Genomic DNA, 143,501 nt, shown 5'->3' with positions numbered 1-143,501 from the left:
TGAAATCAATTTTTTTCCCATGTACATTTCCAATACAAAGCAAGTTTTCCCTTTTTTCTATGGACCTGGTGTCCAGCCCCTGGCAAACACTAACTTTATTCCTATAACTATCAAAGGGACCAGCTCAATTGCTATTAAAACATCCCTATTGCTCTAAATTTCACTCAAAATATTATTTCCATATCTTATTTGATGTGTACAGTTCCAAAGACTCTTCTTAGAATTTGCTATAAAATGTAGATTAAAGGTGAAATGAAGGTCAGTTTTGTAAAGTTGATGGTGCTGGGAGTGACAAGAAATTCTGTTTCCCCTGCATTTGTGACACTTTTAGGGCTTTCTAGACCCCATAAGAGCAGCACTGGCTACAGGGAAGAAACACCTTCCTAAAATGTGTAGGTACCATAGCAACACAGAGTTATCAAGTGACATTAACAAAGACCTGCAGCATTAATTATTTCACCAACATTAATATTCTAAATATTCATAATACTAATATGTTTACAGCCCTAAATAATATTATAGCTGTTTTAAGGAGCTCTGTAAGAAATAAAGAGCCTGCAGGACACTCTCAAGCAGACCGACAAAGTCTCTGGTTTTAAAGCCACACCAAATGAGTTGATAACCACATGCACTTGGTTACAAATGCTTTCCTATTCACTGACTCCTGCTTGATGTGGAGCATATTCAGCTACAGCCTCTGTGGCAGCAAGCAAACCTTTGAATACTTGTGACAATCCTAATGGCCAGCTTCTCCAGTCTCATTCCACATGGAGATGACCTGAGCTGAAGAGAAAAATACGTTCTCTGAAAGATCATAAGTGGAATTTTCATAAGTACCCAAATAAGGTATTATAGATGTCTCCTTCAAGGAGACAGAAGGTCTACAAGTTTGGCTTTTATAAGACTCAGCCTTCTTCTCACCTCTATTTATCTATTTATAAAAGGAGTGTAAGTCCCAAATAATGCAGATACCTTTTAAAATTTTGCTGTTAAGGAACCACTCTTCAGCTGGGAGGAATGTGAACATTAGGCCGCATGAAGTGTCTTTACCTCCATTTTTAAAGCCTGTATCGGGTGTTCCTGATTAAGCATGGCACTGGGATACATCCTACGCTGTAAAAGAAATAGTGGAATTTGAAGTGGGTGTTAAAAAAGGGATCTTACAAACTTAATCCTCTTTTGGAGTTTGACAGCACAGAAATGTGTGGTGTTCAACACATGGCTGTGAGGAATAGCTGACCTTATTACCTGACTTTATTTACCTGCACTTTTAGAACAAGAAAAACTCTAGTCCTCTTTAAGCCAGTTGATCAGCTCATCTCCCTACCTTTTCAGAAAATGCTGTAGACACAGATAAAATATGCTGATAGACACAGTATTATGAGTGGTTTTGTTGCACTGACTAGGCATAAAGATTAATGTGGCAAACAGCCTCTGTAACCCACTGTTGACTCACAGACAGTTACACGTTCTCAACACCTTTAAAGATTGGGGCACACTAAAGGACATCTCTTTTACTACTGCAATCTTGACAAAATAGTGATAAACTTTGAAAGAGCAGTAGCAAAACACTTCCTGTTGGTCAGATCCATCCAGTGAAAGTTTTTAAGTCCACAGGCAAAACCAATATGCATCATCTCTGCTCAACTTTTTCAGAACAGTTCATTTCTAAAAATATAACACTTGATTTTCTCAAACTGACATTACTTTTCATTTCTCCATTCTCTCGTAAAATGCTGTTGAGTTGCATTACCTCTCACTGGATTTTGAAAATTCAAAGTGATTTTCATTACAGAAGTCTCTTCCTTTATTGTTTTCATTAATAGGCTCTCTGGATTCTGAAAGTTGTACATTTTTTTGAAAAATCTAATTCGGTTCTGTTTTCTTGCCTTTACTTGGGTGTACTAAAGCTCAATTAATCATTGCCAAGCAGTCTATTCTAGGCTACCATCTTCAATTTGATTAGGAAATTATTTTGAAAGATTTGCTGCTGCTGCCTTGGAAGTGCTGTGAGGGATCTTACCATGTCAAACTTTCTCTTTTATGCCTGAGGTTTCTACTAAAAACCTTTTGAAATCCATTAACAATCAGATAGTACAGTAAATACCAGTGTTGTTGTAAGTACACTGTGGTCATAATAGTGCTCTTCCATTCAAAATGAGAGAAAATAAAAAGGACTTTCGTAAAAAAGCTCTTTGGAGTGACTTGCATTCATTTGCATCTGATTCAGGAAGTGAAGAACAAATTCCCTCTACTGAGCTGATTCTTCTCTATCTAACATGGAAAATAGCTGCAAATGCATAAATAAGTGTGATATGCTGTAGTGTGGCATTACTGCAATGTCATTCATTGTAAACATGCTGCAGGCGTCTCCTTTTACCTGCTCCTTTGTTCTTTATTTTTATTCTAGATAATAAGCTGAAAGGAAATATTCAAAGCTATTTTTGTCTCCATATGTATGGATTTAGTATGCCCTAAAAACACTAAACCAACAACAGTATAGAGCTAGATTCCTTTTTCCAGGTAAAAAAGGAGTAGCTCAAGCAGAAATAATTCAAACAACATAAAAAGGATTTGATTCATTGTTTTCCTGCATTTTATTTCATTGTTACCCTGGTTATAAGTGGAAAAGATTAATAAGAAAAGCAAATTATTAGCAGGGTCCCCAGCATTGATCAAGGATGACTATATTGTCAAATAAATTCCAAAAACAATTTGAAAAACAGTCTAAATACAAAGGCATGGAACTTTTCCAAGAATAGTAAACTTCAGGAGAGTCTCATCTAAAGATGGATGACTGGGAAATAAAATGTTACATAAAATTCATTGCCAGTGTCCTGGGAAAAACCAAATATAATTATAAAATATAACTATAAACACCAAGTGATGAGTAGAGGATAAACTGAAAAATGCCATTATATCCCTGTATAAACTCTGTCACCCCTTCATTTTGTCCACAGAGGTCTAAAGCATATAGTGGAAGAACAGAAGATGGTGGACTCCGTAACAGTGATGATCAGAAGTGTACAACAGTTTTAAGTTTCTATATCAGGTTAATCCAAGTAGATTTGGACTCTCTAGTCTGGAAAAGTGGAAGAGAAGGCAAGGGAAAGCTCAACATCAGACCGTTGATTACTTTTCATCTTAGCTCAAGCACAGCACATAATGAAGTTATCAGGCAGCAAGCTTAAAACGAGTAAAAGGGGCATAACACACAGCTAAACCAGGGAATTAATCATCCTCAAATATCAAGTAGTCAGAGTGGGAGTGGGATTAGAAAAACTGACAGCTGACAAATTCAGGGGTAGCTATTGAACGCAACAGACACAATTCACCCTCTAGTTCAGTAAGTTCCTTAATCACAGATTGCCAGATACTCCATACTTTCAATAATATTATATAATTTCCCAAGTTACTGTCTGAGATGAGTTACTGGATAGTCTTTGTTTTGACCCAGTTACGACTGTGACCCTGTATTTTTGTGCAGTAAAACCTAAAATATGCTGGGTCTAGGGCTGGAACTGACACAGAACCAGCCATGGTATCAATGAGATAAAAGCGATTTCCGGCACAAGAAGATCCTTGGGAGCAACAAGGAGCATTCCCTGCACTCCTATGAGTTTGTGGACTCAAACTATCAATGGCACAACACTGACAGTTTTAAGGATTGCCATTTATAAACGCAAAAAGCCAGAAGTTGAAGTCCAGTGTGGATGTGACTGAGATTTCCAATTAATTTTGCACAGGCAACATGCAGACACCAGATGCTAAAGACGTGGCTGTTACCCAGCCACAATCAAGCTCTAAGCAGAGCTCCTGTGGTCAGCCCTCATAATCATCAGCAAATCCCCTGACTCAGCCAATGCTTTTGTTTTCATATTTTTGCAATGGTAGCAAGCCTGACTCTAACTCCGGATGCAAGTAGTGCCATTCTTAGCATTAGGAAATGTATGCCACCAATTAGGTAAGAAAATAAAGGAAAAAGTGTCAAAGGCAAAGGTTCAAATTACAATACCATTAGAAAATGGAAATAAAAAAGAGAACTTTTCCCATTAGAAGATTAAAGTAAGGAGGAGACTTATTTTTTGGAAGAAATACATGTGTATTGAGGTTGATCTGACAGGCTACATCACATTACAGAGCTCTGCAGAAGGTCACCACACTTCTTACTAATGTGTTACTTCTTATGCTGCTCACAGTAGTAATCTCTGGCACATGTTGATCAACAATATTAAAAGGCTACAGATAATGGATCATATAGTACTCTAATCTCCTGACAACTTCAACTCGTGTTGTTTAATTTTTTTGTTTTAATTACTTCTTTTCCTTTACCAAAGAAGCCCAAATTGTAAGCAACATAAGTAGGTGGAGAAACAGAAAGATTAAGAGGTCATGGTTAGGGAAAGATGAACAAAAAATATAGAAAGATTTTGCAGATAAATATCTTTAATAACAGTTCTTGATGCTAATGGCAGAGTTTGTAAGGTGAAATAACTGACTGCCTTATGTAATCTGTCATGATAAGAAATGATGATATGGAATTTCATGAAGAAAAGGTGGTATGTTGAACATCTGCCAGTTCCTTGCTTTTTTCTCATGACCCAGTCTTTCCTACTTTGCATGAAAGTGTCGAAGGAGCAGCTGTCCAAGTGTATTTTATAGCTTATGCAAACATAGTGTTTATTAGACAATATATTGCTTCAAAAGTCAATGTGTTTACAACTATTCATATTTCTCGTCAGAAACCACTGATCTATCAACATCCCAAAATACAGTTGTTGCTGTGAAAAGTCTAAAGCAGAGAGAAATGCTTGGTTTCTATCAAAACAGAATGTTCAGTGGTTTTGCGGTTAAATGTTTGTTTGGTTTGGGGCTTCTTTAAGTATTTGCATTAAAATGAAGTTTTAATAGGAAATTAAAACTTGGACTTCATTCCATTGAGATGAAACTAAACGTTCGAATGTTGGAACTCTCACAGAACAAAAATTACAGTTTACAACCAGCTTTTGAATAACTGCTTCATTTTCATTTGAAAGTTTTCCAGCTTGTTTATCTAGGGGTTGGAGGAATGAAGTGCCCCTGCCACTAAACCCTAACAATAGATTAGTGTTTTCAATTCGTTAAAAATATACTTAGAAGTCATCCTTCTGGTCACCTCTAGTCTTTAGATTTTCTCAAGCAGTATCCCTTGACATTTATTCTAGGAAATAGTTCTAGGAAGTCAGGTTGATTATTAAGATTTTGGATGGTCAGCATTTCTCCTCAGGGTATTCTACTGACTTACTGAGCTTTCCTGCCAGTTTAACCTCAAATCAGGAAAAACCTTTTGTTGGTAGAAAAATTCTTTCAGTGTGACCTAGTTGGTAGTTACGGCAAGATTCATCTAATGCAACCTTTCATTTAAAAGCTTTTTTACTGCTGTTACTATTCAATATCTTGGGGTTATTTTTCCTTCATTCATGTAGATACTTGTGGGATAAATGAATTCAGGTGTTTTCAAGTGACAAATCGACAAAAGATATTTGAATACACCCTCTTGCTAGTTAGAGTAATTTTTCTCCTTTGTTGAATGCAATGATTTTAAAGATTAATTACTCCATTACAATCACACCCCAGACTGATGCACATCACGAGATAACGTAGCTGCAATCCTTTCACTGAACCTCTAATTCCAGCACAATCCTATTTGCAGCCCTAACACATAGCACGTATGTCACCTTGATTCATCGTGTAATTGGATACCAACCTCACAGGAGCACGGCCAAGGAGCCACCACACCCTCCCGGGGCAGAGCAACCTTCCATTAGAACGGAGACCTCTGACAGTGCCACAGCTTCACACTGCTGCCAGAACTGCTCCTCGCTGTCGCTGGCAGTAATAGGGTAACCTCCCATTCCACAAATAGTGTCTGTTCACTGAAAAACATTTTGTTTGACTTGACAGCAGCTTTCCTCAGAGAATGAGATTGCTTTTGCAAGAGAGGCAGTAACTTGCGCCCAAATAAAACTGACAGGTGCTTTTTTTTCCCCCATGAAGCACCAGTTGCCAATAATACAAAAAACTTGAAGGCATCCACGAAGTGTCAACTTGCAATGAAACTGGTTTTAGTATTTCATGCCAGTTGGTGGGGATTTTTTTCCCCAGAAAGAATTCATCCAGTGATGCTATAGGAACTCACTAATTTGCATTACACTGCATAATACAACAAAAAGTGGGCAGGAAGGTCTCCTCAGTATAAGCAGAGAGAAAATGTGAAAATTTGTGGCTGGGCCCAAAATTTAGCCATTATTTCCTCTCACTCAAATAATGGACAATTATAGCTATTACAAGAATGAAAAGATTTGAAGGACATGGTAAATACTAATGAAATATTTCAAATTCCATACAGTAAGAAAATATGGTATGATACAGAATTCCGGTTTCTGCTGCAGGGCTTGCATCCCTCAGGAGATCAATGGGATGGGCCAGTGCACCATCCTTAGCAGTGTTTTGACCTTATTGAAAATGCATCCACAACTTTTTAAGGAAAAGAGCTCTAGAACGAAGCCTTCAGTCCTGTGCTTTGGTGCAATGGCTACAGTAAAGAAAATTCAAATCCATTAAACAGCAGCTGTGCTTTCTCTCTTTGCCACTCATTTTTCCATGTAACCTTCTTCTTTACCTTACCTCAATTTACTTCCCTACTTCTTCCTTTTCTTTACTTCCTTTGGCTAGAAGGCTAACTGGGGAGTATATTGACCCAATTTTACATATAAATATAACATGGAGAGACAGCAAAAAATTTAAGGATTCAGTTTTCCAAGCACTTATAATTTAAAACTGCACATGTTTATTCTAAGACATAATAGTGGAATGCTGTATTTTCATGCAGAGGAAGTTATGAAAATGAGCTTTTTATTGACACTTCAAATTATGTTAGAGACAAATAAAATTATATGAGTAAACCAGACAAATAAAACTAATTCCGTTGTGAGAAGTTTCAGAAAAAGTCCTTCTTTTTTCTGGCTCCAGCACCAAGATACAGAGTTATCAATATTATATCATCAAAAAAATTCATTTGCTGATCACAAGCCTGAGGGGACTACACTGTTACCTAGCAACTAGTGACAGTAGCCTTTTTTTAATAAATTAACCCCTTGATGAATGTGAAATGCATAACTGGTCTGTGGGATTCACAGCTTCCTTGCTGTTCCGAGGCTGTTTCTGACCACCTCAGAATGAAGTCCATTTGTTTTGCCATTGCATGTCTGAAAACACAAAACTACTGCACATCTCTCTTCATGACCAACAACTCCCATAAAGTTTAATATGTCCCATTACATTGTCTCATGTTGCCAGCAGCCTCAGCCCAGAGGAGACCTCTGTGTGACTGAGGTTTCTACACAGCACAGCTTTTTCTGCAAAGTCCAAAGTTCCCAGACAAGGAAATTATTCTGTATCTTTTACACTTCTTCCTGCATTAACCAGTGCAAAAATTTGAATGTGGTGGCCAAGTCGTGCCTCCACAAGGCATCCTTGAAGATCCAGTGTTCACGATACAATTCCCATTTATTCCTAAAAACACACAGTTTGAAGATGTTGTTTAGCATGTATGAGAAATAGCTACGAGTTTCTGATAATGGAAGTTTATAAAAGGCAAATACTTGGGCAATCAACACTTCTGGTGAGTCATGAACTCTAGTTAAGCCCTGGAACCTAAATGGGTTATTATTTGAAATCGACTCTCAAACTTCATCTGTTACCTAAGTGCCGGGAGACCGCAACAACCCATCAGCAAGTCTGACTTACTTATTTACTGAATTAACTTCCTAGAACTGTATTTACAATGGATGGAATTCCTAAGATCGGTTCTGATGACAAACATTAAAACCAATCCCTCTCTCACAGCAACATAAATCTGGAGCAAGTCCACTGAAATTAACTGAGCTGTGGTACACATGAAATCAGAGTGAGATCGCAGATGTCAGCTTTTGCAAAGAACAAGAAAACCCACCATTTTCAAGGTTTATACTTAAAGGTTTGTAGTGAGTAAACATAGAAACACAACTATCTAAACAACCTTTTTCTTTCTTGACCTCTGCACCTGATCCAGTGGGAGCTGAGAATGCCTCATAAACTCATACAGAGCTTAATGGAGGCAGCAGCAAAATTCAAAAGAGGCAGGATCAGATTCAGGGCATGAGGGGCACCCAGAATGTGGTGAACAGTGAAAGCAGGTTCTCACAAAGCCAGGTCTGGCAGAATTGAAATCTATGTAAAGCTATGTGAAACTGGATTTTTTCAAGAAATTTTAAATACATTCCCATGTAAATACAGACAGGTTGGACTGCAGATGATATTTTCTTTGTACATCCTCTTGCTGCACAGCAAAGACATTTATGTGTAGCACAGCATTTTTTTAACACCACAATCCTCATATATTATGGGGCTCTTAATATGTCAGAGGAAAGATGTTGAATATACCACATAACTATGGTGGTTGGCCAGAACCAGTTTTTTGCTGGTTTTGTGGTCCTTGGAGAAGTCCTTCAGAGAGGTGATTTTTCACTCTGCAATGTGAATACCCGTCTAGCTCCAATATTAGAGAGAACACCTTCAGCAGGAAAAGTTGCAAGTATCCCAAGAAAGGAGGAACATCTCATCTAAAGAGAATATGCAGGCAAAAGAAATTATATTAAATTCAAATGAAAACAAGATAAAATGTTAGAAAACTGGTTACAGAACTCTGCTACAGGAAAAACCGTATGATAAAAATTTCAAAGCTGGACAGTTTATAGAAAAAGGTTCTGAAGTGATTGGTGACAAGCAAAAAATAGAGGTCAGAGAAACTATGCTTGTGTTAATTGGAGTGGAAAATAATTGCTCATGAGGCAATCATCTCTTCCTTTTAACTGGTTTACTATTTCTCATTCTTTACCTTTTCTGACCTATTTTATCTTAAAATGCCCTTTTTCGACAATACTTGTCTCAATTGTCTCAACACTTGCACAAATAGCCAATTTTTTCTTGACAGCTTGACTTTTAATTATGTCTTTTCTGGCCTTTTTTTTTTTTTTTTTTAATTCCCTGGATGTATTTATTAACCTTACTTTGATTTGTTGTGAGTGTGCTGACACAGCAGTAATTCTGGTTTCCACTTGTTAGCTGTAAGCAGGAGTTACACCTAAGTCCTCCTAATGCCACCAAGAAAATCTGATTCTCCTGCATCTGCATCCTGAGTCCTTAAACCTCTGGATAATGTAGCAACCTGTGAAGCACATACATTCCTACAGGCCAAGGTAAAGAAAAATATGATCAGTAATTAGGTGTCGTGATTTATACATCTATTTCTTCTAGATCCTACTTGCTTCGAGAGTACTAATGTGTGATTAATGTGGTCTTCCTTTTGAAATCTCAGCTGAAAATACTAAGTCCTGGGTGAACAGATGGTGAATTAAATTGAATGATAAGAGGGAAGAAGCTAAAGCACTTTTGAACAAGAAATAGGCAGGCACAGGATGGAAACGGCATTTTCATTCCTTAAAGGGGAAATACACAATATGCCTTGCTGACCTAGGGCAGGGCCCTCCTAAATATTCCATTTATTTGTTTGTGGTTGTCTCTTTATTTAATTCTTAATTTTTTCAGCACAGTGTGTAACACTGAAAAACACTGAAATACCAGTTTCACCAGAAAAACACTGAAACCTCCAGTTCTTCCTCAGAACATATCCTGTTCATATCAATGCTATAAGGAGGGCAGGTTCTCTCTGCAGAACTGCCAGTTCACTTCTGGTGAATACTCTTCCATCCTGGGAAATACTTCTTTTTGGAGTTTGTTGAGCTTTTGATAGGATACCCTTCCTTCTCAGACCAGGGTAAAAGAGCAGAGGAGACTGCTGTTCTACTAAGTTCTTTATTTCATAGTCTCATAGCTTTCTTGAAGGCAGAGTTCAAGGGGTTACATGATAAAGCCAAGCAGCAAGAGCAGCAACAGCAGGCAGAAAACAGATTCTCCTTCTAATTCTAGTTTCTTCTCCTATTTTTTTCTTATGAAAGTGTGGATTATATTTGTTAGTTGACCAATAAGATTAACACACAATTCCAGTTTTCCTTTTCTTAACCTATCCTGGTCTAATTCTAACAATCCTAAGTCTTACACAAGTGTTACATAGGTATTACACAGATTTGCATATACCGTTTCTATCAGCTCTTATTGTTTATGTGGACACTCTATCAAAAAAATGTGAGCAGCACAGTTCTATCTATATTTTGTCTAAAGTAAAAGAAATTCAGTAAAAATGTAACACTGCTGCAGTAAGAACTGTGTTTAAGGTCTCTGCTGCAGCTTTTTAATGTTTAAGGCACTTAGCTTATATTTCTACCAAAAGTTAAAAATCTGTATTTCTATTTCACTTTGGTATGACTTCATGTATCTCAGCTTATCCAAAGGTTTTAATTCAACCCCCGTGCTTTGGCCTCCCTCTGGGCCTGAGTCCAGAGGAGCTTTCACTCCAACAGGGGTTATACTGCATTGCCAAGATACCCCACGGATCCCAGATCACCAGAGGAGAAGGGACCAACTGGAAAGGCACAGGAGAGGATATCTCTGTCCTTTTAGTTGAAGGGGAAGGATGATTCCTTCTCAGCATGAAGAATTCTGTAGCAGAGTACAGGAGAGAGTTCCTGAAGAGACTCCTCCGCCACTGCAAGGATGCAGCCGAAAAGACAGGCCAGCTCCTGGAAGTGTTCTGCTTCTGCTGAGCTTCTGTTGCTTGTGTCATTAACATCTGGAGCTTCTGAACTTGTAAGACTATCACATTTCTGGTTTATAGCATCCCATATCTCCAGTGCAATATGCTTTACTGAACCAATAAATCCAGCAGCAGATGTGTGTGCGTCTCATCTGTGAAGTTATGCCTGGCTGAGACAGCCTTTCAATATTGTGTTTTCTACTGCCAGTCCACTTGAAGGGACTTTGTTCTATCCTTTTGGCTACTAACCCTTCTTCTCCAAATCCCATTGCTTAAAATAAAACCTTTGAATGGGATGTTTAGACAGTTTTATGCACATAAAAAGCAAGCAGATGTATAGAACATTTTTTAATTCCTCCCTGTGTGTTTCTAGGCTGGTTCTTAGAAGATTAGAGAAAACTATTACGCATACACGAATGTGTTCATTTTGTTTCACACATCTGCTCTTTCAAAGTGGAACTTCTGTGGAGGAGTTTTGGAGAATCACATCAAATAGAACAAGAGCACCACAACACAGAGGTTGGTAAACCAACACTCAGGAAACGCTAAACTCCAGAGGCTGATCTGGGGGGGGAAAAAACGGTGTGGAGTTTGTTATAGAGATTGAAATATCTACACCAAATGCTTATAAGATCTGGTTTGATCCAGATATCCACCCCCACAATACTTGAAGCAAAATATTACACAACCATGATCTTTGAATTACTAACTTCATAATGTGGGTCAAAATTTTACTTGTGTTTCATCTGTCCATTGTTTTCCTTTGAATCTTTTTGACTAGTTTGGAGGGCAGCTGGCCACTAAGTCCTGGCATTTGGTGGGATTGAGGGTATATGAATATAGTCCTCTTCACAAAAAAATGTGGTGCAGATGCTCATCAGACATAGCTCCACCTGTGTTCATCATCATGTACCCCGCCCTTTCTACAGTTTTAATCACCCTTGGGAGAAATAGGGTGGGTGAGCACAACAAAGCACATTAAGATGTCTCAGCGTGTGGTGTCTTAGACATGGTTTTCAGGGGTACTGAGCTTCAGAACTGAAGCAGTTCATATTTTTCAATTCTTTCTACATGCATCCTTCACCATTGTTACCCAAAAAGAGGAAAAAAGGCCCGTGTCCTTGGATCAGATGCAGAAAGAAGAAGAAATTTGTTATTTGTGCCGGCTAAAGCTAGCTCCTACTGCAATTTCTCTGACATTTGGAGGCTGAATGTTCTGCAGATGAGGGAAATAGTTCAGAAAGTGTGCAAAGAAGGTGTTTGTATGTGTGTGTGCTCTCTGGTTCATTGGATATCAGGAGAACTGAAGGTCAAATCAGAAAATGGGTGAAGATTAAAGGTGAATAAAAACACTTGTGAATATATAGGATTTAAAATATGAACTTGCTTTCTATACCAGATGAAGAAGATGTGGAGAGAGAGAGTCAACAAAAGGAACCATTACAAATATTTCTTGTATCCACCTACTTGGATGTGCAACAGAAGCAGCTGCTTAAGCTATTTTTAAGTTTCCTAATACTTGCTGGAGATGAAGTTACTGACTTCAAGATCATGTTGCTGGCCACACTGGAACATGGTGTCATTCCAACTGCTGACAATACATAGCAACAGGGATTTAAAAGTGCTGAATGTTCCCTAATTCTGTCTAAATGTGATTGCTGATTTAGTATGCAGCATATATATTCACTTTACTATTCTTTTCCATAAACAATTAAATACAATGTATAAAACACAAAAATGCATAAATATCACAGTGTTCAGTGCCTCACATTTGATTGACTACAGGAATTACTGAGATGAGAAATGAGCTGAAAAGCACAATTTCAACTTTAGTTATTACTTAAACAGTACTGCTTAATAATCTTCTTGTTGAATGCTTAGTCATCCATTTGATAAGAAGGCACTCATAATGCTCCTGCAAGCTCTGGGAGATGGCTCAGTGTCTTCAGGATCATATCTGAATTTATTTTTCTTGGCCAAAAAAAAAGTACTCCAAGCCCTATATGCATTTAAAATGTTCAGATTTTTGGATAGAACTCTCTCTGAGTACCTCTGCCTCACTTAATCATCCGGGCACCTGTTCCCTAAGTGGGGCCAGGTTTCACCCCGTGGGTGGGTATCACCACAGCCAGGTCCCCTGCAGGGGCCGAGCTGCTTGGCATGCCTAGATCCCAGCACCATCTGCGTGCAGATTCAGAGGAGAGGCAGGGAAAGTCACCTTTTGTGTAACAGACTAATTGCTAAAGGAGCTGTGCAGGAAGAAGGAGGTTTGTGATCCTCCAGAGCGAAAGGGGAATCAAAATGGCTCTCTGGGGTTTTTTTTGGAGGGAGTCTATTGTATTGTATTGTATTGTATTGTATTGTATTGTATTGATTTGGCTTCGTTTGGGGGTTTTGGTTGGTTGGTTTGGGATTTTTTAAAATTGCTTTTCTTTCCTGTTTGTGTGTTCATCTTACAGAAGTTCTGACGCCACCTGCAGGTGAAATTTCCTCTGACGCCCATCTCCCTCTCTTTTCTACACACCTGCCAAATGGTCTCGCCCGTGGCCTTTTATCTCCTCTGGCACTTGCCAGACCCTTCACAGCAATGCAACAGAGCAACACCGAGAAATGAAACAACCAACCACCCTCCTTTTGCTGTGGTAGTTTCTGACAAGTCGGTGAATTAAATCAGATTATGGAGGTCTCATCAGTGTAGAGGCCAGTACTAAAGGTGTGATGCTCAGCAGCAGAACCCCTGCTTCTGACATAGCCAGCAAAACTACCAGTGACAACAGTAGATGGTTTATGGCAATGCAGTGATATTTCTGATGGGGTTTTTTTTTCCCATTTCTGCTTCTAAAATAGGAATACTAATAGAATGGAATACCCATGCATGTGGCATTCTTAGAATGACATTCCATATATATTGTACTTTTAATTCTAAGAATTGCTTAAATGATCTCTTTTTTATAATAGTTGTTATCAGTTTTCACGTTCAAAAACAAAATCTAAATGCAAAATGAAAGACTACATACAAACATGCTATTTCAAACCTGATCAATTTAGTATGGTTTTTAATAAATGCTTCCTGTGCTCATTACAATTTTGCAATTAAAACTGAAGAAAAACAATCATTTTATACTGGCATTGCAATGATGATAGGGCCATCTCCACTATATACATGTTTAACTCATTCATTATTACATTATTTAATTAGAAAAAAGGAAATGAAATATAGACTCCTTCTCCCTAGGTGATCAATTAGACTTCCCTATTCTTATTTCTCTCCTCTCCTCCTTATTAAGAAATTACAGGGTTTAGTTCCTATTTCCATCTGAAAGCAGGGCCCTCTGTTACAACAGACTATTGAGCTAAAATACAAAATTTTGATTGAGAAATAAAGCCAGATTACTGTAGTAACTATTTGACTTAAAACACACATTTCAAGGAAAATATTTTTTATACTTATTTAAGTACTGATGAATTAATGGTTAGGCAGCAAGAAGACTGAACATTGCAGTGAAGAATCTCAGTTATAATGCTGTTCTTCTGTTTTAATTATTCAGGAGCATGGTTACCTGATATAAAAGAATCATAAATGGTTGGGTTGGAAGGGACCTTAAAGATCATCTGGTTTCCTGATGGAAACCCCCTGCCATGGAAAGAGATGTATTTCACTAGACCAGGTTGCTCAAAGCCCCATTCAACCTGGCCTTGAACGTTTCCAGGAATGGGGCATCCGCAGCTACTGTGGGCAACCCGTGCCTTCCCACCCTCACAGAAAAGAATTTCGTCCTAATATCTGATATAAACTTACCTTCTTCCAGTTTGAAGCCCTTACCCCTTCTCCTGTCACTCCATGCTCTTATAAAAAGTCCCTCTCTGCCTTTCTTGTGGGCACCCTTCAGGTACTGGAAGGCCATAATTAGGGCCTCCAAAGCCTTCTCTTCTCCAGGCTGAACAATCCCAATTCTCTCAGCCTTTCCTCATAGCAGAGCTGCTCCATCCCTCTGATCACCTTGGTGGCCTCCTCTGGACTCTCCAACAGCTCCATGTCCTTCCTGTGCTGGGACCCCAGAGCTGGAGGCAGCTCTGCAGGTGGGGTTTCACCAGAGCAGGGCAGAGGGGCAGAATCCCCTCCTCCCCTGCTGCCCACGGGGCTTTGGATGCAGCCCAGGACACACTTGGCTTTCTGGGCTGGGAGTGCCCATGGCCGGCTCATGTCCAGCTCTCACCCCAGCACCCCCAAGTCCTTGTGGGCAGGGCTGCTCTGGATCTGTTCATGCCCAGCCTGGGTTGGCACCAGGGGTTGTCCCAACCCAGGTGCAGCACCAGGACTTGGCCTTATTAAACCTCATGAGATTCCCACAGGCCACTTTTCAAGCTTGTCTAGATCCCTCTGGATGGCATCCCATCCCTCAGGAGTGTCAGCTGCACCGCTCAGCTTGGTGTCATCTGCTGAAGGAACACTCGATCCCTTCATCTGTGTCATTAATGAAGATATAAAATAGAACTGGTCCCAATACAAACCCCTGAGAGGCACCACTTGTCACTGATGTCCATCAGCACTCTGAGTTGCTGACCACAACACTTGGATGTGAACGTCCAATCAATTCCTTTTCCATTGAACAGTCCATCCATCCAATCCATGTCTCTCTGTCTTGGTTTGAAAGACAGGTGTCTGCTAAGGAAGGCAGGAGTCTCCCTTGGAATGGCAGATGCAACCACCTTCCCTCCAAATTTTTATAATTTTGAAATTAAGGGGCTTTCAGGCAAAGATACGAGGAACAGGAATAACAGTTCTTTACTATTATATATCTATGTGTGTATAACAAGGCAAACAAACAGCAATAACTGCGGCAGTAACAGCAGACAGAAGCACAAACCCAGCCCCAGCCCTCTCGGCTGCCGGGCCCTTTCCCCTCGGGTGCAGTTCCGCTCGCAGCCGGCAGGGGCGCTGGCGGCTCCCGGTGAGCAGGGCAGGTGCGATGGTTCCCCCGCGGCTGCAGGGGGCGCTCCGGAGCGAGCTCGGGGAGCACGCGGCACTGGCGGCCTGGGATCCCGGGAAGGGATGGGACAAAGGCTTCACAAACCCCTGGGCAGCCGATCCCGGTGTCCGGCCGGACCCTCGGGAACAGCAGGCTGGAACAGCAGGGACGAGCACAAATCCCGGGTGGCAGACGAGATGGATCGGACTCCGGAGCCGCGGTGAGGACCCCCGGAGGTCCGGGCAGGCAGGGCATGCGGGGCTACACAGCAGCGAAGGCTCCAAGCAACGGCGGGGACAGGGCGGCCGCAGCCTGGCTCCCAGCGGGGCAGGGAAGGTGGGCTTGGGATCCCGGGGTCTCTCCCTGAGGCACCCAAGCAGATGGTGAAAAGATCCCTCTCTTAGTCAGGTCGGGTGTTAGGGTCCCGGTACAACAGCTGCTCCAGTTAGCAGGCTCCACTCATGGTAGAAGGAAGGCAAGAGAAGGTGGAAGCCCACAGCGGCAATGAATTCTCTCCACAACAGCAGCCTCTCTCCCCTCCGAATGCTGGGAGAACAAGAGAGCTAGGGGCTCCACCCAACCGCCTTTTCCCCATCCAGATCTTGTGGCATCTCTGCCCCACATGAGAAGACCCCAGGTAAAAGAGGGTAGCCAGCTGGACCCCTCCCCCTGTGGCCAGGTCTTTTTGTCTCTCTGAAGTATCCAGTAATTATTGTCTCCTAGAACATGTATGGGGAAAATTCTTTAAGAGAAAAAGAAAAAGAAAAGAACTCCTAAACCCCCAACACCCTCCAATTTAGAAGGATGTTCTGGGGAACTGTGCCAAAGGCTTTACATAAAGCTACATAAGGCTTTACTCCACTGATGGAGTCATTCCATCATAGAAGACCACAAGGTTGCTCAGGCAGGACTTGCCCTTGGTGCAGCTGTGCTGGGTGTCTGGAATCACCTTCCTATCCTCCATGAGCCTTAGCAGAGTTTCTAGGAGGATCTGTCCGTGATCTTCCCAGGCACAGAGGCTGACAGAGCAGAGTTCCCAGGGTCCTCCTTTCTAGCCTTTTTAAAGATGGGTACAATGTTTTCCCTTTCCAGTCACCTGGGATTTCACTTGATTGCTTTGACTTTTCAAATATCATGGAGAGTGGCTTGACAACTACATCAGCCAATTCCCTTGGGACTCTGGGATGAATCCTGTCGGGTCCTAAATACATTCAGGTTGTTGGGGTTTTAAGAGGTCTAGGTATTTTTTCTGTTAAAGGAATTTTCCCCCATTCTGTTACTAAGACGATAAATTGCTGGGTGCCTAAGAGAAAACAAAAGACCTGGCTACCCTTTTGTTTCACCTGGGTGTGTGGTCAGTTGGGTCTCGGTGTTCGGAGAGAGAGGAGCTGCTGGTTCTTTTTTCAGCCGCTTTTCTTTCTGCTGAAAAACAACACCGGGATCCCAAGCCCACCTTCCCTGCCCCACTGGGAGCCTGGCTGTGGCCGCCCTGCCCCCGCCGTTGCTTCTAGCCTTCACTACATTGTAGCCCTGCTCACCCTGCCTGCCCAGACCTCCAGGGGGTTCCCTGCTTGGATACATCTCGTCTGCCACCCGGAATTTGTGCTCGTCCCTGCTGTTCCAGCCTGCTGTTCCCGAGGGTCCGGCCGGACACCGGGATCGGCTGCCCAGGGGTTTGTGAAGCCTTTGTCCCATCCCTTCCCGGGATCCCAGGCCGCCATTGCCGCGTGCTCCCCGAGCTCGCTCCGGAGCGCCCCCTGCAGCCGCGGGGGAACCATCGCACCTGCCCTGCTCACCGGGAGCCGCCAGCGCCCTGCCGGCTGCGAGCGGAACTGCACCCGAGGGGAAAGGGCCCGGCAGCCGAGAGGGCTGGGGCTGGGTTTGTGATTGTTTGCTGTTACTGCCAGAGTTACTGTTGTTTTGTTTGACTGGTTATATATATATATATATAGTAAAGAACTGTTACTCCTATTTCCCACATCTTTGCCTAAAGGCCCTTGATTTCAAAATTATAATAACTCAGAGGGAAAGGGGTTACATCTGCCATTCCAAGAGAGGCTTCTGCCTTCCTTAGCAGACACCTGTCTTTCAAACCAAGAAACAGGTTCCTCGGGTGGTCCTGAACCTGGTCTTTTCTTAGAGTGGGAAGCACTTTGCTCCCCATACCCTGTCCTGCTGTCCATCCACTCAAGAGCTGAGGGAATAGAGTTGCCAGTGAAGACTGAGGCAAAAAACCTTCTCAGCCTTTTTTTTATCTGTTGTTACCAGTTTACCAGCATTGACAGGCACACCTTCTTTGATTTGAGGACAGTTGCATGGTTTATTTCATTTATAGAATCATAGAATATCCAGTGTTTGAAGGGATCCAGGATCATCAAGTCCAGCTCCTGGTCCTGCACAGGGCAGTCTCACCCTGGGCCTGACAGCATTGTCTAAATGCTTCTTGAACTCAGCTGCTGTGACCACTTCCCTGGGGAGCCTGTTCCAGTGCCCAAACACCTTCTGGGTGAAAAACCTTTTCCTGATATCCAGCATAAACCTCCCCAACACAGCTTCAGGCCATTCCCTCAGGCCCTGTCACTGGTCACCACAGACAAGAGATCAGTGTCTGCTCTCCTCTTCCCCTCATAAGGAAGTTGCAGACCCCAGTGAGGTCTTTCCTCTTCAGGCTGAACAGACCAAGTGACCTCAGACACTCCTCATATGGCTTCTCCTCCAGACTCTTCACCATCCTTGTGGCCTCCTTTGGACATTCTCTAATAGCTGAATGTCTTTCTTATGTTGTAGTGTTCCAAACTGCCCCCAGGACGTGAGGTGAGGCCTCCCCAGTGCAGAGCAGAGCAGGACAATCCCCTCCCTTTCCCAGCTGGTGATGCTGTGCCTGATGCCCCCCAGGACACGCTTGGCCCTCCTGGCTGCCAGGCACTGCTGGCTGTCCAACTTGCCATCAGCCAGGACCTCCAGCTCCCTTTCCATGGTGCTGCTCTCCAGCCTCTCATGCCCCAGTCTGTCTGTAACTCCAGGGTTGCCCCATCCCAGGTGCAGAGTGCAGCACTTTCCCTTGTTGAACTCCACATAGCTGGTGATTGCCCAGCTCTCTAACTCATAAAGGTCTCTCTGCGCGGCCTCCCTGCCTTTGAGGGAGTCAACAGCTCCTCCCAGTTTTGTATCATCTGCAAATATGCTGAATATCCCTCCCAGTCATGCGTGCAGGTCATTTATGAAGACATTGAAGAGCACAGGGCCAAGAATGGAGCCCTGCAGAACCCTGCTAGTGACAGGTCACCAGTGCGATGTCACCCCAATCACTGCAACTTTGGTCACCCATCACATTATGCGTTTATCCAGCTGTGTCCTGGACATTTTGTCCAGAAGGATCCTTTGAGAGACAGGATCAAAAGCTTTACTGAAATCCAGAATACTACGTCAGTTGGCTTTCCTTGATCCCATAGGTGGGTTATCTTGTTGCAAAAGGAATTAGATTTGACAAGCAAGACTTTCCCCAGAGAAAGATGTGCTTGCTGTGACCAATGGCTACATTGTCCTCTACTGAATTGTTTTTTACTACCTCTCATATATTCAGTAATATCTCCATAATTTTACCAGGCACTGAAGTGAAACTGACAGGCCTGTAGTCCCCAGGGTCATCCTTCTTGCCCTTCTTGAAAATTGGGACATTGTTTTCAGCTTCTGGGGAACGGAGACCTCTCCAGATTCCCAAGACCATTCAAAAATCGAGAGAGGCCTTACAATGACATCAGCCAGCTCTTTGAGTATCCTCAGATTAATCCCATCAGGCCCCATAAATTTAGAGGGATTTGTTACACTTTAAACTCACATTCTCTGATTAATGAAAAAGCTGATTGGAAAGGTAGTTAATAATTAATGAGCCTGATCTCTATCTAGTGCATATATAATTAAGAAAGGTGTGATTGTTCTTTTCTCATTAGCAATTCAATAGTTATCTTGTGCCTAATACATCCATACCGACTTCAGCATCTAGCATCCACATAAAAATTGACTTCAAGATATGGTGAGAGGTTGCCTGGCAACAGCTCTTTTATTTTATTTTGAATGGCATTTTTGGGGCAGAGAGTGAGGAAGGGAAGAGCTGGGAAAAAAGTCGACTCGAGAGGCTTGCTCTGGTCTAGATTCCTGTGTTTCTACAGGACTGTGATTCTGCTCAGTGTGGATGTGGGCCCACTTGGGACTGCGCCTTGCGGCTCTGTCAGTGGCTCGTCTTTCCCTTTGTGTCTGACTCAAGCTGTGTAGCTCCTTCTTCCACCCAGACAAACCAGCCTCATTAAGAGACACAAATAAACTGAGATTATTTTGATGTCCATCACATGAGGAAGTTCTGTGATGTCTGGCTCCAGAGAGGAGTGCTTTCTCTTTGGAATATGTGCCAGGATCGTCACATGGCAAAGAAGGATCTTCATGCAGAGCAGGGTTTAGTCTCCTTTCTGCTGATTGCACAATAGTGCTACTCAGTCCTCCCCAGGGCTACTAAAATTTTCAGGTCTGCTCACATGGAGTGTGAGTCTTGGGACTATAAGCAGCAAATAAACATTGAAAATGTCATTTCTCAGAATATTTGGGACCTGTGTCCCCATGACACTCAGTTTAGTGTAGATAGGATAGTTCAGTCATTTTTTTAGATTTTTTGAGTGCTTTGTTCTGACTCAATCATAAAGTATTATAAAATACTTTATATTGAAATAAAATGAAAATAGGTCAAAGGAAAAGAAAAGGTGAGAAGATTGGAAAATCAAAATACACCACCAAAGCAGTACACTGAGAAAGCAAGATGTAAGCTAAAAGGCATGCTAATATGCCAACAGTACAACCTAGAAAACTGAAAAAGAAAGCTAAAAAGAAAAGAACAAAATGCAAAAAACAAAACAAACCCCCCCCCAGAACTTAATATCCGATCTTTTATTTTTCTGTCATGTTTCTGGACTACCTACAAATCCAACATGTGTTTCTGTAAAAGCTGTAGTAGCCTAAAAAAAAAAAAAAGTTGACTGACCATAAAACTCTCATTGGGAAAAGCAAATCAAATCTTGCAAAATCCCTGGACCTTTTAACAGCAGCAAATCAAGACTATGAGGTCCTGACTCTGCTCCTTACGATGCCGCCTTGTAAGGACTGTAATTTTCCTCTGCACACTGCTGCCATTCTTCTCCATCTATTCCCTCCTGGTAGAAAAGTAATGAAATCACTTGTTTCTTAGTTCACTTGGAACATTATCCAACAGTTTTCTCTGCATCCCATCGAGTTCATATATTGAAACTGAGAGATTTTGAAAGAGTATTGCTAACCTTTGAGCTTTTGATTGGGCTTGTTCTTGTCAAAAAATCCAATCTATCTTATTCTTGTCTTTTAGTTTTGGATTTAAAGTAAATGCATCACACATGTAAAGTGCTGAAGACAGAAGTGCCTAATGTGTCGACTCCCATATTAAAAAGGCTCCTGCTTTATATTGTGGGCTCTTTTGATACCCCAGAAAATAAATTCTTGGGGGAAAATATAATGGATTTTTTTCATACTATTCTTTTAATGAATGCTGGATGCTACATGGGAAGATTTGGATTCATTTTGCTGGTTTTGTTTTGAGGCAAAATAAAAACCAAAGAAGTGAGATACAAGCAAAGGGATCAACATCAGGACTAAGAGAACAGTCTCAGTATGAACTAGGTCTTCTAGAGCTGCTTTTAAACTTAGCCTTTTTATTTGTTTTTCTACTCTTGCTTTCACTTACAGCATTGTAGGTGATAACAGCAATGGGAAATACCCAAAAACTACCAGCTGCATGGAACTGACAGCCTTCTAAGGCCATTATCACTTGGTCCTTCTCTGAAACAGAGTAAAATCTCATCTACATCATTTTATATTTTGAAAGGAAAGGATGAGCATATATGTATCCCAGTGTCAGAAAGCAATTTAGTGTCTGTGCTTATAAAATAGGCATTCATGCAAATGACAATAATAGTTGTTAATTTACTTAGGCTTTCTGAACAACTTCGCTATTACTGGCAGAGAGTTTTGGTGGTTTTCAATCTGATGTTTGAACTAAGTAATAAAAAATGGCATTCACTTTTCTGTGCAAAATAATGTTTCAAGTCTAAATTCTAACCCTGCCCCTCAGAGTGACTGCAGACTCTCCTACCATGGTATTACCTGGAAACTGCACTAGTACATATTCAGCTATGAATGGAAATACTGTTACACAAAGGATTTAGGACAGTAACCTGTCAACCCAGCCTGAAATTCTTTCTCTCTCTTAGAGCACTTCATTAATTGCTGATTTCTGAGAGCAGCCTTTCAGCCAGTGGTACATGAATGTACTAATTTAGAACGTTTCATTAGTTTGCTTTACAAATTGTCAAAGGCAGCAGCAGCAAAGTTTTCACAAAAGGCCGTGGATATAACAGCTGTTTCTTACTTTGTCTGCTATGACTGTCCCTCTGTCAGGAATGAAATTCAATTGATTTGACATGATTTGCTCTAGATAAATCCATGCAGGCTCTATCTTACTGCTTTATTATCCAAATACTTTGAAACAGTCACATACAATTTTTTCCTGTATCATCCCAGGAATCAGTATCGAGTGGGACTGCAACTCTTCATGTAGTCCCTTCCACATGCCTTTTTAAAAAATAAATAACACAGTGGACTTCCTTCTGCTCTTCCTTTTTTCCTTGAAGATATTTTGAAAATAATTGCTGGGGTTTGCAGAGTGCTGACTGGAATACACATAACTTGTTTTCTATTCTTTCAAGGCTCTTTCTCCCATTTCCTTGCGAGTTCTTTGACTCCTAGCTAAAGCTATGTTTTGTTCAGGCAATAATCACAAATAAGCTGGAATTGTCTTTCTGTGAAGAAAGAAACAAAAGAGAGAGATAAATGCTCCAGCCTTCTCTGTTCCTCCTTTATTTCCTTTCCCCTTAGTTAAATTGCTGAATTATAAATTTCTTTATGGTCCTCCCTACATGAGTTTAATTTATTTTTCACATTTTTTTCAGCCTGTGCAACACACTGTGCCTCATTTTGTGCCTTAGTTTTTTTAAATTTACAGTTACATGCTCAGGTTAATCCTTTAAATTCATGTGCCACTTAGTTGTAACCTTTTAATAACAATGTAATTCAGGCACATCATCTTTCCAGAAAGAATTCAGCTTAAGCTGAATTCAATCCTTGCGGTTTCTGTGTTTAAGAAAAGACCTAAGCCGAAGGTGTCCCCACCAGTGGTTGTAACATGAAGGCTGCAGTGGGGCTGTTTTTCCCAGAACTCAAACACTGCGTTGCCCTCAGCCCTGTGTCACCTCTTTCCAAACACTTGTGTGATGAACACACAAGTAGTTCCTCACTGATTCTGACAGATGGAACCCAAGCAAACAGGGAGAGGCTGATGGGCAGCAATCTTCTTCACCAACATGGCTTTTTGTAGACACAATGTGTGTCTTCTCCATATTAGCAGCAGTGCAATACAATCCTAGTGAAATTTTATATGAGGATAAACAGAAGAGGTAAGCTAGACCTGTGAATTCCAGTGACAAATGGTATCCCTCAAACTACATCAGTCAAGTCCAATGCTTGTTTTCATCTTCCTTTCTGCAGTAACTGGCTTTAAATGCCTAACAGTCTCCATGAGTATCCCTTTATTGTCCCCTCAGATAAAGTAGTGGTGTTTTCCAATCTCCTGTATCTTGGCAGAATAAAACACATATTTAAGAATTGACATCAAAATATTAGTTCCTATTTCAGCTGAACACTGGAACCAATTAGTGACTTGGACAGAAGGAATGGGTATTTGCATGTGATCTCTGGTGATATGAGCTATGGAAACAATAAATGTATTCCAACAAGTCATTTGGTACTTCTACAGTGGAAAAATAAATAACCTAAGCGCTGCTCTGTTATTTTCACAGGAGAAACAAAAATGCCCTAGGAAAACTGATCATTGAAAAGGGAACTGAAACCAAGTGGTTTGATTGTTAAAACTAAGTACCATTTGCAGATGGCAGTACTTGTGTTAACTTTGTCAACCACTCTGTTACATAATTAGGTAAAATGAAAATGAACTTTCAAATTTTGCTTCCATTTAATTGCCCAGTTCACATATTGAAAAATATATTAAAGTAGTATAGGCAAGTATAACCAGATTTTGAGGGGTTTGTGATGTATTTTCCTCAAGTATCAGAGAATTTGAGAATCTTGAGAATATATTATATTTAAATTTTTAAGCCTTGGCACATACATATGATTAGGTATATCCCACAAATAACTTGTTTCTAGAAAGATCTTAGTATGTTATACAGATTTTTGAAAATATTATTTTATTAGATTGCCCATTTGCAGGTTCTGAAATTTTTTTTAAGACAAATATTAGAAAGACAAATTGTATTTCTTTCTCAAATTACTAACCCAGTTTTGTGATAGTGTTAAAAATGTGAATTTACAGTTGTTAACTTTTATAATATGGTGTGCTAACTGAAAAATAAGCTAGAATGCTATTGGTAAATTCCTTAGTCATGAATTTCTCAAGCATAATTTAGCAAAGCATTATACATAGCAAGAGTTTTCATCCATCAAAATATAAATCTCTAAATAACTGTCCTTACAGTTTTGCTTCTCATTATATTTCAATGAACAAAATTTCTTCAATGAGCTTTAAATTCTGTTTGCTATAAGAGGAAGTTGACCTTGGATATTAGGAAGCAATTCTTTACTGTGAGCACGGTGAGGCCCTGGCACAGGTTGCTCAGAGAAGCTGTGGCTGCCCCATCCCTGGAGGTGCTCAAGGCCAGGTTGGATGAGGCTCTGAGCAACCTGGGATAGTGGAAAGTGTCCTTGTCCATGGAATGGGATGAGCTTTGGGGTCCCTTCCAACCCAAGGCATTCTATGATTCTGTGAGTCTGTGAACACAGGTGACATTGCTGGTTTCTGGCTCTGTTGCTAGGGCCTATTTGGAGACTTACACGCCTTCACACTTTTGTCTGTAATCATTTACCTAGCCAATCCTACCAGATCATCTTTGAAAAGGCTATCAGTTTTTATTATGATTTTTGCCATTATACTCAATGGCAAATTGAAAGTCATTACAAGTTTAAACTATCTTACTAGCATTAAAGAGATGCAGATTAGAATGTTATGATTTTGTTCTTTCCATCCACAGCAATCATTTTGCTGAACTATTACATTTCCTACCAAGAAAACAATTATGACATCAAAGAAAAGACTTAATAACTTGTGGCATCTAGCTCAACCCACAAAAACTCAGAGTTTTTGGCTTACATAAGTAATGAACAAATGAACCGTATCTTTCCATCTTAAGGGACCTTCCCAAAATTCACCAACAGCCTCAGGTCTGCCAAAAACTTTATAAATACTACAGTATGAGAAGCATAATACATACATTTGATTAACTCCTGGCTTGTGTTTTAGCTTTCCCAAGAGACTGGTAATAACACTGGCAGGCATTTAGGCTCTCCTTTTTTTAAACCTGCCTTCCTTCCCTACAGCTTTCCATTGGTTTAGGGCTCCTAGCAGCACACCACGTGTCACAGTTACAATTGACAAGAAAAGATACTCTATTCTATTAATTAATTTATGCCGCTGAACAACCACTATATAAACCTATGACTCTGGACCCTGACTTGTTACCAGGGGCCTCTGAGGTTAAGACTTCATAAAGGTCCTGGTGTCATCTGCCCATCCTTTACCAGTGGCACAAATACCTGCCAGCTGCATCTTCTAAACTATGGGAGTGATTATGGTTCCTTTAAAATTTTGTGCTTTGAGCAATGGTATTTTAAGGTCTGGCTGTTGAGAAACGGAGCTGTCTGCAGGGCAGAGAGAAATGGAGCATCTCATCAGACATCCCAAGTTAGACTTCCACTGCTCTTTAGTCTGACCCTGCAGTCTTTGACTCACGCCATTGGTTAGTAATGAAAAGATTTTTAGACTATTTGGAGCCATTTAGTTCCCTTATATCTTCAATTTTCTCTTTAATTGAAAATAAGTGGTTTTCCTTTTATATGTTTTTCTCAAAACATACTTTCCAATAAATAAAACAAAACCAAATACATATAAATAAAGATTTCACAGGTCCTAGCAGCAGCAATATAATTTCTCATTCCTGAATCACAAAATACATTTAAAAACTTCATTTACTGATGATATTGATCAATCTCTTTTATGTAGATAATTGCTTAGATTTACATATTTTATTTTAAAGCTAGGTTTGGCCTATTGTGCAGAAAAGAAAAATAGGCTACACTTTTGTTACAATCCAATCAAAACAGAAATATCCATGCTTCCTTCACCTAAAAATGTTTAGGCAAAATGTCCTGTGGCAACATTGCAGTGAGAACGGTCTTGCTGAGCAGCTGAACACTGCATTTTGAGTGATATGGGGCTCTGTTGGACTGGAGCTCATGCACAGTTCTGCTGATTTGCTGAACTCTGTGGAAGCAGAGAAGCAGAATCATCAGCCTGTGATGAAACTTTTAATCTCCCTATAAATCGGAAAGTTAGCCCAGCAAGCTTTGAACACATCAAAACTCAGAATATGCACTTGGAGCAGACCTTTTAAGATGAAACCTATTTTATCTGAACACTGTATGTTTTCTGATCATAAGTACAGAGAGCTCTTTCAGAGATGCCAGATCTTTCTATAGTTAGTTTCCTTTTAAGATTGATTTTTATGCATGTAATATTTTTGGATCAGATAGGTTCTACAAAAGCATTAAGGATTCCTTTGCATTCACAGTGAAGAAAAAATATTTTCCCTTGAGGGAAGTGAAAAGCTCTAAAAAACCGTAAGTTCTGTCACACCAAGTTTAATAGGAGGGGAATGATACCTTGTAACCAGCTCTTCATACTATCATGATGTTCTAAGGTAAAAGATAGTACTGAAGCTCCTCTGCATAGGAATTAAAATCTTTTTGGATATGTTTGATCTCTTTAGTGAGTGACTGACTGACTGGTGTTTAAGAATTTACTGTCCCTGGAGTGGGACACACTTAACTGCGTATTACTTTTTCAAGGATAAATATCCCGGATTTAAACGTGGCTCCTTAGCCCAGAGGGTTTGCTATTTTAATGCTGTCTATGTCATGATATCAGCAGTATTTGTATAGACAGGAACTAGAAATATAAATGCATTTAGTTATCACACTTCGGGATCTATGCTGAGTGTTAACACCCCAGCAGAACTGTAATCCCCTTTGCCCCTGTATGCTAAGTAATTTTGTTTTGGAAATAAATGTCATCATTATCATAAGGTAAATGAGATTTAAAATGTTAAGCTACTTACCTTGTTCCTCCTTCCTATCTTCAGAACTGCTTAGAAGCCAAAGGCTGATGACATTATCAGGTGAATAACAAGAAATATTTTTGTCCTCTGAAGAATATTAACATATAGAACTATACTTAAAAAGTGGGCAACATTACTGAAACTGTATTACATTAACTATTGAACAGCTATTCATTTTGCAAGACTGTGACTGGTTTATAATGAATATAGTCTCATTTCAGCCTCATTTGGGATAATCACCTGCATGTCTTAGAAACATTTTGTTGCCAGATGAAAAATTGTTTGCACCTGGTGGGTTAACACAATGCTTATTCTTCAAAAACCACTGGCCTGTGGAACCACAGAATGCTCATTCTGTAGGAAGGAGAACATGAAAGCAACCAGCTCAATTGTGCCAACTTTTGCCAGTTCACCAGGCGGTCAGGGGTGACCATAAGGGACCACCAGAGAGATCCCCAGGACAGAAGAACATGAACAGAGGGGAGAAAACACGTTAATGATTTTGGGGAAATGATTATCATACATATGTTTATTCCAGAAAAATCAGTGGGTATGTATGCAAAATACAGTATATAAACAGGAGCTTTTTCTATAATCAGCATGCACAATTTTCAGAGGAGATACCCCCTCATGCATCCGGCCAAATAAAGAATGCCTGCTTTGCAATGCTACATTGGTGTTAAGGAATTTTATTTTTACTGAGTTTTGGTAAGAGTTTCACCACATGGCTGTCATCCACACACAACACAGTTAATCCATAGTACGTCCTTAGTACGGGATTTCCAGGTAGGATCCCATTGCAAAATAAGGACCACCAGTCAATAGGCACTAACCAGATTTAGGAGTAGATGGGTCTGTAGGAATATTAAGAGAGCCTCAGAAAAGTGGGTGGTGAAATTTATATAAATTTATAGGTTGAAGGCATCTCCCTATTTTTTCTTCTGTAAAGTTTGTAATATATTCAGGACAGTTTTACTGATTCCTCAGGGAATATGTATGGGCTGCAATTTTCAGAGACGCAGAGACATGGCAAGCACGTAAAGTCCAGTGCTCCATGCACAACTGTTCCAAATATTGAGCCTACCAACAAAATTTGTTGCCATTAGTGTGACATCCATGCATTACAATAATTACAGAGAAGTTGAAAAACATCCGTTTCTGTCTATTCTCATTTCAGTTTTTAAACTGGTATTTTCAGAGCAGACAGTATGTTTTTCCTCCTTTGTAGATTCAGGTGTAAGCAAGGACATGGAAACAAGCAGTTGTTGTGATGTGTGACCTACATTCTCTCTGTAATTTTTGGCATTGAAATTCCTTTCTTGATTTCTCCCCCAGCAAAATAAGTGCTCCCACTTTAGGAAATTATGTGATATAATTATAAAAGGATAAACGAAGTTATTTTTATTTCTGTGTCAGCAACTTTTTTTTTTTTAGATCTATGGCAATATAGTTAGTGAACTGTTTCAAACTGCAATATACTCATAGCATAATTAATGTATACAAGTAGAACAAAAAGAAAGAAAGAAAACTAACTGTAACAGTGTCTTACATTAAAGAAATTTGATTGTTGGATAGCAGTATACCATGATACTGTCAACTGTGAGAATGCCAAACCAAAAAGCCAGTCCCCCAAAAACATACCATTGACTTTAATGAACATTAAAACAACACCAACAAGTTATTTCCTTTTCCACATCCCAAAGTATATGTCAATTCATGGAACTTGTTCCTATGAGAATGAAATCTAAAAGGGAAGAGATGGTGCATCATACTAGCAGCTAAAAGAGATAATATAAAAAACAATAATGAATTATTCCAACACAGAAGAAAATCAGGAAGTATATCACAAGAGTAAAATTATTATAGCAGACTCTTTACAATGCTTTGAAAATCAAAAAAGATCCACTGTAAGCAATGACATATTGCTGCAGTACAGTACAAAATCATAGTTGAAGTATGTGGGTACAAAATAGAAATATTCAATGGCTATTTTCACTATTCCATTTAAAATAAAAAGTATTCTGATACAATTTTTCATAAATAAAAAGTCTAATAACAAGGTACTAAGAACACATTTTTCAGAAGAGGAAATGAAGGTTAAGGATATTTAAATGTAAGTATTTTAAAATGTTTTAAAAGTGTCAGGAGTTGAAATCAACAGAGCCTGATGAAGATCACCCTAAAGGAATTTTTGACAGCCACATCTGACCACATTTCTCTCACAGTACGATGATAAACCATTTAGAAAGAAGATTTCTATTTAATTTTCTCAAGAGGAGGAAAAGCAGAGATTGAGGAATGATTATGAGGCATGTCATATATACAGGAAATACTCTTACTATAATATGCTCAAAGCAGTCTTCAATCTATTATCCAAGCAGCTCACTATACAATATCTAAAAGCTGGACACTGCTTTGACAAAAGCTTTCTCAGTGACAATTTTCCACTAATAGCAGCTAAATAAAATACACATCTTTTAGTTGTCCTTTAACATTTCTGTGACAGGTTTTCTTCTCCCCAAATCTTGTTTTAACTTGAGGGAGTATTAAGCTGTATTACTATTAAAAGCGTTTAAAAAAAAAAAAAAAAAGAGGCAAATTTGCATACTGCAAATGTTAAACTGTAGAATTTCTTAATCCAGTATGTTCTGGACATCAAAATCATAAATGCATAAATGTCAGGTGGAAAAATTCATGGAAGAAAAAAATCTGACCTGTAGTTAGGTTCAGGAAGTCCTGTAGGTCACAACTGTTTGAATTTGGAGTAGTAAACTGGGAGAAATACCCCTATATATTTCCTTCAGCCTCAAAAATAATGGCTGCATCTTTGAAACAAAATTAAAAGTTAAATTTTGCATTCATTTAGTTCTCCAGTTATAACCACTCAAATGAGATGAAAAACATTCTTTTCTAATCTGGCACAGGGAAGATATGATACATAATTCATGCCTTTGCAGCCAGTCTTGAAATACTGAGTGTTTTAATACAGGGGTAGAATTTTCACTTTTTAAAGACAGATGCCTCTGAAAATGCAGTAAATTCCAAAGTGCACTGCCAAAATATTAAATAGATTTAATACTTTATATCATGATTTCTGTTTAAATCACTTATGCAGAGCAAAGAAATATCTGGTAAAGTAGTTACATAAATTAACATTTTGTGCATGACGTATTTACAGCACAGCATGTGACTCTACAAAGCAAAAATGGTTATAGCACTTGGAGTATTTAAAGATGAGAAAGCTGTCAGTCAATATTAGCCTGTGGGGAAAAATAGTTTTATCCAAGGCAAAAATCACAATCTGGATTAGAATGAGTGATCAGTAGGACAGGACTACAAAAATAAGAGCCCTGGAGATGAAGATGTGAAAGAACAAAACAAACAGGTAAATACTTGTTTTTAAAGAATGGGGTTTGGTGGTTTTTTTAGTTAATCACACATCTGTGCATCAGTGTAGCTTTGCAGCTCTCACAGTTTCAGGATGCTGGCCACACAGCTAGACAGGGCTTGTATTTGTGCTGCACATCATGCAGATGTATTCTCCAAAGCCCAGTGGTTTGGACCCTTACCTTGTCCTCCCAAGACTGTTTATGTGTTTTATGATAAACACTCAGCATAAAACAGAAATAAGCCCCAAAGAGGTCCAGAACAGATGATCACAATGACCCCTCCAGCCACTGCAGCTATGAGTTTATACATCCACAGCAATGCACTGAAATATGTCTCTAATAGGGATGTTCCTATAAAGAACTTGCTCTCTGACCAGAGCTCTGCCAATGTTGCAAGTAAACAACCTCAGAGTTCTTCAGTTGAGCCTCTTCCTTGGCTGTGACCACTCCAGATGTCTATGAAACACAATGAGATACTGGCCAAAATCCTTTGGGCAATTAATAAATGCCATTTCTGGTTAGAATTATGTTTTAACAAAAATAAATTTCAAATGCCCTCATGTAACAAATAAAACAGCTTCATTCTTGACCTTATTATTTTTCCATTTAACAGTTGCCTCTCTGACAGATCAACCCAGCTAAAAACTGTGGGTAAAATACTGCTGCAAGCAAGTTATGCATTACATTTTTTAACCTTAAAGACAGATTTTTTTTTTTTCTCCAGTGATTCCAGAAGTAAATAAAACTTGAATGCTTTTTTCTCAAGTTTTTCTTACCTTGTTCAGGTCAGATTTGAAACTACAGGAATACCTGAGGCTGAATTAGACAAGTGAACAAAATTATGACAATGGCCTCTATATAAAGTTTAACTTTTAGAATTCTGAAGTATATATAAACAATAATATATTGAACATTATTTCTAAAATGTATCTCAGCACCCCATCAAAGGAAACAGATCTATGATTTCTAGACTGTGGAGGGCAGTAATATTCCCCTTTTTCACCACCTTGAAGCTTTCTGTTGAGGCAAAGCTCCAGGTGGATATAGCTCAAAAGGCATAAATTAAAGCAGTGAAGCTCTTTTCACTCTTTCTCTTCGTTCACTCACTGAATTAAATAATTTCCCTCATAATGCAGCTCTGTTTGTTTCCTATTTTACTTTTCCTTTCTCATTTGGAATAGCTGAGTTCACTTTTATATTTTTGGAAGCCATAGAATACCAATGACAGAAATTAAATTCAGGGACTGTGCCAGTATGCAGAGACTGATAAATGCAAGATAATTAAATGCTCCCTTGGTGTTTTGGACTTGTTTAAGATACAGGTTTCCTTACTTTTATTTCTTTCTCCTCTTCCTTGTGTTGTGTTTTCCCTTTCCTCAGTCCAACCTTCCTCCTTTTCATTTACCTAACCTCCCTCCTATTGTTTTCCCATTGAAAATAACATTCCAGCTTCTGGTTTTTCTCATCAACTCCACTAAGAGGATATACAAAAAAAAAATATAAAAATCCCTGCACTTCCTTTGGGAAATGATTCACCACAAGGGACGGATTTTCACTAACACTGACATGAACAAACAGTGGGGGAAAGTGCCTCTTGCTCCAAGTGAGCACGCTTGGGCTGCCTGCATCAGAAATGTGGCTCTGAGAGTGGTTCAGCCCCTGTCCTGCTGCTCTGCTGCAAACATGTACACGCAGGAGAAAGATTTCATTTGGCAGAGCTGTCACCTTTTTCCTTCCACAGCCCTCCACACAGTCCACAGACATGGCTGGTTGCGGAGAAAGAAGCAGACTGAAAGACACGTGGACAAAAAGGAAGCATCAGGACTGAGACACTGGTGCTCTCTAACTTGCCTACCTAGATCTCCACACTCCTTTAGTCAAGAGAGGGATCCTGAGCACCTAATGTTGCAAAGAAGGTATATAAAGCAAACAAGTCTGAACACATGCCCTACAACTCTTTCTCCGTACTTTTTCTTTGGAAGAGGGAGACTGTAGAAGAAAACAGAACAGACTGGACTAACTAAACCGGAGGGCTTCAGTCCACTTTCACTTTTTTGGTTGGGTTTTTTTTTTTATTTCTATTTCCTTTATAAGCAAAAGTTGCTCCACTGTACTTGTTTGACACCACAAAGGGATAAATAAATTCCTTAGATTGCAGTAGCACTGCATATTATTATTTACAAAGTATCCAAGATAAAGATTTTATGACAGGCAATTCCATGTTCAATTCTCTGCTTACTGATGCCAAGTCTAACCAGCAAATATTCCTATACAATCACTCTAAATGCAGTTGTGATATTAGCTACATTATTGTGAATACTAATACTTTGTATTCATGTTTACTAGAACAATTCAGCACACTGGGAGGTGTTTAGAAACTGGAATATGTAAAGGAGAGTGCATAAGGGGATGTTTTATTTGTAAAATGTATACAGATGAGGAGCCATTGCAAAGGACTGGATAGAACCCAGAATAAACAGCAGGTGCGTACTTGAGGAAAAGCTATCAGGAGATATGCATGTCTCCATGTTGTAAGAGCACAGCAACCAACAACACCCTAGAAAGTGTCACTCTGCTGCCAGTGAATCTCCAAACCAACTGAGTAGCCTGAGCCAATGCAACACACTGGAAAACAAGACTGATGAAACCTATGTGATGATCATGGGAAATTAAAACACCAGTCCCCTTTGTTAGAAAAAACCAACCTGTTTTTCAGAGGAAATGTCACATACCCAGCCCCCCCTTCATTATTTGCATATTGTGTTGCCTAAGCCCCCGCTCATATTTGGGAAGTAAACATAACAGGAATGCAGCAGAAGCACAGATCTCTAAGTCATGCAGCCTCCATGGTCCTCTTGCTTTAGCTTAGCACTGGCCGCACCCCGATCCGTGTCCAAAATCCACCCTTTCTTACGATCCCCAGCCCGAAGTCTGTGAGAGTAGTGCTATCCTCATGTGGTAAGTTCCGTGCAGCATTTACTGGTTAGAATGTGGATGAAACAGCTTGTGAATAGCTTGGTGATGATCTAATTGCCGCCTAGAGGCTTAGAAGAGACCAGTGACAATGTAACAGCTGTACTTTTTAATAGAACCACGGAATGGTTTGGGCTGAAAGGGACCATTGGAATGAGCAGGGACATCTTCAACTAGACAAGATTGCTCAGAACCCCATCCCACCTGACCTCAAATGTTTCCAAGGATGGAGCCCCTATCTTCTCTCAGGGCAACCTGTGCTACTCCTTCAATTTTTTCATTCTGTTTCACATTAGTTAGGAGCATTGGTTACTGCACAAAAGGACTTAAAGATGGCTCTTTAGAGAGAAGAAAAATAGAGAATACATAGAAACATAGTTGTTGTACCCTGTCCTTTCCATTTAGCATTACAAAAAAAAAGCAGGAAAGAAGGAAAAATATGATACTCATTATCCCATATGTTTTGCCAATTATTTTAAGGCAGCAACAAAATAATTGATTCCAAAACATTTTTAGATGTCAGACAGACAGGCCAAAATTGAAACTACTGATATGTGTAAGACAGTCTTATGTTTTCATATTTAACTTGATTCTTTTTTATTATTTTAACTGACATTACTACTTCCTTTCTGTACAGAAACACTTTTAGGATTTGTGGCTTAAACTTTAAAAATGCAACAAGATTTTTCTAATGTGTTTACTGCCGAAATACTTACTAAATTAACTTCCAGAAATTAAGGTACAGTGTTAGTGTCTAAGAAGTGGAGAGATGCAAGGGATTGATTTCAAAAGTGTAAATTTTTATGCCTGGAAACAGAGATGTCTGTTTTACAGTGGTCATTTTTTATTAAGTCCACCAGAAATCACACTGACATGATAGTAAGACTGCACTTGAAACAGAAGTCTGTGTGTTAATCTAGTCTCTGATATAAAAATACCATTAATATACAGATATGCGTTACTAATCTGTAAAAAGTGGAGTGAGTTGATATCACAGGGAGACAGAAAAAGTTAATCTTAAATAGAAAAATTTTCAACTGGCAAATAAAAAATATAGGTAATCACACATACGAGCTTGGCATTAGAAATCTTCATGATACCTGAGCCAATGTCAAGAGGAGCAACTGATGTCTCATTGCTGTGGTACCCCATTAATTTTTCAAGGATTCTATTTTGCTTCTTTTTTTTGCCCCCCTTTGATCTGCAAGAAAGCACCACACTAGATTACACAACGGTGTAATGCTCAATCCTATCACATCCTCTTGTGATAGGATGTGCTGTGAAACGTACCATGTTATGCAAACCCGGAGGAGCTAAGGAAGGGTGTGTGCACTGTACCCCTTAGCAGATAGGAGAAGAATTACTTTCTTCCAACCAGTGGTTCATTTCTGAAACAGAAAACATCCTTGTTAGAATGTACACACAGAAACACCTCTATTATAATCTGAAAATTATTTTTGGTTATTTGCTAGATGGTTAGTTTATTGATCTAAAATTACTTTACAAGGAGTTAGATTATAAGATTAAATTTGAGAATTTGTATTTATTTTACACATCCTATCTAGTCTTCCTCCTTTTCCTCAGAAAACACTGTGTGACACAACAGCCCCTCATTAGAAGGAAGGCATACCTTCACAGCCTTAAAAACGTAAGTTTGCCTATCAAAGTAAACATGAATGAATGAGGATTTGCTTACAGTGAGCTCTCAAAGAAACTATGCCTGCTCCTCCTAGGTAGTGTACTGATCCAGACCAGGACAGCATCCCATGTTTAGGAGCTAGTGACCCACATAACTGCCCACCTGAGTAGGCAGAGGGCTGTGCTGAATATAGAAGATGGCATTCAGGGCTGTTCTGTGTTGTACAAAGTTCTTGGCTGCAGGATCAACTCAAGAAGTTCATGGGCAGCACTCATTGTGCACCAGTGATTTCACCACCTGCCTGGCCTCACCTTTACTTACACATACAACAAGTTCTCATTACATAATCTCTTGGGAATAGTGCTGTTTTCTTGTAATGAAGCAATGGAATAGCTCACAAAACTGAAAGGGAGAGCTTCTCTCCACAGACATGATCTGCTCTGCACAGTATGTCATGGAAAAAGCCATCCAGATTCCATCTTGTGTTGCACAAACTCAGGGAGCCCAGCTACTCATGGGACATCAAGTTTCCTTCCTACCTATATTACTCTTCTTACTTTGTCTAATTAGTGCAGTTATCTTATTAAGCCATTTGTTGTCAAAGCATTTTTTACTGATCCAGAAAGAGCCCTGTGCCATCTCTCCCTCACTTCAACCCTTATCTTCCACCCCAGTACAGAACTGGCAGGTACATGACATGAAGAAACAGGTATGCTTGTAAAGCTTATCCTCTGCATTTGACCTTTTTTAATTCTTGTTTCTATAAGAAAGTTTATATATATTTTCCATCTTCAGCAATAGTTTCGAGTTCAGACCTCAGAAGAATTAAATAAATGAATTCTATTGACTCTACCATGCAAATTTCTAATCCATAAATCCATAGGCTTTGCAGCAATAATAAATAATTAATCATGGCAATGCTTGCATAAACCCATAATCTTTCACAGCACTACTCCTCCTATGAAATACATTTAAGTAAAAGATCAAATGTTTCCATGACTGAGGCCTGAAATTCTTGCAATCCCATATATTTGATGATTGAGCTAAAGCATATCTATTCTCTTTCTTGTCTCTCTCCTTCCTGACCTATCATAGCAGCTGAGCAGAGTAGATTTCTGTAAACAAGATAAGTAAGCAGAGAAAATCAGAAAGACATCAGGGAATAACTGAGAGGAGAAAAGAAGATAGCGGAGATAGTAGAAATACATGTGTCTTTATATGCATGAACTACTTTAAGACCACACAGATTTTAGTCAAAGCAAATGACATAAATATTTATTCTTTAATATCATGAAAACATAAAGCTGCGGATATTGAACAGCTATGTATGAATCTACTTGATTTGTAAAAAGTAAGTTTGCAGCCATATGTTTTCAAGGTCTCAAAATAAGGTCTTCTTTCAGGCCTACTTCTAATTATTTATCATTATCTGTTAATGTCTCTAATTTTTTTTCATTTCTTCAATTTAATATACTTTCTTGAGAACACACAGGAATTTAGGCTGCTTTTTGATGAAGTTGTGTGCTATGAGACATTTTGAATAATATATGATAATGGATTCATTTCAGAAACTGGCAGAATGTCTAACTTAATCATATTAAGCTTGATTAAATATGTAACTTATATATCATATAAATTTGAGGGGATTCTGAATGTATAAAACATTATACATGAGTTCCCAAATTGCGCATTTCTTAGTAACTGTTAAATGAAGTTACCAGATTAGGTTTCACTTACGTCAGAGTTGAGGGCACAGTTACTTACCCACTCTTCAAATGTGTAATGGATAATCGATTCTGGTTATTTTTTGAAGTAACCTATAATAGCTACAGTTACAGTTAAGAAGAAGGGTAAAATTGGCTTCCTGCACTATTCGGCCCTTCCTTATTATGTCCATCTAATGAACTGTGTAAGAAGTGAACCATGTCCTTTTTTTATTCATAGGGTATTTGTAGCTCAGCCAGTTAGATTATTTCATGAAATTGCATCGGAATGTGGACAGAAAGTGTACTGGAGACAGCCTCTCTATTAGGATGCAAACTGCTCAGTTAAAGTATTTAAGAATCATGTAGCAGCTGTGACAGCGCCAGAGGTAATTAAACTCAGGTTCTAAAAATAAATTAAAAAGTGCATGCTGCTGCATCCCATATTTGATTTTTCCTCCAATTGCTAATTATGTAAATTTATCCTGATAATTGTTAGACTGGAATCTTCCTGTTATCTATTCACATCAATTAAAAAAATCAAGTCAACCAGCTTGTGTTTTCCTTCTGCCAAGGTCCCCATATACATTTAAGCTTCTGACAACTTTGACTTTAGCTCCTCTACTGGTTTTATAATGGTGTTACCAAATAGATAATGTCAAATACGATAATCAGCCACTCAGGTAGAAGAAACCAATTCTCTTGCTTATGTTACCTCTCTTTGTTAGCAGTCTCTTGGTTTCGATATGTTTTTTCATATTCAAAATCTTCACTTAAGAGACACTGTGTTTGCCCTATAGTTTGAAGTTTGTGGGCAACCTGAACTCACAGAGGTACAGGCATATGTGTCAATGTTTTGGAGCTAATTCTCATAGGGCTTTTAAGCTATAATCATAGAGGTTGAATACAGTTTTTCCTTCACTAGTTAATAACAACCCCAGCATTATAGTTAGATCTCAGTTTATTCAGTTTTCCCTCTTTCTGTACTTGCTTAAAAATTTATATCTTATATTCTGCACCTCAAAATACACATGCTTCATAATAGTCAGAAGGTGTTTTTGATTAACTTTACAGAAAACTTAAGAAAAAATACATTGGATTAAATATTACGCAGATAACTAAAACTGACCAGGAACAGAAATCTACAATTACAATTACTTAGAAAATTAGACTGTGATGTAAATATTAAATTTCGCTTAAGCAAAGTCATTTCAGCACTCTAAAAGTTACAAATATTTAAATTCAGCAGTTTGACATTACCGTATTCAAGTTTTTCGAATGTAGCATTGAAGTATTGCACTTATAAATTCTGTCCTATTGCCCTAACAAATAAGTATGTAGAAGCATAACTTTTACAATATTACTTAAGAGAGACTCACCTAGCATGCAATTCCACTTGGACTATCAAGGTCTGCAAGATATGGCTCTATTATTTCCTTAGATTTCACAGACTTTTCTATTTTTTTTCTCCTTGTTCAACTGCAGATTGATCAATATGACACTGATTTTAAAAGGCTTCCGAAAGAGCTGCAGAAGAGGAAGTACAGAGCAGTAAACCTGAATTCTTCATGGGGCAAGTTGTTGGAAACCATCCAAAAGAATAAAGTTAACCAGAGTGTGGATAAATTATCTTGACTGGGGAAGAATCTGTATGGGTATTTATTTTACACACAAATCCAGTGGCGTTCTTTGAAGGAGTTAGAAATCTTGTCCATTAGACAGGTCCTGCTGATACTGTCTACTTCAATTTTCAAATAATGTACCCCTGTTTTTGGAAGTTTAGGCACAGTGGCAGTGCCCCTGTCTCAAAATGCAAAGAGCAAAACTCAAAGAGGAACTGAGTGGGAAAGACTTGGTGTGCCTTCCATATTAGGACTGACTAGCTCAACTAGGACAGTTCATCCTGGGAAAAAATATGACTGACAGGGCATCTCATATCAGAAAGGATTACTAGAGAATGTTTACTATCTCTCTGGACACCTGAATTGAGTGCCTTCAAATGAAATTCACAATATACCCATTCAGAACAAACAGAACAATGCATTCTTCACGGAGAGCAAACCTAAGACACACAGCGTTCTCACATTTTCAGTAGATGTGGTTCACTGACTGATTCTTGGTCCCTGCAGAGACGATATCATGATTTTATGAACAAACATTGCTTCATAGCACGAGGGAATGAAACAAATATACAAGTCAAATTAATTAATATTACATAAGCAACCTTCAGATTTCTTAGTATTTAAGTGCTTTTCTTCACATATAATCTTTTACAAGGTTGTCTGTACATTCTGTCTAAGAGCTCTACCACTCCTTGAAATTATAGACATTGATCCTGCAATGATTGCAAATGACAGCACTCTGATTGATATATTTCTGAAGAAATACACATCTCTAATACTCCTGCGGCACCCCACTGCATTTTTCACCAGTTTCAGAACTTATTTTCAATTGTGACTTTCATTCTGCATGAGAGCTTCTGTCAGCTGTCCTGGTGCTGGAATTTACAAGTTGATCAGCACTATTTGTGACCGACCAGTGCCTCAAAAAATCTGCACCTGTGAATGTGGAAACACTGTCATCACTTCACGGTCTGGACTGATGGGCATGTCAGAACAGACTTCCCTTTCAAGTAACCGAGTAGCTACCTAGAAGTATTTATTTCTGAATCATTACTAAAACTCCTGCAGTTTATCTTCCACAAAAACATGAAACACATGAGAGCAGGACAGTAGATACCTTACTTTAGCTGAAATACACTGGTTTTGGAGTAGAAAAACACCTATTTTGCTTCTAAAATAAGATTATGCATGCCAGGACTCTTTTAAGTGGTCACAGATGTGACCTTTTGTGTGGTCTTTCCCAAAATGATGAATTCGGCAATACTGATACCTAAAGTTTAACAAAAGACCTCTCTTATTTTTTCTCAAAAAAATTGATTCACTCAGCTGGCTTCTACAGCACAGGAACTGTGATTAAAATGTGGTTTGTCATGTAAGTGCTGGCAATATTTTTGGCACATGGGCTAATCTAAAACAGAGTATTTTTCTGCCAAATTTTTCCTAAAATCCTACCATTTCTCAATCACCAAATCAGTTCTAGTTATATAGATTCTGCTTCCTAATACACTCCTCCACAGCAAATCTCCCTGTAAATAATACAATTTTTTATATGAACTTCAGTAAATGAATTGTGTAAATGAAGGAAGCTTGGACACTATGCAAAATCAAGCTTTCAAAAGCTTTCAAAGAAGCAACGTGATTCTAATACTCTTTTCTAAAACTCGCCACTTGTATCAGTGATGTAGTTATAATCATGAGCTTTTCATTTAGGCAGCCTTCAAAGATTTTCCCAGAATACTGGGTGGACAGAGAAATTATGGTTATCTTGAACTTTACATAAGGAATGAAAATACTGTTGCTATCAGTGAACTATGATGCAGACTTCCAGAAAGAAAGAATGTAAAGATGATCATGAGTGTAGCTACTTGATCTCACTGATATTGATGTGTTAGTTTAAATTGAGTTATATCTGACCTAGATCTGATAAATTAGGCCTCGGTGCTGGTTTGGTTTTCTTCCCAGGGAAACAGTAGTAGTATCTCAGATAAGGCTTATATTACTTAAGAAAAGATCAATGACTGTAACAATCACAAACGCAAACACTGCAAATTTTAAGATTTATGCCTTTTAGAGAAAATTATCTATGTGTGTTGTTTCTTAACATAGTTTGTAAAAGTGTATTAGTTGCATTAATTAATTGGATTGTACCGTATCTTATAATGTACTGATATATAATACAAGATTATTGTGTTTTCTTTTAAGAAATTGATTGCTATACTATGAGTCTAAATTGGTCCCTCTAGTCTCTACTTATAATCAGCAGACAGAATCAGGTAATTCTAGCAGGCAATATTTCTTAAATATCTAAAATATGTTAGAATAATTGCCCCATGTAATATGTTCAGCCCAGCTTCAGATGGCTGAGATGAATCTTACAAAGGGTGTACAAAACCATGTCCTAAAAGCACTTTGTATTATCTGCCATATTTGCTCAAATTTCACAGAAATTAAGGCTTAATACAGAATTTATTTTTTTTTTTTAGTATATACTGGAGCATAAGCATGCTGAAACAAAGTATGAAATTCACATTAAATGTCATAATCTGGAGAACACTGAAATGTACTGTTCCATTCTCCTCCTAAAATTTTTCACTCTTTTCCTCCAAGAAAATGGCAAGTGCAGGTATCAGCAGTGTTAGTTTGTTTATTCTACATGAAAACCAATAGCAAAGAAAACTTTGTCAAGCCCACACATTGGCATGGTTGCTTCCCTGGTAAAGAAGCCGTTTCTGATAATGAGAAAAATTTGAGGAAGAGAACAAAGATTTGCTTCTTTTGGAAGAATTAATAAAATTTTGCTCAGTAACACTGCTAATTCTATTGGGTTTAGAGCTCATACAAAGTCCATATTATTCTTGCTGTCTGTAGCAGTAAGTTACTCCTATACACAGAAGAATAGAGACAGATTTTAACATGGCTATATTTTTTTTCCACTTTTGGAAATGACCACATGAGCAAATATCATCCACTTTTATTTTATAAGTTCGGGTTTAATGTCTTCACTGTAAAGTGCTTGCCATTACTGTTTGCTCTGTGCTGGAATATTATCATGCAGATGGCTGCCTGTCTGTTCTTATTGGAGTAGCTTGGGTCACCATATGTAATTCTCCTACTTATCATGGGCAATGTTATAGATGCAATGACTGGATTCTAATTTCTCCAAAGATTCTGTCACTTGTGTCCTGACCTTTGGTAGCTATGGCAGACTTTTATCTAAAACTTTCCTCAAGAGCTTTCCTTGCCCATCTGTCAGATACCAGCTTCTCTACCCTTTTCAGTTCTTTTGAGTAATCCAAGAGAAAAAATTTTACTCTCTTTGCCTAATGACACCTCTTGGTGTAAAGCAAGAACTATTTAAAAATCTGGGTTTAACAGACTTGGGTAAACAATGCGCATCTTCACCTTTAGGATGTCTCTACCCCTTCTATCTCCCAAGGGAGGCAACAATGTTGTTTAAAGATGCAGACATCTGTCTTTCATGGAACAAAACCCTTCTTTTAAAAAGCGGAAGATTCGGGGTGCAAGTTCAGACCTCTTCTGATGTCAGGACTTGAGCATAACTCAAAATGACTCATTCTCTGGACTAAACTCAAAGCCATTTTTCATTAATATTCAAGACCCTCATACCTCATTTTCTTTCCCATTTCAGTTCCAGCACAGGAAACTTGGACATATTCCATTCAACTATCCCTTTCCTTTACAGTGACAGGATAAGGTTAGCTAAAAATAATATGGCTTAAAGAGACACTTTTGATCCTGTGATCCCGAGTTGGGATTTCTTTTCTGACATTAGTGTTTTTATTTTTTCCTTTGTTTTCTCTTAGAAATGTGAACCTTAACATGAACCAGGCTACCCACCACATGTTTCATTGCTTCAAATTCTCTGATCTAATTAGCTAATGCATTGATATTTAATTACACCAAAAATAAAATTATAAAAAAATAACAAGCTTTACAGTTCTAATTATACCTTTAGGATTATGGGCTTACAGAATGTCCAAGTTTATGATTATTTATCCTGAAAATCATCTCTTAGTTTTTCCTCTGTTATATGTTGGAACCCAAGACATAAGGTATTGTGAGTTCATGCTTTCCTGTTTCTTTCTCTTGATTGAAATTACCTCCAGTAAACAACTTACTGTTGTGTAGCACAAAATTAAGTACATTAATGAGTGACCTTTTGATATCAAAATATTAATTGTTCAAACCAAACACAAAAAAGGGAAGTCATTCTTCTTAAGGGCGAATTTTCTTTGTGATTGACAATCCATAAATAGAGAAGGGTAGTGCCTCAGTAGCCAACATCTGTAGAACTGCTATCTAAACTTTTCTTTCTATGCTTTTACTTACTCAGGGTTCTCCAGATTGGCCTTTGTCCTGAAAGATAAATGTTTCCAAAATGGCTCCTACAAAATGTTGTTTAAATCCACCACATATCAAACTGCCAATTGTGAGAAATGCTTTCCTCCAGTAATTATATTCTCCAGTGTGTGGAGAATATTATTCTATTTAGTATTACAGTTAACAACATTGACATTTTTCATGCCTGTATTTAAAATGTAGTCCTACAGAAAAGCTTTTCACAGTGAGCCATAGAAGTGCCCCCCTGAAAGCACTTCTGAAAACATCCATCTTAAGACAAACATATGAAGATATGGGCCAACAGCAAGAGAACTTTTCTTGGTGGGCAAATTCCACTTGGAACAAACTATAACTTTTCAGAGTGAATCTTCAGTATGATCATCTTGTTCAACTGTCAAATTACTGAATTAGAGCTGCTGTCACTTTATATTGTTCAGTAGGTTCTGGGCTTTTTCTGGCATATGTTCTTATATTTACTGATTGAGGGCAGAAATTGAGTTATGTACATGTATCAAACATTTAAGTGCAATGGAATATTAATCTGATCAGCGTTTGAACATTGTCTTAAAAACTAAACTACAAGAGGTTATCATCATCAGTTGAGTGACTAGCCAGCAAGCTGAAAAGACAAGAAAGCAGACTGTTCCAAAGACTATTTTGAGAAACATATTCTAGTCCACAACTTTTATGCTACCACAGTATACCATTCACCTTTTTTCAGTGAATTCCCGATCCAGCACACAGGCAAATCCTGTGTTTACTTCTGGAATAGGTACTCAGCAGCAGAATGCACAATAGGAGGGAAAGGAAAGGTCATAGCTAGGGCAAATTCCTACTGATTTCTAATGGCATATGCTTCCTTATGCCACAGTTTATAGCGGTTACAGCCAGGTCCCTTGAGAATCCTAACTAGTTATTGTTTTTCTACCTCTCTTGTATGTCTTTGTCCCCTATGAGTCAGGTTAGCTTGAGGGTGCCTTACTCTCCCTTTTCATGAAGACAGATGGTGTATTAGCCAAAGTTTCTTTCTTCCCTAGCAGTTCAGCTACAGGTGTTCAGCCACAGGGGCCAGGGAGGAGCTATAGCTGCAAAAGCTCTGCAGCAGCTGCTTGAAGTGCTCTCAGCATACCTGTGAGCTGGCTCATACTGCTGGGGCAGATACATTCTCTTTTTTTTACCTGAGGCAACTTCGTGCTGCACTTCAGCACAAAGGTGCAGCTCATAGTCAAAGGCATATGTTCACTCTATCACCTTAAGGAACCAAGGGACTGCAAATCTTGAATGACTACTGCTGTAGTTTTCTTTCCTATATTTGTCTGGGTAAGGTCCCTCAGCCTTTCATCCTAAGAGAGGTAGGTGCTCCAACCCTATGAGCAGCTCCCTGGCCCTTCTCTGGGCTCACTCCAACAGGACCATGTCCTTTCTGGGAGCATGCTGGGACCTCAGAGCTGGAGGCAGCTCTGCAGGTCTCACCAGAGGGGGCAGAGGGGCAGAATCCTCTCCCTCCCCTGCTGCCCACAAAGCTTTGGATGCAGCCTTGGATGCACACTTGGCTTTCTGGGCTGGGAGTGCCCATGGCCGGCTCATGTCCAATTTTTCATCCACCAGTACCCCCAAGTCCTTTCTCTCTGCTCTCAATCCATTCATTCCCTTGCCTGTGTTAATAGTTGTGATTTCCCCAACCCGGGTGCAGGACCTTGGACTTGGTCTTGTTCAACTTCATAAGGTTCACATGGGACCATTCCTCAAGCCTGTCAAGGTCTCCCCAGGTGACATGTCTTCTCTCAAGCAGATCAACTTCATCACTCAGGTTGCTGCCATCTGTCAGCTTGCTGAGAGTGTAGTCACTCCTGCTATGTCATTGATAAAGCTATTAAATAGTATTAGTCTCTTGAGAGACACCACTCATTACTGGTTTCCACTTGACTCTCGGGAAGTGGCCACCCAGGCACTTCCTTCTCCATCCTACAGTCCATCTATCAAGATCAGTCTCTCCAGTTTAGACATAAGAATGTTGTGGGGGACCGTACCAAGAGTTTTACAGAAGCCCAGTTAGATGGCATCCATAGGTCTTCCTTGTCCACTGATACAGTTACTCCACTATAGAGGGCTACTATGTTAGTCAGGAGGAAATCTGTTTGAAGACAGATCCTCATAAATTGGATTCAAGAAATGAAGCTTTCTCTCTTTTTATGAAGTGAAAGGTTATTGTGTGTACCACAGATACATTTCAAATTGTCTTTATTTAGACTGTCACACAGCTGAACATTCTTTGATTTAATCCAAACTCCTTAGAATATAAAATTATTATGATTCTCATCCTTCAACTTTTAGGCACTATGCTAGCAAAACTAAAGGTGATTCAATTTACAAAAATGTTACCGAGAAGTATCGTCTTTTAAAAAGCCATAATCAGTGTGATACATCATATGACTCTGTAAAAGATACCATTCGTAACAGCTGAATCACACAACCATTGAATGGTTTGGAAAGGACCTTATAAAGATCATCCAGTTCCAAATCCCCTATAATGGGACACCTCCCATTAGACCAGGTGGCTCAAAGTCCCATCCAGTCTGGACCTAGCTTTGAACACTTCCAGGGATGTGATGGCCACATCTTCTCTGGGGAACCTGTGCCAGTACCTCAACACCCTCATAGTAAAGAATTTTTTCCATATATTTAACTCTGCCAGTTTTCATAATATTGGTCAAATTTGTATCAGCTTGTATTTAGCTATTTGTGATCATGGTTTGTAGGATACAATTTTATGACACTTGAAACGGATAATCATGACGTGGCAATGACAGAAATTGCAATTAAAAAATTATATTTGAATCCCAGGAAAATGTCATAGCTAAATTAAGCAGAACAAATAATAAAAAAACCTTAAAATGCACAGACACATCTATTCATCAGTATGTACCAGCTTTCCTAAATATGTGTTTAACACTCACAAACACTTGTAGTTTGACAGCTGCTTCTGACAGGCTCTAGTGTGATCCCTATCCAAGGCAATTTCTTTGATAATGAGGGGGCAGAACTTGTCTAGATCACATCAAGGCAGGAAATGAGGATTAGAAAAGAATTTGAAGAATACCTTGCAAAGGATGCTCAAACTGGTAGTAAAAAGGTCTTTACATACATCAAAACAAGGAAGGTAGTTACAAAATTCATGAGATGGGTTAAAAACAAAAGTCTTAACTGAGGGAGGGGGTGGGAGGGAGTTGTCAGGGATGGCAAAGCTAGCACAGAGAAGCTCAAAGACTTGTCTGCCCCAGGCTGCATTTGGAGATGCTGGGGATTCATGACACCACACGTGCCTCCCACTGAGGAGGACAGGATCTATGTCAACTTGAAGTAACTTTACAGGAAATATGAGCCTAAATAGGGAAGTGAAATACAGGCTGTGCAAATATTTCACCTGGAAGTGAAGAAAGTCATCCAAACTAGGTGATGTTGAGGTACAAGTGATGAGAGACCTCAGCTACCAAACTGTGGAACTACTGGTTGTGGCATAGAACCCATCCTCATGATTGGGAGGTGGCCACCAAAGCATCACTGCCAACCCCGGCCATGACAGAGCCCAGCTTCAGAGGGAGAGACTGGAGAGGCTGACCTTGTCCGTTGTGAAGCTGAACCACTTGTGGAAAAGCTCACTGAGCGCACGGACAAACAGGGGTTGACAGGGAAGATTGTATCCACGTGTGACCAGTGAAAGGCTGCCCAGAGAGGTTATGGAGTCTCCCTCACTGGAGATACTCCAGAACTGGCTGGACACAATACTGTGCCACTCAGGTGACTCGGCTTGAGCAGGGAGGCTGGACCAGATGAGCCTAGTCTCTTCCAACCTGGCCCATCCCGTGAATCTGTGATCTTTAAAAGGGAAACTGCCCGACTGCCTGCGGGGTGACGGTCTCAAGAAACACATCACAAGGGTCCATCCCGTGTTTTCCTTCAGCTTCCACAGTGCCCGTGGGCACTCTGAGCTTTCCGCTGGCATCTCGGCCCTCCTACACCTGAGAGCACCCACCTCTCGGCACGGACCTGTGTTTGCTGTGACCCCTCGGCAGCCTCGGGCTCTCACTGCCCGCCACTCGGACCATGCCACGTCGCCCACCTCCTTTGCCAGGGCAGCGCAGCTGCAGCCTCAGGACACTAACCCCGAGTGACCGGGTGACTGACCGGCCCTCCAGGGTTGACCAACTCTTCGACAGTGACCGACGCTCTGTAGGTGACAGACCCCGGGTGACTGACCCTGAGTGACTGACTCTCCACGGGGTGACGGGCCCTGTGAGGGTGATAAACTCCGGGTGACTGACCCTCCAGGGGTGAGTGACCCTGGATGACCGACGCCCAGTGACCGACGCCTAATGACCGGTCCCAGGTGCCGGACAACCCCCCAGGCCCCGGCCTGCGGCGGCAGGTGCGCGCTCACGGGGCGGGGCGGGGCGCGCCCCCGCGCGTGCGCGCGGCTGCCGCTGCGGGCCCGGTATCGCCGCGGCCGCGCCTGCGCGCACCCCTCTCCCCTCCCGGGCAAGATGGCGGCCGCGGGGGCATCGATCGGGGGTGGCGAGTGAGGGAAGGGGGTGGACGCGGTCCCGGCGTCGCGGCTGAGGGGAGGCGGCTGCCGGGCAGGGACAGCGGCAGGGGCTGGGGAGGAGGCGGCCGGGGGTTCCCCGGAGCTCCGCGGCAGGGATGAGGAGCAGGGGAGCCGGGGCAGGGAGCCGGTGAGGAGGGAGCGGGGCTGCCCCGTATGCGCGGCTGCCCGCCGCCCCTCACCGCCCCGGGGTCGGGGCGCAGCTCGGCGGCCCGGCGGAGGCGTCGGAGGAGCCGCGGCGGCGCTGGCGGGGGCAGAGGAAGGCTGACAGGTGAGTGCCGGGACCGGGATGAGCCCTCGGGGCGCTGCCCCCGCCCGGCCCAGTGCGTGTCACTCAAAGCCCGTGCAGCCGCTTTGCTTTCCTTTTTTATTATTATTTATTTTGCGGTAGCGCAACGTAATTTGACGCCACTTAGTGGTTTGGCTCTTCAAAATAAGTCTGAAAGCATTCAGGTACTCCATAGCTAGAATACCACTGGAATACGAAAGCTGTGTCTTAGGAAGCGCTGAGCCGCTGTCTCCTGTGAAAATATATTTGAAGGCCTTGACCTACAAAAACTTAGTTAAAAAGCTCCACTATTAAACGAGTCATTTATCTCGAAACTCTGTGTTAGGAGGCTTTGTTTCTTCTGTTACATGCCCTCTGACGTGTGGTGATGAGGGGTGGGTGTGTACAGGTGTCTGTGACCACAGCCTCAGTAATTTTAGCTTTTGCGGCTGTTCACAGCTTCGGAATTGACTGGATATAAAGCAAAGTAGTTCAGATTTATGTAAACATCAGACTTCATTGAGTAAGTGCAGGGAAATGAAGATGCAGGTGTACTAAACTATCTGACTTGTTTGCTGCTGCCTCGTGTGTCCCCCCCAGCTATAAACAATATAATGGTGCTGACCTGTACAGCTGTGAAGACAAGCCTTTTGGTAAGGCTGTCACAGAAACTTCTGACTTTCTGAAAAAAATAAAATGTGGTTCTGCAGAATCTGTTTTCATGTACGTGCTTCTACCAGATAGTGGTTGAACAAGAGGAGATAGTTCTGTGTACAGGTGGAGAAGTGCAGGTGTGAAAACTTTGCTTCAGGAGTACTAACAATTTGGTAAATTAAGTTTACATCAAGAGTTAAGTGAGATTAGGTCATTACTTGAAATGCAGAGAAACTGAACTTTTTCCTCTCCAGGTGCCGTAATAGTACATTTTTATGCTGGCTTTGAAAAAAAATTTATGCCAGATGTGTTCATCCAATCCTAAGCACGCAAGAAATATTAAAGTGAACATCATGAGACCATTGTTATGCTTCAGCTTCTTTGATATGTTTTTTTCCTTTAGTTACAGTAAAGACTATTTATAGCATAGTTCTTTCTGTTGACAAAGGCCTTGCAAGTACTTGCTCTCCTCAGATGCCTTAGGGGTCAAAAAAATACAATATTTAGTGAAAAGTGTACATATACTTGGTTGCATAAAGGAGAAAAAAATTGTGGACATCCATATGGTGATATAGGTATTGAATTATTTTTTATTGCTAAGAAATACAACAGGAAACTCTGTTGAGCATAAAGCATGTATTACAGCCTGCCTTGTTTTTGCATATTCCCCATGCAATGAAACCCATGCTCAGGTATGTCAAGTGTTGGTACCCAGGCATCTGTTGCACAAAATATTCCCCACGTGACTGACATCACAAATACAGTTTCTTTAGAACATACAACAAATACCATCAACAGTGTGCTGTGCCACTGTGTCCAGTGAGTTTCTGATGCTATTCTGATTTGTATTAATGCTAAACTAGTAGCTGTTGGCCCTAACAAACACCAGTGTTGTGTATTTACAGTACCTTGTGTATGCTTTATACACAAATAGGAATATTTTATATTTATGTATTTATTTTTCATAAATACTTTTAGGTTATTTCGAGAATCTTTTCTATTTAGATAGGAAGTAAGAGTAAGGCAGTTATAGCTCTCTGTCACTGTATTTAAAACTAAAAAGCTTAGTTAACTGTAAATCTTCCTTAATCCTGTCATAATTAAAAAAAAGAAAATTTTTATTTTGTTCATTTTATCTTGGCTAAACTCTGAAAATTCCTTCTTTCTGCATAAGCAGAATAGGTTGAATTGGTTTTTAATAGTTAACTTTTCTAGTGTGTTTCAAGCAGCTCAGTAACAATAAACAGAATTATTCACCCAGGTGTTGGATATATGCTTCTGGAAATATTAGCAAGCTATTCTGAAGTATCATGTGTGCATAAAATGCCATGGAGGAAAGCCTGAATGAGCAGGGCCTGTTTAGTCTGGAGAAGAAAAGCCTCAGAATTTTATCAGTGTCTGCAAGTATTTGAAGGGAGGTTGTCAAGAGAATGGAGCCAGACTCTTCTCCGTGGTGCTGACTAATAGGAAAAGAGCAATGGGCAGAAGGTGATTCACAGGAGGTTCCACCAGAATATGAGGAAGATCTTCTTTACTGTGCAGATGTTCACACACTGGGAGAGATTTCCCAGAGAGGCTATGGAGTCTCCCCCACTGGAGATATTCCAGAACCTAGACACAATCCTGAGCGATGTTCTCTGAGATGACCCTGCTTGAGTAGAGGTGGGACCAGATGAGCTACTGTGTCCCTTCTACCTTTACACATCCTGTGAGTGGGAAGTGAAAACACAGCACTGATTTAGGATAGCGTGCATCTTGTTTCTACTTCTACAACTTCTTAGAAATCGTTTCGTAGCGTTGTACAGTAGAAATCTGTTAATTCTGTGATCTTCTCTCACACTTACCTGAAACTCAGTGTAAAAATCCTTTGGGTTTTTTATTGTGCCTCATTGTTCTGTGAGTTGTCTCAGTACAATTTCGACATTAGATAGCAATATGTGGTCATTTTATATCACATTACTATGTTTTCACAGTGTGGTTTTCTAGCTTATAGGATATTGATGGAATAAGCAATCATTTAATGGGCTGAAATTATGTACGTAATAAGCTTGGTTAATAAAATACAGACTTTTGAATATTTTGCATTTTAATGGAACTATCAATATTATGAACGTTCAAACAAAAAAGTGTAGTAGGATTATTTTATCATCACTGAAGTATATTTGGAAATTTCCATTCTAAGTTTAAAAATGCATGTATTAAACACTGAATGAATGTATGTGAACTCAGCTGGGAAATAGTTGTAACTGATTTTTAAATGAATCTTCTAATTGTTTGCTGTTCAAGCTCATATTGTTTTCATCATCCATTTTTTACCAGTATTGGTGAAGCAAAACAACTTTTACTTCATAATCATACCTTTGACACCCTTCATACCCAACTTAAAATATTTCAATATCTCACACTTGGGATTTGGTCCTAACCAACTTGAATTATGACTGCAAGTATAACTTTGGTTAAAATAGTGTTAAAAATAACTGTGATGGTTATTTTATAACCACCACAGTAATAGTGTGCTGTTGTAGAATGTGAGTTGTTGCATGATTGCCATTCAGTTTTAGTTGAAAGGTAGCATTGAGTTACATCAGTTGTAGCTGGGTGATAAAGCTACTGGGCAGTGAGCATTTGCTCAATATTGTACCTCAATTTAACCGGGATGTGTCAGTGAAGGAGAGGGGAGAGGTAGGTGGTTGAAAGAAAGGCTGAAGAACAAGAAAGTTTGTTTGGATTTGGTATCTCCATGTGCTACTGTAACAGTACCTCTGATATTGCTTGCTGGTGATGGTCACTAAGATAGTATATGCTAATTTGAACTGACTGCCAAAGATTAATTGGGTTCATTTGTGTCTTAAAGTAGTAGTTCTTTATTAAATATTAGTCCTCACTAGTGGAAATAAGAAATTTTGAAAACATTAATGCTTTTTGAGATCAGAGGGAATTCATTTTGCCATTACTTCCACATGGATTTTCAGAAGATAAGACATAAAATTCAGTAGACAAGAATATCTTCTGAATAAGTAAATACAGTTGTGTTAGACGACAAGCAGTTTGATTTCTCTATGGAAATGTTAAACTAAAACATTGAAGTTTAAGTATCAATAGCATTTTGATACAGCTTTCATAAGTGTAGTGTTACTCTTCAGGGGTGCATTTTAACCCCACACTGATAGAATATTAATCTGTAATGGAAGAAGAGACCTATTCATGTAGACTTTATTTTCAAAATAAAAAGAATTTAGGCTGTGTGAAATAGTATAATGATGCCTCTCTTAATTCAGGGATTTTTTTTTTTTCTAAGATATGAACTTTATATTCTTACCCTATAATAGAATTCTGGTAACATAGTCAAACATTACTTAAGACTTAGCTTTTCACATATAGGTTAAATTCTTGAAGTGAAAGTTGCTTATTTTTCTGGAAATCAGATATCAATAAAAAGCTCTTATTTGTGCTCTTAATGGTATGATTGTTGGCTGCTTTAAATAGATTCTGAAAGGTGCTGAGTTTCACAAAGCTGAGTTTGGCTGTTAGTAGACTGGCCTTTTTTTGTAGTAACTGGCATGTGGAGGGAACTGGAAGGAAACTAGGACTTCTCATTGTTGTGTGACAAGGGTGCAAAGAAATCATGAAAGCATAAATTGTGTGAGTTGGCTCTCCCTTTATTAATGGAAAAAGTTTCTCAGGATCACATGAGCTTTTTCTCTCTTCCAAAGCCCCTGCTATGGAGAGTCCACATTGCTGCTGCTCTTCTATTTAAAGAACCTCAGCCAAGAATGTCTTTAGAATTAAGCAATATTTTTTCTTATAGAGCAGTGTTATAAATTCTGATTTAACACATTTTTAACAGAAATTTAGTTGTATTAGTCAAATATGTCTATTTTGTCTCACTGTTCTCTCACTTCAAGTAAAGTAAGTCATAAAACTCGATATAATACTGGATTGTACTTTGCTGTTTCTTGGAGTAAGATTTAAATTTATTTGCTTACTGTAAGTTGAAATCAATGAGAAGTTGATCAATGAGAAACACTTCCCTCGAGCTCCCACTGGCTTGTTCCGTTTCAGACTGTACTGGAGTTTGTGGGCTGTGGGCTCTGTGTAGGTAGTGAGGTGACTTCTGATTCAGGTCTGCCAACCTGACCTTGGTGCCAGGGCAGGCCAGGGAGCAGATTGTGCTGAATGCCATCCTGGGGCACGTGCAGGATTATCAGGGGAATCAGGCCTAGCCAGTGAGGATTTATGAAAGGTCCAGTTTGACCAGCCTGGTCTTCTGTGACAATGTGACCTGCTTGGTGGATGAGGGAAATGCTGTGGATATTATCTGCCTGGACTCTAGTAAAGCCTTTGGCATTGTCTCCCACAGCATTCTCCTGGAGAAACTCGCTGCTTGTGGCATGGACAGGTCCAGTGTCACTGGGTGAAAAAACTGTCCGGGCATCTGGACCCAGGGAGTGGCACTGAATGAGTGGAGGGGTTAGATCCAGCTGGTGGCTGGGTACCAGAGTGGTGTCCCAGGGTCCAGTGTTGGGGCCAGTCCTGTTTAATGGAGTGTTCCTTCAGTCAGTCTGCAGACAACACTAAGTTGGGCAGGAGTGTTGACCTGCCAGAGAGCAGGAAAGATCTGCAGAGGGATCAGAACAGAGAGGATCAGTGGGTGAGGTGAGATTAGGTTGAATAACAAGGAAAATTTCTTCACCAAAAGGGTCATCCAGCATTGGAACAGGCTGCCAAGGGAAGTAATGGAATATCACAAAGTGGTAAAAAAAATTATAATTTCTAAATTCCTGGAGGTACTTAAAAGATGTGTAGTTGTGGCACTTATGGACATTATTTAGTGGTGGCTTGGCAGTGTTATTGGTGTTGATGATCTTCAAGGTCTTTTCCAATCTAAATGATTCTTTGATTCTAAAAAAATTATTTGAATGCCTGGGTAAGCATGTCAGGATAGAACTTACAGCTGTTGCTGTATATGCTGAAGTGGATTCCTGCTCCTTATTTTGGTTTGTCTTGTAATGGATGAATTGTTTGGTTTTGGGTTTTGTGTTTTTGTATTATTTTGTAATTGGTTTTAGGAATATGGAAAAGTAAGACTGTGAATAAAAATATAATATAGACTGGTTATATAAATAAGAAATGAGGTTCAAACATAGAGGTGAAAATAAAAAGTACTGTAACATTAAATGTATTCCTGTAACCTCAGTGGAAATTACCCATCAGTGTCTTTGCAAGACTTTCTTCTGTGCAAAAGTTGTGTGACTATCTTTGGTCACAGATGCAATCTGCTCCCTGGCCTCCCTGTTCAGATATAGACGGAATGGATCTGTATCCCATGTTGCTGCTTGTGTTATGCTTGGAGAAACAGAATAAACTTCAAAGAGATAGGAGCAAAGTGTTACTACATCAGAATTACTATAAGGAATTTGTCAAATCTGCTCGTTGTATGTCATGTGGCTTTGTGTTGGAATAATTTCATGGAAATTCCAGTGTGTTATTAAAAACAAAGAAACGTGGCATGTAGTGTGCAGAGATTTTTGTTGTGACAAGTGTTTCTTGCTTTTGGGTTTTATAATTAATAGTTTTTTATAAGTAGTTTTGTAATAATTTGTGTCCTTCTCCATTGGGATAGAGTTGTAGATTCTTTTCTGCTCTACAATTCATTAGACAAGACATTGTAAAGATGGTTTTCCTGCTTGCTATGGGTAGCTGTTTCTCAGTGTGCATAGAAAGTTCTTGCTTGAAACTGATCTTTGTTCTCAGAAATTATTCATTTGCCAGGAGAGTTTGGTGAAAGTAATGCTGCTTTTCATGCCTCTCCTTGGTTTCTCTTAATTACAACACACAACTACAAAGAAGTGTGTGCTGCAGAGAGAGGTAAAATTGAGGTGAGTTTGTAACTGGACCTGTATTTCAGTGGTTTTGTTTGCAAGGAGGAGAAGGGGAAGGTTTTGTTATTGCTTGCAGCACAGACCTGAAGATCAAGCTTACACAGTCTCTTAAAAAGCAGTAGTATATGCTATTACAAAAGGACTGCCTGTCAGAATGGCTTTTTTCACAGGTATGTAGGCTCTTTATGCAGGAGGATAATATTTTTTTTCAGAGACAGTATTACTATTTTTTAAAGTACAAACTATTTATATGCTGAACATACGTTTTGGAAAGTCCTGCTACGTAGTTAACATTAATGAACTTTTCTTTGGCTATGTTTGGGAGCATATGTCGGATGGAATAGGAAAGAAATCTACCATGTTGATACCTACTTAGGGGCACTGGAATTTAGTAGCTTTGAGAATACACTCCTTCAGCTTGTAATTTTTTTAGAAATGTTTTTTGTTTCAGACACAACACTGAAATAAACTCCAACCAGTTTGTTAGGCTAGGAAGTTGATGTTACTCAGTTTGCTGAATGCATGGGGTACCTCCACCCAATATCTACACCCACTGTCAGAACTTTTCACTATGCATTGTGGCAAACAAAGAAATTAATGTTCATTGTCTATAAATTGGATAATTATCTTCATTAATTAGTATTCCATCTTCTATTGGTTATTGATTTCTTGCTTCTCATCCTAATTACTCCACATTTTCACTCCTTTTATTATCTTTATCCTAGATAGAGAGGGTTTCAATACAATTACTGAATTGTCTTTGTTACTTTCTTGTTTCTTCAAAATGTCCTTGTGGTCCATAAATTCTGCATTCCTTGTGTCCAGTTTCAGCAATAGATCTCTCTCCCAGGCTTTGTTAACCTGCTCTTAGGTCTGAGATCACTGGAGCATATCAAAGTTGATTGGAGTTGGTTTAACAAAGTTTCAGTAATTTTCCCAAACTGTGTTCCCACAATAGCAGGCTGTGACAAACCTTGCTAAGTGCTGGCTACATTGACACATGACAGAGCAGAAATATACACTGATTGTGATTAATTAAAACAATAAATTAGAAAAGTTAATTAGAAGAATTATTTAGAAAAGTTATTGGGAAAGTTATATCATTAACTAAGCACTATATGGTACAAAACTAAGCATTAGTCATGGATAGGGATCAAATGCTATTGTTTTAAGGTTAAGAGAATTTTCCAACATTTCCCCCCATTGCTACATAGACTCTTTTAAAAAAAAACCAACTTTGTTTGGAAACAGACATGGTAACAGGTCTGTTCTGTAATTCCCTAGCTACAGGAAGAGTGTTTTGTGAGGCTTTGGTATAAGAATTTGAGCAGGTATGTTCATGTTCTGCAAGAAACAGTCATGCTACTTGTTATCCTCATAGATGGTCAAGGTTTCTTCTACTAGTGTAATGTAGCAACAGCTTTTATTTTCATTTTACTTTTAATGGAAACATTGAAACATTCCATTTTCATTGATAATTGAAACATTTAAAATGCCTCTTTATTAAAAAAACAGTGGAGTAAAAGTTGCCTAATTTCTTTCATCTCGTTTAGTAATGCAATCCATTCCTTGCCTGCTTGAACCATCTGTAAAGAGGTTGTTGGATAGTGCAACATTTTTTGACCGCAGCAGTGTTGACTGTCATTTCAGTCATCAACAGTTACCTCCATTGCTTTTTTAAGTCTGACATCCTTTGGAACAGGCTAAGCAAGTTTCAAACTGTGAAACAAGACATTTCTTTTGGAAATGGAGTGAAGTAATTTGATCAAACAAGCTCTTAATTTTATTAAGTTGTGTATTGTAAGTACAATGTCTGAATAAAAATCCTGAGTTCCTCAGCTGCTCCTCTTGTACACAGGTCATAGTTGTGCTGTCTTTGTAGTTCTAAATTCAGATGCAAGTCTTGCAAAGAACTTCCACTTTGTCTCAAGTTGCTGACATCTTAGTGTCATACTGCTACTGTCCATCTTGGTTAGTGCTGCTCAGATTTCATATGTCTTTTCCATGGTTACTTGTTTCTAAAACACTGTGCTAATATTTGATGTGTTTTGAAAGTACATTTCAAATTATTTTTTGTGTCGCAAAGTTTTTTGGTATCATATTGATCTTGATGGTTGGTCATGTTGGTCTTAACTATTGAAAAAACTTAAGCTTGTTTGTAGGACCAGAAATTTGGCATGCCTTCATTTCTTACCTTTTTCATGTAATTAAATGGTGAGTTCTAGTGCCCAATGCATTGAAACATTGTCAGAAGGCCATGTATTTATTGTCTTTTAAGGGTCCACGTGGGTGACCTTTGCACTACTCTTGCCTATTTAGTAAAAAATACTTTTCCCATAGCTGATGTAGTTCCTGGTTTGAAATTTTAGTATTCTGTAGCAACTTGCTTATTTCAGTGAAAATGCCAGCCATCTAACCATTTTGCTGTTCAGTAAAAGCTTCAAGTACATAAGTAGACACTTAATTTTCATGACAAAGGGAAATCAGCTTTCATTCCAAAAGAAAAGTTTGTACTTTCAGGCCTGCACCAATGCCCTTCCAGTGCCCCTAATGCTTGCCTGAAGGAAAGAGTGTCTCTTACCCTCAAGTTTAGGAATTCTTTGAATGAAAAATTCCCATTTATGATGTGCAAAGCATAGGTTGTAAAGGGCTAAGTAGCTATGCTTCTTCTACTATAGTAGAAGGGATGCAAGACCAAAGTCATCTTGAACTCCTCAATACTTTCTTTTTTTGGTGGGTTTTGGGTTTTTGGTTGTGTCTTTTAAAATTCAGATGTGTTGTGGAGGGAGAGATACAGGTATTTCAGTTAGACATTCTTCAAAGAAAAAGCTGTATACACCTTGAATAATGGGATTTCTGGAGTTAAATGCCTGCCTCCTCTCACTGAGATTGTTTGCAATGTCTGTATTTTCTGCTCAGAAGGATCTACATTTAAGATCTCTGCTCTTTCTAATCTGTTTCCCACAGAATTTGCAGTCCAAGGGCTCGAGTAAAGTCTCCTTGATTATTCTGTATTAGTCACAAAAGACTTGGATGTGGAATGAAGTTTGGGTAAAATTGATGGCTGTTGGCAGGTGCTGTACAACAAAAATCATTGCTGTATAGCACCTGCTATAAGTTAGGATCTAGACTAATTTAAAAAAAAAGCTGAAATTATGTTACAATTTACTTGCTTCTGGCATTAAAAGCCTATTTGTCAGCACATGTAGACTAAAAGCTTCAGTGCCAGTAACCCTGATGCTACAATTGTCACGTGTCATTGCTGAGAAGATGGTGTCAGCAGGCAGTGCTGAGATACATGAGATTCCAAGGTTAGCAGAATCCAATATATGACCAAGTATCCTTCCACACAGTTGCTTTTTTAACATAGAGCTAAATTGATTTTTTTTTAATAAGACAGTTATTACCGTATTTAGTTATAGACTAAAATATTTGTTTACAGACTTTATAAATACCAGGATTAAAGACAACTGAATACTTCTCAATTTCCTTACATACATGTTTCTTTAATTGTTCTTGGTACCAGTCTTCCTTCTCCCCTGTATTTCAGGGGAATTACTCTATTAAGATTTTGTTCCATGGTATTCAAATTGTTCAACTACAAGCATTTCATTGTATAGGACTCTAATTTTAGTCCAGTCTAGTGGAGTAGTGACTCTGTTTCCACAAAAGCAAGGAATGCATGCAAATGATTTCTAGCATTTGCTCTAGCATTTTTCTATATTGTGTTTTGTTATTTCAGTGAAAACTACAGGTCTAAATTAGAAATATGAGATGAAAAACGGCAGTTGCTATTGTAACTTTTCTTTGGTTCCAAATATAGCATATTTGTTCATATGTATCATTTTATATGTTAATGACTTTTTAAAAATCTGGTGTACTGAACATGTCTTGGGGGAGAAATGACAACATAGAATAATAATACTTAATTCACATGTATAAGTGTCTAAATATTGTTCAGAATGAGTTCTAGAACGTTTTAAGAGCAGGGCATAGCTTGGAATCAATGGAATAGTTTTAATTAGGTCAATCTTTTTGCTTTTTTTCCCCTTTTTTTCACTTGAATGTCTCTGACATGTCATGCAGGGTACCAGGAAGCACAAAGCATGCCTGAGTACTAGTTCATACACATATATGGTTATTATATTTTTGTCCTAGAATATCTTTGTTAATTTAACATGTATACACTGTAAATCTATATCCTTGCATTTGGTTGGATTCATTCCACTGTTGTGTTAATCCATGCCAGTTCAAGCAAGTAGCCAGAATATTATGGGGCTTCTTTTTAGTTAATATAAGACTAATGGGATGTTTGAATTGGCATGGTATTAGGTCCCTGACAAAAGGTTTAGACGCCAGTCCAAGTGATGGCTTGCTAATTAAATGTCTAAATGTCATTAAGACCTTGAGAACTAGACTTGATTCATAAAGCTTTTTCCAAAAAAATGTTTCAAGTGCTGGAAGCTGAAAAGAATTAATTGAATGGAGAAAGAGAGCTTGTCTTCCTCTAAAACCAGTGGATTTGTGTATTGCTTTGTTTCCATGAAAGAGTAGTTGTCTGTACATGACTGTCTTTATACTGTTCCAAATCACTCTCTCAATTTTATTTGTGAGCAAGATGTCCAGGTCTTTTTTTTTCACAAGTGAAATAGTGCCCAGAATGATGTCAAGCTACTGAAGAGTCCCTGTGACAATCTGGTATGCGTGCAGCAAGGAAGATTTGCTGTTGAAACTAGTTGTAATGACAAAGCCTGGTTGTAATTCACTGTTTTTTGATTTTGAAGTCTCAGGTGGTTTAGAATGTTTTAACTTGTTCAGGAAAATGCTGGAAAGATGTGTCTACCTTCAAGGTGCAGGTGCTGGCTGTTTTACTTTTGCTCTCTGCCAGTATATTAACTCTTGTCTTAAAAGTCAACTGCTCTGAATATAGGGAGCTTTGGAATGTACTTATCTGTTACTTCCTTAGCCAGTGTCTACTGTTTTAAAATTTTCTGACTAGTGACATACAAGAGATGGAGTTCTTTAAAATGCCAAGTTTGTGTGGGCAGTTTGCCACCTGGTTCACTGTTTGAAGAGGAATTGTCTATTTTATTCAGTCTGTGTTCCTTTAAGTTTACTGTACCATTTCTGAACATGGATGGGTAGTGCTTTTCATCATTCTTGTCTCTGTTGTGCATTTTCTAAGTTCTAAATATAATTATATTGGCTTCTCTTCTCTAGAAGTTCCATAAGCTTCAGAATTGCTTTATGTTGTGGAAACCTCAAATCCTTTAAAAGACATGACTTTTGTGCTAAAGCAATTCTGCTGCTCATGGCCTGCAGTGCAGAACACTACCAGGCACTTGGACTGGGCAATAAGGCTGTCATGAGCCTCACTACCAGCACTTGCCAGCATTTGCTCTTTGGGAAAGGAAGGGAAAAAAATAGTAAATACGAGAAAAGCAGGAAAAGTATCAGCCAGGTGTAGATTAGAATACCCCTGCTCTTGTAGATCACTTAGTGAAGTCATGCTGTGACTCCAGACTTTCCTGGAAGTGCTTGGACATGGTGGAGTGGCCGTGTCCTGTCACACTGTGCCACCCTTCTGCATGGTGGGTGCACATCTGGGCACACAGGGGCACTTCTGGTCAAGTCACTCATCCGGACGACTTTAGTCACACGCGTGTGATAACATGATGAGTAAGTGCCACAACGTGAGTGTTGCACGAAATTCCCAAGTGTCTGGTCACAAGATGGAGCAAAAAAACATCAAGTAAAGCAAAAAAAAAAAAAGAAGTGAGACTGGAGAACAGCTCATTCATAGTCTTGAATAAGAAAATTTCAATTACTGCCTAGTGTGCTTCTGGAGAAGGACTTTGGTTTTCTGTTCAAGTGACAGAAGGGATTTTGTCAATGGCATGGGATCTCTCCTATTGTTTCTTCCTTGTTAGAACAAGTATTACCTACTGTGAACATTTCTGCCTTTCTTTTGCCACCTGGGGTAATTAGCTTGCAAAATTAACTCCTTCAATGTTGTGGGAAATACTTAAAATTCTTGAGCTCTCAGCTTACCTTAATTTTCAGGCATTAAGTTTCCCTGCAAGACTACTCTATTTGGAATTTTTGTTCATGTAGAAGGAATGTATTGTGTTTGTTTGCCAGAGTTTACTTGGGATTGCTCAGTTTACTTGGGTTTGCCAGGCAAACTTTAAACTTGAATAGTTTGAGTTTTAACATTAAAACATTAAAAATTACTTCTAGCAAGGGATTCAGTACTTGATTAGAAATATATACATTTATAAAAGAGTAATGGATAAATGAAATGCAAATCCATGCTGAGAAGGAATATTTGTGTTAAATATGACTAAGGGCTAGTGTTCTATCTGACTTGCACTGGAAGCTTTTGAAAATACAATCTTTTCATTTAAGGCTGAAGTATTAGGGTTACATGTTAGGAAAATAAATATTCCTCTAGTACGCTTAGTGATGGAGAGCTTTTATAAGTATTGCTGTGATTAATTAGAATTTTCCCTTCCCGTGTCTGTATGGATTGGAATCTAAGATGCAAAGTACACCAGTCATCCTAGCTTTTTTATTGTTACATCTTAACCTGAGTGTTTCTATAGAGCTGCAACATTATATACTTCAGTCATGCAAGTCTATCATGGTTCATTTAGTTCACATTCAGTGCATGCAATTTAGGTATTTTGGTTGAGAAGCTGGTGACCTTGGATTAAAGCTGGGAGGAGAAGCTGGCACTGAAATATGTATTCTACCTAGATCAAGGAATTCCTGCCTTCTCAGTTTTTGACAGACTTAAATGTGTTTTTTTCTGCTCTATTACTCCATTGATGCTTTATTTGTTCTGGGCTTGGATATCAGTCCTTTTCTTCAGCTGCTTTTTCCCAGTACTTTACTGAAGTGACTTGGGTAGTGGTAAATTTTCAGTAGTAGCTGTCTCAGATGCTGGTTTTGTTACTTTGAAGATGCATGGTGATTTCCAAGATGATGAATGGCCCAAAGAAAGGCCAATTTTGTGTGACTCCTAAAAATATGGATCATAGGGCACTGTTGATAAATTTGTAGACCTTGGCGCTGGAAGCAACTTGTCTAGAAATATAATGGATATTTCAAATTTGTATTCCTCTTCTACTCTGCAGGTAGATCAATTAAAAAAAGTATTCATGCTGCTTGAATACTGGGCAGAGAAGCTTATGCTTGAATTTTTATCACCTGTTGGCTATTCAGTAAGCTGGACCTTCTTTATTAGGCAAATATATCATATAATAGATTTCTGAGGCTTTTATAAAAACAATTCCCTCTCCAATGAAAGAAAAAAAGGTTTTTCCACCTCACTAGTGTTACTGAAATTAAGATTTAAAGATGTTATTCATTCAAAACCACAGAAGAAAAATGTAACTCCTAGCACTCACATCAGCAACATATATTTTGAATTGAGGCTGTATATTTTTAACTTCCAATTAACTAACTAAACTGTGTGCCAGAAGAGGAGGGAAAAAAATCAATATGCCACTATCGCCTAGAACCTTGTGTAACAGCAATTCCCTAGGGGACTGAGACCCAAATCATCCAATGACATATTTTTATGGTGAATAAATAAGCTGAAGATAGTAAGAACGCTTCCAAAACAAAAGCTAACTGAAAAATATGACATGACTCATTATTCATAGTGATTAATATGGCAGTGAGCTGAAAAACTGTGTGTTGGCCAGGTGTCTTGGAGGGTTGTGCTACCTGAGAGCACAAGTCCATTCTTGTCCTCATCTTGGTTTTCAGCTGAGATATAGTTAATTTTCTTCCTTCTGCAGGAGTGTTGCCTCCCACATCAACTCATCTCTGCATACACAGAAATCAATTAATCAGTTAATGGTGAAGTTCTATACTGGTCCTGAGAAATGAGCTGGAGGATTTTCTTCTTAACCTTGCCAAGCAATCAGCTCAGTCTTGATGGTGTGAGACTTGATTATAATTGTTGCAAAACCAGTATGCACACTGCAAGGAATTAAATTCTTGCAGCATTAACTGAATTGTAAGCTTTCATGTAGTTCAGTCCTGGACCCCAGCACTATTCAGTGTGACCCTTACATTAGAGGCTGTAGAACGGCAAAAGTTGGTAATTTTTGAAATACCTTGTCTCAACTTGTGGGCTCAATTCCTACTGAACTTCTGTAATTTGATTAACCGCAGCAATGTTAGGAAATTCATTTCCAGTTTGTCCAGTCTGTGCTGACGGATCTCTTTAAACGTGTGACACTTAAAAATGATTTCAGTATACAGTGATAAAAAACAGCCTACCTTTTGCTAAACCGACTAAGTTGTACTCCTTAAACCACACAGCATAAATCTTCCTTGACAAGCCATTTTTATTTGTGGTCTTTCTTCAAACTCCTTAGCAATTACTTTTATGTACTGAAATGTGGAATTTTTTATATTTTTGAGGATGATATATGTGTCCTCAGATTCCTTGCCAACACTTTATCTTGTAAATTATAGTTTTTCTAGATTGATTTGATGCAGCTGTCCTGTTGTAGCTAAGAGCCTCTATGGCCTGAGCCTAAATTTTAAGTGTTCAAAAAATTGTAATTATGGTGAGAGAACTCACAGCCATGACTTAGCAAGATCCTTGTCTTTCTAGACCTTGTCACAGCCTTTCTTAATGCAGTGTGTTTTAAGAAACTTGTCTCTAGCTGGAACTTTTTAAGTCTTAGCAGACTTGGAGAATGGTCATGGTTAACCTGCGTTTTCTGGAAAAGGTCATTGCTTACAGGATTCCACAAAAATTAACTTTCTCTCCTTTTCAATACCATTGGCAAAAAACATGTCGATGACCTTTAGCTAAACAGATGACCTTCAGCTAACTGATTTATTACTACTAAAATGTCAGAATGCTTACAAGAAATCAGCTCTTGCATTAAGAACATCTGGTTCAAACCAAACAAAGGGAGGACTGAAAGGAAGATTGTGCAGAAAAAGGTAAATATCCCACTGATAGAGCTTCCATTTGTCAGAGTGGTGTAGAATTCTGGGATGTGCTCCTGGGCACTATAAAGCTTATATAACCATGTAGCGTCCATCTCTTTTAGCAGGGACCTCTGTCAACCACAGTGTAACAAGAAACTGAATCTGACCATCCACTTGCACGTGCAGTCATCCATGTGTCATGTGAGTACTGTGATTTCTTATGGGTGATGCTGAGTATGAAGAAGCAGCAAAATAGGGCTTTATCTTGTAACTCAGGCTGCTGCAGGTGTTCCAAGTGTGTACTCAGTGCAGATCTGCCATCAGACAGATCCAGAATCTGACACTTCCCAAGAAACATGGGAAAATATACCATTTTTTATCTTTCTTTAAACATATTTTTCTAGTCTATGGCCCAAATGGGGAAAAGAGAAAAAGTACGTATTAATGAAAAAAGTCCTCTAGGAATAACTTCTCTTCTGAAAAAAAATCACCAGAGAATCCCTGAGGTATACTAACCAAGGGCTTTTATATTGGAGACGTTCAGCCTTCAATACTGTTAACAGACTACTGAAACAGAATTCCAAATGGGCTAAAAGGTGCAATTACATTTTCAAAAGTGCGGATAAGCCTTTATTTGGCTGGAGGTTTGGAGTGAGCAGGTTGGCACATACCAACACAGCCGTCAGTGGGGTAAACTACACTTGAAAGTCAACTCTTTATCTGATCACTGTGAACTCACTTTCTGTACCTTACAGAAAAATGACAAGATTCCTAGCTCACATCTCTAAAATCTGCTTCCAAATTTCTTTAAAGGTCGAGCCCTTTAGCGGATTGAATAAGCACCATCCATGATGCAAGAAGTGAAAATTACAATATGCAGATACAGTAAACTACCTAAGAAGCCTGAAAGAGCTATAGCAGAGGAAATGAAGTGATATAATGCCAGGATAGTGTGATGTTCTTAATTAGAGGATGAGGAAATCGTAGGTAGTGTGACACAAAGTTGTGTCAGGTGGTGCTTATTATATAGTTGAGATAGAAGAGTGGATGGTGAAATTTATTGGATAACAGTTTTCTAAACAAACTACCTTCATTATTGCTTTTACTGCTTTTAGAGAATGTGACTAATATTGCAGATTGGGCCATGGCTCCACACTAGAGCTAACAGATGTGAGGAAGGAAGCAGTATTTTTTCTTGATTTTTTTTTTTTTTTTTTTTTTTAATTTCAAGCAAGAAAGGTTCGTGCAGATGGAAAAACTTAGTGAGAGGGAAGAAAGTATGAATGGGAGATGCCCCAGAGAGCAGACTACTTCTGGACAAAAGTAAGGAACTGGCAAACAGTAGAGAGCATTAAATAGTAAAGGATTTAAAGAGCAAATGATGTATTTCTGTGCCTCTGACTTAGTTATGAAATAACTAAACAGCATGCATTTCTCTGCTTTTCTCATTTAGCTTATGTTACATGTCTGTGGGGTAGTTAATTGACCCCTGTGAAAGACAGACCTTGTCATTGCTTGTGGAAAAATCTTCTCAAGTTCAGGAACTGGTAGCACAACTTTCTGGAAAGAAAAAAAAAAAGTGGAATTTAGTACATTAGTAAAAATCTGTTCTAAGTACAGAAAATTCCTGTCTGTTTTTGTAGGACTACTGCCTGTGTTCTGGATGATGCATTGTGAACAATGGCAGAGTTCTTCATTGTTTCTTCATTTGCATGAGAAAGGCAGTCCTTTAGGTTCTTGATCCTCAGGAAACCTTTTCCTGATGACCTTTGTAGTGCTCATAGTTGGAAGTTCCCATAGTTGGGGAAATAATATGCAATATTTCTGAGAGACTTTTGATGGAGAAAGTAGGGCTACAGCTCTTAATGGCCAAAACAGTGATATGATGCCAATGGGAGCAAGTTAGGAGTTTTCTCAAGTGTGTATATACAAACTTTCACTGGTCCTGGTCACATGGTAAGGACAGGCCTCAGAGGAAACTTGGTCTTTGTGTGGTAGTGAGAGATGTGAATGTACCTTGACAGTACTAAAGAAAATAAGAAACAAAGAGCATGTTTAGTTTCATTGGGTTTTTTTCCCATGTAAAGTTGAAAGGCACAAGACAACCTTTGGTTACAGCAGCTGCTAAAATAGGTCGTCAAGTCCCATGTTGAGATGAAATTTTTGTCTATGTAAAACAGATGTGAAATGTCTTCAGTTTATTTTGTTAATGAAATCTGTGAAGTACGACCTTTCTAAAAAGTGCAGTCTGATACAACTCAATGCCTAAATCTTGCATTAGAAAGTTCTGAAGGCAAGATCTCAGCAGCACTATTTTTTCACATTTGCAAGTAATGCCAACCGTAGTGCCTGGCACCAGAGAGAGAATTTAGCTCATTATCCAACCACTCCCTGTGCCGGGTCTCTGAGGTAGGTAGTTCTGTGCATGTCCAATGACTAATAATGAAATATCAATCACTTTAAATATATTTAATGGTGAAAAGCTCATAGGGAGAAGAGTATTGCTGCAGTAGGTGAGGTTGCAAAGGTTGAGAGAACTGTCCCATTTATGAGCCAGCTATCTAAAACCAGAAAACCTCTTGCATTTCCTCTTATAATAGTCATGATTTTATGAAGCAAATAGATACTTTGGGGAATGTACCTTATGTTTTTAAAAATTTACATCTTAATCTATGCAGAGATTCTAATTAGCACTACTTAGTAGTGGGGTATAACAGTTAATGACAATTATATTTGGTCTCAAAATGGATTTTTATAAATGCAATGGGAAACACTTGGTGCATAGGTTGCATCAAAAATTGCATAAAAAATATTGCCAATTCCATTCCTGAACCCAAATTCCCATCTGACTGTTTGAGAATGCTGTGCTGTTTAGACTGCAGCAATCTTGTCCAAAATAATAGAAGTAGTTTGAAACTGAACAGGTATCTTTCAATACTAAAATTTTCTGTCTTTTGGATTTGGTAGCTTACATGGATTCATGCAGAGATTTGAGTCTTCTAATAGATTTTAAAGGGTAGGTTTATGTAATATCTTGCAGGTATTGCTAAGCCTGTCTTGGTAGTGGTTTCTTTCAAAGAATGAAAAAGCCATCTTGTTCCATCTGCCAGATAGAAAATAACTAGCCAAAAATAAACTTAGTCTAAAGAAGACTTTTTCATGTACAATTCCTTTCTTTTTTCCTGAGAGCCTGACCTTTTTTTTTTTTTCTCTCTCTCAAACAGTGTTTCACTGGTATCAGTTTTATTAGAAAAATCCTGTACTGCAGACAGAAAACAGTTTTGAGGGAAGATATTCACCTGTTTGGCTGTATAGCAATGGTTTAACACCACTGGAAGATGCAATATGGGAAGGGTCAAAGCATACTGTTTGTTAAACTGAATTTCACTTATTACTGGATTTTGCTGCAGAGACAAGTGCATGTGACACAGACACAGACCATAAGCAGCCATGTTTATGAAATCATAACAGAATGGGCATTACTATGAATGAGGAGGGGAAAGCTTTTTCCCTCCCACTCAGCTGTCATCTTGGCAGGAATCATTAAAGAATTTTTGCTTCTGCTTGTTCTGCAAATTAATGTGGGACTTCAGGCTGCAGAGCAGTGAATTTGCTCAGATTGTGACTCCCAGCCTCAGAAAGGATTAACCAGTACCAGGAGTAGCAAGACAATTTTCACACAGTGAAAACTACAGTTAGTGTTACAAAGTTGCAGGAAGTGCAGTACGGTGTGTGTAAATTAATACATTATGTAGCCTTCCATCTTTTAATACAGCTGGTTTGGGTTCTAGAAAATTAACTGTACTTCTCAAAGCTTAGTTTTTCACTTTTAAGTGTGGAATTTAGCTTTAAAGTACATAGTGTTTCAGTTTCTTTGGTTCTCTGGTGTCATCTTTGCACACTTAAAGTAGTCATTCCAGGCTGTGTAGCACTTGCCACTTCTGAACACTTCCAATTCTTCAAGTTCAAAACTATTACTGGAACAACCTGGTTTGGTTTTAAGCTACAACTCCTGTTGCAACAACTTGCCAACTGATAATGCAAATGTTGAGCCATGTCTGTATTTATTTGAATATACATTTACACCAATGTAAATAATTTTAGGATGGAGACAACTTCACAGTAACAACTGGGAGCATTTTGGTTTGCTTTTCTGAGGGATGGAGCAAGGGTGTATATCACTAAGATATCAAGTAAGATGGCTTTAGGTCTAGTGCCTAGCGAGGTTCTAAGCTTCGAACCTGTTAAGAGTACTGTGACAAATTTTTACAGCTGAGGGAGGATGAACTTGGTCGCTGTGAAATGGAATCAAGTGGATCATAAAACACCATAAACCATAGGATGCAAACAATTACTGTAATTAATAGAAGCTTTATAGCAAAAAAATCATAAAGCCTTGGAACACCCTTGACTAATGGCCCACTTAACTTTGGTTTAAAGTGTTTTACCATAACAGCTGAAGTGACAGTATCTCTGCAGTTAGCCTTAGTGGTGAAGTCGGAGAGGATTTTGTGCAAAACTATCTTGAAGGTAGCAGATGGTATGTCACACATCATTTTGATCATGAAGATGTTTGATAGAAGGTTATCTGGTAAAGAGCATCTTTTCTGAGTATGGACTGTTGCCTTCTCTGACTGGAAAAAGGAGGTATGAGGAAACAGCTGAAATGAAATTAGTAGCGTTTAAGTAATGTGTGGTACAATTGCTCACATGCATGCACAGGCCTGCAGTGCCTTTGATTTCATCTCATCCCAACAACGAGGTACTACATGTCTGCTTGTCCCATGCAAATAAAGTATTATAGGCAGAATGAAGTATTATTAGCAGGCATATCAGGATATATGTTTTTAATAAGTTATCTATCCTTATGTTCCGTTGTAGAAGCATGTAACTCCGTAATTTATGTAACATACCACAGGGAAGGGCGTTGTTTTGCTCTAGGTGAGGAACCATTCTACCTTTTCAGATGTCTTCTATTGTGCCCTATTTTGTTGAGATGGGTTGCACTGTCCATAGATTTATTCTTTAATCATTCTAGGGGATTTAAAAGATTTAATATTGTGCTGTTTCTGCAAAGCTGACTTTTATATCAGAGCTTTTTAGAAGATTCTTATAGTAGCTGTTACACAGATAATTGTTTTTTAAAGTGAAAATATGGACTACAAATACAAACAGCTGAAATATGGCTTAATTTCTGCTGTCTCTTGGATTTCAGTAGTGTGCTTCTGTGAGGTTTTAAATCATCTTCATGAATACGTTGTTACATCCTTGCCCTTGGACAGAGAGCATTTCTGAAAGGAGATTATAAAATAGTTTCATAAATTGATTTTCTTTCATAAATTCATTTGCCTTTTAGATTTTTTCCAACTGGTACTTATTGTTCTAATTTAACATAGCTTAAATGTATGTATATTTGATTTGTTATTAAGCTACCAACTAGCAGTAACAACTTCATATCTGAAAAGCAGATGAAAACAGCATTTTACTGAACCGCAGAGAAATCTGAGATGCCCTTGAAGGACACGCTTCCTGCTGCCCTTTTAATAAGCAATGTCTCAGTTTATTTCTAGGTGAGCTGTAGCAGCTTTAATTCTAGCACACGCAGAACCTCGTTTCATTTTTACATGAACAATGTCAAACGTCCTGTGACGGGCGGGCGGGCGGGCGAGTGGCCGCGGGGCTGCTTTGCGCAGCGCGGGCTCCATGTCCGGCCGCTCGCCCAGCGCCGGGGCCGCGCCCGGGGCCGCGCGCGGAGCTCCGCCCGGGGCGGGGCGGGGCGGGGGCGGCCGCGCGCCCCATTGGCTGCGCCGCACGTGACCCGTGGGGCCGCGCCGTGCGCGCGGCGCTGGCGCAGCCGGTGGCGCGGGCGGGGCCGGGCGCTGGCGCTGGCGCGGGGATGGAGGCGCGGCGGCCGCGGCCATGGGGTGAGTGCGGCGGCGGCGGCGGCGGCTTCTTCCCGCGCGGGTGAGGCGCGGCGGCCGAGGCTCCCCGCGCCCGGGATGGGCAGGGGCAGGGAGGAGGAAGCGGTTTCGCGGCTTAAAAAAAACCCAACAAACCAAACAACAAAAAAATCCCCCGAGAACGAAAAAAAAAACCCTCAAAACGTGGGGTGCTAGAAGGGGCTGTCGCGCCGCGGGGAGGGGAGCCCCGCAGCCGCGGGGATGGGCGGGAGGGCACGGCGGGGAGCCGCCACGGGCGGGACCGAGCGCAGCCCGCCGCGCCGGCCGGAGGCACAAAGCCCTGCGGAGCTCCTGCGCGGGCTCCGGGGCCGGGAGGAGCGGGAGGAGGAGGGGGAGCGGCGGCGCGCAGGGGTCTCGGGGCGGGCAGAGCCGCGGAGGTGCCCCTCGCGGGGCGACGAGGCGCTGCCCGGGGGTGGCACCGGCCCGGCTTTGTTAGGGACGGGCGGCGGCGGCGCCTCCGCTGCCGCAGCGCGGGGGACGCGCGGGTGGGCGGCCGGCGGGAGCGCTCGGGGGGCAGCGCTGCGCCCTCGGCGCGCCCCTGGGATCCGCTGACTTCTCACAGATTTATTTAACATCACAAAGAGGTGCTTGGGTCCGTGACTTAACCTGAATGCTGTGGGAAATCTTAATAAATTATGTATGAAGCAGTGGGTCCTTTCTTCCCCTTTGTCAGATACGTAGCTTTTATGCTAGTAATTAGGTCACTGCTAGCAGAGTTCTCCTTGCTTTTGCTAAAATATGTGGCGATTTTTGGAGGACACATATGCTGCCAAATTATTTCATCCTATTCAGGTTTTGTGTCAAGATACAATATTCTTCCTGTTGACTCCCATGGAGGACCTTGTCTTCGGGCTGTAAGGGGTATTTTTCGTTTGATAGGATTTTCTTCAGAGGACCAGTACGGCCCGGTTTTGACTTGATTTGGAGAGTCATACCCTGAAAAATGCCTTTTAAAGGCGTCGCAAAAAATACACAGCTTCTTAGCGTGCATAGAAGTATTTTCAGTAAATTTTAGTGCATACGTGAATAGCACAATATAGATCTATTTCCGTTTTTAAGTACTTCTTTCACCCTTTGCTGTTTGTTCCGTTGAAAATGCTTCTCAGTGTTTTTTTTTCACTGTCTTTTTACTGTTTGGTTAATTTTTTCTGTTATCTAGTGCAGGTAACAGATTTATGAGTATTTTGCGAAGATTATAGTTCTTTGAAAATACACATAGGCATATATACTGAAAGCCATTTTCTAGAACCAGACTCTTCTGTATTTTTAAGGAGACGTGAAGTAACTGTTAAAATGCTCTTCTCTTTCTCAGTTCTGTCAAATACAGTGATGCGCAAAAAAAGGTTTGATGAAGAAAAGTCTCAGTTTAAATACCTTCTTTATATATCCCCTCAAAACATTTTATATATATACCACTATTTTTAGAGTCTTAAATCTCCTGTCTTATGAGTATGAGAGGCTTTGGATAATACTAAATTTTAAAACATCATGTGAGAACTTAATATTTGGAATAACTTGTTTCAAAGGGTAAATTGGTGATACTACATATTTCTGCTTTGGCATTTTGAGTCTTCATTATAGTCGCTTAAATGTTAACAGAAACAGAAGATGCAGAGGTGTTTTCATCCCTTTTTTTCTAAAAGGAAAAAGGGTGACAAAAGCACAGTAGTGATTATTATGATTATTATGGTGATGCTTCTTCCTGTACCTTTTTAACTCTTAAAAAGAAAGTCTTAGTAATATTCTGTGTAACTAACCACTGTAATAGTTCTGTAAGTCACACTCTTAAAATGGTAGCTTGAATAAAAGATCACTTCTAAATATAAGACTTTAACATATTTATGGGTGCAGACTTTTCTAAACATCACCCCTGAAATACAAAATACTTGGTTACGATGAATGTTCTGATACATCTTGTCATAATGTGCTGTTGTTATATCAGTATGGAGTAATACAGCACAAGTTGGAAATGCATGTGGCTACAATTGGTTCCCTTGATCTCTAAATTCTTATGTTGGATTTCAATATGCATCTTAATTTAGTTGGTAAAATATTTATGTTGATGATATCTGGTAAATTCTTTTATTATCAGTGTAGCAAAATCGTGTTTAAAATAAGCTATACTACTAATGTTGTGCTGTGACGGTAAATTATTGTCAGCAAAGACCTAATTTCCACTAATGGTTTTCCAAAATCCATGCACCTGTGTGATCAGGTGCTGATACATTTCCTGCAAGACAAATGGGCTTATAAGTGCTGAAGAGAACCTTGAAGATGGCCCTGATAGGTCACCCAAGATGGAGAAATACATATTTATTGTAAATTATTTTTATAATATATAATAGAACATTTTTATAGTATGTATAATTTTTTTTTATTACAGCTGATTTATTTCATGTTGGTTGTTTTGAGTTTGTGTTTTAAGGTAAAATAGGAAAGGAAATACCTTTCTCAGACCTTTTAATACCTTAAACTTTCTAGAATTGAATCCTTAAAGATTACGAGAAATATAAAAGTAAACAGGAGCAAGTCACGTGCAGTGAGGGCATACACAATTAGTCATGAATAACAAACATGATCATCTTGAAGGATGAGTGTTCAGGCTTGTGAATCATTCCTGATCCAATATAAGTTATGATCTAAATGATGTCTAGAGTGGTTTGTGTTCAATATAGTATTTAAATGCAAATCATGTTTCGAATTTTCATAGTCATATTCTGCATACAGCATGACTAACCAGCTAAGGAGCTTCCCAACCCAGAGTTATAAATGAAGAAGTGGGAATTTTCTTGACAGTGTAATAAAAGCTGAACTTGACAGTTTATAGCCTGAAATGTATGACTTCTTGATTTTACTACTTTTGCATTAGGAATGTTTTTTTCATTGTTAGCATTCTTTAGTAAAAGTCCAAACATTAAATTTTTTTTTTCTCACACAAACATACACTTGACCTTTATCATACGTGACATGTAATGAGGCACACAAAAGTTCAGACCATGATGTTCTCATTCCTTCTCCTCACGGTCTTTTAAGGAATGCTGAGAACATGGATCACTTACCACTTTTGGTTAAGATGGACAGATGATGCTTCTGTTCATGGTTGGTGAGTACAGGCCAAGTATGGAATTTACGGTAGTATCCCAAAATATAAAGATGGATTGAAAGGTCTTGCCAAGTAATGAATTAATTTCTGAAAGAACAAAACACAAAAACCCAGTCTTTACCCAATCCCCACTCAGAAGGATTTAGGAAGGCCAGGTATAATAACATTTGAGTGTTTTAGTCTGCTGTCCACAAAGATAGCCTTCATGCAGAAGTGGATAGAAAACCCAAAAAGAAAAACTTAATGCAACCAAGGTTTAGAGAAAATTGTGTGGTCTTCTTTTAAAGGGACTAAGGCTTTCACAAATTGTGTTAGGATAACTGATAACAGTAATGGTTCTTCACCTGGCCTTTGCAGTTTTTTTTACATGGTTGAAAACCCCAGGAATCCATAGCATGCCCAATCTAGATATTAGAATTTGGTATGATTTGTTATCAATTTTTTTGAATGTCATCATTTTCAAATGTATTAAAAAGAGTAGTGTTATATAACTTGCAATTAATTTTCTGTTATCAAAGCCCTTGTTGCTAAAAGAAACTGGAGGAAGAGCAGTTTTCTGTGATGATTGTTTTTTATATTCCTTCCTTCATCTCTGATGACCTAAGTGTGCTAAAGCAGAGCAGATTAGAACATGAGCAGATCTGCTGTTCACTCATGGGCAGTTCTCATTGTGGGCTGAGTATTTTCTTAGTTGTCTCTAACCACACTCAAAGCCACTTTCAGACAGCTAATTTTTTTTGTGTGCCTGCATAGCCCAGTTGAAGAGAACCCAAACAAAATGGCTTCCCTTTCAGCTGCTCCTGGCTAGAAGTTTTGGGGATTGTTCTTAAATTGGGGTGGGGATAGGAAGATGAAATAAGCTGGCACCAAAGGCCATTTTAGTAAAGCATAGATTTATCACCAGGTGGAAATAACATAGTTGTTCGGTGTGATACTGGAGAAGGCAGAAATGTTTTTTCTGCTGTTTGGAGAAATCAGGATAATGGACTTTTACAAATTGAGTCCAGTGGAGTATTTTTCAGTGAGTAAGGAAGGAGAGAATTGGACAATGCCAGTGAAGGATAAACATTTTTAAATTGGGAAACCTTGAAAGCTTGCCCAAACTGAAATGGATAAGACAGTCCCTGACACAGTAATACTCAGTTTGGGTAAGTTCTTGAAGGCAGCAATTGGAGTGCTGGTATTTTGCCAGAGCTGAAAACCTGAAGGCCGGCTTCAAACGAAATAATGGAAAATTCAATACAGGATTCAGTCAACAGAGAAATTAAAGTAGTGCAAATTGGCATGGTTTGATATGTTCAAAATAAGAACAGCAAACCCCCCCACACTTCTTTCTTATGAGTGCATTGATAAGGAAGCTGTATGAAAATGGTCCACTTAGAGCTGAAGTTACTAAAATGGAGCTCACTTACCTTGGAACAGCTGTGCTGGATTTTTTGCCCCTACCTGTCAGCCTTGCCCCTCTTTTGGAAATAGCTGTGCAACAGCTGCTGAAGCATCGTGGTTAATGACCCAGCACAGTAAACTTAAACTGACACCTATTTCAGATTACCTTGGCAGTCGGGCAGTAATCTGCAGTGGTTTAGCAGCTGCCACTTGAGCAGCTGAGCCCTTCCCCACTTCCCTGGGTGGGAATCCTGCAGAAATGGGTGGGGCAGACAGCTGGGGAGGCACCGGCAGAGCCCTCCCGGCCACCCCACCGTTGGCCACAGCCACTGTGAGTCAGAACCCGTAGGCCTGGTGCTTAAAAATAATCTGTTTTTAAAGGTAGTTTAGATAAACTAATTGGGAAAATGTCATGGCTGTGTCAGCACTTCCTCCCTGAATTCAGTGTGGTGTGCCCTTGAAGAAACAATTCCCCATTAGACACATTCCTATGAATGAATGACAAAAATTGACAGAGTGGTAAAGAATAACAAGGATGAGATACTGGGCTCAGCACTGAAGAGTTGCAGAGCTGATGTGCCTTCCCAGACTTACTAAATTATATTCATGAACTTTAGATAGAATCAGTATTAAAATATAGATACAAAAAATTTCAAAATATGGAAACAAAGATTAAACATATCAAAATTTATAAAATGCAGATACATTGTATCTACATGTAGAGTTAAATTTTATATAATAATAAGAGAAACATTGTGAAAAATCTGAGTTACAGAGTGTAGAAGTAAATGTGCTTGCCAGTGGTAGTAGAATGCAATAGTAGTGATGATAGATTTTATGGATAAAAGCAATAATGGAAGTCTGAAATATTTTCATAAGGAGCTTTAATATATGACAAATTGTTATGGTTCTTAAGTAGAACCTCTTCAGGGCATATTGAGTATATATGCTTACTGATTTCAAAGAAAAAGGCTCTGGTCAATTAAAAAGTTCTAAATTTTCAGGCTACGTTACATTTTTTCCTATCACTTGGGATTTGAGATCAAAATGGGTGCATGTAAATTCCTGTCTGGGCAGTGGCTACTGGTACAGTTTTCTTAATATAAAAAATGCATATCTAAATCTTAACAGTGTGTTTGCATAAATTTAAGCTTCTCATTAATTTTGATTTTAGTGCATAAAAGAGTTCTATCCAGCTTGAAATTCCTCTTTGATATGTATATTCATGCAAAGTGCTGATTCAGTAAAGCGTGAAATTTCTTGTCATAATTTCACCTTACTTTGGTAGGAGATGGAGAAGAAGCTTCTTAATGATGAGAAATATGGGTCAGGGAAGTAGGAGAGCTAGATTTTGGGTGTCTCTCATGTGAGGATATGGAATTTCAAAGTTTCTATATTCCATGAGGCTTATTTTTTGGAGTAAATCTGGAAAAATCAGTATCTATTCTTGCCTTTGATGACCACTTTGGAAAGAAACAATGCTAGAGTGTAAAAGGGAGCTTGCTTGACTTGAAGCATAATAGTGAATTTCACAAAGGTGAGTTGTGTTGCATTCATGATGTGTTTTCCCTTGGGCTGGGTGAAATGTGAAATGGATTCTGGAGGTCAGAGTTCTTCCCTTCTCCTGCATTCTCCCCGACCGTAGTGGTTTCCTACAGGGGGAAAGAAGAGTTAGTTGTTCTTGATCCAGCTGATTCTGACCCAGCGGTGTTGAATATGTTTGCATGTGCAGTGGTACAGCTGCAGACTAACAGGCCATGTCTGAGGTATTCCTTGCTTTCCCTTGGGCTGAATGAGGTGGGATGTGGCTGGGAAACCTGTCTGGCCAAGAAGGTCCAGAGTTTAGCTCTTTCCTCAAGGCAAGTAATGTAACCACTGAGAAACTACGAGAAGGGGGTGAAGTGGTACAGTCAGTTTCTGTTGATGCCGACAGTTCTGTGTTTAATAAAGCTATAATATATAATTTATAAAGTATTTATAAGTAATTTTTTTTACCCAGAACATAAATCCAAGGATTGTTTTGGGACCTGAATTCCGATCTGCTCTGTCTAGTTTCAAGCAGTTGGTATAAATGTACTTTCAGAAGAGAAACAGATTTTAATTGTGAGGGGTTTATCTCATACATGGAACCACTTATGTGTAATGGAGCCCTGTGATTTCACTCTTCAAGTCACGTGCCTGAGAGATGACACAGTGTTCAGCATCAGAAAGCCTAAGCTGCTTCATGGTCATATATTACCTGTGTCAGTTTCCCGCATTTTAAAACTAATTAATGGTGTCTTTTGTGAAATACTTCGGCATTTCATTATTTCAGAAGAAGAAGAAACAAATATCTTGAAGGTGCCAAAAATAAGTGCAGCATTTGTCTGTATTGAAGTTTAGGAATACAAGATTAGATGTCTTGAGCCATGAAGTCTGGCTCCTTCTTGTGTAGTATGCTTGGCAAGGATCCCTCTGAACTACAAGTTCTAGTTGATGTTGCCAGCCTAGGTTGATAAATGACCGATTTGCATCCATTTGTTCTGTGTCAGTATTGTGTTTTAACATATCTATTATTCTCCCTCTTCAGTGTTTTCTGCTCTTTAGTATAGCTGTGTCATTCCAGTCTTCGATGTGCTGAGGCAGCCAAGGTGTGCTTGTCTAATCTCTTCTGAGATACTCTCTCATCCCCTGATCACTTTGCATCTTTCTCTGCACCCACTTGAATTCACTTTTCTTACCCATGTCTTTGTAAAATGATTTGATAACTCTGGGGATTGTGTTTGGTCTCCTTGTGCCAGTGTCATTGGCAGCACACAGTGCCCTGCAGGCTGGCTGCTGAGAGGCTTCACTGCTCCAGGTTGACATTCCTATGCGAGTGACCCTATGTCGCTATGCTCTTTAATTCCATCCTGTTTCTGCTGCTTTATTTCTCAGTTCATCAAATTCATTGTGTATGACATCGAGTCCTCTGACCTTGTGCAACCTCTTGAATTTATGGGAGCAAGTTTTGATGCTACTTCTTGTGCCAGAGTCAGTAACAAAACATTTAAAAATGCCCGTCACAGTCTAGTTTTGGGGGAATTTTGCTGACAGCCTGCCTCCAGCCCAATAATTGGGCTTTCAGCACTGCCCTGTGTCATCTTGATGTCTTTGAACTGCTCCTTACCCATGTACAGTTTTTCTGTTAATCTCTATATCAGCTGTGGTGACGCTGTTGCTTATTTCTCCTTTGGGCATCTATTTAGCAGAAAAAAAAATGTTTTGGGTTACTCAGGTTGTGGTGATCAGCTAACTAATTTCTTTTTTATCTGAAAATCCACAAAGCTTGACATTTGAATAAATCAGGAAGTGACTTCTAGTCTGAGGTAGAATATTGTCTCTTAGTGGTGATGTCGTACTTTCATGTTATAAGAATAAAGGAAGCTGAGGAACCTAGATCAGAAGGGTGGAAAGGCAAACTAAATCTCCCCTTCAGGATCCTTAATCATTTAGCAAAAATATGTTTTGCATATAAAATACCAGAGCTATGCAGTTTATGTCTTTGTACCATAGCTCCTCCTCATCCATTTTTCTCCATTTCCTTTGTTGTGCGTGTACATCTTGTTCATGGGGCTGATTGATCTAAATTTCAAATCTGTAAATTAGAATTCCTAAAAATGAACAGGAAATGGAAAAACTGGATACTTTTTTTGTCATTACCTGTCCTTTCATATTAATAATGAATTATAGCAATGAGAGAAAAAGGTACTCTATCAAGAAACAAAATGCATGTCCTACATGGCACAGAGCAGCTTCTGTAAATCACATGTAGATGAATAAATGTATGATATACTTCAGTAAAAACAACACATTCTACCAGTGTTACAATATAGTCCTAATTCATGGCAACTAATGGGAAGAAGTTTCCATTCTTCTTAACTTCTGTGTTTCTTTCCTTGGGCTTGTGCATGCAGTCTGTTCTGAAATGTGAACTATAGCTGTTAATTTTCTTAATAGTAATGGAAATTGTTACTTATTAGATAAAAGCATATGTGAAATGTAACAGAAGCAGTCTGCCCTTACTGATTTTTTGGTGTTTGTTTGTGTGTTTTGTTTTTGCTACAACTCTCCTTGACTAGACTCAACCTTTTAGGAGAAACAGCCTGATGATACCCCAGAATTCACATTGTAGAGTAGTTATTTCAGATTGCCTTTATTTCTCTAAAAACAAGGTCTTCAATAAAGCATGACCAAATTTTGAAAAAGAAATATTACAGATTCTTTTTGCTCATGGAAGTCACAGTTTCATGAGTGCCAGGTGTCTTCCTTCTCCTGTCTTTGATGGTGACAGGTGCTTGGAAAGGAAATAAACCAGTCATATCAAATGCACTACAGCTTTTGTTATTGTTCCTGTCTTCAGTGGTGTACACTCTTCTTTACATTTTGTTTGGTTTAAATTTAGAAAGGTTAAATACAATTTTCAAAATTTGTACTGAGGAACAACAACATTTTTTAATAATTTAACCTAATTTTTAGTAGACTGGATAATTCAATTGAGTTTCATCAGGAAGAGGAAACTTGATTTTATAACGGATTACACAAGCAGTAAGGACAAAGGTTTGGTCAGAGGTTACAATGGAAATGCTAAATAAGAGCTTTTAATTGTTTCTTCTTTTCCAAAGTAACTGCAGTAATGAAAGGGAATGTTGCCCTGTAAGTTTTAAATTTTCTTTTTCCTCTAAGTTAGAGGCCATATACTTACGAAGTGTCTCCAGTGACATTGGAAGGGATAGCTTGTGTTATGTGAAGTGCTAGGCTTCCTTTTATTCTCTGGAATGGCTGATGAAATCAAAATTGATAGCGTTAGTTCTAAAGAGTTGCAAATATTCATTAGCCATGTTTTAGTTAACTTACATTGTTAGGTGAACAACTCTGCTGGCTTTTGGTTTGGAAAGTGGGGAACAATTTGTGTTTTATAATTGAAATCGAAGTATTTGTTTCTTTCTCCTTTATAATGGATGAGTAGTTGTGATGGCATTCTGGGACTGTGTTACTGTTTTACTGAAAGCAGTATGGGATCCCTTGATATCAAGAGTAGCTTTTCATTTTTAAATTCCATGGTGCAGTATGACTACTTCATGTGAAAGAAATTTGTTTTAATCTTGTGCCTTGAAGGATACTTTTAAAAAAATATCTACATATTTACTACATTTGATGGTAAGGAGTTTTTTTCAGTTAAAATTCCCCAGTATTTACTGCTTTCCTTTCATATAGCATCTCCTTCAGAGTGTGTGCTGTTCCTAGGAACATTGAACATCTGTGACTATGAGTTGTTTCCTAAAATAAGTAGGTAGTCAGCGTCTTTTCAATATGTGTGAAGATGCTTGTTGTCTGTATAAAAATTCTATATATGGTCTATTAGCTGCAATTTCTCCATGTTGAAACTGTAGTGCCAGTATAAGGATGCTTTTGTATGATGCAGTGATTTTCTTCTGTGTATTCTAGCTTCCTAATATCTGATGCAATTGACAATGAACTTTTTTCCTTCTCTTAATCATGCACATCAAATGGAGGCCCACAGGAAAAAAGTCTTGAATTGGCATTAGTTCTAGGCATTAACAGTTTGGTTTAATGGATTTAAATTAAATGTTTAGAAAGTCATGTGGTAAATGGGAGAAAGAGATGATTTTGTGGTTAGATACATTGGGGTAGTGAAAGGTTTTTTTCTGAAATGCTTAAATTTAATATTTTCTCTTACTTTTTTAAGGGCTGAGGGTAGCCCAGGATGGCCGCAGCTTCATATGATCAATTGTTAAAGCAAGTTGAGGCATTAAAGATGGAGAACTCCAACCTTCGGCAAGAGCTAGAGGATAACTCAAATCACCTCACAAAACTGGAAACCGAGGCGTCCAATATGAAGGTATTGCAAGCTCTGTGCCTGTGTGGGGTTTCTGTCACTGCCCTTTGTGTCATGGACTGGGAATTGCTGAGTGAATTTTGTGTACTTTTAGACTCCTATGGAAGTCCTTTTCCAGGCCATGTAAGGGAAAAACTATCAGCTATATTTATTTATTATTATTTTTTAATTTCAAAACTGTTTTCTAGAAACAGCTCCCAGTGTGCTGTGATAAGCCTTACCATTTTAGCACAGCTGTACTTCCCAGCAGGAAGTCCAGAGTGTTGACACAGGTTGACAAAGCAAGTATTGTTCACCTCTTGAAAACATGGGAAACACTGGAGTTTTTCAGTGTTTTCAGGTAATTTTAAAAATTTGAGGGTTTGCTATAATTACAGTATTTAAGATCTCAACAGAAGTTCCTTTTAACGTAAGACCACAAGTTCTCCAATCTCTCCCAAAGCTTAAATTAATACTTAAAAATTTCACCCAGATCTGTCCTGCTGGTGTTTGTTGGCTAAGTGTAGGCCTTCAGAGCCACCTGTCTAAGAGCAAACACTAGGCTCAAGTGGAATTTAGATGGATTTTAATCAGTAGGAAGATACACCATCATCTGTATCTGTCTGATCCGTGATACTGGCAGAAGAAGGCAGAATTTTGCAAGCCTTAGAGCTGCATTAATGTGGTGCTCTTCCTAAGCTGACAAATCCTGCTGCTTTTTGCTAGCAGGCAGCAAAACCAGTCTGCTTTTGGTACCTCAGTTAGAAGAGCTCAGAAATTGTTGGTATTTCTGTGTATACTCCTGTACAGGGTAGGCATATTCTAAATATTAAGCAACATTATTTTCTCCATCTACTTGCTTCCCGATCTTCATATCACAGACTTACTATTCCTTTACAACCAGTCTTTAACTTTTAAAATACAGTAATGTGATTAATATAGCAATTAAAAATATTTGAACTGAATTTTCTTCTCCTCCAGCATGTAGACTGTATATTCACTATAAGAAGAAAAATTCTGCTTTTGGAAACACTAGTTACAACATTTGAAAAAAAGCACAGATTTTTCAGATATTTTTAGTCCTTACGTTGCAGTGTAAAATGTAAATGGCTTTGCTATCCAAATTAAAAGGAAATTATAGTCCTTTACACCAGCTACTTGAAATGGTTGTTGTCATTAGCAGCTGCAGAAAAAATGCTTGTTTGCTGAGTTATGTGTCTTTAAACTAATTCTGTCATTTATATTATTTTTCTTAAGAAAATATTGCAACAAATTTGTCAGTAACTCCTCCACTGCCTGTCATTGCAGTCTAAAATAAGGAAGGGAAGAACCGGACAGATGATCTTCCTGCTAGTTTTACAATAAAAGAGTAAAAATGTCTTCTTTTCTCTTCTTCATCCACATACAAGTGTTTTGGTTTTTGGTCGTTTGGTGGAGGTTTTTCTAGCTTTTGTGTAGATAATTAAATTTCCAGTGACCTAGAGACAGTCCAGGTGTACAAGCTGGTCTCTAGGGCATTAATTTGGGGTGTGGAATGGCTTTGTGTTCTTACTTTAAATCTGGCAAACTACCGAACAGAAAGTGGCTCCATTGCACTCCTCTGTGATTATGAACATGCCCAGAGTAGAGGTCTCATTTTTTTTCTGTCCCAAGTTCCCTTCTAGATTTAAGGAATGTAACCCAGAAAAACCTCCACCTCAAATATCAAACTCAGTATGTTTCACTTTGGGGGATGGATGGAGAAGAGATTGTTCAGATTAATTTGATGGTTTTTGTTGTTTAATTCACATTCTATTGGAAATCATTGATTCCTCAGGTGTATTTGCACCTGCACCTGAACCACAAAGTCATGTCATTCCCTTGTTTGTTTCAGACCCTTTTCTTTGGAAAGTATCACAACATAGTTTTAATTTGAGTCAAACCTGAAGGATGGTATGGGAATGATCCTGGGGTCGGATTGGAGTCTGTGGGTGAAGTTTGATGGGGATCATTGCAGGATTCTCTTAAATTGGGAGATAATTTTAGTTTCGCAGGCTTTTGGAGAAAGTGTGTGTTGGCTTTGCTGCACTAAACGAAACTGCATGTTTTGTATGGTCCCAGTGCCATAGTTAGGGATAATTACAAGCAAAGTCATTAGCAGAGCCAGAGCAGTCAAGTTTGAAAGCCCTTTGGCTACCATATATATGCAGTCAAAGATTTCCTGAATGTCTTGGAAAAAATGATCCTTTGGGAGCACAGAAGTGTCACAGAGCCATTGTAACCCATCTTGCCCAGTAAAATCCTAAATATTAGCGGAAGAAGGGGAGAAGCAGTGGGGAAAACAAGCTGTGGGTTCCATGGCAAACATCACTGCTCTTGCAATGTGAATTTTGGTCTGTGGCCCAGTGCAGGGACATCTCACAGTGATTCTTTGGACTGCTGCTCTGCCTGTCTCCTCATTTTCTTATATTCTGTAATCAGCTGTAGAGGGGAGTAGTTAGGAAGGGCATTTTAAAGACAATATTTAAAGGACTTGATTTTGGAAGTAGTAGTGTTAAAACGTTGTGTAAGTATGCCCCATCTTTATAATCCCTTCATTTCAGAATTGTAAGGTAATCATATGGGAATTAAAACCTTGACATGAGCTCATCTTGCACATGTATTTATTATAAACTAATACTGACCTATATAAGAACAAGGTCTGACTGCTTCCTGTTTAAAGCTAAATCTCTTACTTAAAAGTGAAGACTCCGTTTACTGACCAGAAAACAACACGATGGATAAACAAAGAGAAATGTGATAAAGGGGGGTGCCAAAATGATTAGTAAAACAATCTCCACTTTGTTTTTTAATTTGTGTTGTCCTAGGGATTAACTGTTCAAACAAAAGAAATCCCTCAGAGTACTATGACTAACTTGGGAAATTCATTTGTTTTTATTGGCTTGCTGTCAGATGAAATACAGCAGTTTGGTATGATAAAATGTTCTCTTTAAGTCAACAAATACGCTGTTTGATGATCGATGAAATAACAATGTTGGCTCATAAATAAAAAAAAATGGTGTCAGTGTCTAGATGTAAGAGTAATTGCATAAACCACAGACTATGGACAAATTTAGAAAACTATGAACAGTTTTATCAGAATTCAAAACCTGTAAAATTCATGAAGAGACAAAAAGTAATCCAATGTCAGCCATACTACTTTGTGCATATACTTACATGTCTCCCGCATTTGTGGAAGACTTTGTGAGACTTTTCCTGCCTGGTTCTTGCAAAAGACAAGTATTTTTCTCTCTAAGGATGGCATATATATATACATATATATATATATTTTTTTTTTTTTTTTTTTTAAATGTCATAGCTAATTAGTATCAGCATTTTTCCCCATATAAAATATGGGGGAAACAGGTATGCTTAACTTAAACTCCAGAACTCTAGAAGTAGCTAGCATAAGAGTGACATCATGCTTCATTTCCACACCCACTGTTTGAGTGCTTTGATTTTATAGTAAATCAGTAATTCATGATATCTTGTGTAAGAAAGCCATTTTTAGTATATGTGATGCTCTGTGAGCAAAACATTGTCTCTTCTATTTTTATAAAGTGCACTTAAAATTTTATTCTACATATGACTTTTCAGTTTATTCAATGTCTTCTGTACTGTGTCCACATGTTTCAAAAATAAAATAGGAAGACTGTCACTAGAAGTGATTCAGATTTCTTGATTTTTTTGAGATGTGTTCTAACCAGATAAATACACACCAAAGAAACACAGTAACGGTTAAATTCTTACCAGAAAATCATGAGCTGTTCATTCATGTGTTGTGGAGGGTGGTGTTTTGGCAGATCATTTTCTTCATATAAACGTTTTAGTTTTAATAATTTTCTGCGGGTTTTATTTGTTTTTATTTGGTTTGTGTGTTTGAAGGAATTAATGTTTAAAAGACAAAGTCCTAGAGAGCTCATTACTATCACATCCATTGCAGATCCAGAGAGTGATTTATTTTTGACATTGATGGTGTTTGTGAGTTTCTTCTGCTAATTAGATAGCAGGGCAATAAAACTTGTTATGCTATTATGTTGGATTGAAAAATATTTTCACTAAATAAAAAAGCAAGAATGAAGATATTTTATTTTGAGGATTTTTATTTTGAATGCGTTTCTAAAATATCAAGCTATGGTAATTTAATGTGGTAGCAAAAGGAATATTAAGTCTCTAGCATATAATATCCCAGATTTATTGCAGTGGTGTACATACTTTGTGATGATGAATTCATACTCAAATTACCAGAATTAAAGGTAAAAACTATGCTAAAGAAGATGCCATGGTGCCCAGTTTTCATCTCGTTTCTGTCATGATGGCTTTGTAGAAATTGTGAGAAAGTTTACATCATATTAGAACTAAAGTGTACTTTTATAACTAAATATGATTAAATTGCATTTTATTTTATCTGCAAATTCAACTTCCCATTATATCTTTTTTTGACTATTGGAAAGGATGAATATACAAATCCTTATCAGGAATAGCAGATTGACCGGCAAGTTAGCAACTTATCAGCTACAGTAGCTTGTTTGTCTCATTTTAAAATGAGGAAGGGACTCTGAAAAACGTGCTGTTTGCAGATTGGAGCTTGTTAGCCTATGTTTGTCTGTATAAACAGAAGATTGATGTTCAGAATGTTCCAGAAACTAACTTAACTGTCTTGCAGTGTTTTGACATGGAAGTTGCACTTTGTGATCTATAAGTCATAAGAGTTAAAGAAAATTTTTTTTTTAAGTGCTGATCCTTTACATCAGGTATACTCATGGCTTAATCACAGCCTTTTTAGGAGTTAGATTTCAGGTACCATTTGTACCCGTTATCCCCCTTGACTAAATTTCAATATTTCCTTTTAAATGTCTCCTGAGCAATTCTCTCTTTAGGAATGAGTAACTGCTCTTATCAGATGTCTCCCTGATCAGGTAAGCAGGTGATCTCATTTTCTTTTAAATTGACAAACCACACTTCATGGCCTTACAGTCTGCTTAGCCACCACTTTTTGGTATTTAACCTTGAAAACCTGCTTTGTTCTGATGAGCTGTCTCTGATCATCAGTGTTTATTGATCTTTGTGGTAAGCCGTAAAAGGTGTTGGAGATACTCTAATTGGCACAGCAATTTTTGGCTCAATGTATTGTGGTAAGCCACATGCTTGCAAATTAGAATTTGAAGCCCAACATATTCACAGAGACCTCTGATACACACAGGTTAACATATTGTCATGTGCTATATACACATGCAGTGTGCATCTGTCTATGTGTGTGCTTCCTCAAGCAGGTGGTAGATGAATACATTTGAGAGATATCCAGGTTTGCAATAGCATCTTCTGAAATCTAACAACAATTTTTCTTCTAAGGTACCAGCAATTATGCATTTTGCTGGGGATACTTACTGTGTCAGATAACATCACTTTTCCATCTCTGTGTAAAAGGAGAGTGTTTCTAGCTGCATCCTGCCTTTTCCTTTTTTCGTTTTATCTTCAGAGAAAAGATTTTTGGTTGGCATCACATACAGTGAAATGTTTCACCAAGGCATATATAGAAAAACACAGCTGAAAAATTAAGTTAACTATGAAAGCAAACCAGTCAGAAGAGAATGTTAAAGTATGCTAAAATAGATATACTTGATCTGGAATTGCTATTAGTGAGTAGGCTACACATAGTAACTAAACTACAGGATAACTTGGTGTTTCATTTGAATTTTGAATGTAGTGCAATACACATTTCTTGTTGTATCCTGTTGCACGTTAGAGTATTAGCGTTATTTCCAGAACTAGATTCCAGAATCTGATTTCTGAGTGATCTGAGTTATCTGGTATGTTGTTATTGCTGCTGAGAGGTCAAGTCAGATATAACATAGTGGATTATAGTTGCTTCATGGACTAAAACGAGTGTTGTGGTATCTCCACAGCAACTGGTCATACAGAACTTGAAGGTATTTCCCTACTATACTGAGAACATCTCAGTGGCCCTGTCTCTAAATTTTAAGTATCAACAATAAAACTTAGTGAATAAAGGGGTAAAACACATACAGTGACATATCAGAAACAAATTATATTTACCCAAGTGTTCAAAAGCAACCTGATTATGAAATCTCTGAACTGTTGGTTGTAAGTTATGACCTTTTTCACCTTCTCTTAAGCAGTTGGGAAAGTTGAGGTGTGACCCATCTGGCTTTAAAGAAAGCAAACTACAGCCGAAGGAAGAGAAGTCATTTGCTTGAGTGATCTTTAGACCACTATACTTTAAATAGTGGTCATGCAAATTATTTCCCTTCTGACAAAAGTCTTTGTTAGTTTGTCAGCCAGTAATATCTTGTCTTTTCTTGAATCATGTGGTTCCTCAGTGGGAAGTTCTCTACTTGCAGCAATTCTGCAAATTTTGCTTCATAGTCAAAGTTTCTCTTCCGTATATTCCACACTGTGTCAGCGTTTCTGCTGGAGAGAGATCTCTTAGTTGGAGATCTGTTAGATTCCCCCTGGACTCTGAGATTCTTCACCAGCACTCTTCCACTTGCTTCCTTAGGCGTTGTCCTTTATTTGGTGTCTGCTGGATGTAATGATACGCTGTCAAATTACAGAATTCAAACTGAAGAAAGTCCAGTGACATACTTTTTTTGCTCTTCCACAAGACAGACACCTGTATTGCTTCTCTTTAGGATTCTTTACATGTTTAAGGCCTGCTGGTTATAAACAACCAGTTGTGATTGTCAGAAAAAGATCAAGATTTTGTGATCAAGATTCATTTTGAAATGGCCTCAGCATCTCATCATGCAAATTGCACAAGATGGCAGGTGTGAGACTGTGTTACTTTTTAAGAAAAAAAAATTCAGGAAAAGCTGCTGATCTACTGACCTGCAAATTTGAATTTGTAATGGACATACCAGAAACCACAGTAAAGAATGGACTTACTTGTGGGTAAAGAGTTAACCTTTCTTTTTTAGGGAGAAATGTAGGTCACAAATAAGAATTCTCTGGGGGAATCGCTGAGTAGGAAGTAAGCAGTTTTGGCACTGGGGACTCTGCTTGTTTTCCTAAAATGAGTTCAATAATGTCCCTCAATAAAGCCTCTTGAAGAGCCCAAGTTGATTTAAGAGGGTTCTTGGTTCTTTAATGATTATTCAACTTAAAGGTAGCAAATGAAGGGCAAAATAAATAGTCTTTCTTTTTCTTTAGTAAACCCATAGTATCCTAGTGAGATTTCTGCCATTACCTGTATTTCTTTTCAACGTATTTTTAAGTCATTTGGAAAAAAAGAGGGAGGTACAAGAGTTTGACTGATGCTTTTCATGGTGGTAAAAATGAACAGAGGAATGTGAATAGTTGCAGAAGAATCTTGTGGTATTGAGTGAGTGAATTGAATACATGGCAAATAAAACTCCATGTTCCAAAGAGCAGAAGAATCATGACTTCTAGAAAATAGCCTTAACTTTATGTACACCATGAAGTCTGAATTAATATGGCAACAGCGTAGAAAGAGGTATTAGAGATACTCTAAATACCTGAAAAATAAAATTCCATGTAGTGTCAGATTAGTGCTTAGTTTGGTTCCTCAAAGTTAGTCTGATATTGGGAATTACTGGGCATAAAGAGGGAAACAAAACAGTTATAATTGTGTCAGCATGGACACGTGCTGATCCAGAAAACGTGTATTGTGTTCTGTTCTGATGAACTTCCTCAGGAAGGACCTAGTAGAATTCACATTAGGTGCCAAAAAGATTTAAGTGATCTGAAAATCTTCCTTAAGTGCTGTGATTTAATAAAATGTAACTTTTCAGGTGAAGAGATGGGAAAAAGAGAGGGACAGGATGGGAAGAAGATTGTTGAGCTCTAATAAAAGATTGTAAGTGTCATGAGGAGAGTTATTAGAGAATTAATCGTTTTCCTGAATACCAGATTTAAGGACATCAAATAACATCGTGAGATAGCTAGTGGAAAACAAACAAAACAAAGCTTGTTTCGTATCATGTTTGCCATGGGAGGTAGGAACACTGGAGATACAGTTTCAGGAAGTCTGCAAGTCAAGGCCAGAGGGAAGCTGGGGAGAGGACATGCAAGAGAAATGAACAGTAGGTTCAGTTCATGTATCCTCACTAGGTTTCTGCTGATGGAGAGGAGGGAGGTTGGTTTGGCAAGATGTTTGGTCTGTCTCAGTGTTAAGGATGGTGTTTGCTCTTGATTCTGTTCTTGGTTCTTGCCCAGAGCACAGGTCATATGAGGAGCAGCTGAGGAAGCTGGGGGATCTCAGCCTGGAAAAAACGAGGCTCAATGTGGGACCTTCTCACTCTCTACAATTTCCTCACAGGAGGTTGCAGCAAGCTGGGGGTGGGTCCCTTCTCCCAAATAACAAGCAACAGGCTAAGAGGAAATGGCCTCAAGTACTGGGGAGGTTTAGATTGGACATTATGGAAAATTTCTTCACTGGAGGAGTTGTCAAGCCCAGGAACAGGCTGCCAAGGGCAGTGGTGGAGTCACCGTCCCTGGAGGTATTTAAAGGACGTGTAGATGTGGCACTGAGGGACATGGTTTAGTGTAGGACTAACCCAATGGTGGGTTTAAGATTTTTCCCAGCCTAAGTGATTCAATGATTCTGTGATCATCCTGTGATGTCAGTACTATGCTGCTCTGAGATTGCAGACACATTATCACTTCTACTGCCTCCTTCAGTTCTGGCATTTATTTGTTTCCTATCATCCTAGTTCTGTCTGTGCATGCCTGGCTTACAGCTTTACAGAGACGAATCCTGTTTACCTGGATACAGGCTGTAGTGAAATAAACTTCTTTTTTTCACTTCCTACTTGAAGCAGTTGAACATAAATTTTCCCTCCTTAATTGGCCTTTTTGTCACCAAGTGATGAGAACCTTCTAGCACGCTCTTCATTTGCTCATTGCTATGCAAGGAGTGTACCTCAGAAAGTGGTGCCTGTTGTTGAATCTGTCCTTGTCCTGGCATTGTTTCCATGCAGCTTCCAGCCAACTCTAATGAGTCAACTTCATTTTGTCTGACTGATTTTTCAGCATTCTGGCTGATGTGGCCAAAGTTGGGGGGTTTGGGTTTTTTTAACACTTTTGTACTCCTGGCTCTTAGGAGTTGTTTATATGGTATTGCAGGCTCTGCTGTCTTAACGGAGCTTGTTTTTCTTCTCTAAACTTACAGCTTTTTAAAAACATGTTTTGATCCATACACTGTCTGGTACACAGGAGGTGCTTTGTCTTGATTTCTCTGATACTTCACTGAATTTTGTTGTTCCCTTTTGAAGAGCATGAAGCAGGAACATAAATTCCAGCCATCATTAAAGGGAAAGGTAGAAGGATTTGGAAGTGCTTTGAAGAGCAGCTAAAGATGCAGTAACAAATGAGGAGTTTGTGTAATAAGTTCAGTGCTTTGGAGAAGGAAGCTATATGAGGGAATCAATGAATCAAAAGCATAAATTAATACAATTTATTTGCAATTTGTGTTTGTATCAGCTGCAGTGAATTTGACCACCAGATCTGTTCTTTGCTTTTATCAAGAACAAACTTTGTGTTTGAAATGAACTACAAAAGAAACCCTTAGTAATTTGCGCAACTGAGTTTATTTTTACTCTTTCTCATTTTTAGACTTAAAAAAACCCAAACCAAACAAAATATCCAAAAACAACAACAACAACAACAAACAAAACAAGCAACCTCCAAAACAAAACAAAAAACAAGAACAACAACAAAAAACCCACACATAATAAGAAAACAAACAAACCAACCCCATGCAACAAATGAAGACTAAAAATGCATTTTATTTGGGTTTGCAGATTAAAACATTAAGGAAGTGACAGGTTTCAGGCAGATGATGCCATCCTGATTTTGCCAGTTGGTCTGTACATCCTATAATACAATTTTACCTATTCTACAAAAAAATCTTCCGAAGTCAGCAGGCTCAATGCTCCCAGTATGGATGAAAATATATACCTGTATAACATAGTGTTGTTTTCTAATTTACTTCTACAAAGGAAGTTTTAAATCCATATTTTCGGGCAGTTAGTGTTGTGTAACGAGTGAAGTACTTCTCTTGAAAGTTATTCCTTAATAGAAATTGTTTCTGCAGGAAGAATGGAACTTTTTTTACTGAAAAATACTTTTTTTTTTCACAGTATTGAAAGTAAACTAAAACTCCATCTTCTTCTGTCAGCTGGATAACTGTCTCTTTGAATGACTGTGGTCTCAGTATGAGTGGGTCACATACCTCCTGGAAATTGCACAGCTGTGATCCCCATCAGAAACACTGTCTTTGGACAGCCAAGCTAGTATGGGACAATTAAGTGAGAATTGTGAGATACACACCTCAGACAGCACTGAAAAGACAGTGCTCAAAATCCAGTTACATTCATGTTCCGGTTTGGGATCCCCTGGGAGAAGGCAGCCTACAACCACCCCTCCCCCACCAGGTTTGGGAAAAAAAAATTTTCTTCGAAGGAAAGTGAAAGATAAAAACTATTTATTTAACAAACACACAGGAAAAGGGATAATAATGCTAAATGATAAAACCTCCCACTCTGCTGAGAGAAACCTGGGAAATTTCAGAGTCCTTCCGTAGATCTCTCTCTCCCCCTCCTTGGAGCTGGGACGGGGTGGTGGGCCCACCTCCAGGGCCAAGGCCTTGGTGGAAAGTCCTCCTGTTGTATTCTGATATTGAAACAGTCCAGCAGGGAAAAAGGGAAAAAGACCAAGTCCTAGGAAAACAAAAGTTCAACTCTCCGAAGGAAAAGGAGCTGAGGAAAAAAAAAACTGCCGAAAGCTGGCTGGAAAGTAAAGCAAGCTGGGTGCTTCCCTTCCCTCTCGCTCTCCTGCCGCAGTTGGAAAAAAAAAAAGAGTCGCTATCTCTGTGTGACCTTGAACAAGCTGCAAACTGCTTTGAAAAAGTTTTGCGCAGTTTTTCCTCCCCCCTCTCAGGCTCAGTTTAAAGGCACAGAAAAGCACAAAATTAATTCCTGGGCATGGGGCAGCAACAGGGGATACACATCATAGTCACCCCACGACACTTCAGTACAAGGTACCAAAATGTTTTGCTTTCAGTGTAACCAGATTGTGTTTTGTATTCTGAAATAATACAGATTTTAAAAGATTAGTACGTTAGCTGTGAATCGGCTAGCTATAGAAATTTAACGTTTTATCTGCTTATTAAGGGAGAATGTTGAAAACGTAGGAGTAGCTGGCTATCTGGCGCTTTAAAAGCCAGGTCCTCTTGCAATGTGTTGGCCATACAGGCACTTGCACATATACCCTGCTCTCAGTGGGAGCCTCTTCTACCTTTGAATTCATCCCGTTCAGCACAAGTGTCATAAAAATGGACAGAATATGGTGTTACCTAGTTTTGTTCTTTGAGTAGCCATTCTAGCTTTCTGATTTTTTCACATTTGCTATATTTAACTGCCTGTATGAACAGCCTTACTGTACATAATAGCTGGTCTTGTCTGAGAGTGAAATGATTTTTTTTTTTTTTAGTAAATGCGTTGTCTGGTGAACAAGTAGGGAGGAAAGGCATTGATTCAGCAGTAGCATTCCTTGCCTGTGTTAGTATTTGTGAAATAGGTGCTAAATTCTCAGCTTCTATAACTCGTGCTATGTGCATTCATCCTCAGTGTTTTCCTTTTAATATCTGCCTGGTTTCCATTTACTTTCAGCACATCGTTTCCCAGCACGTAAGCACTTGAACTTTTGAAGTCTTGCAAGGGAGAACAGTAATCACAGGAAACCTTATATGGTTTTTTTATTTTTTTTCCCCCTCTAATGTGAGCCAGCATCTTCAGTCTTGAATTAATTTGCTTGCTTTTAGTTGGATTTTGGATCTGCAGAATGTTTTGTGTGGTGCCCCATGCACTACAGCCTTTCAGGAGGGAAGAGCTGATGTTGTTTTTAAGGTACACAAAGGAGACTGTCACATCAAGATAGTGACACAGGGAATTGAAACACTGGTAGCATGGTAGATAATGCAGGGGATAGCACAATGGTTAGATCCTCCAAAAATAGAAGTAATTTTGAAAATTATGTGTATTGATCATTTGATAAATTTTAATGTGTAAGTGGAGGAAATTGTCATAAGCTGAACTGATTCTTACAAACTGTATCACGTGATGAATTCTGGGAAGTTCTGGGAATCTAGGAAATAATTCAGCGATGCACAACTAATGCAGTCAGTCATCTTTTTAACTTCACCCGAACTAAAAGTGTGGGTATAAAGTCATTAGCATCCTACGAAATGCAGATATTTAAAATATCAGTGAATCTATTTAATATGCAAAGAAGCAGCTGTGGCATTATATTGTTGGGCTTTTGTGTCTTTTTATGATTTTACAGTAAGTAATGTTTTTAGATCTTTGCAATTTTAAAATTTCTACCAGGATCCAAATTGGCTGGAAAATTGCAGAAAATATTTGCTAACTTTTTTTTTTAGAATTTAGGGGAAATTGAGCTGGTGATATATGTAGTTAATGCCATTACTTTAGACAACCCTATTTCTGAGCATAAAATCAGATAACTTTAGTTGACCTGACAGTGTGCTTGCACTGAAAATTTGGTGCTGTCTTCTGTAAGTGGTTACAGCAAGTGACAGCTCCTGAGCATGGTGGCACCAGGTGAATATTTTTCTTTTAGAAAATGACATTGTTGGAAATTAAAGTGAACATCATTTCACATAAGAAATGCTTTCCTGTTTCTTCAAGGTTGAAAGTTGAGTTGCCCCAGTGTTCCACCTCAGTCAGCAGTGCTGTCATTGTTGCTGTTATCATTTGGACCTGGTTACAGGGTTGAGCAGCCAGAGCAGTGCTTGACACTTGGGGCAATTAGAAGGGCTCCCATCAAGCCTGGTTAAGCAGTAGCATAATTCACCAAAATGTGTAGGAGCAAAGAGCTCCTTCCAAGCACTCCCTCAGCCCCTGTGAATGTTGTGCCATGTATGACAGAATTAAATCACTGTGAAGTTCATATAGTTATGATCAGGTAATTTAAGACTTTGAACTTAAGTTTCTACTATCTCTAAAAACATAGAAAAATAGTATTCTGGTGTCTGTCCCCTCCATGGTTCTGACATTTAATGATTTTGTGGAATTTGAGTGATATTCTTTTAGTATATGTTACCTTTTTTCTGCCCTTCTAAATAATAGTTGAAACAACATTCAGCTCCACTGGAGGTCAAAAATTACTTTTAATTTAGAAATTTTGTGTTATGTTTTCAGCATACCAGGTTAAAAGCATGAATATAAATGCTGTCAGAAATACTGTAATTTTAAAATAATGCTGACTTGGTTAACCATGATTTCTTAGTACAATCTGCACATTCCCGTTCTGTGTGGTGCTAACAGATGTTGGATTGCTCTCTGAAATTGTGAACGCTTTCTGTATTTGTGTGATTAAACGTGGTTTTATACTCACATGTTGTAAATAGAGTGGTAACCAACATAACTGGCCTGTAAGTATATCTGATGTGCTGCATCCAGGAATTTCGTATATTTAATTTTCATTATGATTTTCTTATATTTTGGCCTTCACTAAATACACATAACTATGACAAAAGTGAGTACAAGTAATGAAGCTTAATGTTTAAAGGGGGGGCGGGGGGAGAAGGGGAGAATAGTATTTACAGAAGACCAAACATACTTGAATTGTCATCAAAATGTCTTTTTACATATACCATATTTTGAAATGTTCCTAAATATTAATATTTATACATAGGGTTCTCAAAAACTTTGTGAATACACTTTAAGTCTTAACTCCGTGGGATTTTGAATCTGCCATTGTAAGCATTATTCCTCTGTGGTTCCTTTCTGTATTAGCAGCTTGAGTAAATTCACAGCCTTTAAAACATTTTGTTTACAAGATAAATAGCTCATCTTAGCTGGGTGCATGTACTGCTAGTTAAAGTGCTTTTATTTACAATAGTTGTGCAGTTACATACTGATGGATCTGATTTCTTTTATTTAATTATTCATAAAGTAGGTTTTATGTCAGGATTATATTCACAGAGTCCAAACAAAAAAACCCCAACCAACCAAACAAAAAATTGACAATGTTTCAGTACTTCACAGGCCAGAGACTGTGAAGACAGAAACCCTTTTAAATGATGATGAGTCATAGGGCCTGCTCCATTTCCAAAAGCATTCTTTTGTACTTCTGCACAGGACAAAATAAATTAGGTTGTACTAAGGGTCGATTAAAATAATTTGACTTGCATTTTTTCAAAGAACAGAAAAAACCCTTTTCTTATAGACTTATATTTGTGGTTTTTTTCAGTAAATCACTGCTAAGTCAGTAAAGAATTTGCTTAGAATAATGCTGTAAACCACTACTAGTATACTTACTTAAATTTGCATAACTAAAAATACCAATTGAACCTTGGAGCCTATTTTATGCTTTAGCGGACATAATATCAAATTTAGTATAAACTTAACACAGAAAAGTACTTTTTCAAAGAACTGTATGCATGTAAACAGCATTAGTGTTGCATCCTGGATTATAAGTAGTGAATAAACAAAAATTTTCATTAGCACAGTAGCAGATAACTTGCCATGTTTCCCCCAGGATTATTGTAGAAAAGTTCTCTGTTCCTTATTCAAGTAAAATTGTGAATTCCCTAAGCTGTCATTGTAGTACAGCCTCATTTTCCACCACTGCCTGGCCCAGGGGCTGCATCTCCTTCTCTAACCTTTGTCTCCTTAATTTTACTGCCTGTTGAATTGTCGGCTTAGATTTTGAAGTGTGCTGTGATGGAGTTTGAAGTTGATGTCATAGCCTCATAATGGCACTGTTGCCTTAGCAATGACACTATAGAAAATAAACATACAAAAAATACAGAAAAGGTAACTTGAAAAAAATGCATATGCTGTTGGGGGGAAAATGGGATCATACAAAAACTAGAAGTTAAAACTTAATGAATTGGAATAGAAAATTTGAGCAAGGTGATCCAGTAGGCTAATGTTTAACTGTTGCCAGTATTTAGAAAGAGCAGTCCCTTGCTATCTGGACACCCCAGTCATGTAATTTGGTAGGGCAGGGAAAGTTGATGGTAGTTCCACTTAGCTTTTCATATTGGCTCTTGGAGCAGGAAGATTCATTACATAGAGAAGTATCCTGAACATGCTGAAATAGCAGATGTGCCACACGTGTGACAGAGTGCCTTCTAGAAAGGGAATGGAAGGAGAGGTGGGATTTGGGGTTCTTACATTGTAAAACAGTGCTGTTTTTGGAGAAAAATGATTCAGTAGTTATTTCTGAATTTATCTGAGTTGACAGGTTTCCAGTAAGCCTGCAAAACTCTCTCAGGACCATTCCATGTATCCACACTGCCCTTTTAGATTTTAAGCTGCTGTCTGCAGATTTGCGCTTGCATCAGACAATGCAGGAGCCCTTCTTCGAAAAACACCACATCAGTTTTTTGTCTGCCTTTGCTGACAAGGCAGATATTATATATAGAGGTGGCTGGGCCATATGGCTGATGAGGGTGTCCTTGAACGTACTTAAAAGCACAAGCACAGGGAAGATATCTCTCCAAGAGTACATTTTATCACCCCAGACTTGATCCTAAAGGCAAAGCTGATATTTACAGGCAGTGCAGTAGGAGCAGATCTGTAGGTGAGTTGTGTTGAGGACCCAGCACACACACAATATGTATTTGAGGGTATTTTGTCTTTGGACTAGCTTCAGCCTGATCCCATGGAGTGAATGCCCATCAGCAGACCTGTGTGTAACTGCTGGCTTGGCTTGATCCAAAAGGAATTTGGTTCATGCTCCAAGATACTTGTGGTGGGAATCCAGGTACACCTGGTGTGGGCAGATGGAAGTCTGGCATCAAACTGGTCCAAACTAAGACGTGAATGTGGGCAAACACCTTGACTCCATCAGTAAACTGGAAATTTGGCTGGCTGTACTCAGAATTATTCTTCCCAGAGCAGCATGGCAGAGGCTGCAGCAACTGGGCTGCTAACATTTGGTCTGAGTCTAGGGCTTGAGATTATTTCGTCAGAACTCTGCACAGTTCTGTACTCAAAATTCTTTTACGCTACTTTTTTTTTTTTATTACAAGGAAGAACACTTTGAGTACAGAAAAGCTCATCACCCTGCTGCTTAAAGAATATCTTGACTTTTTGTAGATGCCATGTTTTTTCTCTTGAAAAGAGAAAAATGCTTTTTTCTGTACCTTCTGTGTAAGTTGCAAAACCCATCAATACTGACTTTAAGGTATGCTAGACTCTTAAAAGATGAAAACATTGGTATGGACATCTTTTTAAATTGTCTAAAATTCATTGGTTTTCATGTCTGAACAAAAGTACAATCCTGTGTGCAGAGTCTATGTATGAAAATTATGGAGTACCTTCCATTATTCAGAATTGCTTTCATCTCCTGACTATGGTTGCTTCTAAAAATATTTTCTGTGCCACAGTATGAAAAATGATACTTTAAATTCCAGTAAGGGCTTTTTGTGTTGTAGCCAGTCTTTTTTATTTGTTCTTGCTATAGACAAATCTGTCATGAGGATATTGAAAAGACTTTCACTAACTTGCATTTAATTTTCTACCTGAATTTAAGCCACTGAGCATTTGGGTCCTGGGGGCTTACAGGACCCTGTAGTGTAACAGTCATTGTTTACTATAATTTTTTTTGTGCATCAGAACTGTGTTCCTTCAGCTGTGTAATTTTATCGTAGATAGTTTCAATAGGACAGGGCAGTATTCTTGGGTTTGAAGCTTCAGCTGCATAAAGCTTCAGCTGCCACTTTCTTGTAGGCCTGGTGGTGATCGTAATAGAGGTAGTAATAATACAAATAATAGATGCCGTGAAGGAAACCTTAATCTTTTGCTCCAAGGCATGGTAATGGTAGCATTTCTAGTAAGAATAACATGATTCTTCTTGCTGGTTTACAGTGGTGCTAAGGCCTCAAAGAAAACAAGTCCTGGGGATTGCTTCTATTCAAGATACTTTTCTGTTAGTTCATTCAAAAATTTATTTTTACGAGACTGACTGATTTATCCGTCTCTTAATTCAAAATACCTGGTATTCACTTTGAGGAGAACTTCCAAATAGAGTGAATTCCAATAGATTGAACTGCCGGATAGGTTGAACTATGTAGCACATACTTTACATCATGACAGTGCTGGGGGAAACACTGTAGAATATATCTGATGGGAATTAAAATTATGACACTTGATCACTGCTCACATGAAATATAATTTACATCAGTGCCTCAGCAGCTGTTACATGAGCGTGCACTTTAGGGTAAGATAGAATGTATTTACCCTGTGGGTTATTATTGTAAGGATTTCTTAATCAAGCTTAATTTCTTGTAGGAGGTACTGAAACAGCTACAAGGAAGTATTGAAGATGAGGCAATGGCATCTTCTGGACAAATTGACTTACTGGAACGACTTAAAGGTAAATATAGAATTATGTTTTAAGTAGGTTCATTTTTTTTCTCCGTTGTTTTTAATTTGGGATAAAATCTTTGAAGTCATTTGCATCTTCTTTCCAGTGTGGACCATGATGATGAGGCGTAGTCTCAGTGCCAAAGCATTTTTGCTAAACATTTAAAGACACATTCTCAAAAAACCCCCCCAAAAAACAACAACAAAACAACAAAAACATATGAACAAACCCCACTGCTCCTTTTATACTTCTGTTACTGTTGCTCAAGGACTTCATATTAATTGCTTTTGATATAACTCACATTTCATTCTTCAGAAAAAAATAAGTTAATGTTGGTGTAGTTCCACCAATTTTCTAAACTTGTTTACATGTCCTGCCCTCTCCATGTTGTATTACTGGAATTTTTTCTGTCATGCTGTAAATTGATGGCCCCCTTCCCTAAAGCATGTGCTGGAATGTGTATCATCCCGTTGTATGGGAAGTGCCAAGCAAGCCCAGACCACTAACTCCCTGTATACATCCATTATCCCTGCCACTGACCCAGAAATTTCATAGGGGTGTCTACATTTAAGAGCCCTGTGACGGACAGAGTAGTCATCTGTTACATGATGGTGAAGCATCTGCAGGATCTCTGGAAAAGAAATTGTTAGGAAGTGAGCCACAAAGTAATTCACATGATGTTTATGCAAAACTCTGCCCATTTCTTAAGTCCTTTGAGAAAGAGGCAGGCTTTGTGTGGGGATGCTATTCTGATTGCTGGGATTGCAGTTAGGCCATCTGCTCAGAAAACTGCTGTTCTCCAAGTCTACCATATCCATTGTTTTTGTTCACAGCATTTTCGCTGCATTTCTGTGCAAAATGTTTCCATAAAAAACCCCCATGGATTTGCTCAGGAAGTAAGAAATTAAGATAGAAATGATCTTTTAACTTTGTGCTGCTGAGCCTTCAGCTCTGAAAAATGTTTGCTGTTTATTATGCAGAACTGAATTTGGAAAGTACCAGCTTCCCTGGAGTGAAGTTAAGGCCAAAGGTGTCCGTGCGTTCCTATGGGAGCCGAGAAGGGTCTGTGTCGAGCCGCTCGGGGGAGTGCAGCCCAGTCCCTATGGGGTCATTTCCAAGAAGAGGCTTTATGAATGGAAGTAGAGAAAGCACTGGTTACTTAGAAGAGCTAGAAAAAGAGAGGTAACTTTATTTGTTTATTCCTCCAGTATGGACTGACTTCTCATTTTAACATGGAAGTTTACTGCCACACCTACTATTTAGCTATCATGAATATGGTTTTGATCACTAGTGTATTTACCTGTCTTTTACCTTGACAGGTAAGAAACCAGGAATCTATGTTTTATTTAGATGCACGCACACAAAATATTTTTTAAAAATTGTAAAATATCATTGAGTTTCTACTGCTTCTTCATAAATGCATTTTATTGTTACTCTTTGTTGGCTGAAGGTTGTTTTTATTTTCATAAGCAGGTTATCACTGTCTGAAATATATTTAAACAGTGAGGGTGGAGCATTCTAACCACCTCCATATCTCCTCACCACTCTTGATAAATGCTGAAGCTTTAACAATGTGATGGTGCAATCTCTTTCTCTCTTTTGCAATTGGTTATTAAGTGCCATAACTGGTTTATCAATTATTTGCTATTAGCAGACGTTTACCTAGCAACTCTACTCTGTCAGCAAATATGTCAGCTAAACAAAATACCTGTTCTTATCTTTAAGATGTTGTTCCCATCAGATGCTTTGTATTGACAAAACCCTGAAATTTCTTTTCTTGAAAGGCAGTGGTACCCATTTAATAGGAAGAACATACTTTCAGGTCATAGTACAGAATTGTAGCACTTTATCAGTCACTTACAAAGGAAAGGCAAAGTAAAAGACATGCATCTGTTTCCACTGAAGCCATCTTTATTTCTTAAAATGAACCTGACTGAAATACCAGGTGTTTTCAGAAGCCCATCTGCAAGACAGGGTTTCCTAAAGATTTGATCCTATTTAGTGGATGGGATATCAGGCTGGGGGCTACAAAACCAAATAAACTGCAACACAGTATTTTTATGCCTAGTAGACATTAACAAGCAAAAAAATCCATTTTGAAGTTGTAATAGAAAAGTTCTGTGGGTAATGAGTGGGTTGTGGACAGCCCTCTAGAAACCCCTGCTCTAAAGGATGTTTTCTGCTGTTCAGCAAAATTTTTGCAGCCGAGACCTGAAAGGAGTATACTTCCAGGATATTATGTCTAGGTCCCTTTTTCTGGTCTTACCAGTAACTTCCCATGGGTCCATACTGAGCACGTTCTAGCAGCCACTCTATTTTTTTCCGTCTCCTAGCCAGGACAACCATTAATGGTATTTGTTCTGTTGCAGAAAATGTAGATTCCTGGGGAGCTGTATAAGAATATTTAGGAATTTGGGAATCTATCCACTTGCTTTGTCTCCATGTTCAAGAGTCTAATGTGTCTGTCATTCACCATCTTAACAAATTGTGCATTTGTTTGTATTCTTCCACTGCTGTGTTTTACTACATATGATACTAAAATCTTTAAACACAGTTGAGGCTTTCAGTGTGGTTTAAGTGAACTTCTGCTCCCTTGGAACAAGGAGCATTTATAGCAGCCAGAGCTCTTTAAGGTGATTAGCACCTCTGATTTATGATCTATGATCCTTTCCCACCCTCATGGATTCTGAGGTGATAGTTCTTTGGACTTCTTGCCAATAAAGATAGCTTAGGTAGTGAACCAGTCTGTGTTCCAAATAACACTGGAGAAAAGGGATAAGGATGTTTTAATTTCCGAGTAGCTTAGGCAGCTGTCACAGCTGCTGGAATAAATATTTGTGCTGTGGAGAAGATGGATCTGTGGCAGCATGGCCAGATCACATCTGGCTTCATTATTAGTGAAATGATGGATAATCTGAAACTGCTCTGTTCTTTAAGCTGTTTCAGGTTACATGTGGAAGTATGTAGGGCATTGATGAGAACCCTGGGTAGCCAAATGAATCAAAACTTGGGGGGGGGGTATAGGACTGTGCATCTAAAACCACTACCATTTCTAAAAGAAAATTAACAACTTATTTTCCTATGTCTTGTGTCTAAACTTGTTTGGCTTAATTACTAAATTTCTGTATATCTAAACGTATATATTTGCTAATAGATTTTGGACTTTGGCACTTAAACAGTCTTTCAAGAACTTGTGGAGTTTGACAAGCCTAAAATAATTTAGAATAAAGTAACACTTTTCGGAAATCTGCAGCAGGAGACCATTTCCACTCAGTATTTTAACACACTGGCACCATATATGCTGCTCATGGGCAACAGTGTTTGTGGAAGGATTAAATGAAATATTTAAATATTTAGAGCAGTTTGGTGGGCACCTGGCATCCAATCAGGGTCAACCCACCACATTTGGCTGAAAGTGAACTTCTGAGGGGAAGAAAATTTATCAACTAATTTGCCTGCCAGAATAAAGATGAAATTACTGGCCTGTATCTCATTTGTTTGGCTCTCCTCTAATTCCAAAGTTTAAAAAAAAAAAGCAAAGAGAAATAGGGGCAGTGGCAGCACTATGCTTTTAAATTGCCAGTTTAGAATATTCTAATCATTAGATATCTCCTCCTTTCTTTGGCTGTTTCGAGGTATACTTGGTAAGAGCATTGTATCAGCAACAAAATTTTTCAGAGTACACTGCCGGTTAATTTTTGTGTTTGTTTGCCCTTGGCAATTTAGCAAATTTAATAATCTCACCTTTTTAAATTCTGTTATTTGCAGTAAAGATGACAGTCTTCTGAGGAATTTTATATGAAAATATTTGTGTGCCTTGTTTATTCCTTCTGGTTTATGCCATTCCTTTTTTATTTCTTTAATGTTGATTTGGAGCATTTTCTGTCTCATTACTTCTTTCTTCCATTATGCTTTTCTCCTTTTGCCTGGCTGGTACAACTTACCTCAGACTTCACAGCATCAGCACTGCTTTTCAAGATTTTGTTTTATTTTTTAGGAATTGAAGTGAAAGTATTAATTATAGTCATAATTTACGTACTGTGAGTAGGGTAGCATATAGTTTGTTTCCCTTCTCCCTTTTAGCCAGGAGTAATATTGACATAATTATGCAGAAAAACTTCCAAAAGAAAAAAAACAGTTTTCTGCATTCATTCAGCTTCCTCTATTGCTGGGAGCTTCAAAAGTACTGCATGAGAGAAGTCTTTCAAAAAAACCACCCTCCAGAAGAACAGCTCAAATTGAAAACTTTTGTTAACTCATAAAAATAGTGTGAAGTTCCAGAAGCTTTCTCTGTTTGCTTTGTTGCATTCTCACTGAACTTGACAGGGTATGACAGAGAACAGAATTTTCTCTGATGCTGTGAAAGTCCTAATGTAAAAGTTGGGGTATAAAAAAGATGGAATAACTGCACTGGTTTTTTCCATCTTGCTTTTCATGACCAGTAGCAGCTCTTCCACTTCAAGTCATCTCCTAACCCCAAGAAGCTGCAGGAGGCTGAGAAGGAGCTGTACTTCTGGTTGGAATAGTATCTGAGAGTAAAGTTAAATGTAGGGAACAGCTTATCAGACACATCTACAGAGACCTGCTGCTTATTGCTGCTTATTTTCAAGGAAACTGGTGTGCAGCCTGCTGTGGTTGTAGTGACCCTTCAGGTTTTGTGCTGAGAGAACTTAAAGACTGTTAAAACCTGAGTTCTCACAGAGCAGTGATACCAAACTAGTAATCCCAAATGAAGTGTCACTTCAGAAGAAAAAATGACAATATTAAATCAAACAAGCTGCCCTCAGGTCATGCATTATGTTGTTTACGCAGCACTGATGGTTCCTAAGTTATTTTCTTGCTTCTAGCATCCATTGTGCATGTCAAAACAGATTGAATGACACACTGTCTCACAAACTGAATACCCTACATTTCATAAGAGGAACTTAATCACATGTTTACTTAGCTGAAAGTAATCCCTCCAATTTCTGCTACCAGTTCTTTGACATCCAGAGGCAGAATTAGTCAGTCCTTTCACATTTGCAAGTCCTCATGTGGTAAAAGTACTTTTTATAAGGATCACATTAATTGTGGTTTTGCAAATTTTATTTCACAGCCTGGACACAACTGGTGCCTGGGCACTCAATGTGGTAAAAAGGGAAGCTGCGCAGAATTCCTGTGTGTCCAGAGTTTAGGCACCAGGGCTGTGTTACAAGAGAATGGGCAGGTGGGAGACAAAAAAAATTTCTCAACAAGCTTTCCCCAAGCACCATCTATTAGTTTTTCATTCAGTCTGTCTAAAGGGCTTTAGGAATTTCTGCCAGCCCCATCCTTGTGACTGAAAAATTACTGCTGTACTGTGATACTGCTCCAGTTACCTGCCAAATTATGGTAATCGTTTGTCACTTCTTTTCAATCATTTTGGTTGTAAACCTGCCTGATGTTAAAGCTGTACAGTAAATGACTTAATGTGTAGCCGTGGCATCCTTAAAACAAATCTATTTCAACATAACTGTTGGATTGAATCTGGAAATTTATGTCATTTTTTCATGTTTACAAACATTAGCACTCTTAGATGTGTGTAGTTTTTCAGTCTCACATTGAAGGGAGGGATCCTCTCTTTTAATTTTCCATTTGAAGACAGGCCAAGTCACTGGTATTGAATATGGAATAAATGTTAAATCATCAAAATTAGGTTGAAACATATTTTAAAGCAGGAAATAAGTCAAACAGATTCTGTGAAATACAATTTTTTTAATTCTTTCATTTTTATTTTGTGTGGAATATGGATTACCTTCTCAAATCGTGACTGGGATGCATTATCAAAATAGTCAGGGGAAATTTGTACTATTGTTGTATGGTGTGTAATTGTTCCTTAATGACTTACAGTAATTGTCCATAATACAATGTGCTTTATAAAGGTTCATATGCTCTTGCTCAAGCCACAGCCAGAGAGCAATGCAAAAGTTAAGGGGTGGGAGATAATTCTGGGCAAACATGTATGCAGCTTTCTGTCTTCTGGCTAAGTATTAATTTTGTCATTTCTGTTAATAAGCAATATTAAAACATCAGAAAGAAGAACAGTACTCACAGAAAGCATTAGAAAGAAAATAGTAAACTTGTATTTAAAAAGAAAAGAAGAGTGGTTTTTCTGTTTATTCCTACTAGCCAGATTTTGATGGAAAATTTTAATATATATTTTGAGAAATATTATAGCCATGAACACTATTTCACTATATACATAAGATTTAGAAGTATATAAAATTCAGTTCGTGAAGGATTGATAAAATAGTATGTAAAATTTCCAGTAGATTTTTTTTTCCTTGGTAGTCTGCATATATTACTCATTCTGTCTTTCTCATTTATTACTCAGGTGTGCAGTGTGCTTATGATACCCATTTATAATGGTTTTAAAAGCTGCAAATGTATCTTGTCTATAACATTTGGTGGAACATACTGTTTTAAAGTATTTAGACAGTCATAGAAATCCCTTGCTTTGTGTGCTTTACCCATAGTTTAGCTATAGGTGACAAAATGAGTAAAACGACAGTGCAAATGTGAAGACAATTCTCAATTCAGTAACAGGATTGAGGGTTGTACTTGCAGCTGTGACATTCAGACATTTTGTTAAATGCAGTTTGCACTATACAAAGTATATTTTTGAAAGAAGTAGGGTACAAGGTAACACACCCCTAACAACCGGGTTTGCTTTCACAAAAGGTCTCTTAGCTTTGCATTTTGAAGTGGGTTTTTTAGAGAAGTATGTATATTTTTCTCTCATAGATATGCTTAGCACAGAGGAGTGAAAAGGTTGTTTAGCCAGGGCCAGGGAACTGAACTCAAATGTTTCCTTAGTGCCCTCCTCAAACCTCCAGATGGAAATGAGGTGTTAATGGTGAGACGCTTCCTCTTTCTGCTTTTAATAGATCTCTGTTGCTTGCGGAGCTTGAGAAGGAAGAGAAGGAAAAGGACTGGTATTATGCCCAGCTTCAGAACCTGACTAAAAGGATTGATAGTCTCCCCCTTACTGAAAATGTAAGTACCTCTGAGTGCTTGGTGAGCTGTCTGGTGCTATGGTCTCTGTTTAGATGCTGTGTGTATTTTATTAATTTGGCGGCATTCTTTACTATCACTTCAGTTCTTTTTTTTTCTTTTTCATTCAGTTATCATGTAAAGATAACTTAGCCTAAATAATGCCCTTTTTTCCACATAGAATTTTACACATTAAAATTCATACATATCAATATAAATGTCAGTGAAAATAGAGGAGCATTGAGAAGTCATTATGACAGATGAATTGCATGTCACTACACTTCCTTAACTCTTGGTTCCCCCTGGTTTTTTGTTCAGTGGATTTTTCTAGTTTTGAGAGTAATATTAGCATAAGACAATGTACACAAGAGCTGTTATTTCATAACAGTCAGTAAAGTGATTCTGTAGCTTATGCAGGTGTTGCTGTAAGCTTTTACCTTGGCACCTCTAAACTGTTTACAGTCGACTCACCATTATCTGGGATAATAAAGATGTGTGATATCCCAGATAATGCAGGATTTCCTGTTAGATCTCAGCAGTTTCGATGTATTTGCAGTGCATTCCTTCACACATACAGAATTGGGAAGGTACGGTTGAGAGAGTCACACCTGATGAAGGGTCAGCCAGCCTTCTGGAAATCGACCAAAGAAACACTTCAGGACTGGCAGAAGTAACACTGAGTCATGGCTGAGCTTAGCAGAGCACCAGAACCAAGGGAGAGGGCCTTTGAGGAAGTGCAACCCATTCCCAAAGCACTGTCAACTGTATCTGTGTCGCGCTATCGTAGGTTTTAAGGTTGTCTCCCCTGTTTCATAGATAATGAATTCACTTAGCTGCTCTTAGGATTAGAAAGCATTACTTAACATCTACACTAAAGGCCTTTTGTGGCAATTTATATCCCTTACTACTTAGTCCAGACACAGCAAAATGACAGATCCCATTTGGTGCTTGCAGATGATTGTCTTGTTTTGACTTTCTGAATTGACCTTGGTGAAGTCTTCTGAAAGGAGTGCTCTTGGAGACTCATTTATTTACAGACTGAGTAATTGTCCAAAGCCAATGAAGAGCTTTGCTCTGGCCTTGAAAATTCTTTTAGTTCAAAAGTCTTCCCTTAGGCTGTATTGTTGCTCCTGGGTTTAACAGGGTAGTTAGAAATAAGGTAGATAGCAGCTGTATGAATACCATCACTATGTGCAGTAGCTTAATGCTTCTGAATATTTTTGAAAATGCCAATTCAGATGGCACATATCACAATTTTGTTTGCCAGATGTTCTTGTAAGGAATGATACTTTCTCAATGCTCGTTTATTATATTTAGTCATTTGACAAAACTCAGGGGTAGTCTGCGGGTTGAACATCATTGTGTTCTTGTTTTTCATAATGCAGTTGTGTTTTAAGAATGTATTACTATGTTTTGTTTGTTTATGAAGTTAGTTGTAGAAAAGTAATGCTTCTGCTTTTTGTTCCAGGAAATACAGTGTTTACATAAATGCTGTTTGCTAAAATGCCTTCCCTGTACTCTGGTTTCAGTTCTCCTTGCAAACAGATATGACCAGAAGGCAGCTGGAGTATGAGGCCAGGCAAATCAGAGCTGCAATGGAAGAACAACTGGGCACTTGTCAGGACATGGAAAAGCGGGCACAGGTAGAGTTTGTGTTTGAAAGGAAGGGAAAAGCTTTCCCTGCATTTCTATTAAATTACTGGAATTGTATCTTTAAACTGTGTGTAAAGACATTAGCCTTTCCAATAGAAAAGTAGGAATCAGGACATATAAAATTACTGCTCAGCAAAAGCATCTGCTTGTTGGAAATAAGCCTTTTGATTCAGCAGATGTAGACAATTTATTCAAGAGAAAATATTTTTAATGATAATTTCCCTACAATTTACTACCATTTCAGCTTCAAAAAGGCCCATGTATTTGCAACTGCTTTATTTTGCATCTTTTTGCTGGTTTCCTTCATGCTTTTAAGTTTAAAATAAATCCAGCTACTGTTCTTAAGTTTCCTTAGCCAGAAAACATGTATCAGGGAATAATCTTTTCAAACAAGGTGTTCAAGTAAAATATAATTCACATACATATCTGAAAGTTGTTTGCTCTCACCAAGAGTTGTTTTGCATTCATGATGAGGATATGTACATATCTAACCACATGACACACCCATTTGGAAGTATAAATCAGAATATAATCATATGCAAACCATAAATTAAATAGTCAGTTGGTTGCTGGCTATAAAAAGTAATCCCCCATAGTAGGAAAGCAACAATATGAATTATTTATTACCGTTTATTTCTAGACATAGTAAGATTAGTAAGATTTGGGGGTTTTATGGCGAATGTGACAATAATCAGTATTTTCAATACAAAGTCTCTTTAGTCTTTCTTTCCCTCACTGAGTTGTCTCAACACAAAAAACATGAGAAACATTTCTCATTTGGTTTTACATTAAGCTAAAGCAGCTGTTCTAATTGCAAGAGGTAATCAGAGTAGCTGCTTTAAATTTTAAAGTGAGTAATCTAGCAGGACTTTTCAGAAAATTCGTACAGTTAAAGGTATTTAGCCAAACAGATATCCTGCAGCTGTTGGGTTATGTGTGCAAGGCTGTGCAGGTATTTGTCTGTGCTGATGTTCTCAGACAGGCCCAAGTTTAGCCTGCTTGGAGAGTCACTGGCTCTGATCTGGGAGCTTGTAGGGCTGTTACCGAGGTTTATCAGCAGGGATGATACCCTCCATGAATTCAGCTGTGCAGTTTGTGTCAGCCTGTCCCCAGTGAAGGTTCTGCACAGCAAAACTCCTGGAAAGTTCTCCTGCTGTTAACAGGCTTAAGCTAGAGGAAGGTGAATTAAGCAAAATAGCCAAGCTAGGCTGCTGGAAACATTCTAAATGCACTCAGGCAGGGATCAAAAGCAATTATTCAGACACACAACTTGGCTATAGTTATATCACTATATGGAAGTAATCAAGCTGATGCTGAATTTGCTTCTTCCCTGATTGTTGGGGGGTTTTAAAATTTGGTGGGGGGAAAAATGCTGCCAAGATGATGTTGAAACATTTCATGGGTTTCTGAGTTAATGTTTGACATGAGGTTTGTCACAGCTGTTTTATTCTCTCTCTGTATCTGTGTAACACTTACATGCTTGCAGGAATTACAGTGCCTATTGTGATTATATGAAGATTATTGAATACAAAACAACTACTTCTGCATGTGCTTCTTGTGAATTTAACTGGTAATTCCCCTTGGTTTCATTCTGCCAAGGACCAGTGCCAAAAATGTGTAGAAGCTCATTGGTGTACAAATACATAAGAGCAATTTCTGTGTTACTTCACTGTGATGTTTAAATGCAAAACAAAACATTTGTATTTGGCAGGGATATTCAACTTGGTAGTTTTTCCACTTTCTTTCTGCTCAGTATTTTCCTTCCACCCAAACTGATTGGAATACACAGTACTATGCAAAATGGAGGCTGAAGGGAAAGAACATTTCAGCTACATAAAGGCCAGCATTGCAGACATCTCTGAATTAAGAGTCCCAAAGATTATTCTGTTAGAGAGCTGGTAACCTGCAGTTGCCCAAGTAGACATTGCACTTTTCTGTAGTTGCCCTTTCTTGTGGACCTTGAAAATAATGGCTTTCTCCCATTTTTTGTCTGGCATAATTGGGCTTTGTTTCCTTCTGAAGCAATTTAACTCAGAGCAGCTCACTGTAGCTGTCTTCTATGAAGATTGTTCACAAGCACGTGCCCAGCAGTTGTTCAGAAAGATGTATAAGAAGCCTGTTGGCAATTTATTTCAGCTTGTTTAATGATTTGCACTAACTTGTACTATTCTCTGAAGCTGATAATTTCACACAGAAGTGCTTACTTGAAAAAAAGCAAAACACTCTTGGCCATGTTTTATTCTCACTGTTCAAAGGTTGTAGCCAATATACTTAGTAGTAAGTAAAAGCAAACGTAATTTCTGTAAGATACATTAAAAAAACTTCAATTCTGAGACTGAATTCATGTTCACATAGAATTTTTTTTTCCTTCATGTCAGAACAAAAAGGATCTAAATTTTAAGGTCAAGAGTTCCTTAAAATCTTACATGAAATTACCATTCTTACAAGAATTTATCCCAAGATCTCTTAAGAGTTTGCTAAAATAGCAGACGACAAAAGATACAAGAAAATTTAGATTCTGGAGTCTTAGACAGATAAACATTGCAGCACTGTTATATTTATACAGTGGTCTTGTATGTAGACCAAGCCATTAATAAATTTGTCCATTATATATGTTTATTTTGGAAAAAACCCCAACCAAACAAAAAAGCCAGACAGCATTTTAAAACAAAATGTTATTCCTGTTTTTACTTTCTATATAGTGATTATTTTTCTGTCACTATGAATGTGGAGGAATTTTATTTTTGTTTTGTTAGATGCCTCACTGGGGCAGTGAAAGCCAAATAATGTGTAACTTCAAATGTAAAGTTACTTTATAGAGCTATTTTATGTTAACAAAAATTACAAGTAAATATAACAATAAGTGGGCATGTAGTATGAACAAATAGAAATCAAAGGTGATATTTCTTAAATAGGTTCTAAAGTTAAAAACATTCCTAGTGCTTGTTCCATTGTGTTTCTCAGACTTCTGCCCATTTGCCATTAGGCTCTACTTGTGGCAAGAGATGTGTTCTTTTTTTCTGCTTCTACAGTGTTTGGCACAAAATACACTCCCGATTAGTAGAACTCCCCAGTTTCCCTGTAATAGAAAAAAAATTAGTTAGAAGAATGGTCTGATGTTTAAATCTCTGGACTGAAATTGGAAAGGGTGGATAGAATTCCTGTCCCTTTGGAGGACTCAGTAATACTTGGCAAGTCATGCAGTATTTAATTGTTTTCATCTGCACAAAAAATTTTTTGCAATGTCTAGGTGTGTTTATAAAGATACTTGGATTTTGTTGATGCCCTGTATTGGGTAAATTGCTGGTTACACAGAAAGAAACACAATTTATGGAAAATTTTGGGGAGACGTGTCTTTTGAGTACTTCAAGGGAACCTATAAGAAACTTTTTTAGCAGGGAATAGTGATAGGAGAAGAGGTAATGGCTTTAAATTTATGGAGAGTTGATTCAGATTAGGTACAAGAAAGAAATGTTCTGCAATGAGAGTGATGAAACACTGGAAGAGGTTGCCAAGAGGCAGCAGGGGCCCCATCCCTGGAAACATTCAAGGTCAGACAGGGCTTTCAGCAACCTGATTTACTCAAAGATGTCCCTGCCCTTGGCAGGGAGTTTGGAATAGATGACCTTCCAAGATCCCTTTCAACCCAGACTATTCTATAATTATATAAAATTCAAGTAATTCTTAAGGACAATGAGAGACATATTTTCTCTGTCACGCATCATGTCACCAATGCATAGATATTCCCAGAAATATTTTTTATTAAATTTCTAATACTTAAAAATTTCTTGAACCAGGAGCAAAGGGTGGGATGAATTATCTGTTTGCCTCTATGCTGAAGCTTTTATGTGTTTCCAATAATTTGCTTTACAAAATCAAATCAAATTTATAGCTTAATGTTGTAGCTTCCAGCTCTACTAAATGTTGATGCTGTGGTACATTTTCCACAGCTGCTTCTGGTGTGTTTCAGTAATTAATTGTATTTGTGGTTACATTTTCTTTTGTATTTCCGAATTTTCTAGACAGCATTGTTTCTCAATTGCATGTGCATCTTTTGGTATTAGCACCTTTTAAAAGTTCATCTTACTTCCATTTTCAGTTTATAAACATGTCAAATAAGGTTGGTTATAATGCTGATCCTTGCAGTGTCCACTAGATTGCTTTTCTAGTATAGCACTAGAAAACATCAAGTAATCAAGTAAATTAATCAAGTAAAAGCATCAGAATTTTTTTCAGTATGTCCATTTTATTAATCTATTCATGGCACAAAAAAACCCCAAAAAACCTGTTTAATCAGTTTGGTGTTCTGCCCACATTTAAAGTCAAATAATGTCAATTTATTAAATTATCAAGATCATGCACTTACTGTTTCACAGACTCATAATGCATCCTGTGCTTCACTGTACAATTTGCGGAGTACGTGTATCCTGTTACATTTGGAGTCTCTTAACATTCCATTTTCTAACCACAGAATGGTTGCAGTGGGAAATGAGTAGCAATATGCCTGTAAAAGACTGATTCAGAGATGTCTGTAAAATCCCAGATAAACCAAAGAAGCAGTATGTAGATTTTTTTTTTTTTTAAATAGGTAACCTGTTAAATTCTTTGAGATTTGTAGGGGCAGAAAATTTCAGAGGTTAGGCATAAGCAAAACTCCCAAATCAATATAGCAATTGAATACAATAGAAATCTGTCAGGGTCTCATACCTACAAGACACTCTGCAAATAAAAATATCTCTCAGATCTCTGTAAGGCATGTAAAATTCTGATATTTGAGATTAAAGTGAAATAATTTGCTAAAGATCTGCATAAAATGTCAGTTTCAGATGCAGGAATATTGTGCAAGTTAAGGGGAGCATTTTGTTATACCTAAATGTGTGCCATGTGATGACCTATTACATCCAAATGAGTATCAGTGTTATTAAAATCCCAGCTACTCACTTATGTTTTGAATGCTTGCAGTCATTCCTTTCATTATGAAGAACACTTGAATTACTGCATGTAGTACCTGCTGCATGCACCTACTGAAGTAGGTTTGTTTTGTAGTCAGCAGTATTTGCCAAGAACTCTTCATACTGTCACTCTATACAGTAAGTAAAAGGAGTTTCTGAACAAAATCAAACGTGAAAATCCATTCATTTCAGGCAAGGGTGGCCAGAATTCAGCAAATAGAAAAGGACATTCTTCGTATACGACAGCTCCTGCAATCACAAGCAGCTGAAGCAGAGGTTAGTGAGCAATGACTTGCCTTTTTTATTGTGGTATGTATATTTTCTCTAAAATCCCAAATTTTTGCAATAAAGTGGTAGGCAGGATTATTCCCATCAGCTGTTGATGTCACAATTAATCAGGTAGTCAATATTCTTAGACTGTTACTTGCTCTCTTTCCAATGAACTGAGGGTGGAATGCTTGGATTAGTCTTCATACTACTGTGGAGCTTAATCAATAATCATGTATCAGTTAAAAGTTTAGCTTGAAATTTCAGTAAAAATTTCAATGTGCAATGTGCTTATAAAGGCTGAGTCTTGGTTTTACAAATAATTAAAACAATCGGTTGTATATGCCTTTCTAATGAATCTCTGATAAGCACCTTCATGGTTTGCTTGTCTTTTGAAAGAGACAAGATGTAAAACAAGCATGAGTAGAGCTTCTGTCAGACTTCATTATAAAAGCCTAATATATTTTTAGTGTTTAAGTACAGGGTTCTATATTAAGAAATGCAGGATGCTTCCTGTAAATTACAAAGTCCATAGCAGTAATTGCCATTAGCAGGAACTGCTCTTGTAGTGGAAAATTCACATAGAATGTCAACTCCATTTCTTGTACTGGTAAATTAAATTGTGTGTTTGACATGAATATTTTATGACTTGTCTTCACCCAAAATAACTACAGGAAAAGCTCAGAGCATCATTTGGATCACTAAACGATAAAGGATATATATTTTTCCATTTTGTAAAATGCTGGTTTCATAGTTCCAGGATTTGGGGGAAAATAAATTTTTTTAAGTGATGCAGACAATAGCATGTGAAATTAAAGTTGCCTGATCTATTGACATGAGTCAGTCCAGGTGTTTATAGATAGTGACAAGATCTCCCTGAGCCTTCTCCTTCTCCAGCTGAACAGTCGCAGTTCTCTCAGCCTCTCTGTGTGTGAGAGATACTCAGGACCCTTAAGGACTGCTGTAGCCTGTACAGGACTTGTTTCAGTGAATCCATTGTAAATGCAGCTGTACTATGCTGGGGAGGCCTGAACAGGACTTTGGGTGCTGAGTAGAGACGAAGGGTTACCTCCGTGGCCCTGCTGCCAATACACCCCTCACTGCAGCACAGTATAGTGTTGGACTTTTTGCCACAAGGGCCTTTAAAAGGAAGGCCCACCAGGACCTCCAGGTGCTTCCCAGCTGCACAGCCTGTGCTGGTGCCTGGGGTTGTTCCCTCACAGGCTAAGACTTTGCACTCCCTTTCTTGAGCAGCATGAGCTTCCCCTCAGCCCGTTCCTCCCACCTGTCCAGGTCCTGTGGAAGGCAGCTGAGCTGAGCTTGTATCAGCTTCTCTAACTCAGGGAGGGTGCACTGTGTCCCAGCATGCAGGTGCTGAACAGTATTGGTCTCAGTATTAACTCTGGCTTGCCTCCAGCTGTACTTTGTGCTACAGATTGCAGCCCTCTGATTCCCAGCTAGTCCAGCAATTTTCAGTCCGCATCCCTGCACTCATCCTCCTGTTTGCTCCCCAAGCAGCAGTGCAGGGACATGCCAGACAGAGACACCCAGCTGCGCCCATGGCCCAGCACAGGCTTGGGAGCTTTCCCAGCAAGATTCTCCTTGTTCTTCCTTGCGTGCCTGTGCTCAAGGACATTCCTCTTATCTCGGTGTGCATTGCCCTTGTGTTCCCACCAGCCAGGGCTCCTGCCTTGCCAGCCCTACCCCTCTGTCCCTGTCATTTCTGGTGTAAAGTTCTCCTTACCTGGTTGACCAGCCTCTCAACGGATGTTTTTGCCCTGTGTAGCCAGATAGATCCTGTCCCCAGAGTGTTTATCTTTTACTCTGGTAGGAAAAAAACCCCAGTATTTTGAACTTACTTCTCAATCAGCATTGAGATGCAACTATAGAAAAAAGGTTTTGTCTTAGTTTTTCACTCCTGTCACCAAATTATTTGGCTGCCTCATACACTGAAGTTCCAATATATTGAAATTTTGGTATGGTGTGTTTTATCTGGAAAGTGTTTCAGTATCTGGTTGCGTAGTTACATGTTTTAGGACAGTTACCAGGGTGCTGATGGTGGTAAAGGAGGCAGTCACTACACACACCCTAATACTTTGTAGTGTGTTTTAATCATTTCCAGGTGATGACCATCTCCTACAGAGAACAGCTAGATCTAATTCTGAAATTGTCTGGTGGTGCAGTCACACTGCAAAGTCCATATAACTGAAAAATACAAACATGAGACATTTTTTATATTTTTATCCTATGCCTGATACTGTTACTGAACAAGTATATTTCTTCAAGAAGTCTATGTGGCAGTGGGAAAATGCTGGAAAATTCTTTTAACCTTAGCACAATAGTGTTTGATCCCTATATTTGTGGTTAATGGTTAGTTTTGTACCATACAGTGCTTAGCAGAAATGCCAAAGATTAGCGTGGCCTTGTGTTAACTCCCTACATCTGTGACTAATAAGTTGTGTTCCAACTAATGCTTCCTTATTTACTTATATCAGTAAGTAATATGTACTAGCTGATATCTTAGTTGAGAACAAGGATTGGGTGTGACAACAAAGAATGATAAGAGAAGTACATTATGACCTGACCATATTTGAGATACACTGAAGGAGAAAAGATTCATCAGAAGATCTGAACCGTATCCAGATAAATGCATGGGGATAATTAGCATATATGCATGTATTCAGGCAATGTGATGAATATGTATTAGTTTCAGGAATATAACCCGGTCTGTTAGTCTGTTACTGAGCATGCTTCAGGGAGAATTCCCCATGCATCCAGCGCTGCTAATAAAGAAAGGTTGGCTTTCTAACCTGGGAAATAGGTTAAAGAGTTTATTTCCCCTTTTTCAGTGCCAATACCCAAATTGAATGTGCTCCTTATGTTATAAAGATCTCGTAACAACAATAATGAATAACACAGCTTGTCTACTGATACAGTAGGCCCTGTGGTGATGCCAGTCACTGTGGAATCCAAGTGCAATAGGTCTTGAAGAATAAGACCAAATATAACGCTACAACATAAAATCAGCTTTTGGAAATCAATGAGCAGAGAAAATTCTGACATACGTTTTATCACACTTTTAAAGTTTGGCAAATTGCTAAGTCTTGTGAATGATTCTAGAAAAATTTGGAGTCATTTACCTGCAGGTGGTGGTATCTTCATCTGCTGTAGGATTAGAGCTGTCCAGAAAGAACTTTTGGCTGTTGTATATGTGAAGTACTTCCGTTAGGCAGTGTTGCTGTACATAAAATGTAAAGGATATTTTTCTTCCTGAGATTGTGCTCAGCAGGTTTTAAACTATGATGGACAGGAGCATTTTCAAGGATTTGACTCACCAGACTTTCTTCTGTCTTTGAATCAACTGTAGCAAAATTATTTCTTGCAGTTTCTTAATTTCATTTGTTGCATTTTCCATTTTCTTATCTATATCTTACTTATACATGTATGTATATTGTGTTTAATATGACGTAATGGCAATTTCTAATGAATATATAAGTGTCTGCTTTGGCAACTCAGGTTGACAAAATATTAGGTAAAATTATCTGTAATTGGCTTTCTTAGCAGAAATAGTCAAGGTCTACTATGCTAGCTAGAGTTTATAATTTTCTACTGATAAATACATGGAAATTAATTGGTAATGATAGTTATTGTTGACTTCAGAAGCACTTAGAAAATTGTGGCAAATGCAATAGGAGCTCCACGTCCCTGTAATCAGCACATGCCATCTCCCACCGTTTTGCTGCAAGAGCAAACAAGTGAACTCTGTCAAACTGACTTTTATGGTCTGATGCCAGAATTCAGCAATGACAGCGGCTACAAACCCAGCTTACACCTCCTCAAAAGTCATGCCTCAAAACAGGTGGTGCAGTTTAACCCAGGGAACCTGGGTGCCATTCTCTGGAAGCTGTGCCTCATGTAGGGCTTACAGAGCCTGCTGCTGTTCACATGCTCTTGTTCTTTAATGATGTGGTTGGTAGATTCTGTATTTTCTTCCACAGGTCCTGTGTTCAGTGTTGAAAGGTACCATGAAGAGGGGACATACTTCCAGTGGTTATATTGCCTTTCCAACCATTAATCTGCAATCTGTCAGAGGAATATTTATTTACAGTAACACTGTATCTATAAAAAAATAAATTTACATTATCCATGTATGGATACATGCTATTTTCATATATAATACATAGATGTGTTTAAATTAATAATGTATATGTATAATAAGTATTTATATAAATACTCAGTTTTCAACTAATTACCTGGTATCTGCTGCCCTGTGTTGTTATTAACTCCTTTGTGCCAGTCTGATTGAAGAGAACAGCTCACTTCAAATTACTTCAGTGGCTGAAGGGGTAGGAAGTCTTCACTGAGAACTCACAGATTTGATGTTCAAGTGCAGCTGATAACTCATGTGACAGTAACAAGTTTGCACATTGAGAGCACATTCTGCATTTCAAATTAGATAAACCCTGCCAGTAACTGTTAAAAACTGCCTTGCAAATTAATTCATGCGTTGACTACTTTTTGTATTGGCATATTCTTGAGAGTGCTTAGGGGAAATGGGAAGGCACTTCATTCATAAATAGCATGTAGCAAACAAATCTATGTTAACATGAGCAGAGAGTGTTAAAGGAGAGCAGAAACTTCTCTTGTGAGGGAATGAAATATCTCTGTGTCTGTGCTCTGGATGCAGCAGAGCTATTTAATACCAACACACCATCGTCACCACCCTGCCCCAATCCCAGGAGTGTTCTTGGAAGAGAAGTATTACTCCCTCTCAGGTGACCCAGTGGGTCAGAGCTCTGCTAATGAACCATTCAGATTTTTACCTCTAGGCATGTTCAGTACTGCTTTCTTCGTGCGGTTCAAAAAGTCATTTAATGACTGGAAAATTCTATCTTGAGTTGCACTGGAGGCTTACATGTAGATTTTATCAAACTCATAGTTATACTTTTTTCAAGACTGAAGGTATTGTGAGACAGGGATTCAGCATTATACTGTGTTCACCTCATGTAGAGCAAGGCCTGATCTTGACTGGGTGCACCACTCTTGTACTGGGGACCAGAGTTTCTTTAGTTACTGTAAGAACATCAATAGCAGTTTCATTTCATACACAGTGACAGAGATGGTGAAAAATTACAGATCAGATTTAAAAGAATAGTAACACTGTGTGTCCTAAAATACTTTGAGATTTGCTTTGTGGTTTACTCCTTTTCTGTAAGTGAACATATCAAGAAATTTGTTACCTGTAGTTGTTTCCAATTTTCTCGTATTATTAGTCGGTGTAATATGCCTGCGTTTTTTACATACCTTATTCCTTTACTTAAGCTACAGGTTTTACTTTTAAATTTATCCCTAAATTACCACTTCACATGTATTATGGTTGATTACTGATTTCTGAAATTCTGCTCAATGTTAAGTGAGACTCTTCTGTCTTAGATGAACAAAACAGTTATTTATGCCAATGATACTGTATGAATTTGATCACTGAGAGTAACTAAAGATGTTTCAGGGTGTGCATTGAAGAGAGGTATTGCTAAAAGTCAGAGATAAATATCCTTAAAACAAGATGAGGCAGACTGTGCTGTCATAGGCTCTGCTGCTCAAGAACACTGCAGAGCCACACAGAAACTGCATGACATATACCGCATGTGGCTAAACAAATTAATTGAAATTGTGTTGTCTGTTAGGTAGTAGCCTCTCAGTCTGTGTAATGAAGCCTGGCAACAAAAACAATGCTTAAAAAATAGTCTTGCTTTTAACTCCAGACTTCAGCCATTTCCATGGATTATTCATGTCTTTCTGAAAATCTGAAATGTTTTAAACACATTAATAGATGACGATTGATACTTGACATATTTCCTAACTGCTCATTTAAATGCCTATCAGCGGCAGGGAGACCAATTTAATTTTTGTGTAGATGTATAAAAGTCTGTTTTCCTAAAGGAACTGAAACCTGTCTGTACCAGCTTGCCGCATCAGTTAAATTTATTTTGACAAAATACTAGATGGATCAGTATCAGGCTATATAAATTTCTTTTCTGTCAAAGTGGCAATTCCTGCACTGTTTGTCCTTGACACTTAGAAGGATTCTTATAATACAGATATCCTTCTGTTCAAGCAGAAATTATTCATCTTTGAATGTGAGGCTTAATTGAACAGCACTGACCGTGGTCTCCAGTAAAAGCAGGGATCACGTGGCCGAGCAGAGCAGACAGTTGTTTGCTCCAATTCTGTTACATTTCTGATAGGGATGTGAGCACAGCTGGTGGAAAATGGTGCTGCTGTGTGTCACAGCAGATCCTTTGTCTTGCAGGGCTGTAATCCTCAGAGGAAATTCTTCGCTTTCATCTCACAGTTTTTTGAAGACGCTCGGTCTTGGCTCTTAATTTTTGAGGCTCGGGGTTATGAAATGCAAAGTGCTGCTCAGTGGCTTCCTGAGGATGCAGTATTGATGCACTCACAGCTGAGAAAGCTTTGAATGGTAAATTGTACCTCATTTCTCTTTGTAATTTCATAAATTCTTGTATTAACAGAGAGTACCTCAAAGCAAGCATGAGGCAGGTTCCCATGATACAGAGAGGCAGAATGAAGGTCAAGGAGCAGCAGAAATCAGCGTGGCAACCAGCAATACTGGTCAGGTAAATAGAGTATTTTGCTTGTTTTAATATAATTAAACATTTGAGACATATGATGCTTACATGTTGGTATTTACCTTACTGTGTTTGCATGCCTACTCATTTAAAAAAAAGTATCTCATTTAAAAAAAAGTACGTTTTTCTTCTTTCCATCTCTGTCTGGGAAATTTCTTGTATTTACTGGAAGGAAGTGTTTTAATAAAGGGAAGTAGAAATACTCAATAATGCAGGGAGGATTTTTCTTTTGTTTAAATGATTAATGAGCCTAATGGTGTGAAGGAGATAGCAAGAATGACTACAGAAAACATCTTTTGTTGTAGGTGAATTGTAATATAAGAAGTGTTACTAAATTATGGGAAATTGTTCAAATTTTCATTTTAGAAATTACCACTGAGATATCAGTGATTTTTAAAAAAAGAAGAGAACCAACTTACAGGTTTATCATTAATGTTTCTTTAATATTGTATTATCTAAAGCTTTGAAACTGAAGTATCAAAGAGGTAATCTCTTGAAAGTTGGCTGAAGGGTTATTTAAATGCTTCTAAAAATCTTTCATTGCTGTTCCTCCTTTTATTAGTGAAATACGTTAGTGGAATATTTTGATACATTTGTTTGAATATTTATATACATTAAATTCTGTACTTGTCTTTTAAAACCAGTATTTGTCAATATTTATGACTTCTCTCTTCGGCTAAAAATATTTTTTTTTTACTGATTATATTCTCTTCATGGTTTCCAACTGTAGCTGAGACATTCCCACTAGTAATTTGGGTTCTTAGAACTTCACACTACAGATTTAATAGCTGAATTCATATATAGGATATTTTTGCTACTCCAGGGAAGTAGAATTATTTAAATATTTCCTAAAGTGTCTTGTAGAAGATTTACCAGAAAGAATTGTGGTTTGGCTGGAATATTTCACTAGATTAAACATTAAGCACAGCCCATCATTTTGCTTTTGAAATACATTTGATCACCATTTGGAATTAAATTCTATCATCCATATCTTACTGAGGTTCTGACTCTAATTCTTATGACAGCTTTATTGTTTGGGAAGAAAACAGTTCAGTGCTGCTTTGTGGCTGAAACCATAATGTATTTAAATAATTGATGCATTGTTGCTATGTCATCCATCTTTGGAGTATGAATTAGGAGTTTTTCTTGGACAATGTATTTTACAGAGGAGGAAGGAAGGAAGAAGGGATTGTCATGTCTTGGCAGACTTAAGCAAATGAAAGATCCATTCATACTTCAGTTGGGGCCTTAACATTGAGGATTTGTGCCATTGTGACCTTTGCCTTGTAAAAATGTATAAAACATGGATATTCCTTCCTCCTGGTGGGGAATAGAGCCAGGGCACTGTATCTGTGCTAAAACAGCCATCTGGGGATTATTTGCTTTTAGTGCAAGTCCAGACGGAGAAGGTTTAATGGATTGGGCATAATGCTTATTTCTGATAAACCAGCTCAGTATACTTAGAGTAGTCACCATTCAGTGGAGTACAAGAAAAAAAGTTTTCACCAAATTATTTGGTTCTAATTGTTTCTGTAGTCAGTGTTAATTGAAACACTGCCAATTGAACCCAGGATTTTTCACTATTCAAGTATGTCCTTTTCAGCACCGTCTTTCAGATGTCTTTTCTTTTCCATTGCACTCTGTTCTCCCACTGAAATAAAACTTTGTTCATAGCTTTGTTTTGCAAGTTCTGTAAAGGAACTGTTGAGATTTCCCATCTTGTTAAGAAAATATGTCATAAAACAGGGAAAAGTACTCAGCTGGCAGGGTAAATAGCAGGGTAAAACAGTGAGTGAAAGACAATAAAGTATAAAAGAAGGAAACCAGATGAACGAGACAGGAAAAGATTTTGAAGGAGGGGGTTCTATGCAGGAAGGGTCTGCGTAGCATTTCCTTGTCATTTCCTGTTTTCTTGGATGAATGGGTAGTCACCTGACATGAGTTCCTTGGCATTAGTCTTTACCATACAGTGAGAAATGTAGTTACACTGCAGTTGAGCATCCTGGTGTCCCCCCAGGTAGCACAGCCATGTGATGGCTCTGAAGGATTTGGTTACCTGAATTGAGGTTGATACAGTTTAAGAGAAACAACAGAAAAATTTTGCTATTTCTGTTTACACCATGGTGAATCTTAGTAGTGCCCCAAACTTATGTCATGTTTACCTTCTTGGATGAAACAATCATACTGAGCTTAATAATGGAGCATTTTGGTACGTACATTATGTGGAACCTGTAATCCTCAGAATGTAGTTTGAGGTTAAGGAAATATGAAGGGATTGCAGTGTAAAAATCTGGGAATTCATCCCCATATTCCTAGCACTGAACATTATTTCAGTGAATAATGGAGGAAATGTAGTGTGATTTTCTTCCTAAGCTTTCAGATTTTGATTTTTTCCCCTGTAGTCAACAGAGAAAATAAGGGCTTGTTTACATAGGAAATATACATTGGAATAAATGGTGCTAATATAAATCATTCCAGTTATACTCTTGCATCATAAAATACTTCTTCTGGAACATGTATCACATTTTCTGGATTCAAATGCAAGAGTGGAATGAGTATAATAATGTCTATGTGTTTAAATATTCTAGTATAACTAGATTCTTTTCTGTCTATACAAACGCTTCATTAAGTTACTCCTACCTTGTACTTACAAGTCTCTTTTAACTTCACATTTAAGGTGTTGAACTGCATGAACTGCAAAATTCTTCTTTCTTTGTGGTGCACTTAGAAGAAACATAAACATTATTTCAAAGTGTCTTTCATGGAGTTTTCTTCAGTGTGTTACCTATTTTTATTGAAAAAAAAATATATTCATTGATCCAGATAGTTTGAAAACATTTTGCAAATTAAGCTAATAATTACATTGACAGATTTTAGCTTTTTTAGAGGATCAAAGAAAGACTGGTGACTACTTCAGAGAAACACTTAACTGATACTAAAAGTGTTCTTTAAACAAATATGTTTTTTAATTTCCCAAAGCAAATGGGAAGGGAATGACATAGTAAGGGAAACTTCATAGATAGAAAGAAAACAGCAAATTTAAAAAGTAAAGAGTATGAGTGGATAAAAAATGGCAGAAGAAGGAAAAATAAAAATACACAAAATAAATTAAAAGAGGAAAAAAAGGCTAATAATTGAGTCTTGCTAATACAGGTAGGACCATACCTTGATTTTAGGAAAATTACATCAAGTAGTGTCAGCATTATTTTATAGTTTTCTATATATAAAAAACTACTCAACCACTCATAATTTGCTTTAGAAATTAACAAATTCAAGTAGGGTTATTCATTGCCCAGATCAGTCTCTTGTTACTGGTGATTTCTTGCATACTTGGTTGTATTCTGAAGAAGTACAGGCCTATTCCCATGCAGTACAAAATCTATAAAAGTGGAGGCTGGTTTTTTCACTCTGTCATTATTATTAATTGGTTTGATGCGAAGTCCACTTCTTCTTGGTGAAAACAGTAATTATAATTTCATTCAGTTGAAAATACAGTTCTATTGAGACTAAATCTCAGGAAAAAGGGTTAATAAAACCAGGTTTAACAGTGACCTCTCAGTTGTGTCAGGGCTTGACTTAACAGAAACAGGTTGGCAGTTCATTGCTATCAGCACAACTGCATCATCCAGTGCTGAAACTGAATTAGCCAGTGTTGTTCTTTTCCTCTGACTTTCTTTTATATGAGTTGTTGTTTAAATCTGTAGGGTTCTGCTGCTCGAATGGACCACGAGACAGCCAGTGTTATGAGCTCTGGTAGTAACTATTCTGTTCCTCGCAGACTGACAAGTCATCTGGGTACCAAGGTAACCGAAGATTACAAACCACAGGTCGCTAATGCTACATTTTTACTAATACAATAACCTCATTGTTTCTGCCAATAGTACTAATATTATCTGAACAGTCTTGTCCATACAGAGTAATTTTTATGAAGTTAAAATTTTTGTATATTTTTTCAACTTGGAAAATATATGCAGAGAAAAATTTTTTTTTTTAACTTGACAATGAGTTAAGAGTTGTTACAGTAAGGAGCAAGCAATTCCTAGAAGTTACTGGAATATCTAAAAACCTTGTGATTTTGCTTTATAATCAGTGATGAAAATTAACCTTTTTAAGAGTGCTTTTTCGATACTTTTGCAGAATCCAAATCCACAAAACAGACAGTTGCCAAGAAATTAAACAGACAAGAAAATAATGTAAGCCCTTCATTCATAGTATCTGCAGACAGAAGACTGCAGTTGAAAATACATGTGTAGCATAAAAAGAGAGGGGAAGAAAAGGACAAATTCATGAGCCACTGGATCTCATACTGCCTCTGAAATTGGCAGCAGTATCGATGCTGTGGGTGCTGTACTGAGCACAGTCCTCTGGAAAGCTGGACCTATTAATTTTGCGTAGTGTCAATGATTTTAGGACTTGAGTCAGTGTTACAATATTGTCGTTTCAGTCCCACACTGTGTGCGCCTCCTAAATGGAGGTGGCATCAGCTGTTTGTCTGTCTGCCAGTTTTCACCACAAACTGTAGAACTCCCCAAAATTAAAAACAGTGGGGAAGCCCTGAAAGCAGGGAACAGGAGTGGGTGTGGAAGGATACAGGCAAAGACACAGGTTGAACTGAATGTGCTGTGGGGTAGGAAATTATTAATATTAATGCCTGAGAAGGGAAAATGGTAGAAATTCTAAATGGAGGAGTGCATTTACAGGTGCAGAAAGAGATGAGTCTGTGAGCAGTGTGTGTAAACAAGAGAGACAAATAGATTTTTTTGTTTTTCCTATAATACATGAGCTGCAACTTGGAGGCCTGATTTGGTGGCTTCTTCAGGTTTATTCTCTGCAAAACCTTTACCTTCCAAATCCAAGTGACACTGGATTATAGCTGCCAGTTGAAATACATGCAAAGAGATATGCATAAAGCAGATTAAATTCACTCCCCTTTAAGAATCAAAGTAGTTTGTTTAAATGCTGCATTTGGGGTTTCCCAGACCAGGAAGACGGGATCTCCAAACTGGGATGCTAGACTGTCCTAGAAGTGGCTTCTATTTCAATGGGTTTTGCCATGTGATCATACAGTTTCACAGACTCTAAGATTTGTATTGCCTCAGCAATCCTGTAGTGTTTAGAGAAGTCCAGACTTGCTGTTTAGTTTGCCTGCTGCTGTTCATTTTTTTTTTAAACTCAGTATGTGAATTAATCTTCAGGCACATTGCAGTGGTCACTGAAGACACCAAATAAAATCATTCATTGGTAGGGTAACCAGTGCAAATATCTAATTATTAGTAGGAAATTTTGTCTAATGGTCCAAATTCTTATTTCTTCCTTAATGACTATATTCTAGAGAAACACACACGCTGCTACTTTATAATTCCCTTTGATAGTTTCTTTATATTGTGCTTTGACTTTGAATGTTCCTGTTTATCTTGGCTTTAGGAGTTTGGAGTTTTTATATAGTATCTAAGATCATCCTCTACAGCCTGTTATTTTACTAAAAGTTGATTAGAAGAATCAAATGCATTTCTTGATTGAAAGCTGTTACTGAAGAGTGAGAGTACAAACCAAATAGTGCATTAACCACAATATTACACAAAAGCCAAGGAAATCACTCAAAATTTGCAATTTTTAGTGAAAAATCTGGTTACTCCAAGTTAAATGGGTGTAATGTTGGGTATTCGTGGCTTGAGTTAATTTGACAAACACTCAGTACTTTATATCTACTAAATAAGCATTTGTTTGCTTTACTGTATTTATCCCTGTAAACTTGAAAAAGTATTAATTTAACTCTTTAGTTTTGCATTTGAGCTGAATAATCTGGTCCATATAGAAGCCAGTCATCATAACAAAAAATTATCAGTTAATTTGAAGTATTTTAAAGGAAAACTTTAAAATACATGGATGTCAGATTTTTTTCAACACGATGTAGACTAAAAGTTTCTGTAATAATTCTTACCCTTTGTCTTAGAATAATTGTATTTAATACAACATAGCATAGTTTTTCACTGAAGAACAGCTTTAAATAAAGTGTAATTAATTCACACAGAATATAATTTTTTAAAGACAGATTTAATTTTAAAGGTATTTTGGTTTCCCAAAGTGAAACACTTTCATTATACATTTGTTTAATTTTTTTGTACAATGGAAATCTGAAAGTCTTTGCTATTGGTTTTGTAGATTAATACAGTTACACACAGCTACCCCCCCACTTACCGCCATTTAAACACTAAGTGAAATTTATTAAGATTATGAATGCTGATGGGGTAATAGTATTTAATTATTTTTAAATAGCACAATTTTTTTGCCATGAAATGAGGAGGATCTTTGCTCATATGTACCATTCAAATTTCATTTCAATTTGATGTGTGTTTTTAAAACGTAACTGTATTTTTAAAATCATTTGACCTGCAGGTGGAAATGGTGTATTCATTGTTATCAATGCTTGGTACTCATGATAAAGATGACATGTCAAGAACATTGCTAGCAATGTCTAGCTCCCAGGACAGCTGCATAGCCATGCGTCAGTCTGGATGTCTTCCTCTCCTCATCCAGCTTTTACATGGCAACGATAAGGACTCTGTGTTGTTAGGAAACTCCCGTGGTAGTAAAGAGGCCCGTGCCAGAGCCAGCGCAGCACTGCACAACATCATTCACTCCCAGCCCGATGATAAGCGAGGCAGACGGGAAATCCGTGTGCTCCATCTCTTGGAGCAGATCCGTGCTTACTGTGAAACGTGTTGGGAATGGCAGGAAGCACATGAACAAGGCATGGACCAAGACAAAAACCCAAGTAGGTTCTGCAAGCCATATAAAAACGTTTCGAGGATATATTAAAAAGAGTGAATTTACAGAAAGTACAACTTCGATCTGACTTCTTGTTGAATGTATGCAAGTTTTCTTATATACATACGTGTGTGTGTGTGGTTTCTTCTTTAAGTTCAGCTAGTGTTAGGAAATAGTATGTGTCACAGATGTTATACCCTACTTACAAACTTTTTATTTAAATCTTAGACTTTGGTGTGCTTTCCAGATAGTACTTCTAGTGGCTTATATTTGTAATTTGTAAAATAATACTGAATGTGTACTCATTCTGTTTTACATTTTTACAGATAAACAATCCCAAATTGCTTTTCATGCAGATGTTCAGGAGATAGCACATTCAATTTGGGAGAGGGGCAGAGAGCACAAATTAAATAATCTCAATCTATCAATAGAAAATGAACCGTTATTTATAATGTTGTATATGAGAAATGTAAATTAATAGGATTTTTCTCAGGAAAATCAGTTAGAAAAATAGATTAACCTTCTTGGTTGCTTAGCTGCTTCTCTGAATTGAGAGCATCCCATGAGTGCAGCCTGTAGGTGTCCATGGCAGTTGGTCCATGTCCATGGTGTGACTGAAATCAGGACTGCCTTGTGCCTGGTGCAGTTCAGCAGGAGTGGGCTCTGCACAAGCTGTATCGGTACCATTTCTGCATAACCCAGAACCTAGCTCACAAAAGTATGAATTTAAAAACTTCTAGGTTATGAAACAAAGGGTTTAATTAACCATTCATAGGGATATAGCACCCAAAGAAACAGCGTATTATTTAATCCCACCAGAATATTGGACCATATTGTTTCACAAAGATTATTAATGTCTAAGAGTAATATGGTAATATTTTTGTACTCTAAGTCATATTTCTTACTCAACACATGCATTCAGGATTGCCCCTGATTTGTTTTTAAGCATCAAATGTATTTATAGTAGACACTTTTTTTAGTAATAGTAAACTAATTGTATGTTCATGGATAACTAGGAAGATACAAACCTGACCAAAACTGCAGCTGATTTATTTTTAAGATTAGATTTGCTCTGGAAAACTTATGATCTAGACAAAATCACCTGGGAGGTACTAATTGTTACCTGTTTCTGGATCAGTGCCTGCTCCAGTGGATCATCAGATTTGTCCTGCAGTGTGTGTTTTGATGAAACTTTCATTTGATGAAGAACACAGACATGCAATGAATGAGCTTGGTAAGATCAGATGTATTTCACTGACTTCCTCTGAGAAGCTTGCTAGAAACCATGGCACTCCTTGTGCATGTCACTGCATATATGCCTTTTTTTAATAATAGTTTAAACTATTAACAACAGTTCATTTGTGCTAGTTGTTGTCCCCTAAGCGATAAAAGCAGTTGAAATTAACCACACCATTTCCCAGTGGATAAATTATTATGTCAGTTACTGTTTTTTCTGGCATGAATTGTGAATTTTGCAAGGGTAGTAATATTATGGAAATATTTGCAATTTTACAAGTATTGGACTTAAAATGGAGACTACTTCCTGGGATAAGAGGTTTTGGTTGGTGTTTTAGTGGGGCTTTTTCATCCTGCATTGGTTCCTGTTTGACAGCCTGAATTTTTTGTCCATGCTCAGTAAATTCCACACATGCAGTTTTAACAATTTATATGCCTTTCTGAGCATTGTGGTCTTCAGATATTTGAGGTTTGTTCTGTATGTAAAAATGGAGTTTGTTCCTTGGTATATGTCCTGTCCATAAAATATTAGAGTACAGATATTCTTTTTTTTCTTACTTGGATATTTTTTTTAAAGGAGGTTTGCAGGCCATTGCTGAACTGCTGCAAGTGGATTGTGAAATGTATGGACTCACAAGTGATCACTATAGTGTTACCCTAAGGAGGTATGCTGGCATGGCTCTGACAAACCTGACTTTCGGAGATGTGGCAAACAAGGTGAGAGCAGAACTGTAAACCTGCAGTAATTTCAGTTCATAGCTGTTGGAATTACAGCTCTCAACACAGGTGATAAAAATCTCCAGGATAGGATTCTGAGTTTGAACTCAAGGCAGGAGTTCCAAATACCTCTCTCATTCCATCCTGTTGCTGACAGAGAGCACCACAAACTGAATTTTGCATCATACAAGTATGGTATTGGCTCTCAAATCATTTTTGTCACTGAAAGCAAGGATTTTATCTATTGGCCTGATTTTTTAATGAGAACTATGTTAGTATGGCATGCTAGTGATTATATAGCAACTGATTGTTTCTGAGAATGTTCAACTAAAATTTGGAATTGGGTCAAATTTTCTGAAGTTGTCAGTTATTTAACAATTACTGTCTAATGAAATTTTTCAAACCTCTTCAGGCTAGAGCTTGCTTTTAAATATTTGGAGCATATCGGGATCAAACTGGGCACTACTTCAGTCATTATAAGAGGAAATTGGTTCCCCTTACTTCTGACAAGGACATTTCTTTCAAAGGCTAGAAACTTCCAATAGATTTTTGCCCCAAAGTTAGCCAGCCTATGGATCTTAAAATAACTCCATACTGAAAAGACCTTTCTGCTCCAGAGGGAAGACTTTTCAGGAGCAGATGGAAATAACAGGCTTCAGAGAACTTGGGTTTTGTTCTAGGCAGTAGGTAACAACACATTGCTAGCTCACAGGGGTTTTTATATGGTGCAAAGCAAAGAAGGCTTCTGAAGTAGTAATGTTCCAGAACTGCTGTAAAAAATACAAAAATTTAGCACAATTTTACCACTTATGTATTGAAACTGATAGCTATGCTGAACTTTTTAGTAGTTTTAAACCAAGTGTTTATTGTAGACAATATATTTATTAAGTTTTTATTGAACTTCAGATATGATTTGCTTAAAACATCAAAACATTGTGCAGAAGCGGCCATCTAACCTGCTGTTTAGTACTGCTCACTTTCTTTATTCTCTTGATTCCTACCAGGCTACATTATGTTCCATGAAGGGCTGCATGAGAGCTCTTGTAGCCCAGCTGAAATCTGAAAGTGAAGACTTACAGCAGGTAATGCTCTTTTGACATTAAATGCTTCTTTTGTTGTCTTGTCTGCCTTAACTGTGATGTGAAATTTTTCTTGTGCTCATTTCATTAATTAGGAAGTACATTCTTCTTGTAAAATATTCTTATCTTTGGGGTCATGTTCTGGGAATTTTTTGTGGTTTGTTTTTTTTTTTTTTTAATCATAATGCATGGGCTGTTAATCTTATTTTAATGACCCTGATCTATTAGTGTCTGTTCTAATGGGTCCTGCTGTGTAAGGGCAACAGCCTGAAAGTAAAGTCTTTAGGAAGTGCTTAGGGTAATCCTCAGAACTGCAAGAGCAGAACTGTTGGAACTTGTGTAAAATTATTAAATATTAAATTATAGTCAACTTTAATTAATGCTTATTGTATACAAAGTGGAACAGCTCTTTGAAAGGAAACCGCTGTTTTCCTTTGCAGTCTGAGTGAATCACGAGATAAAAGAACAATTTCAAATAAAATTGACCTTATCTCTTAAAATGCTGGTTACAAAATATTCTCTCCTTTACAGGAAGAGCTTGCTAGTTACAATTGAGGAAAATATTAGAATTACAATAGGGGTTATTGGATAAGCTCTGTGATGTGGTCTTAGGACAGGTATTGAGTATTCTTGAAAAGGGAATCACAGCCCCATGGGCCCTCTGACCCCTGGGGTGCCTCCAGCTACTGGCACCTAGACACCACACACAGACACACAGCAGGAAGTCCTTCACTCAGGACAAGTTATAAATCGGATTTAGTAAGAATATGGGACTGTCTGTACTCAAAAGGCATATCCACACAATTGAAAAAGCCTGTCAGCTGTTCAGATGTCACTGTGCCTTTCTGTCCTCTGTGCTGAAAGATGACCTTGATCCATCTGTTTTCCTGCCTTTGAAACTTTTGGGTCCTGCCATCCTGCAGTAAGTGTTCTACAATTCCAGAATGCTCTTCCCCTGGATCCCATAAAGTGTCCCACATCTCCAGGCCAGGAGTTGTGGATTGAGCTGCCTCAGTCCAAAAGGGGCAGAGAGCTGCTCCGTTTGACTCCCCTGAATGTCACACCTGGGCCACGGGGCAGTGGGTCCACTGGGAGAGTCCTGGGAAGAGCGTGGACAGGGCACAGTTCCCACCTGCCTTTGGGCTCCTGTGCTCCTCTGGCTGTGTTGAGGTGGGCTCTGACAGGCTGGTGGCTCTTGTGGTGGCCTGGGAGCAGCCAGAGCAGGGTGTTCCTGGGCTCTTCCATCTGCCGCTGGATCTCCATGCTCCACTGTGGCTGTGAGCAAGGGAGCATTCACTACGTAACGTGAAAAGTTTATGCACTTCTGTGACCATGAGAACATCCACAGCTAAAAGTTTTCTATTAAAATTCATTTCATGAGGGATATGCATGCTTACAGCAGCTTGTGAGTGGATGGAGTTTAATGTGTAATGACTGCCCACTACAGTGACAACCTACCTCAGTCTAAATGCTGCCAAGTACAAGGACATCTTCTGGACATAACTATTCTGCTTATAAAAGGCACAGTGTATTTTTAAAATACTTTAAAGAGCTTTATAAATACCAAAATAATCATACCGTCTGACAGACAGACAAGTATTATTGTTCTATTTTCTAAGTGGAGAAGCTGAGAAAAATATTATATTAATCTCTCCCCTGAGATGACATAACTCTAGAACAGACATGAGAGTAGAGAAAAATCTATATTTTTTGACCAAATTTTCTACTGCTGTGGGAAGCAGGGAACCTGATTTCAGGTCTCTGGTTTAGGTACCAGCACACAAAAGCCAGTACCTTTGATCAACTTGATGCTGAAACGTTAGAGCAGTCTAACACAACAAAAAGCAGGTGTTAGCAAATTTTAGTTCAGTAACTGAACATGACCACTGTTAATTATTCATAGCATTTGATAAGTCCAGGAGGAAAGTCTGATAACCTGCTAAAGAAGTATCTTATCTTGAAACGTGTTATTTTTCTTTCACATTTTGCAGGTCATTGCAAGTGTGTTGAGGAACTTGTCCTGGCGAGCAGATGTAAACAGTAAAAAGACTCTAAGAGAAGTTGGAAGTGTGAAAGCATTGATGGAATGTGCATTAGAAGTTAAGAAGGTATCGTCTATAAGTGATGAAATTGAGTTTTTGAGAGATTGCATTTATTTTACACAAAGCACTAATATTGTTTGACCATTTTTGATAGCAGCAATTAGTAAAACAGTTGATGGCGTTCAGGTAACTTGCTTTGAAGAAGAGTTTGATTTAACATAGCAGCAGACCACAATGGAGCAATGACACCTCCAAAGCTAGTATTGGTCTAATTTTATTTATGAGGGTTGACCACTTTTGGTTTTCAGTTTCATGAGCTGTGCTGTTGAAATAGTCTTTCTTATAATTTTGTCATTTACTAAAGCTCTTTTCAGTTAGTTAGAGATACCACTTTGTTGTGTAGATGGAAGTATATTCCATTCCAGAGTCTCCTGCCAACTGGTCTTCAAGCCCTTTCTATCATTGTGGCAGCAAACAAGTATTGTGGCACGTGTTTCTGAAACCTCTGGGGCAGGCAGTACCAAATCCATAGCTGAAGGAAGGAGCAAAGTGAACAAAATATGTGTGCACTGCTCCCTGCACCCAGCTTACTACCCCAGAGCGCAGAATTGGAATGTACACAGCTCTGAAGCAAACTTAATGTGTTTCTGAGAGCGTCAGGTCAATAGCTGAAAACTTCTCCTGTTGCTGTTTTCCTAGGAATCCACCCTGAAAAGCGTTCTGAGTGCCTTATGGAATTTGTCAGCACACTGCACTGGGAACAAAGCTGACATATGTGCTGTTGATGGTGCTCTTGCATTTCTGGTCGGCACGCTGACATACCGGAGCCAAACAAACACTTTAGCCATCATAGAAAGTGGAGGAGGAATACTAAGAAATGTTTCTAGCCTAATTGCTACTAATGAGGACCACAGGTAGGTACATTTCTGACAATTTTTAGCAGTTCCATATGTATATTTAATAGACAGTTTCTTTGATCAAGCCTTAATATAAATGCATGTATTTCATAATTAAAAACAGTTAATCTGTAGTACATTTGATAAGCTGGGTATTTCACTTACATAACAGGAATATGCAAACAGATTAACAGCTGCTGCTTGTTAATGATGAACTGTACTAAAAGGTAACTATTCGTATTTGTAATAGGATTTGGTTAGCATTCAGATGGAAGCTAGTGGAAATACGAGTTATTTACACTGGAGAATTCTTGATTATCCTTTCTAAGGGCAGAACTTGTTTCTAGAGTAATAGGTTTCTGTTTTGCTTTGTCTCTTACCCTTTTGAAATGCCACTTACAGATGTTTGTTTTCAATTACTCAACACCAGGCAAATCTTGCGAGAGAACAGCTGCTTACAAACCTTATTACAACACTTGAAGTCACACAGTTTGACAATAGTTAGTAACGCATGTGGGACCCTGTGGAACCTCTCTGCTCGAAATGCGAAGGATCAGGAGGCACTGTGGGACATGGGAGCCGTGAGCATGCTGAAAAACCTGATTCACTCAAAACACAAAATGATAGCCATGGGTAGTGCTGCCGCTCTACGGAACCTCATGGCAAACAGGCCGGCAAAGTACAAGGATGCCAACATTATGTCTCCAGGATCAAGCCTTCCATCTCTCCATGTCAGAAAGCAAAAGGCACTGGAAGCAGAATTAGATGCTCAGCATTTATCAGAGACTTTTGACAACATTGATAACTTAAGCCCAAAAGCATCTCACCGCAATAAGCAGAGACATAAGCAAAATATATACAGTGAGTATGTCCTGGATGGCACCCGCCATGACGATGGGGTGTGCAGGTCGGAGAGCTTTAATGCTGGCAATATGACTGTGCTCTCACCATATGTAAATACTACGGTATTGCCTGGCTCCTCCTCTTCCAGTAGAGGAAACACAGAAAATTCTCGATCTGAGAAAGACAGGAGTGTTGAAAGGGATAGAACAGTAGCTTTAAATACCTATCATCAAGCTGCAGAGAATACTGGGAACTCCTCTAAGAGAATAGGAATGCAGATTTCTACTGCTGCAGCTCAGATTGCCAAAGTTATGGAAGAAGTCACAAGCATGCACATTCCACAAGAAGACAGAAGTTCTGGTTCCACTTCTGAACTACACTGTTTGACAGAAGACAGAAACGCCCAGAGGAGATCTGCCTCTGCCCATACTCACTCAAATACATACTTTCCTAAGTCTGAGAACTCGAACAGGACATGTCCTGTGCCTTATACAAAAATGGAATACAAAAGAGCTTCAAATGATAGTTTAAATAGTGTCAGCAGCAGTGACGGCTATGGTAAAAGAGGCCAAATGAAACCTTCCATTGAGTCTTACTCTGAGGATGATGAAAGTAAATTCTGTAGTTACGGCCAATATCCAGCTGACTTGGCACACAAGATTCATAGTGCAAATCACATGGATGACAATGATGGAGAACTAGACACTCCTATTAATTATAGTCTTAAATACTCAGATGAGCAGTTAAATTCTGGAAGGCAAAGTCCCTCCCAGAATGAAAGATGGGCAAGGCCTAAGCATATAATAGATGATGAAATGAAACAAAATGAGCAAAGACAGCCAAGGAACCAAAATGCAACCTACCCTGTGTACACTGAAAGTGGAGATGAAAAACACATGAAATATCAGACACCTTTTGGACAGCAGGAGTGTGTTTCTTCCTTTAGATCAAGAGGATCCAGTGGCTCAGATCAGAACAGAGTAGGCCCAGCTCTCGGAATGAATCAGAAAGTAAACCAGTCCTTGTGCCAGGTTGATGATTATGATGATGATAAGCCAACCAACTATAGTGAACGTTATTCTGAGGAGGAACAACATGAAGAGGAAGACAGACCAACTAATTACAGCATAAAGTACAATGAAGAGGAACATCATGTCGATCAGCCTATTGATTATAGTTTAAAATATTCGACAGAAGTTACAGCACCTTCTCAGAAGCCATCTTTCACTTTTCCAAAGACTTCTTCAGTGCAGCTCAATAAAACTGACCATATTCCCCCAAGCAGTGGGAGCACATCAGCCCCCTCAGCTGGATCAAAGAGGCAGAACCAGCTTCACCCGAGCTCTGCACAAAGTAGAAGTGGCCATTCACAGAAGAATGCCTCCTGTAAGACTCCCTCTATTAATCAGGAAACTATACAAACTTACTGCGTGGAAGATACCCCAATATGTTTTTCAAGGTGCAGCTCTTTGTCATCCTTGTCATCAGCTGAAGATGAAATAGGACGTGATCAATCCACACGTGGCACAGATGCCAGTAATACACTGCAGATTGCAGAACTGAAGGAAAACAGTGGGACTCTGCCTACAGAAAGTACAGCAAGTGAAATTGCATCAACAGCACAACACATCAGAACAAAATCCACTAGACTTCAGACTTCTAGCTTGTCTCCTTCTGACTCCTCTAGACATAAAGCTGTTGAATTTTCTTCAGGTGCCAAATCTCCCTCAAAGAGTGGTGCCCAAACTCCTAAGAGTCCACCAGAACATTATGTACAGGAAACCCCACTCATGTTTAGCAGATGTACTTCTGTAAGTTCCCTGGATAGTTTTGAAAGCCGTTCAATTGCTAGTTCAGTTCAAAGTGAGCCTTGCAGTGGAATAGTAAGTGGTATTATAAGTCCCAGTGACCTTCCAGACAGCCCTGGACAAACAATGCCTCCAAGCAGAAGTAAAACACCCCCACCTGCTCAAGGAGTTCAAGTAAAAAGAGAGGTACCTAAAGGAAAAGCACCTACTACTGAGAAGAGAGAGCCTGGTCCTAGACAGGCAGCTGTAAATGCAGCTGTTCAAAGAGTTCAGGTACTGCCAGATGCTGATACACTACTACATTTTGCCACAGAAAGCACACCGGATGGGTTTTCTTGCTCTTCTAGCCTGAGTGCTCTGAGCCTTGATGAGCCATTTATACAGAAAGATGCGGAGTTAAGAATTATGCCTCCAGTTCATGAAAACGAGCATGGAAATGAAACAGAACCTGAACAGTCAGATGATACAAAGGATAACCAGGAGAAGAAAGCAGAGAAGCCAGCTGAAGCAGAAAAAGACATTCTGGATGATTCTGATGATGATATTGAAATACTGGAAGCGTGTATTATTTCTGCAATGCCAACAAAGTCTTCACGTAAAGCCAAAAAGCCTTCTCAAGCATCTGCTCCAAAAATACCTCCTCCTGTAGCCAGAAAGCCCAGCCAGTTGCCAGTTTACAAACTTTTGCCTTCACAAAGCAGACTGCAATCACAAAAGCATGTGACTTTTACTCCAGGAGATGATATGCCACGAGTATATTGTGTTGAGGGTACACCAATAAATTTTTCAACAGCTACATCTCTGAGTGACCTGACCATAGAATCCCCACCAAGTGAGTTGGCCAATGCAGACAATGTGGGTGTGGGAGCAGAGTCGGGGGAGTTTGAAAAGCGGGACACCATTCCTACAGAGGGCAGAAGTACTGACGATTCTCAGAGAGCAAAAAGCTCAGCTGTGACTTCCCTGGGCCTGGATGATGACAAAACAGAAGAGGGTGATATTTTGGCTGAGTGCATTAACTCAGCTATGCCAAAAGGAAAAAGTCACAAACCTTTCAGAGTGAAGAAGATAATGGATCAAATTCAACAAGCATCTTCATCTCCAAGTAACAAAAACCAACCAGAAGGTGAGAAAAAGAAGCCAACATCACCGGTAAAGCCTGTTTCCCAAAACAATGAGTACAGAGCACGTGTGCGAAAAAGCACAGAGCCTAAAAGCAATGCTAGTAATGAAAGAGGCTATCCAGAGAACAGAGATGCAAAGAAACAGAACGTTAAAAATAATTCAAGAGATTTTCATGACAAATTGCCAAATAATGAAGAGCGTGTAAGAGGAGGCTTTGCATTTGATTCCCCTCATCATTACACACCTATTGAGGGAACTCCTTATTGTTTTTCACGGAATGATTCCCTGAGTTCTTTAGATTTTGATGATGATGATGTTGACCTTTCAAGGGAGAAGGCAGAATTAAGAAAAGGAAAAGAAGGCAAGGAAACGGAAAGTAAAGACAGCTCTAATGCCGAACAGTCTCCAAATCAGCAGCCAAGTAGCAGGACACAAGTCTGTCAAAAACACCCAGCGGGCAGAAGCCAGACAAAAACTTTCTCTCAGTCAACTAAAGATATTCCAGACAGAGGAGCAGCTACAGATGAGAAAATGCAGAATTTTGCTATTGAAAACACACCTGTTTGTTTTTCTCGCAATTCGTCTCTTAGCTCCCTCAGTGATATTGATCAAGAAAACAATAACAACAAAGAAGGGGAACCTGCAAAACGTCCAGAGGCTCCTGAGCCACAGGTGGAATCCAACAGACCACAGACTTCTGGTTATGCACCTAAATCATTTCATGTTGAAGATACTCCTGTATGCTTCTCTAGAAACAGCTCTCTGAGTTCTCTTAGCATTGACTCAGAAGATGACCTTCTGCAGGAATGCATTAGTTCTGCTATGCCTAAAAAGAAAAAGCCCTCAAGAATGAAGAGTGATGGTGAAAAAAATAATTCCAGAAATACAGGTGGTATACTAGCAGAAGATTTAACACTGGATTTGAGAGAGATACAGAGACCAGATTCAGAACATGGTTTTTCACCTGATTCAGAGAACTTCGATTGGAAAGCTATACAAGAAGGTGCAAATTCTATAGTTAGTAGCTTGCATCAAGCTGCAGCTGCTGCATCACTGTCTAGACAAGCTTCATCAGACTCTGACTCTATCCTTTCATTAAAATCTGGTATTTCTCTAGGGTCACCATTTCATCTAACCCCAGACCAAGAAGAAAAACCTTTCACTAGTAATAAAGGTCCAAGAATTATTAAGCCAGGAGAGAAGAGTACATTGGAGTGTAAAAAAGTAGAATCAGAAAGTAGGGGAATCAAAGGAGGGAAGAAAGTGTATAAAAGTATGATCACAGGAAAAGCTCGCTCCAATTCAGAAGTCTCAAGTTTGAAGCAACCACAACAGACAAGTGTGCCTTCAATTTCACGTGGTAGAACAATGATCCATATTCCAGGAGTTCGAAATAGTTCTTCAAGTACTAGTCCTGTTGCCAAAAAAGGACCCCCACTCAAAAACATGAACTCCAAGAGTCCCAGTGAAGGCCAAAGTTTGACTAGTTCTCCAAGAGGAGCCAAATCATCGGTGAAACCTGAGCCAGCTCCTGTGACTAGGCAGCCATCAGGGTTGAACCAGAGTGGATCAAGTAAAGGGCCTTCTCGATCAGGATCTAGAGACTCCACGCCTTCTAGACCTCAGCAGCAGCCATTAAGTAGGCCTCTGCAATCTCCTGGACGAAACTCAATTTCCCCAGGAAGAAATGGTATCAGTCCTCCCAACAAACTGTCACAGTTGCCAAGAACATCATCTCCTAGTACAGCTTCAACTAAATCCTCAAGTTCAGGCAGAATGTCATACACACCACCAGGCAGGCAGATGAGCCAGCAAAACCTTACAAAGCAAACTGCCTTACCTAAGAGTACCAGTAGCATTCCACGAAGTGAGTCTGCTTCAAAGGGGTTAAACCAAGCTCTCAGCACTGGTGGATCAAACAAAAAGACTGACCTATCCAGAATGTCATCCACAAAGTCTAGTGGAAGTGAATCTGACAGATCTGAGAGACCTGCTCTTGTTCGTCAGTCAACTTTTATTAAAGAAGCTCCAAGCCCAACTCTGAGACGGAAATTAGAAGAGTCAGCTTCATTTGAATCTCTGTCACCTTCCAGGCCAGACTCTCCCACAAGGTCCCAACTACAGACCCCAGTTTTAAGTCCATCTCTTCCTGATATGTCGTTATCCACTCATTCACCTGCCCAGAGTTGTGGTTGGCGAAAATTAGCCCCTAATCAGAGCCCTACTATAGAATATGATGGAAGACCAGCAAAGCGTCATGACATAGCTCGTTCCCATTCTGAGAGTCCCTCTAGGTTGCTGATCAATAGATCAGGAACATGGAAGCGTGAACACAGTAAGCATTCCTCATCACTTCCTCGTGTAAGCACTTGGCGAAGAACTGGAAGTTCCTCCTCAATCCTGTCAGCTTCTTCAGAATCCAGTGAAAAGGCAAAAAGTGAAGATGAAAAGCAGCATGGAGGTTCTCTTTCTGGACACAAGCAAAGTAAAGAAAGCCAAGCACCAGCAAAAGGTACTTGGAGAAAAATAAAAGAAAATGAAATTCCTCAGATAATGAATGATCCTCCGCATTCTTCTTCGGCTGCCACAAATGGCTCTGATTCCAAAACCCTCATCTATCAGATGGCTCCAGCTGTCTCTAAGACAGAGGATGTGTGGGTGAGGATAGAGGACTGCCCAATTAACAACCCTCGATCTGGAAGGTCCCCAACTGGAAATACTCCCCCTGTTATTGACAGTGTTTCAGAGAAAGGCGGTATGAATGGTAAAGATCCTAAAGAGATTCAAGAAAAGCAAACCCCAGGGAATGGAGGTGTTTCTGTTCGTACTGTTGGCTTAGAAAACCGTCTGAACTCTTTCTTTCAGATAGACAGTCCAGACAAGAAAGGCACCGAAACAAAGCCTCTGCAGAATAATCCTGTTCCTGCACCAGAAATTAACGAAAGTACTGTAAGTGAGCGTACTCCATTCAGTTCTAGCAGCTCAAGCAAGCACAGCTCCCCCATCGGTGCTGTGGCAGCAAGGGTCACTCCTTTCAACTACAACCCGAGCCGCAGGAAGAGCAGCGTGGACAATAGTTCTGCTCGGCCATCACAGATTCCAACACCGGTGAATAACAGCACCAAGAAACGCGACACTAAGTCTGAAAACACTGACTCCAGTGGAACACAAAGCCCTAAACGTCACTCTGGCTCTTACCTGGTAACTTCTGTTTAAGTGCAACAAAAAAATAAATAAAACTGATGTATTATATACAGCAGCTACTTAGAAACTTTGTTTCAAATGAAACAAAAAAAAAATGGGGATTGATTTTTTTTTGTTGTTGTTTTTATTTGTTGTAAATAGCTTTGATTCTTGTTAGATGGTCCTTGTTCTGGAAGCCATATTTGATAGTATACTTTGTCTCCACTGGTGATATTTTGCAGGAATACCTGACTGACAGTTTGGAATAAAATTGCTAACGCAAGTGTATTTGTACAGTATGTTTAACATGTATTCCCATGTTTAACGTGCATCCCATCCCATTATCCTTTAAATATTGCATGTCATTGAAATCATGGAATAGCACAGATGGAAATGATGCAGTCATATTGCTTTATCAATAATTTCTAGATTACAGACCAACTAAACTACATCAGGGAAGAATTGGTATTATTTATGCAAAAAAATATACTCATGTTTAGTATTTGTGAGTTCATCTAACCCAATAATTAATCATGTGGCTGTGAAATTCACAGTAATATGGTTTCCTCTGAACAAGCTTTCCTAGCCTGCTTTTCTGCATGAATGGAACTGATGGTTCATTTTATGAAGTAACGATTAACATTTCTGTGGTCACATAATGTGCATAGATAGTTATGGTGTAACAATTTACACTTTCTTTGTGCTCTGAAAAAGAAAAAAAACAAAAAAACAAAAAAACAACTGTGTAACTGTAAAACCTTGAACAAAATTATTTTACCTGAATTAGATTTTATCTTAAAGTAGGTAGAATTTTTTTGCTATGCTGTAACTTGTTGTATATTCTGGTATTTGAGGTGAGATGGCTGCTCTTTTATTAATGAGACGTGGGTGATGTCTCAACAGAGACTAAAATGAACATTTCAGAATAAATTATTACTATATGTAAGTTGTGTGTGTTACTTCTGCATTGCATAAAAATACAGGATTTTACTTTGTGATGTCACCGTATAATGGGGTTGTATGCACTTAACACTTAAGGCCTGATCTGGGATAATCCTGCACCTTCAAATATCAGTTCTTCCTTATCACTGGCAAGTGGCTGTTGTAGGATGCTTTTAACATTGCAGGATCAGGCCCTAGATCTTCTGTAATATATTTGTAATTGAGACAGTTTCACACATCTCAGGTGCATAACAAGGCTAAAGGCAGGGTATTTCCAGTAGCCACGCAGTATAATTGTTCTCATGACTGCAAGCCTGAAACAATGTTGTATCTATACAAATAATACTTGTAAAACAAAGCATTTTTTGATTGGGGATATAATGTAGAATGTGAAATAGTGACTATAAGATGAAATTTTGCTTCTATTTGCGCTCTCTGTGCTTTTTTTTAATTTATTTTTTAAAAATTATGAAGGGAAAAGTATCGCAAGAATCCCATGGCAGCAGGAAATTTGTTACTATAGTAGAAAAATAATTTTATGCAAAACATGACATTTGCTGCCTCAAGCCTTTTTGATGCAAATATAGATTGTGCTTGAACAATGCTGAAAAAAGCAGATTTGTGCTTTAAAAATATAGTCTGGATTTAGATGAGGATTACTTCACAGTAGAAACATGAGAGAACAGAACATGAACCATTCTGTGCATGTTTGAACAAACCATGAAACGAAATGGTAGATCAGTTTTGTTGTATCTCAACTGGACTGTTCTAAAGTAGCTTTCTAAATAACTGATGTGTCAGAATGTCCTGATTTCAGGAAGCCCTGAAATAGAGCAACTTACCTTTATGGTAGCTTTAACACAGTTGCAGAGTGTATCACTTCTGTGGCTTTTGTACTTCTGATCCTGAAATGATTCAGTTGAATTCATTATAGATCATGTTCTGATGTACAAACACAATCGAGACACTATCAGAAGACAGAAGTCAATTTATATAAAAGCCACTACCAAAAATACCTGTTTGGCAGAAGTGGTATCTTATTTGCTCTTTTGTTCCTTGCTTCCTGTCAGATTTGCTTAGAGACATGCCATGTTCCTGTATCACCTGGTGAACCTATTAAGAAGCAGCACTCCTCATGTTAGCATTTGAAATATCTTACATATAGTATCTTCATTGAACTTCTAATATGAATTAATATTAGTGTCCTTTTAAAGATGAAATAAAAACAGATTATGTCGTGTTCAAAGTCAGGACTCCTGCTGGAGTAGAATACAGAACTCCATCCTTGAGTTTTAAATGAAAGACCACTTTTGTTGTGAATGTTGTGATTCTTTTTATTTCTTTTTTAAATTATTATTTTCTGCTGGGTTTTTAACAACTGATAGAAAAATATACTACATAATCCACAGTAGTTGTTTAACACCGGCATTACATATTTGTCCTGTCAATTTAAGAATTAAACTCAGTCTCAGAAAAGAAATTCTGATTTCAGTTCTGTAACTGAAAAATGACTGGAATCAGTTTTTTAATCAGAAGATAAAAAAAACTATAATTGTATGCGTATCAAACACCAGAATGTCTTTGAAAATTGCAGTGGCTTCTCGATATAGACTTGGGGATACTTCATGATCATTATAATTGGAAAGTTTCTCTTAGTATCCTCTTAAGTAAACCTATATTTGTAGCAAAGACAGGCTAGAGAAACTTTCCAACTATAAGGGTAGTGATACACTAAAATATGCTTCCCATGGGAGTTGTTAAATTTCCATTATAGAAGTTTTAAGAAGAGGTTTATGAAACATCTCATAGGGATGGACTGTAGTATATTTCATATTGCCTGTGTGCAGAGATGGGTGATCTTTTCAAATCTCTTCCAGATCTACATTTCTCTGATTCTTTATCTAAAATACTTAGTATCCACTAAGAGCCTTTCAGAATATTTAAAGACATCCATGATGTTTGATTTATGATGGGGATATAAAGTTATATTCTATAAGCTTAACTAAAAAACAGATCCCAGAAACATAAAATCAGAAACATGAAAACTGGTTGCAATAAGTATATTTGGTCTTGGATTTTGTTAATGATGTCTAGATACATGATAGTCAGATTTGATTTATGCTGCTAAAGATAACCTCTCATTCCTTGGTTTCATTAGTATGAAGTTGCCACAGCTGGTAAGAGGACATTATTTATGTCAAGGCACAACAAAGAATAGCAAGGAGCTAAGGAAACCAAGACTCAATTTACTGTTCTTCTGGGATGCACTGCCTTTCTTTCTACCAATATTGGTAGAATTTTTTTTGTGCTCAGACCTTTATTTGTCATTGAACTAGCTTATCGTACCTAGTTCATACCAAACTTATACTTAAAAATCAGTTTATACTGAAAAATAACTCATAAAGCTCATTTCAGACTGTCTAGCTTTGTCCTCTTGATGTAAAAAGCAGAGATCTGACCTCCCCACAATTTTTAATTAGTTTACTTTTTAAAATGTGCTTCCATTTTAATTTCTTGCAGTGTGCTGCAATTAAGGTTTCTGCTCAATTTCTGTGAAAGCTCTTCTGACTAAATATTGCAATCTTTAAAGGGGAACTAATCTATTTCTATTTTTCATGTGCAGTTCTCTATCAAGAGTATTTTCCCCAGAAAGATTAAAGATAACGCTCATAATTCTGTCAGATACGACAGCTTGAAAATTGAAAGCCTTGCCACAGTTTCCTGATGAGACTGGAATATTGTTTCAAGCAGGATTTGGCTGCAGAATACAAGTATAGTTTATGCTATAAATGTCAGTAAGCTGCAGTATTCTTCAACATAGACTAGAGCCTTTGATGGCTTTGGGAAGTTAGCTGCTCTGTCTTTTTTGGTAAAGGAGGAGGGAGAGAAAAGGAACAATTTCAGAGACAGTCATGTTGTCCTAGGGATGTACTTTTCTTTCTTCCTCAGTAATTTACATAAGCTGCACCAGAGAAAGAACAGCTTGTGCACAAATTAATGAGGTTTTATTTTGAAGTATACCAGTAGACCACAGAACTGCAGAACCTTTGTTTGTTAATCTGAAAATGGAATTATTTGATGTCTACTTTGGAGTACTTCATAGCTGTCCATCTCTTTGCTCCCCCTAATAGAAGCTGGTATTACCAAGAAGGTAACAGTGTATTAGCTTCCTCTTTCTTCTTAAGGATAAAGATCCATACAATTTCCAGAACTGAAGAAATGGCATGTGCTGTTGAAAGAAGTTTTCTTCTCCATTCCATGCTCCTGGCTGTGAATCCTGGCTCTTATGTGACCTTTCAATGGACTTGCTCACCTCTTACCTGCTCCCCTGATGGCGGTAGTAGGATTAGTGCTGCATTACTATGCTGGATTTGCTCAGTGCACAGTTTTACAAGTGCCACCTGAGCCAGCAAAAAAAATAAATAAATAAAACAGCTAGTGCTGGTTGAAAGAGGTTGGGATGGTTTCCTTTATGGGTGGTCACTGGATTGAGCCATTACAGGCAATTTTAAGCCAATATGCTAAGTTTCAGACCTTCACCCCTTTTGACATAGCAAAAGCAAATTAAAATAGGATTTTTTTTTTTGTAACTGAATTTTTGCCTAACGGCCTCTAGTGCTTTGCATTTAAGTACCTTGTGTTTGGGTAAGTCCTTTATCCTGGAAATTCTGACAACTAACTTCAGAAGTATTACATCAATGTACAGATGTGGAAAACATATTTCTTCATCAAAAATACCCTCCTCCCACCCCCCCCAAAAAAAAGTCTACCATATATAAACTTCTGGGAGACAGTTTTTAGACTTGCAATATTAAATTCAATGCAGTAAATCCTTCCAGTAAAAATATTTACTGCATCTATTTGTTTTCTAGAAGAGGCTTGAAGAGGGAGGTAGCATCTCCCTTTCTTAATGAGGTCAGTATTGTAGGGACAATCTGGAAAATGTTTAGGTAGACTCTTCTTACAAGCTCTTCTATTGTTACTAGATGCCTCCCAAATGTCTTTTCTCATCTAGCTTTCATGAAATAGTATGAACAGCCATAAGAGCGTCACTAATGATCATGTGTAGACTTCCACCTAAACATAACTTCATACATCTACTGTAATGCCTTGCAAAGTTGGATCCACCTGTGCGACAGCTTTGTTCTTGATGAGATGTGTGATTTGGATGAAGCTGTGAATCAGAAGTGAAGTGTCAGTTAATGTAAAGCATGACTTTCTCCACATGTTTAAAACTCCAAGGACCTTGATACCAAATTACCCAAGTGTATTCACTCTCTGGTTCCACAGCCATCTCCTTTGCACTTTTACATTTAACCAGAAGAGATGCCCACATTTAATTTCATTTCAGATCACATGTAGAAATAAGATTCCTGCATCATAGTTTCCTATATGCAGAATTGTATCTGTAAATGTGTTTATAGAAAATGTTACGTAGCTAAGGTTGAGTTTTTAGTCAGAATGGTAAGTTAACTGCTTACGTGTTGTGTTTGGTTACATATTGGAAGTGCAAGGGAATTTGGTGTGGTGCAGAAGAGCTTTAAGAGTTCACAACATAATCAATGCAGGTGTCAATTAACTTGTGATGCCAAGATGAATTTTCTGCTGTCAAGTTTCAGTTTACCAGATGTGCTGTTTACTTACTCTTAAGATTGGGTAACACCTCCCTAACATAGATTGCAATTTACCTTTCTTATGAAATTTCCACATAATTACAGGCTTATGCATTAGTGAATTTCTGCCACTTCAAGATTTAAAGAAATTATTTGAATTTTGCTGTTTGTGAAAACATCCTTTGCTTGAGTGGCTGTAGAATTGCAATTAGGGTATCAGGAATATGTAGAGGGAGCTGGTTCACTCAGCAAAATGCACTTCTGTCCAGAGCTCAAGCCATACATACAAAAAGTATATCTAATGCCATCCTTTTTGGTGGGATCTAACATGAATAAAGCTTGTGCTGGTTCTCTGCAAGTAAACTGTCATCCTGTGAGATCAGATGAATTTTCCCACCTGTAAATGTTGTTTCTCTTGAACAAACTCGGCCCACAATTATCTTTCCTTCAGTTTTGTTGTTTGCTTCTGCCTGAGATGCATTACTGTTTATATCCTAACTCTGTAATTAATTCTTTCTTCAATTATTCTAATGTATTTTGTTTCACAGTATACTTATTCTGAATTTAGTCTTGCTATGCATAATTTATTTATTACTTGCAGTGTTATATAAAATTTCCTCCTGATTGCACCCTGTCAGAGTGGAATTGTTTTCTTGGCTACTACTGAAAGTTAGGTGTCTCTCCACTGTATTAGAAACATGATTTCATTTAAAAAGGAATTTGTTGTTAAGATACTTCAGTAATTCAGTATATCAGAACAAACACTCTAAAAAAACCCATGCGTTTCAATTTTAGTGATACTCACATTTCAGATAAATAGTGTAAAAAAGAAGCTTAAAGACCTGGTTCACCAGTAGAGTTCTCTGTTCTCTTCTGTGTTTCACCTTAGAAGGAACTGCTCAAAACAGTATCTAGTTCTGACACAATGTAATCCCAT

The 143,501-nt window shown here is 38.6% G+C and overlaps 1 protein-coding gene across 7 annotated transcripts; it reads left to right on the top strand.

Moving 5' to 3' along the window:
• Window positions 1-47,485: 47,485 nt before the first annotated feature.
• Window positions 47,486-143,198, top strand: APC (APC regulator of WNT signaling pathway). 7 transcript variants are annotated; one of them, XM_019281050.3, is made up of 17 exons: window positions 63,199-63,277; window positions 64,308-64,399; window positions 79,254-79,406; window positions 96,707-96,791; window positions 97,763-97,964; window positions 103,688-103,796; window positions 105,323-105,436; window positions 110,591-110,674; window positions 117,196-117,300; window positions 121,017-121,139; window positions 123,709-124,087; window positions 125,219-125,314; window positions 125,894-126,033; window positions 127,038-127,115; window positions 129,104-129,220; window positions 129,854-130,068; window positions 130,481-143,198. In XM_019281050.3, the coding sequence occupies exons 3-17, from the start codon at window positions 79,272-79,274 to the stop codon at window positions 137,040-137,042; spliced, it is 8,544 nt and encodes a 2,847-aa protein (XP_019136595.3). In that variant the 5' UTR covers window positions 63,199-63,277; window positions 64,308-64,399; window positions 79,254-79,271; the 3' UTR covers window positions 137,043-143,198. The 7 variants fall into 7 exon arrangements, with proteins under 7 accessions (XP_010389672.3, XP_019136595.3, XP_019136596.3 ...); XM_010391370.4 differs by lacking the exons at window positions 63,199-63,277; window positions 64,308-64,399 and adding an exon at window positions 47,486-47,582; XM_019281051.3 differs by lacking the exon at window positions 64,308-64,399 and having other exon boundaries at window positions 63,214-63,277.
• The last annotated feature ends 303 nt before the right edge of the window (window positions 143,199-143,501 follow it).

This window comes from Corvus cornix, chromosome Z, assembly GCF_000738735.6.
Source record: "Corvus cornix cornix isolate S_Up_H32 chromosome Z, ASM73873v5, whole genome shotgun sequence".
Taxonomy (NCBI): domain Eukaryota; kingdom Metazoa; phylum Chordata; class Aves; order Passeriformes; family Corvidae; genus Corvus; species Corvus cornix.
Note: the sequence above shows the minus strand (reverse complement) of the source record. Positions and strands in the feature narration are given on the sequence as shown.

Coding starts and splice junctions, on each gene's coding strand:
- APC (XM_010391370.4), top strand. CDS start 79,272: ATGGCCGCAGCTTCATATGATCAATTGTTAAAGCAAGTTGAGGCATTA. Junction 103,797..105,322: donor GTCTCCCCCTTACTGAAAAT/GTAAGTACCTCT, acceptor CTCTGGTTTCAG/TTCTCCTTGCAAACAGATAT. Junction 130,069..130,480: donor GCTACTAATGAGGACCACAG/GTAGGTACATTT, acceptor ACTCAACACCAG/GCAAATCTTGCGAGAGAACA.